This window comes from Taudactylus pleione, unplaced genomic scaffold (assembly GCF_031769625.1).
Source record: "Taudactylus pleione unplaced genomic scaffold, aTauple2 ptg000507l, whole genome shotgun sequence".
In the NCBI taxonomy this organism is placed as follows: domain Eukaryota; kingdom Metazoa; phylum Chordata; class Amphibia; order Anura; family Myobatrachidae; genus Taudactylus; species Taudactylus pleione.
The window spans coordinates 2,265,267-2,378,390 of NW_028284909.1; the positions used below are offsets into that span (position 1 = coordinate 2,265,267).

Consider the following 113,124-nt stretch of genomic DNA (forward strand, 5'->3'; position numbering starts at 1 on the left):
GCAGATGTGCGAACATCGCTCGGAGCGAACGAGCGGCTCTGAATCAGGCCCTATATCCTTTCATCCTCTCAAAAAAACCCCACCAAACATAGTGAAGACAATGAAGTGAGAGATTGTGCACAATCCAGCAAAATGTCCAGTGAGCTCCACCTGGTGTCAGTAGAGTGTAATACAGACCACAACACAGTGATCTACAGTAGTTAAAGCATACTTCCCAACATTTTAAGATGCTAAGCGGGTGAAAAGGGGGCGTGGCTAACACAAAAGGGGCGAAGTCTATGGTAAATGGGCGTAGCCTCGCGGCTTCCCCCGTTTTCGTCACTTTGGAGGCGTGCATCTGTTCTCCTTCTGCACAGCGGTTTGTGCTCCCCCCACACCGTGGGACACTGCGGTCCGCGGGTGGGACAGTCCCAAAAAAACAGGACTGTCCCGCTGGATGTGGGACAGTTGGGTGGTATGGTTAAATCCACACCACAAAGGGTGCTATAACCTTGCAAGGGTAACCTGGAAGGAGTAGAATCCTTTACGCCTACTGACTGTTCGAAGATCTAAAGCAATCGTCTTGAGAATAGCAAAGAAATCCAGGTGACCTGTGTAGCCAGGTTGAATACAGGTAGATTGTTTTAGCAAGGAAGCCTCAAAGTTAAAAAGCACTCCCAGTAGATGTCAGTGACAATACATAAAACATAAATGGATCATTCAGAGATGTACGCTATGTGCTGGGATTTTTTCAGTTGATGATTTGCGAGAATATGCTAATGGAACAGCTGCCGGGACTTGTACTGAAACGCCCACTGGAGCTATCGCAGCTGTCCGCAACTGCATACACATACGCAGCATCGGAAGCAGAGCATGCAAGCATCGACTCCTTGAGTGAATCTATTGTCACTCAGAATGGCCGACGTCTCATTCACTCAGGAGTCAAGTAGCCCTGTTTCCTGCGTGCGGGATTGCAGATACAGGAAACAGGTTTCGCCCCCGAAACGGTAGAGACACAGATGCATTTTTTAGCCTACACTCGCTGTTGCCTCCCCTAAACACTGCCTGCCTGTCAATCCCACTGCGAATAAAGATTTGCAGCCTACAACTACGGCAATGTACCTTGACGCAAGCGCAGTGCAACACAGACACAATCACAGTGGCAAAAAAAACTGCTTCATTTGCGAGAACATTGGCATAGCGTACAACTCTGAATCAGGCCCAGAGCCAGTAAGCAAATTTGTGAGTATGGAGGTATACATTGCTGGTTTTCAGCGTGAGCCTGTGCTCCTGTTCCCTGGACTCCCTGCACTACGCACCACCACCCCCTGTTGTCTACACCCCACGCGCATCGACCAGACTGGAGTTGTAGATTAGCCAGGCCTCAGAGAAGAAGAACATTAGGAAATTCTGTCTTCTCCACGAGGGTTCGGGCAGGCCATCCGTTCCGACGGCAGGATTCCGATGGATATGGTGGGCTCCTGGGCAATATTGGTATCAAACTATTCTTGCACAGATGAGCTATGAGACAGGACACTTTTCATCCCAATAAAGCGCCAATTTAGGAAGGTTGGAGACTGTAAGCTATATCACTCTCAGGAGCTGTGTTATACAGCGGCCATGCTGGATGTCCCGCCCACTGGAAGTCCAGTTTTGTTATTAATCACTCTAATTTTTCTTTACTTTGATGCTGTGTTTTTAAACCAATCTATTTTTAAGATGGATGATCGTCAGAGATAACCATATCGCTGAACGTTCTCCCTGCGCCTTCCCGGAGTGCTGGATAATCGATATCGATCATCCAGCACACCACCAACCCACCAACGATGGGCCAGCGACCCGCGGTCAACGATCATGGGTCCCTATGTAACCTGGTCGATATGGACCAGGTTGGCCTGCATGCACGGGCGATGGTCAATATCGTTACCATCCATACATGCCCATGCATCGCTGGTCGTTTGTGGGTTGGAAGGCACCAAAAAATGCACGATATGAACGATAACATCGATATCGTTATCGTTCATATCGTGCATTTTTATCGTAGGGTGTGTACACACCATAAGAATACAACATTCCCAGCAGTTTGGTAACAGTATTCTGTTTAAATGAAAATATAGGTAACACAATTTCTGCTGTATGCCACTTAATCTAGTTATTGTGTCATATGTTATGTTTGAGACTATCCTCCAATCTTTTCTAAACACCACCCCCTCGGTGAGAGTATGGTCATGGAGACATCGTGTTGACAAAAAGCTGAGGCAGCGGAGTTGAGATAAGTTATCATAAAGTACCAAATTTTCTGTTTAATATTTACAGATGTGCCCTCACTTTCATCTTTGCTGCAGTCACGCCAAACAGCTCTTGGTGCGCCTGGTCTCGCGAGACTCTGCTGGCGCCGGGCGTCTTATATGCGTCTTTTTTAACAAAAATGTGTCTGAGTGGCAATGCGGTGAGACTAGGATGCACCAGGAGACTGTTAATTGATGATTCATTTGCTATGTGACACCCGTGTATCTGCGTGCAAAGTGGTACGATGCAGCAGTCACAGATCTTTTCCACGCCAAGTTCCCATTACAGACTCCGTTGCTGCACAAGTACAAGTGTTGCATATCAAATTAATCAGCACAGTCTGCTGGCGCGTCCTAGTCTGACAAAAAAAAAAAAAGAGATACCCGACGCCGAGTTGCACGGGACCGGGGGGCACACTCACGCCAGGCATATCGTGCTGCATGGCGTATAGAGGCTAAATGAGAAAGGACACATCTGTATGAATATGCCAAAGGCTTTACACACACTTACATTTATTTGCATCTAAAAACAGAAGTTCGAAGGCCAGTGAAACCGCAAGTCTCATGCAATGCGTTTGTTAACCAGAGTTTTAACTCCCATTCAGTAGGTCGGTGGAGGGCACTCCATTGACAACAATCTGTTTAACTAGGTTTAGGCTGCATTTGGAAGACCCACAACACTGCCACAACGCTCCCGAACATGTTTAACATCGCAAGTGGATATGGTGTCATTAGAAAAAATGACTTACATTTTTAAAACCATTTTTTGTTGACCCCAGTGGGTATGAGGCAGTAGGGTGGTGTCACACGGTCTTCACACTAGTGGTTTGGCAGCAAGAAAGCCGCTACCATCCACAGCGCTCTGGGTCCATTTATCTTTAAATATTTGCGGCTTATTCCCCAAAACCACCTGTTTTCTGGGGAGTTACTTTAAATATGTACTATCACCTCCATTCCCATCGGCAGGCGCAGCCCCCATAGGTTTCTATGAGGCATGCAATGCTGCCAGATTTACCAAAGCATTCTGGAGATTGGCCCCTGAAGATGGCATTAGCCTGTTGTACACATAATTAGCCAGAGGATTCCCCCGGAATCCTCCCTGGCAATGGCGGCCGAGTAGGTGCAGTCAGCGGGACTGCGCATGCGCAGTAGCCCCGGCTGCACTCTGGGTACATCTCAGGGACGTTTCGGAGCCCCTGTCCCTGCGGGTGCTGGATGATACATTCCAGCGCTGTGATTGCATCTTGCAATGCGATCATGGGCGTAATATCATGCCCAGATCATTAATAAATGGGCCCATGGAATCTTTCTCCTTTGACAAGGGAACAGCGTTCCCCGCTTCCTTCAATGTTTCAGAATGGAACCAGTCGAGCACTATGCACGCTACTGTTTTGTAGCTGGAAAAGAACTAGCAATCAAAAACACCAGTCAATCAACAACCTTCCACAGAGAGGTTTTGTCAAATAAATATTATTTGCTTCCATTTACTTTCACGATAATCATACATTAATTAATCAGCTGGTAAGAAGGTAAAATAATCAAATTATTTGAAGCACTTGTCCTGGTTCTATGCTGCAAGACTGCTCTATACCATTTGTGCCACTTGATAGTGTGTACAGAGTAGAAACCTTACCCCCAGAGCGTGTGCGTATATAGTGACCTCACCACCAGCAGAACTGATAAACACTTGATAGGGAAAACAGAATACTCTTAAGACTCATTCCCCCTTAACCAGGAGCGGGGTTAGGAGTGCTTGGAAAAATAAACAGTCTTCAGTCTCTCCCCTAGCAGCCAGCACGGGGATAAGCACACACATTCTGAGAGTGAATTCTGCATCAGAAAGCACATTTGGAAGATCAGATGGACCTGTTAGTCATTATCTGTCATTAAACCCTTGTTGCTTTGTGTAAGTGACCTTGTACAGCTCACCTGTGAAAAGCTTTCCGACAGTCAGGGTTCACAGAATATTTCCCCTTTAAACATACAAACTAATTACTCAATAAAATAAAAAAAAAACAAGACACAAAACATATTTATCAAACAGTGTGACGGCATCTATCTCCATCTCATTATCATGGGTAAACACATGTACTCACACCCCTCTCTCCGCCCTCTCCCCATACAACAGGTGTTTATTACAACTTTCTCTCCCTACACCTGCTAACTGGCACTCAGTTCTTCCAGCAACAGCGGCACATTCTCAGGTCGCCCCTTTGGAGGAATACCAGACTGGGGGTGGGGGAACAGGATACAGGGAGGATCATTCAGCACTAAAGGTAACAATGTTATCTTCACTTACTAACTAGAATTGCATCAGCAATGGAAGGTGTGGTCCTGTGTGATGTGCTTAGATCAGAGATTCCCATACGCGGTCCTCGAAGCTCCCCAACAGTTCAGGTTTTAGAGATATCCATGGTTGAGCAAAGGTGGTTAAATCAATTTGACTGAGGTACTACTTAAGTCACCTGTGCTCAACCATGGATATCTCTAAAACCTGAACTGTTGGGGAGCCTTGAGGACCGCGTTTGGCAACCTCTGGCTTAGATACATTGTCACTCTAATCCAGTGTGTCCCAAACTCATTCCTCAGGGAGCACTAACTGTGCATGTTTTCCAGGTCTCCTCACAGTATCACAAAGTAAAACAATTACCTCCACCTGTGGATCTTTTAAAATGTGTCAGCCAATAATGAATGCACCTGTTCACCAACTAGGAAATATGGAAACCATGCACTGTTTAGCTAGGTACACACTGGAGTGATGTAGTTACGATTTGGCCAAATCGTAATGACATATAGTGCAGTGTGTATGCACAATATGCGCACTCAGGCCCGCCAAGAGCCGCGGTGGGCCCGGGTAACGGGGTGTGGCCTAATCGCGGAAGGAGTGGCCACGCCCCCTTCCCGGAAAATAAAATTAAAAAGCTGGGCAGTGGGGGGGCGCTCTGAGCCCCCTCAGCGCTGCTCAAAGCCAGGGGGGCGCGATCAGTGTGATCGCTCCCCCCCACAGGCATAGGAGCCTGCTGTGAATGCTGCTCGTGGGCTACTGTGAGGGTAATCTGTACCCACCCCCCCCTCTCGGCGCCCCTGTGCGCACTCCGCCAGTCGCATGCGACATCGTCAGGTTTGATGGGCTGCATATCAAACCTGATGATATCGCGAGCAGCCCCATTCATGTTAATGAAGGATGGAACAAGTGGTCGTTCCGTCGCTCATAACATCGCTCTAACGTGTACCTGGGGTATGATAAGACGACCAGACAGGCCGACATATCATCCCGGTACACATCGTCCAGTGTGTACCTAGCTTTAGTACTCCCTGGGGAATGAGTTTGGGAAACACTGCTCTAACCCAACCAGTCACTAATGTACAAAAGGAGAGCTCATTGTCCTGTATAGTAACCTGTATACTGCTTAGCACTGCAAATCACAAAATGTACGAATGCTCATCAAGCATGATGCGAACGTCAAATAATTCTAGCTGTACTGTCTTTGAAAACGATTTGTGCAGCATATAAATGAGGCAAAGCACTGGGAAGAAATGACGTGGTGTGACATAACAGGCTAGACACCATAGACCCATGTGAAGTTGTTACAAAGCTGTAAGAAAACATTGGAATCACGGTGCAGAGGCCGCCTGGTGCCGTCACGTGGCTGATATCCTGCCAATGTTTCTCTTTATCTGACTGGTGCAGAATTTAATGCATGTTGTTCGTAATTGCTCCAACATTGTGTGCTCCGAAATTAACGCGGGTGGGATGTCCTTATCAGGCGTATTTACGCTGCTCTCGAAAAACTGCGCTATTTACTGTGCATTCAGGAAACTGGTCCTCGAATGGTCCGCAATTCTGCTCCGCAATTCTGCCAACGTCGCACATTTAACTTAGCGTAAGTGCGGTTGCCCCATCACAATCAAGTTACACCCCTTCACTCACAAGTGGCGAGACATTATGAAAGTGCAATATTAGCATTGTGTGATGGAAAGAAATTTTTTTTTTAAATTAACAAATGTATTATTTTATTATTTTTCGGCGCCGGAGGGGTGACGTAGCGGCAGCGCAGACGTCCTATGGACAGTCTGCTGCTGCGCGCTCTAAGGTAGTAAAAGTAAAATAATAAAATCAGAAAATAAAAGCCTTAGGGCACCAACTACGACTACGGCCGGGCACCAACGAAACTGAGGTGCCTCTGACTAGTGGGCGTCTTAAGACAGGCTGGTGGGCGTCTGCATACACAATGCGATCGGACGCCAAGACATAGTGGGCGTGCTAATGCCTTGCCATGGGATTGCCTGTCTTCCCAAATTTGCATACGCATTGAGCGAGCGAATGCATCTAGCGAGCGGGTCTGAATGAGGTTCGTAAATTGAACTCATAATCGAACTTCAAATCCCCAAATTAATAGAATAAGGAGAGACAATCGATTCCAGCTTCTAAACACCATTCTGTAGGCTGGAAATTGATTGTGATGCTTTTAAATGTTCCCAAAAGCATGTGGGGCAGTCTGGCTGTATGAATAATGGCTGCTGAAGGCTATGCTATGCTGTGCACCTACGTGCGGTATCAGGGGTGTAACTAGCTCTTTGGGGGCCCCATAGCAAAGGGGCATCCAGACCCCCCATGATGGGGTTCAGCCAACATAGCCAGGCGAACAAAAAATATATACAGATATCCATATAAATGTATAAACATATATATAGATGAACATATATTTATGAAAAAATTATAAATCACTTTCACTTTTCTAGAGTGTGCACAAGTGTTTCCAATTTTTTCCCGTTATTTAGTGTGCATGTGATACATTTGGCCCAATAGGAAGTAATGAGGAAGTTGAGTTCGATTTTGCATTCGATTTTAATGGGGGTTTGAGGTTCGATTTTGGAAGGAATTTCATGAACTGAACACAAAGGGCCTGATTCGGAGCCAGACGCTATTTGCTCTCGCTCGTTCAGAAAAAGGTCCGGATATTTAAATAGAGCGCTCGCTCTTTGCGGTCTGTTGACGCCTCTATGTCTGAACGAGCAAACGAAACATGCGCTCACTATTTTTTATAAAACGCCCCTTGGCCGCTCGCATCCTATGTCATCTCCGCTATTTATTAGATTAATCGAGTACATCGAAAGGCGTCTGAACTGCTCGCAGTGCTTGTGGTTGGGTTTTCCAAGTGACGTGGCTGATGACGCTGCTTTGTTAATTATGCACACCCTTGAAACGCCCGTTTTGACCGTTTGGCACGCCTGCGTTCGGATCTCCACTCCCCGTTTTCAAGCACCTTCCCCTGTTACTGCCCACAAACGCCTCATTCTGTCACTCAAATTAGTAGGCATTCGCTATTTTGCGAGCACATAATTTCCGACCGCAATGAATGGTTCGCGCATGCGTATTACAACCCATACGCAGTTGTGCGAACATCGCTCGGAGCGAACGAGCGGCCGCTTACGAGCGGCTCTGAATCAGGCCCAAAATCCCTTCTTAAAATCGTCCAAACTCGAATTCGATTTCAAAAATCGAATGCAAAATCGAATATTAGTAAATGAGGGATTTGTTAAGGGATTTTGAAGTTCGATTTAAATTCGATTTCAGTCGATTTTATCGATTCATAAAATCGAATACCAGATCGAACTTTAGTAAATTTACCCCCTGGTCTCCTGTGCAGTGCTACCTTCTGGACTTTTCTTTTCTTGCTGATACTTACCTCCTGTTACGGTTCTCTCCTGTTATGAACCTTCTCTGGAGCAACTCCTTCAAGATATTATGGCCTCGGGACAGAGGGTGGCTGATCAGGTGGAGGCGCTGCATGCTGACTTGTCTCTTATGCGTCAGGATATGTGATTTACACGAGGTCTGATTATTGAGACTGATAACTGTATTTTCTCCCTCGCAGTCTGTAATGCATTAACCAGTGCTTGGCTGACCTCCTTAGAATCTCGAGGGGTAATACGTCTTGCTTGAAGGCCTCCATTTATCACTGACTGGAGATCCCGTACATTAGGTTTATAAGTGGCTTCCACTACTTATTGTCAGAATTTTCTGCTGTGCATTTTTTGCGGGGAGGGGGCTGGAGTAGGTCATCCACACCTTACACACACAACCCACACACAACACACACACACGTGCTAAATGACTGAGGGAAAACACTACAAAGTAAACAGTATCTGGGCAGGAGAGTGACCACACACAACAGGCAGGTGAATTCATTACACAGTACAGGAAGTAGGAGTAGTTTACATAGGCGATGCCTGTGACAATGTGTATTACACATGCACAGGTGTGCTGCTTATAAACATCACATGGGCTGCACGCACCACTCACACGATTTAATACCCAGGCACACCTGTGCCCGTCTCTTGAGGCAGCCTAGCCTTACACTCACAACCATTACAGCGGCAAGGCCCGCATGTAAATATCCAATACAAACAGCTTCTTCAGTGAAGGATGATCAATGTCTCAGATCTGACGTTAGCTAAGTAATTTAGAGATTGTATACTGTGTGGGGGCTATGTGTCTTGTACTGACCACACTTACATATTGTCATTGCCAGTTGGATAGATGATGACCAAATTGACCAGTCACTGTAATATGTGGCTGCACAGATGATCGTTTTAAACCAGTGGTTCCCAAACTTTCTTGTATCATGGCGACCTAGAGTATCGGAAGTTTTTAAGGCACCCCTAGGCCAAAGGTATCTTAGTGAGATTTTCAGCACACATGATTAAAATATGAGATAAGGTAAGAACTTACCTTTGTTATCTCTATTTCTACGAAGTCCATAGGGTCCACAGGATACCTTGCGGTATAGGCGGATGACGTCAGACATCGGGCACCACAGAGTTAATTTTCATCTCCCACGATGCACCAGGGCCCTCTCCTATACCCCGCCCCCGAGCCCAGGCACCTCAGTTACGTAGCAAGCCATAGGTCGGAGGAGGAGAACAAAGAGAGAGAAGAAAGTCTGCAACACACAAGTATCACACTCTCACACAAGAGATGGTGACCAGATCAAAGCCCATCTGCAGTACAGGTGCGACAGGACGGGCGTCCTGTGGACGGTATGGACTTCATAGAAATAGAGATAACAAAGGTAAGTTCTTACCATATCTCATATTTTCTACTGCAGGGTCCATATGGTATCCACAGGATACCTTGGGGATTCCCAAAGCAGTACCACGTGGCCGCCTTGCAAAGCTGAATACCCGAGGCGCCACGGTGAGCTGCCCACGAAGGACCCACAAACCTAGTAGAATGAGCAGTTACAGAGGCTGGCACAGCCAGGCCCTCATGAGCATAAGCCTCACATATCGCCATGCGAATCCACCTAACCATGTTTGCTTATTGGCCGGCCATCCCTTCGTGTGGAAACCTTGGAGGACAAACAAGGAGTCCGATTTCCAAAGAGAACTGGTACGGTCGACATATATCCTGAGAGCACGAACCACATCCAATGAGGCCTCACCAGCTGAGAGGTCTGGGGAATTAAAGGCTGGCACTATAATTTCCTCATTAATGTGGAAACTAGACACCACCTTAGGTAGGAACCAGGGCGAGTCCTGAGCACTGCCCTGTCCTGGTGAAAGATCAGAAAGGGAGGTCTACAGAGAGAGCCCCTAAGTCTGACACCCTTCTGGCCAAAGCAATGGCCCGAAGAAACACAGTCTTCGCTGTAAGCCACTTGAAATCCACTGAGCCCAGTGGTTCTAAAGGCAGTCCTTGGAAATCCCTCAGGACCACAGCCAAATCCCAAGGAGCCACAGGAGGGACAAAGGGAGACTGAATGCAAAGCACACCCTGCAGGAAAATGCGGACATCTGGAAGAGGAGCAAACCTACGCTGAAACCACACCGACAAAGTACAAACATGCACCTTGAGGGATGCCAGGCAAAGACCCTTATCTAAGCTTGCTTGTAGGAAAGCCAAAATCAAGGATATCCAAAACACCTGGGGAATCGCAACCTTTAGGGCGACAACATTCAAAGAAAGTATGCCACACCCTGTGGTAAATTCTGGCAGATGCCGGCTTTCGAGCCCTGAGCATTGTGTTAACCACAGAGACAGAAAATCCCCTGGACCTTAAGAGAGCAGTCTCAAGAGCCACGCCGTCAAAGACAGCCAACCCAGGTCCGGGTAAAGGCAAGGACCTTGAGACAACAGGTCTGGACATTAAGACAACAGCATCGGAGTGTCTATGGAGAGACTCTGAAGATCTGAGTACCAGTAATGACTGGGCCACGCTGGAGCTATCAGCAGAAGCGTGCCTCCCTCTTGCTTGAATTTTTGAAGCACTCGAGGAAGAAGGGAGAATGGAGGAAATAGGTACACAACTGGAAGGTCCACCTGACCGACAGAGCGTAGACAAGGAGAATCTCTGCGTCCCTTATTTTTGACCCGTACACAGGCAGCTTTTTGTTGTGACGGGATGCCATGAGGTCTATTTCCGAAAGGTCCCACTTGTTCACGAGGAATTTAAATACCTCCTGGTGAAGAGACCATTCCCCTGGGTGCACGTCTTGATGGCTGAGAAAGTCTGCTTCCCAGTTGAACACTCCTGGAATGAAACAGGACCTCGCCATTAAAGGGCAAGCATTCTAACCCTTTCTTGGAGTCAGCATCTGCTCTCCAAGAGCGAAACCACAGGGAGCGGCGAGCTGCCACTGCTGCCGAGGAAATCCTATAAGTGAGGAGACCAATATCTAAGGCTGCCTCATTGACATATGTAGCCGCGTCTCTGAGATCCGTGTCCAGAGACGCCTCCACGGCATCCACCCAGCACTCCATGCCCTGGCTACCCAGCTCATGGCCATATCCGGTCTGAAAGCCCCGCCAGCTAGGGAATATATGGATTTTAAGCAAAGTTCCACTTTGCGATCCGTAACATCCTTTAATTAAGACATGGAGGGCATGGGTAATGCTGCACTCTTCACTAGGCGTGTTACATGAAAATCAACCTGGGGAGGAGTTTCCCATTTTGAGAAATAATCCTCCGCAAAAGGGTATGCAACTGCCAACCTGTTCTGAGGCTGGAATCTCTTACCCGGAGTTCTCCACGCCTCCTCTAAATGATCCATCAATTGACCTGATAGAGGAAATACCGTAGCATCCAATTTAACATGCTTAAAGAAGGCATATTTGGATTTAGCCACCGGGAGATCCACATCATCAATAACCAAGGCCGCACGGACTGCCCGTATAAGGCTCCACCTCCTTAGGTTGAAGGAGCTCTGAGTCAGATAAGTCATGCATTTCACCATCATCAGACGTCAGGTCATCATCATACTGAGCCATCTGTGACAATTGCAATGGCCGTTTATAAGGCCGTAAAGGTGACTCCCTCTGTAAAAGGTCAGTCAGGTGCTGTACAATTTTGGACAATTTGTTAACCCACTCAGGTTCCTGAGAAGCCTGAGGGGGCGATAACGGAATACACTGGGGTATAACCAACTGCCTGGGGGACCCCTGCATGGGTGAGGAGGCCAATGCCTGCTGTGCGGGCCCCACCTAGGAAAGCGCAGGAGGGGCAGATATATGACCCATAATGGCCGACAGTGCAGTAGCAAAACTAGCCCAGGGCGGCTCCTGTACCGAGCTGCCACTGCTGCTCTCCTGGATTACCACAGTGCGTGGGCTAGCCGCACACACTTTACACAGTCCTTCATGGTCTCCCTTCCCCTCTGCTGTATGTATCTTGTATAAAGTACACATAGGTTGGAGGGGGTAATCCTGTTCACTTGCAGACATGATGCCATTGAACGGTTAAATGTGACTCCCCACACAGAAAAACTGGTTTACTGTAAGGCAATAAGCACCCTGCAACACCGCACCGCAAGGGCTTGTAGCAGAAAGAACAGGGATAGTAAAAAGGCTGACAGAAGAAATAGACAGTCATACAGCGCTAGCACAAAGTCACATATAATGCAGAATAATACCCTGCACTAGTAGCACTTCCCTCAACTACGCAGACACAGAGCCTGGTAGGAGACAGCGCAGCATACTCTGACCTTTCATCGGAAGGGAGGTATGCGGGGGACCCGGACCACGATGCCACCACCATCACTATCCAGTAGCGTTTGCGCACTTTCCTGAAGAAAATGGCTGCCGAGGAACTGAAAGGAGGCGAGCCCAGGGTAGGAGCGCTCACACAGGCAGCCAGACCGCAATAGAGAGGCACTGTGCAGCGGGGGAGGCGCCGCCTGTCAGACAGGGAAGGCACTCTACCCTGGCATGCTATTAACCCCTGGGACGCTGGAATATGTCCTTAATGCTACAGCCTGCTGTCCCTGGTGGTCTAGTGGAAAGCGCAGGATCAGTACCTGGCTCCACGCGCAGCCTGTCCCCAGGGAGCCCCCTGCCTGAGGACTAGATGACTGTGAATCGGCGGGTACCCTCCACAGGGCCCCACCGCTTACCTGAACCCCCGTGAATCCGGTCACAGTCAGGGACATTCCGGGGACACCGCTAGCTGGGACCCCGGACACCCACCATGCTCCCCGGATCAGTACAGGTGGTCTGGTCCGGCGGGGTGAAGGAGCGACAGCATGGACATCTGTACAGACTGTCCATGTTGTCCTACTCTAGTTGTGCATCAAAAGCTGCCTTGAAAAATCTTCAGGGGCTGTAACAGCCCCACTCTGTAATGGTGAACTGACTCCTGGCCAGGCACTTCCGAAACTGAGGTGCCTGGGCTCGGGGGCGGGGTATAGGAGAGGGCCCCGGTGCATCCTGGGAGATGAAAATTAACTCCCTGGTGCCCGATGTCTGACGTCATCCGCCTAAACCCCAAGGTATCCTGTGGATACCCTATGGACCCTGCAGTAGAAATTAAGTTACTTGTGTCTACCTGCCATCCTTGGGTTCACTTATGTGGTGGTGGACAAGGTTGTGCTTCTGTTTGACATATTTTATGACTGACAGCCAGCAGCACTGGTTTTTGCCTATCACATTGACCATAAATAATTTGGTTTCATCCTGGACCACCAACCCGTGGCCACTATCTTAAATAATAAACATCAGGCAGAAGACAAGACACAGTGGCCCTGATTCAGAGCCGGACGCTCTGAATCAGGGCGTTTTTTTTTTTGGAGCCGGCCTCCAGGCCGCTTGCTAAGCTGTGGGTGACCACCCACAGCTTTTGCGAGCGGCCAGGTGATGGTCGCGACCTTCAGGCTTGCGACGAGACCCTCGTGATGTCAGTAGGGCCGTCCCCAAACGGCAGGCGTTCCTTTGGGAACGCCTCAGTTTGGTCAGCCCCTCCCCCCTCCCTGCCTACAAAACGGAGCGAGCTGTCGATCAACATCGACAGCCGCCCAGTCTTGTAGTGAGTCCCGCAGTGAGTGATTTCTCGCTCGTGCACACTGCCCGGCCATCGACCCGCTTGAAAGCGCATAGTGCTTGCGAGTGGGTCTGAATCAGGCCCAGTGTTCACTTTCTCAATGCACCTGGTTGCTATTACCAGAAATAAAACAATAGAAGATTATATTGAAAGTCGCACAAAAGAGTAATAATATGTCTGAATAACTGTAAATTATTTACCTTCAGCAGGGATTGCTCCACAGTATGAATGTCCCATCACAGGTTACATCTGGAAGGGATAGAAAAGTAAATTCACTATAGTTTGCAGTACTGACATGGTTCAGTTCCCGTGTGAAATATAGCATGTCCCATCTCATGGTCCACTCTTAGACAGACCCTTAGCAATAAAACAGGCCCAACTTCATAAATGGAATTGAGGGCCTAATTCGCAAAAAGCGAGCGCTCGCTCTGAATCAGGCCGTGTTTTTTTTTTTGTTGTTGCATATTTTTGCATAGCATCTGTGTACACGGATTGGGATTGAAATGTCTGCGGCTCAAATCCCTACAGCGGATGCCTGACAGGCTGAAGATCCCGACAGAGGAAGGTAAGTACACTAACCTCCCCTGTCCCCCCCCCCCCCAACCCTCCCTTAGTGGTGCCTAACCCTAACCTCCCCCCCTAGTTCCTAACCCTTAACCTAGCCCCGGGGGTGCCTAACCCTAACCCTCCCTTACCGCTCCCTAAACCTAACCCTCCCGGGGGGGTGCCAATCCCCTAACCTCTCCCCGGGGTTGCATACCCTCACCCTCACACCTGGGGGTGCCTAACTCTAATCCCCCCCCCAAACCTAACCATAACCCCGCTAGACTCCCTAATACTAACCCTCCCCCCCCTGCGGCTAACGTTAAGGGCACCCTGGACTTACCTTTGTTCGGGAAGTCGTTCTCTGCGTTCCAGCGTCAGGATTATGATAGGCAGCGGTAGTTCGACGCCTATCATAAATCCCTAGCCGGCATTCCGCTGTCGGGATTGTGACCGGCGGCCTTGCGGCTGCCGGTCACATGACTACGTCCCGTGTACACAGTGGCAGCAGCAGCGACATTAGCGTAGAACTCTGAATCAGGCCAAATAGACGCCATGAATTTCTGTGGGTTATTTGCAGCTGTAATTGTACATTGCAACGTGACTATTACCACGGTGAACCCCCAGTTATGGTCTATGGGCCTGATTCAGACCCAGACGCTATGCTGTGCTCGCTCGCATTGAGCGATTTTTCGCAATCAGCGCATGTGTATGAGTCTCAATGCGCGTGCGCAAACCAGTCATTGCGATTGGAAAGTACTCGCCCGTAGCCTGCAGTCGGGCTGCTATTTTGAGTGACAGATAGTGCCGATTGTGGGTGGTAACAGGGGAAGGTGCTTGTAAATGGGGGTGTGGATGTTTGAACGCAAACGTGCCCGACCGTCAGAATGGCGTTTAATGGGTGTGCATAATTAGCAAAGTAGCGCCATTACACACGTGACTGGGTTGTATTTTAGCCTGAACAAGTCACACAATGTTGTGGTGGGAAAAGGCTACCACAAGCGCTGTGAGCAGCTCCGATGGCTCTCGATGTTCCCGATTAATCCTACAACTGCCGGAGATGACGTGTGCTGCGAGTGGCAAAGGGGTGTCTTTATACAGGTGCGAGCACATAGCGCGGCCACTCCATTACTTATTGGGCGGCTCTACGCGACGCAGTGCGAGCACATGATTTAAATAGCTGGCACCTTTTAGCCAACGAGCGGACGCAAATAGCGTCCGGGTCTGAATCAGGCCCTATGTCTTTGATCCTTTCCGCATGTCCCCCCCCTTCCCCCGAGCACAGGGTCATTGAGTGACACGGTTTAATATTTGTCTTATTTTACGTTTAGGTTTATACTATTGTACAGTTCTTTTTACACTTTGTATATAGAACTGGCTGTATTTACTATTTTTTTTTTTTTTACTGTACGTCACTAAGGACAGTTGGTGGCACCATATAAATAAATGATAATAACAATCAGAAAAAATACTCGGCCTGTATTATTGTTAGTATATTTTGTCTTTGCTAAGCTATAAGGCATTCCTTGGCAGAGCAAGGACTTATAACTGACCTAAATTTTACACCACTTGTTGTTGTCATAATACAATACTTTTACTGAATCAGGGCGTTTTTTGATTTTTTTTGCGCCTCCTGGCCACTCGCTAAGCTGTGGGTGACCACCCACAGCTTTTGCGAGCGGCCAGGTGATGGTAGCGACCATCGGGGCTTACGACGAGACCCTTGTGGTAGGGTCTTGTCCGTCGCAAGCCCCAGAGAACTTCCTGCTCTAACAGAGCAGGAAGCTCTACACTGATGTCAGTGGTGCCTTCCACAAACGGCAGGCGTTCCTTCGGGAACACCTCCGTTTGTGCAGCCACCCCCCCTCCCCGCCTACAAAACGGGGCGAGCTGTCGATCAACATCGATAGCCGCCCCTTTTGTAGTGAGCCCCGGAGCAAGAGAAATTCTCTATCGCTCCGGGGCTTGCGCATGCACGCGGCGCGCGCGCAGTACCCCACCATTGACCTGCTTGTGAGTGCTGTGCGCTCGTCGAGCGGGTCTGAATCAGGCCCACAGGCCCTGATTCAGAGCCGGACGCTCTGACAGAGCGCTCGCTCTGAATCAGGGCCGTCTTTAATTTTAAAGCGGTCTCCTGGCCGCTCGTATAGCTGTGAGTGACCACCCACAGCTATAGCGAGCGGCCAGGAAGATGGTCGGGAAGGTCAAGACCATCGCGACCATCGGACTTGCGACGAGACTCTTGTGGTAGAGTCTCGTTGCCACAAGTCCCAGTGGACTTCTTGCTCTTACAGAGCAAGAAGTCCACCCACTGACATCGACATCACTTGTGATGTCATTGGGGCCGGCCCTAGACGGTAGGTGTTCCGTCTGGGCAGCCACGCCCCCGGCACGCCCACCAAAGGGGGAGTGCTGTCACTCAACATCGACAGCATGCCCCCTTTGTAGCGAGACCCGGAGCGACGGCTTGTCCGTCGCTATCCGGGTCTCGCGCATGCGCACTGGGCCAACATCGACCCGCTTGCGAGCATTCAGCGAATCAGGCCCACAGTCCCCTAAGGTCACTTACCTGCGTTCCAATGTTCAGATTATCTTCCGTGTACCCTGGCGACCTGCATGCAGTGGACAACACACTGACTGTCCGCAAAAACAAGATGAGGAGAGTGCAGCATACATTGCTGGAACCAGTTCAGATCCACAGACAAGATGCTGCCTGCAGGACTGCGCTAGAGGAACCCACTGGAGACTGAGCTTCACTTAAGATATAATACTCTCAACTGACGTATCAATTTTTTGGGGGGGACTGTCCTGTAACTAAAGGTCCTAGAGAGTTCAAACATTAGCACACTTGAAAAATGGACGCTCTGCTCTCCCCTTCATTTAGGAAGTTTTAAGAAACTTTAATGAGGGAACAATGGAAAAGTTTAAACTAATGATGAGGTCAGAACACACGTGATGGATGGTCATGCTTAGTTGTAATGTTTTCACTTGTATAAGACATGTGATTTACAGTTCCACCTTCAAAACTAAAAGGATCGCACATCACAGATGGAACTAGCAAATCTCAATATCAGTGTGAACCAATAAAAGTATTTGTGCACATATAGATGCATTGAGTCTCATTCAGAGGTGCACGCAACAGCGAAAGCAAGCATATCCAATAGTGTACACGAATGTATATAAACATCCATATGGAAACCATCGTACCCCAAGGCATCTGCGCAAAGGAATGCAGATGCCCAGGTAGGACTGTTCAACTGCCGTAATAGCGAACGTTTGCAGCCTCACGGAACAGCGCTTAGAAGTGTACTTGCAGAAATCAACACTAGAACGTCAAACCACAGAGTGATCACTTGCTATGTGCATGACCTTTACACAGTAGAAGGTGGGCGGGGCTTTGGGTAATTCAGGCGGAGCTACAGTGGGGTGCGGCATCAGCTGGTGCGTAAACCAATTTAAAAAAAAATAATAATCATTTTTGAAAGTTTCTGGTGTGTTGGTGCATGTTATAACATATCAAGCTATCATTTAATATATAAAGCTATAAAAATACAGAGATATAGGAGAGAAAACTGCTGTAAATTCTCACACACACACGCACACCTACAGAACACTAGAATCCATACTAAGGGGCATATTCAATTAGCCGCGAAAAGTCAGCTAAGTTTCGCCTGCCGGACTTTCCGCCCACATCGCGTGTTTTTGGAGAAATTACATTGCGTGCGCACGGCTGCTTTTCGCCCTATTCAATTCCAAGGGACGCAAAAACGGGACCAGGCGAAACTCGAACAGGCGAAAAGCGCTGTCAGATTTTGGGAAATCAGCCTGACACCCCCCAAAAGATGCATTAACATTGGGGATCACTATGGATACCCCCGTATAGCCCTGCTGAAGGTATTTGGGGTACTTAAATGCTCTCAAAAGCTTCTAATTAGAGTCCTTGCACAAGTGGTGGAGAAGAGCATTTAGAAGGTTGTTTTTTTTGAGAAAATAACCAGTCCCAGCAAATTTGTGGCACATGAAAATGGGTGCAAGCATGTTTTAGAGCAGGGGTCTTCAAACTTGGCCCTCCAGATGCTGTGGAATTACACATCCCAGCATGCACTGCACATAGTTTTAGCATGCTGTTATATCAAAAAGGTGGCAGTGCATGCTGGGATGTGTAGTTCCACAGCAGCTGGAGGGCCAAGTTTGAAGACCCCTGTTTTAGAGTTACTAATGTGAAGTTTTAAAATCGTTAAAAAATCCACCTGCCGCAACCACCTGCAATCTTAAAAACACCTGGGGCATACTTGGGGAACCCTCTGTAGTCTATTTCTCTAGTTTTTAAGTTTGTGCCCCAACTTTGTACTTTTTCGCCCCCAAAATGAAAGCACTTTTTTGGGGTGTTCTTATGCTTTTTTAAACTTTTTTTTACAGTTTACCTTTGGGGGGCTGTCCCAAGGGTGCAGGATTGTGCCCGCAAGTTTGCACCCCAAAACCCCAATTCTGCACTTTTTTCTGCCTAGTTTCATAGGCGAATCTTTTTCACCTATTCCAATGCATTGACTTTCTGCACTGACGAAAAGTCTTTGGAATCGAATATAGGGATATGTTTTCGCTTGGCGAAATGACGTCACCGTCAAAACTTTTTGCCGAAAACGGCTTATCGCGGCTAATTGAATATGCCCCTATGGGGGAGATTTAATTAGTCCCGATAAATTATCAGGGGGTGAAAAAGGGAGGTGGCCTCTGGCTTTATCGCCTTAGCTATTCAGTTAGGCCCACTTTGTTCCTCGATACCTGTGTTAATACCTGTTAAATGAACGTGTTAATGACTGTTAACATTGGTTATCGGGTGTTAACACACTAAATCGTGCATTAACCGGCTGTTATCACCAGTGGCGTATCGAGGGGGGGTGCGTGTGGGGTACCTTGCCCTGGACGTCCATCTGACAGTCCTGGCAGAGGGGGTGCCACTGGTCAGGGCAATGTCCATCGCTGGGATCAAGTATTGATCCCAGTGCCAGAAGTACTGCTGTCTGGTGAGATGTGTCCCCAGGGAGACACACCTCACTGGACTGTTCCCAGCGGTGGGTGACATTTGAGGCCAGTAGTGAGCTGGGTGCAGCTGGTGGACCAGCAGCCATTTGATTTTGGTGCCGGCTGTGAGCCATTTAAGGCTCGCGGACCAGCAGCCAATAGAAAGTGGCCACGGCGCATTCAGACACCTTGTGTCCTGTCTTATGACATATATAGCACTTATACTTGAAGTTTCTGTGCTTTACATCTTTAGTGTGTCATACAGTATTCTCAGCATTTAATTGAACTGGTAACGTTCATGGAACTGCAGCAAATTTAGTCCTAATGATCTCTGTTGATAGCTTGACTATATTAGCTTCTAGAGCTACCACTAGGAAATCGAATTCAGACGTTAAGTTCTGTAGCATCGCCATAGCTGACCCATTATATGATAGAATAAACATGTTGTTCAATACTTACGCCTATGGTTCCCATGGCTTTATCTACATCATCAGAGTTTGGACTGTCACATGGGTTAATAGTAACTTTTCACAGCCTCTCACGGTTATATTGCATTTACATTACGAACGTTTATGTGGCACAGTTCTCTGAGCCTCTAAGTTTAATAACACTCATCATGGATGCAGCTACTGTGTGCATGTTGTGCACTGAGATTCTCTGCACCCTCACTGTTTTTTTCTGACATGCAGCTTCTTATGGCGTCTGGGGTGTTTGGTGCCTGGGCCCATAACCTGTTGATATATGTATACTGTTTTGTGGTGTACACAGGGCCTAATTCAGCAAGGAATGCAACTGTGAATGCAATAGCAATTACGCATGCAGTTCATCTGCGATAGTATGCGATATTGTTTCCACTCACAAATGACACTTCCTATCAATCACTCTGCGATGGGTTTGTGTAGCCGCTGTGGTCGCAATCCACGCACGTGCACTGTGATGCATGCGCAGAATGCAACAATTGGCCAATTGCGTGAATATTAGCAACTGCGTTCCTTGCTGAATCAAGCCTACAGTTAGAAAATAGTAGACACCAGCGAAAAGTAGTGTTGTAGACACACCACCCGAATAGAATTAACCGGGAGCTAGGGGTATGTTAGAAAGCAGTGTGCTCCTGCACTGTCTCCTGACTGTGCATAGAGGTTGGGCACTAGGACCCAGAGTCTGCAGGAAGGTCAATCCTCCAACCTGATGTGACCTAGTGGGAGAGCGACTCAGAGTACTGAGTTGAGCTACATGGCTCAAATCAGTGGCGTGTCTCGAGCGGCCGCTTACGAGCGGCTCTGAATCAGGCCCTGTGTGTGAGTGTCATGGTGGGAGACAGAAGTCTTCTACTTAGCTCCCAAAGCAAAGAACCTGGTTAAAAAAAACTGCATAAAGCTGTTACAGCATCCTACACCTCTACCTGCTAGTAGCATGCACTCACCGGCAAGTTAAACCCTGTTCTGCTCAAGCTTCGCTGCATTACCAGTGTGCATGTAACAGTGAGTATGGCTACAACTGCTACCTATCAATAAACCAACACCACTGGTTAAGTAAATGGACTGTTCATAGTTTGAGGAATCTGCTGGTGTGCACCTACTGTATATTACTCTGCAGTATCAACACCTGCACAAACATAATTTCCAACATATTGCAGAGCACAAGTTTTATACAGCCATACTCAGTTACATAGACAATTAGCAGAGATGGAGCGAAGCATTCAGCAGAATATCCAGTCATTTATGTAGGCAGGTGACCGTGATGCAGAAAATCGCAGTGTCCCCCTCAGAGCTACGTACTACACACGTGTTTTACTGTGGTGCTCAATCACAGTGTCAAGATGGCATTGCTCATGCGCAGACTAATTAACGGCGGCCATCCTGGATAGATGCTTCATGTTTTGGAGAACCATGGAGGTAGCACACTCCATATACCAACAGGCAGATCGCAGTCAGGAAACTCTGGTCTCTCTGACCGCTTCAGTGATCTTGGCTGCGAGTTGGCTGCTCCCAGAGACAGGGTCTACGCTCGCAACTGCATATCAGTATCAAGCAGGGTTTGCGCGGCTGCACTATCGTGCCGTGTCTCCCCTGACCCATCAGTATCTGTGGGACAGTGGCCAGCCTGGTCATAGGAGACCTAATTCCCACCACTAGGCACTTAGGAGCAGAGTGGCATGGGCCAGGGTCGGCCGCCATAAGTTATAGAAAGGGGTGGGGTATTGGTGCGCCGCTGCTGCTGTGCTGACTGTGGGGAGGGGACAGAGTAGATGAGCTCTGCTGCTGCTCCTGCAGTTGCCAATAATTGGCCACAGTTTTTTAAAATTTGTTAACCCCTTCTAAGGTTGCACTTGTGCATTTGCTCAGGCTGGCAAGGCAGGTTTGAATGTTGTTTCGCCAGGCTCTTTGCCCCATCTGCTGCTACTGGACAATTGTCGCCTTTGGCTGGCCAATTTTTTCAATGGTTTGCTCCCATGGGTGCTCTGCCGTCATTTAAATTGACTGCCTAGATCCCGACAGGGTTAACATACCGACACTTGGTGGTCGGCAGGGCCGGACTGACCATCGGGCACTTCTGGCATATGCCAGAAGGGCCGATGGCCTAAGGACCGGCTCGAGGAGAGGTGAAGCAAAAGACTCCCGTCCTCCACCCAACGGCTCCAAAATCATTAAGATTTCATGGAGCCGGAAGGGGTGGAGGCGTGTATGGGCCGGCGGCGGCTGTGCTGGGCCGAAAAGAGACAGGGGTGTGCCGCGAGGCCAGCCCCCGTGACTCGCGGCATGCCCCCCTCTACACGGAAGTGCAGGGCGGATTGCCAGGGCTGATATACAGCCCCAGTCCCTCCCTGGTGGTCGGTATGCGAAACCTCTTCCTCTCCATACCCTAACCCTCCCTGGTGCCTGAACCTAACCTCCCCCACAAGTGCCTAAACCTAACCTCCCCTTCCCCGCACCCTAAACCTAACCCTCCCCCTAGTGCCTAACCTTAGACCTAACCCTCCCCCCCACCCCACTTCTTACCTTCGGCAGCCTGGCGGTCGGGATGCTGGCGCCGGAATACCGTTCAGCGTCGGTATTCTGGTGCCGGTAAGGTAAGCGTCGCCATCCATCCAGGAACGCATACAGTTTGGTGTCTTGTGCATTTTTTTGAATGGTTTAGCACCTTTTTGCATTGGTACGTGTTTAGTGCCACTGTGGAGGTCACAGAATCGCGCATTTACTTGATGACTTCCTTTTCGTTGATCCGGCAGATTTAGATCGCTGTATGGTCTGTTTTTTCTTTGAAGGCCCTGTTTGTCAAGTTTGGGGCACCCATCGCTGCAGATATGATGGAGGGACTGACTTATTGTCTATCCTACTTTAGTATTGAAATTGATACCCTGGAGGTATGTTGTCATGTCCCTCTTGACAAGGTTAAAAAACTTTGTACACAAAAGAACTCTGCGTAAAGTTCAATCATTGTTAGGCTTGTTTAACTTTGCTTGTAGGGTAATCCCAATGGGTAGGGTTGTCTGCCTGAAGCAGGAAAGAGCTATGTATTTAAATGAAATTTACAGTAGAATATACAATTGTTTTTTTCGGTATTTTAAACTTTTTTTTTAATCTTTTCCACTTTTCTGCAAAAGTGGTACTGAAAGCCCAAGCCAATTAGCATAGTCAGGTCTGTGCATATACGTTCTTATTAATAAATGTGTGAAGGGCTAGGAAGAGTGTATTGGTGGAGCAGGGCGCCCCGAAACCTTGCACCAGCACTGAATACTATCCCTCCTCATATTTAGTCATATGTACAGTCAGGTGCATAAATATTGGGACATTGACAGAATTTTCATATTTTGGCCTCTATTCACCACCACAATGGCTTTGAAATGAAACAAACAAGATGTGCTTTAACTGCAGACTTTCAGATTTAATTTGAGGGTAATTACATCCAAATCAGGTGAACGGTGTAGGAATTACTATGGTTTCTACTATATGTGCCTCCCACTTTTTAAGGGGCCAAAAATAATGGGACTATCAACTCAATAGCTATTTCATGGACAGGTGTGGGCTATTATTTCATTATCAATTAAGCAGGTAAAAGGTCTGGAGTTGATTCTAGGTGTGACATTTGCATTTGGAATCAGTTGCTGTCGACTCTCAATATGAGATCCAAAGAGCTGTCACTATCAGTGAAGCAAGCCATCATTAGACTGAAAAATCAAAACAAACCCATCAGAGAGATAGCAAAAACATTAGGTGTGGCCAAATCAACTGTTTGGAACATTCTTAAAAAGAAAGAACGCACCGGAGAGCTCAGCAACACCAAAAGACCCGGAAGACCATGGAAAACAACTGGTGGATGACAGAAGAATTATTTCCCTGGTGAACAAAAACCCCTTCACAACAGTTGGCCAAATCAAGAACACTCTCCAGGAGGTAGGTGTATATGTGTCAAAGTCAACAATCAAGAGAGACTTCACAAGAGTGAATATAGAGGGTTCACCACAAGATGTAAACCATTGGTGAGCCACAAAAACAGGAAGACCAGATTAGAGTTTACCAAACAACATCTAAAAAAGCCATTACAGTTCTGGAACAACATCCTATGGACAGATGAGACAAAGATCAACTTGTACCAGAGTGATGGGAAGAGAAGAGTATGGAGAATGAAAGCAACTGCTCATGATCCAAAACATACCACCTCATCAGTGAAGCACGGTGGTGGTAGTGTCATGGCGTGGGCATGTATGGCTGCAAATGGAAATGGTTCCCTTGTATTTATTGATGACGTGACTGAATGAATTCTGAAGTGTTTCGGGCAACATTATATGCTCATATTCAGTCAAATGCTTCAGAATTCATTGGATGGCGCTTCACAGTGCAGATGGACAATGACCCGAAGCATACTGCAAAAGCAACCAAAGAGTTTTTTAAGGCTAAAAAGTGGAATGTTATGCAATGGCCAAGTCAATCCACTGACCTGAATCCGATTGAGCATGCATTTTACTTGATGAAGACAAAAAAGAAGGGAAAATGCCCCAAGAACAAGCAGGAACTGAAGACATTTGCAGTAGAGGCCTGGCAGAGCGTTCCAGACTTCAGGCTGTAATTGCCTGCAAAGGATTTGCAACAAAGTATTAAAAAGTGAAAGTTAGATTTAGGATTGTTTAGTTTGTCCCATTACTTTTGGCCCCTTAAAAAGTGGGAGGCACATATAGAAACTGTTGTAATTCCTACACCATTCACCTGATTTGGATGTAATTACCCTCAAATTATATCTGAAAGTCTGCAGTTAAAGCACATCTTGTTTGTTTCATTTCAAAGCCATTGTAGGGATGAATAGAGGCCAAAATATGAAAATTCTGTCAATGTCCCAATATTTATGCACCTGACTGTATATCCAATGCCTGCATGCAGGTTCCCCACCATAACAACTCAGAGCCCAATTCAGAGATGTACGCTAATGCCATTGCAACTGCGATCCCATACACAGCTGCTGTGAGACAATATGCAAATGTCGCAGTCGCCGAGAATTGTATTAAGACGCCGGCCTGCGGCTTTGCAAATCCGAGCATCTGCGTAAAAAGATGCAGCATCAGTCACAGATCATTCGATTAGCGCAGTTCTGAGTTACCCTATGGCTACTCAGAATGGGCATGGGGACTGTGCTACTTTCACTGCGTACGGGATCTAGGGCCTGATTCAGACCCACTCGCGAGCGGCTGTCCGCTCGCAAGTGGGTCGATGTTATGGACTGAGAATGCGCACGACGGAGGGAGCTCCGTCGTGCGCATGCGCCAGACGCGACGAGCGAAGGAAAGTCCTTCGCTCGTTGTGTCCGATCAAAGGGGGCGTGCTGTCAATGTTGATTGACAGCACGCCCCCTTTGGTGGGCGTGCCGGGGGCATGCCTCCCTGACGGGGGCGTTCCCACGGGAACGCCTCCCGTCAGAAGCCGGCCCACTGACATCACTAGTGATGTCAGTGGGAGTGATTTTGGCTCTGATAGAGCCAAAATCACTCCGGAGCTTGCGGTTGAAAATCTCAACCGCAGGCTCCGGCTCGCAAATTCGATGGTCGCGATGGTCTCGACCATCGCGACCATCACAATGCACGCTCGTATAGCCTGTGGGTGGTGACCCACAGCTATACGAGCGTCCAGGAGGACGCTCCATGAAAATGGAGCCCGGCCCTCATTCAGAGCGTGCGCTCTGCTCAGAGCGTACGGCTCTGAATGAGGGCCCTAGTGTTCACTCTAGGTCTTGCGCCGGACCTAGAGAAAGGGCACTTTGGAGCGCACGTCTGAAAAGGGGGCATGGTCAAGGAAAAGGGGAGTGTCTTTATGACGCGTCCCCTTTTCGTCACTCTTGGGGGCGTGCCCAGCACTTACGGACATGCTGGGTAGCCCCCAAGCATTGCGGTCACTGTGAATGGATGGCGGGTGCATGCGCCTGTCATCCATTCACCGGCGGTGACCACTGCACCGCCGTTTTCCCCACCTGTTTCAGCGGGGCGCAGTGCCGGAGGGCAGGGTGCTATCTGCCCTTTAGACATAGGGCAGGGCGCGGCGCCCCGCTGAAACAGACTAGCAACAGCGATAGGGATCTCAGACGCAGGCTGTAACACACCTGCATTCTTTGCCGGCACTCCCTGTTACCTCCCACAAACGCTCTCTGACTGTCAATCACACTGTGAGTAAAAAAGTCCCTGAAAGCAACTGCGGTAATGTATCCGGACTAGGGATGTGCAGGCTCGGATAGGTTCGAGTTTGCACGTGGAGTTCGGATTTTTCCCTCCAAAAAAACGGAACTCAGAATGAGGCAAAACGTCATCTTACATGGACGAACATCATCATTCCTGGACAAAAGACCAGGAATGATGATGTTCGTCCATGTAAGATGACGTTTTGCCTCGTTCTGAGTTCCGTTTTTTTGGAGGGAAAAATCCGAACACCACGTGCAAACTCGAACCTATCCGAGCCTGCACATCCCTAATCCTGACACATGCGCAGTGCGACTTAGACGCCTGGGCACTTTACCAGAAATCGCTCAACTACATAAATTATCAGCATTGTGTCCATCTCTGAATCAAGCTCTCCGTTTGGTCATTTCTATGTAACAGTGAGTGTGTTCCAGAGCATTGTGACAGAGCTCATCAATGAATAAAATTACATTAGCTTTAGTATGAACACATTTTATTTATCCAAATGTAATTTAGCAAAGTGCTGTATAATACAAAATATAGGGATCTATTTACTAAGCAGTGTTATGAGACAGAGTGAAAAGTGATAAGGTGCCAGCCAATCAGCTCCCAACTGTCATTTTTCAAACACAGCCTGTGAGATGGCAGTTAGGAGCTGATTGGCTGGCACCTTATCACTTTTCACTCTGTCTCCTAACACTGTTTAGTAACTAGACCCCTTAATGTTTGGCCCGTTCTGGCTAGAGTCGGCAGGTGGAATTGTTGTATTTCATTTGAAAGGGATGTTGGTATGTGACGGGTCTCAATACCGACAGGGGAATCCCGGCAAAAGACTTAAGATAGGAGTTGAAATACCTATGCCTATCTTAATCCCGACGACGGAACGCCGAATGACGCCAAGCTGAACGAGGTAAGTCCGGGGCGCCGTTAGCGTTATCCGCGCAGGGGGGGGATTGGTTCAGGGAGCCTAGCGGGGTTAGGGTTAGGTTTTTTGGGTGGGAGGTTAGGGTTAGGCACCACCTGGGGGGGTTTGGGTTAGGCACTAAGGGGGGAGGGTTATGGTTCACGAAGGGGGGGAGACAGGTTTAGGCACTAACGGGGACGGTTAGAGTGCGGGGTGGGGTGGGGAGGGTTAGGCTACAATAAGGGAGGGTTAGGGGGAGTAGAGGGTAGGGCTAGTATATTTACCTGACCCCTGTTGGGAACCGACCATCGGGATGCTTGCGAGCAGCTTTGCAATTCCGTCCCAAGCTGAATCTCCCCCATTGTTTGGAATACACAGTTTTAATATTTGGAAAGACTTGCTTTTTCATATAATTTTATTATCACATATTTTTATAATAAAACAACTGTGTTGGATGGTCTGCACTATGGGCCTGATTCAGACCCACTGCGCTCGCAAGCGGGTCGATGGTCCCCCACTGCGCATGCCAGAGCCGGTTCGGTCGTGCGCATGCGCGATACCCGGCCAGCGACGGGCGCTCAGTCGCTACGGATCTCGCACCAAAGCGAGGCAGCTGTCGATTATGATTGACAGCTTGCCCCGTTTTGGAGGCGGGCAGGGGGGTGGCTTGCCAAATGGAGGCATTCCCGAAGGAACGCCTGCCATTTGGGGGCGGCCCCACTGACATCACGAGTGATGTCAGTGGTGAGCTTCCGGCACTATTAGAGCCGAAAGCTCACAGGGGCTTGCGGGAACGAGACCCTACCACAAGGGTCTCGTCGCAAGCACCGATGGTCGTGACCATCACGACCATCACCTGGCCGCTCGCTAAAGCTGTGGGTGGTCGCCCATAACTATGCAAGTGGCCAGGAGGCCGTCTTTAAAAAAAAAACAGGGATGCCCTGATTCAGAGCGAGCGCTTTTAAAAAGCGTCCGGCTCTGAATCAGGCCCTATATGTGGTTTTTTTTTTTCTCAAACCCCAGCGCTTGTTTCTTCTTGGTTGTAAAGAAAAGTTGCCATTGGAATGAGGACATTTTTTTTATGGACATGAGACAAGAGAACTGTCATCATCATAGGAGGACACATATGCAGAATTGACTTTTAGGAAAGTTATTCTTTAATGTTCATCCTTATTATCAGATATAGGTCCTGAAGGTTTTCAAAATTTGATTTTAATATGGTTAGGGTACCAATAGAAAACATTCAGGTTGCACCATTATTTTTGTAGCTTGCTACACATGTCCATGCTCTAAGGCAGGGGTCAGGGAACTTTATTACCTTTTACCCCAAAATATATTTAGATATGCCGACATTACACCTTCATTTGAAAGGAAAGAAATCATATAGCACTGCCCCCATATAATGCCCCTGTAGTAGTGCCCCCATATAATACCCCTGTAGTAGTGACCCCATATAATGCCCCTGTAGTAGTACCCTCATATAATGCCCCTGTAGTGCCGCTTGTACAAAAAAAACCACTTACCCGCTCCTGCATCCGCCGCCGTCCTATCCGCCCGGCTGCTCCTCGGAACTATGGGAGAGACGTCATGAAGTCTCTCCCATAGTGCGCATGGAGAGAGGAGGAAACTGGAGTTCAGAAGAGAACTCCAGCCTCCGGCTAACGCGGTGCTGCAGGGAAGGAACCAGGAACCCGCTGGTAATAACATCTCAGCGGGCGTCCGGCTTAGAGCCTCCCTGCGGCACAGCCGGGCATGCATATGAATCATTATGTTATAGATTGATTCATATGCATGCCCGGCTGTCCGTCCATTACCCCCAGGAATTTCATTTTTACCCCATGTGGGGTAATTTACCCCTGTTCCCCGACCACTGCTCTAAGGAGATCCCATCCACAATTTTATTGATCTTTAAAGAGCACATTGTGCCATAAAGGTGCCATTGCTTAGCCACTGCAAGCAGGTGTCTGATGATGATCACAGTGCTCCTAATCTGGAGAGAACCTTTCAGACAGTATTTACTGCATGCTGCCATTTTTCTGTTAAAGTCTGTGCCACAAACACAGACACCGACTCTGATCAGTAAACACTCCTGTTTGCAGCACATATTGTTAGCCTTTTCCCCTGTTTACACATCACAGGTAAAAAAAAAATAATTTGAGAAAAACACCCTGTCACCAGAGCAAAATCACAGTAAAGGGGATTTGCTGCAAAATTGTTCCTGGATGGAAACCCTGCAAGCTAATTCTCTGTACTTCCTGATAGCTGATATGCTTTCGCAAGTGCAGGAATGTAGGATACAGTATAACCATTTACAAAGAGGACAAGCTATATATATATATTACACATGGGAGGCAGGTGGAACTAGCGACAATAAGGCTAATAAACAAATACTGCACGTAAGTGCAAAAATGTGCACTGGACCACACCAACCAATGACTAGCTTTTATTTGTGTAGTGCACACTGCTGTGTGTTTGTGTGTGTGTGTATATGTATATATAAATATATATATATATATATTTATTTATTGTCAGCTTAACTTAAAGACTGAAGTTAATGGTTCTGAAACTGCTGCATGTCCTTGACTTTTTGGGGGCAATTCAATTAGTTGCGATGGAGGCAGGGCCGTAACTAGGGTAGGACGACCTGTGCCAGGCAGGGGGCACTGTTTGGGCCTTTCAATTATACTGTTTTTAATCACTCTCACTTGTAGCTTCCTCTTCTTTTATCCCCAGCATCTCCTGGCCTCCCCTATCTCTTCCCTGGCCCTTTTTCAGGTGCATTGTCTTATGTCCCTATTTAAAAAAATGGCGGGGGGCGCCTATGCTCTCCCTGGCACAGGGCACCAAAAAAGTCTAGTTACAGCTCTGGATGGGCTTTGAAGTAGTGCACACATAAGCCTTTACTTATGCTGGACATACATGGCCAGATAAAGTGTCTGTCAGACCGACAGACATTTTATCTGGCAGCCTGCCAGCCGCAGATGTCGCCGGCATACACTGACATCCGCGATCCGCCCCCGGGGGAGGAGACATTTCCCTGTTCCTTCCGTAGGAAAGAACACAGGAAATGTCTGTCTGTCGGCCGCAGCTGGGCATACATTGTCTGATGCGGCCGACAGTTTACCGGTAAATATCGCATCGGACGGGCATGCTGGACAATCCGGCATGCCCGACCGAGCAATATTTAGCCCTCGGTCGCCCCCCCCCCCACACGCTACAATTATCGGGACGATCCGCCGATATCAGGCGGATCGCCCCGATAATTGTAGCGTGTATGGCCAGCTTTACATTTTAATATGCAACCCAAATGGGGCTGCAAGCTAAAATGCACAATTTAGGGGCATCACTGGGGCAATTTAAGGTGCCTACACACTAGGGCTAGGCAATATTTTGCATGATTCGCCCTACAGCAGGCAAGATCTGCCAATCTTGTACACAATGCACTGGATATCGTTAAGGACGCATGATAGATCATTGGTCAGATTTGACAATTTGAAGCACCATATCGTGTCCTGGAGAGCCTGGGAGCTGCCGGGTGAGTTCAAGGAAAATTACTCACGATATTGCATCGCAAGCACATAGTCTAGTGTGTACCCACCTTTAGGGTGCCGCAATGGCACATAATGGCATCACCCACATTTTGCCCCTAAGTGAATTGACCATAGGGACTGGTTAATAAAAAATTGTCTCTGTAAAAATACTGGAATACTTAAAACAAAAACCCAGAACATATGTGAATGATAGAATTATTATAAAGAGAATTAGACTTCTGATACTTATGGGGGTATTTATCAAAGCTGGGAGAGAGATAAAATTGTGAGATATAAAGTACTAACCAATCAGCTTCCAATTTACATTTTGCTGGCTGTGTTTAAAAAAAATGATAGGAACTGATTGGTTGGTAATTTATTTTTTACACTTTTATCTCTCTCCCAGCTTTGATAAATACCCCCATCATTAAGGTTTTTTGGAGAATAGACCAGCAGCAGACACTGATATAATAGGAGTTGGGGACAGTTTGCTGCGTGTCTGGTGACCCTGCATTGTTTGATATACTGTACATATTCAGCGTTTCTGCTCACATTACCTCACCCTGTGTAATAGTACATGGCAGCGCCTGGCAGCTGCCCTCACGGAAGATGGCGGCTCGGGGCATTCCGGAGTTGTTTAGTTCTCGGCCGGATGTAGGCGGATGTACTCGCCTCCATTCTCTGTAGCGCTGCAACTTTCGTTAGGAGGGAGACATGAGATCGGGAAACGGCGGGGTGAGTGGAGCCTGACTCTGGAAGGTAAGCAGGGGAGAGCCCGACTCTGCGGCAATACGTGGCAGAGCAGGGACTATGTGCGGAGATACGCGGCGCCGGAGCTGCACAGCAGTTTAGGCCTAAGTAGGGGGACGGTGCTATGAGCTATACACAGAGGCCTAGGGGCATCTTAATGCTACACTGAGACCAGTTGACACACGCTGGCCTGTAATCTAGGGCTAGATTGGTTACTAGTAACATATTCTCTAAAGATTAGTAAATAGTAATAATAGGAATTCTAAATATTTCACCGACTTGCGTTGTACAAGTCTTATAGCCCTGCCAATGAGAAAGCTATGGTGTGTGTGCTAGAGATGGCTGCCTGGGTGAGAGCTGCTGTGGTGGGTAAGGAGACGTCTGCATGGGTGAGAGCTGTCTTGGGTAAGGAGACGTCTGCATGGGTGAGAGCTGTGGTGGGTAAGGAGACGTCTGCCCGGATGAGAGTAATGGTGGGCAAGGAGACGGCTGCCTGGATGAGAGCTGCGGTGGGCAAGGAGACGGCTGTCTGGATGAGAGCTGCGTTGGGCAAGGAGACGGCTGCCTGGATGAGAGCTGCGGTTGGCAAGGAGACGGCTGCCTGGATGAGAGCTGCGGTGGGCAAGGAGACGGCTGCCTGGATGAGAGCTGCGGTGGGCAAGGAGACGGCTGCCTGGATGAGAGCTGCGGTGGGTAAGAAACTACGGCGGGTGAGGAGACGTCTGCCTAGGTGAGAGCTACTGTAGGTGAGGAGACAGCTGCTTGGATGAGAGCTATGGTGGGCAAGGAGAAGGCTGCCTGGATGAGAGCTATGGTGGGCAAGGAGGCGGCTGCCTGGATTAGAGCTATGGTGGGCAAGGAGGCGGCTGCCTGGATGAGAGCTATGGTGGGCAAGGAGGCGGCTGCCTGGATGAGAGCTATAGTGGGCAAGGAGGCGGCTGCCTGGATGAGAGCTATGGTGGGCACTGAGACGTCTGTCTGGGTGAGAACTATGGTGGGTAAGGAGACTTCTACCTAGAGGGTTTATTTTTGAAGCAGTGATAAACTTAGAGAGGTGGAGAAGTTGCCCATGTGATCCAATCAGCTTTGAAGTAGCATTCATCAAGTACAGTCTATAAAATCATAAGTAGGAGCAGATTGGTTGCCATGGGCAACTTCACCACTGCTCAACTTCTCTAAGTTTTTAACTGCTTGATAAATAAACTCCAGGGTGAGAACTACGGCGGGTGAGGAGACGTCAGCCTGGATGAGAGCTATAGTGGGTGAGGGGACTAATGCCAGGGTGAAAGCTACTGTAGGTGAGGAGACAGCTGTCTGGATGAGAGCTATGGTGGCGTGTAAGGAGACAGCTGCCTAGATGAGAGAGCTAAAGTGACCAAGGAGTGCCTGAATAAGAACTGCGGTGGGCAAGGAGACGTCTGCCTTGGTGAGCACTATCGTGAGTAAGGAGAAGTCTGTCTGGGTGAGAGTTACGGCAGGTGAGGAGACAGCTGCCAGGGTGAGAGCTACTGTAGGTGAGGAGACTGCTGCCAGGGTGAGAGCTACTGTAGGTAAGGAGATGTCTACCAGGCTTAAACTACGGTGGGTAAGGAGACGGCTGCCTGGGTGAGAGCTACGGTGGGCAAGGAGGCATCTGTCTGGGTGAGAGCTATGGTGGGTGAGGAGACGGCTGCTTGAGTGTGGAGACTGATGCCAGGGTGAGAACTACCGTATGTGGGGAGACAGCTAGCTGCCTGGGTGAGAGCTACGGTGGGCAAGGAGACATCTGCCTGGGTGAGAGCAATGGTGGGCAAGGAGACACCTGCCTGGGTGAGCGCTACGGTGGGCAAGGAGACGCCTGTCCGAGTGAGAGCTACTGTAGGTAAGGAGACCTCTGCCAGGGTGAGAGCTACGATGGGTAAGGAGACGGCTGCCAGGGTGTGAGTTATGGTGGGTAAAGAGACGGCTGCCTGAGTGAAAGCTTCAGGGGTCTATTTACTAAGCATTGGATGGAGATAAAGTCCCGAACGATCAGCTCAAAACTGCCATGTCACAGGTGTTTTTAGAAAAATGACAGCAGCTGATTGGTTGGGATTTTACCTCCGTTCACTTTATCTCCATCCAAGGCTTAGTAAATAGACCCCTTAGTGAGTTAAGAAACAGGTGCTTAATTGAGGGCTATGGTGCCTAAGAGACGACTGCCTGGGTGAGGGCTATGATGGGTAAGGGGACGGCTACCTGGGTTAGAGCTATGGTGTGTATGGAGACCACTGCATAGTAGAGAGCTTTGGTATATAAAGTAACTACTTTATTTCAGTCACATATAGTCAGCTGTTTGAGATGATGATTGTGGTTATTTCCTAAGGGTTTGGTAAATATCTTCAACATTCATTATGTTGACATGAGAATGTCAATATGGTTGTAACACCGATAGTGATGTTATGTATGTTTTTCTAGCCAATTCTGCCCCTAACGCCTCCTGGAAATATATAAATAATAAGCGAAAAAATTTGTGGGTCCCAGGGATTCCTTGCCTTGCCCTGGTCCAAGACTGCTGTTACTCACTAAATGGTCAGGCCCAGGGGAAAACTCATTAAGGTCTGACCAGCCGGCATCCGCAGTCCCTTTATTACCCAAGGGCCCTGGTGCACTGCTGGTAATTCAGCCCCTGCCAATATGGGTTGATCTATACACTCCGATCCGTGAGGAGACAGGAGAGCGAGGGGCATCACGGGAGGTGGTGGTCTCAGGCTGCTATTGGACGAGGAAATGCTGCCGGCCGCAGTGATTGATTGGCGACCCGGGGAAACGCTGAAGATGTTATTGGCCTGCTGCCACACAGCGCGTCCTGCAGGACCCGCTCATTTTTAAAAAGTGAGTCCCTGATTGCCCGTAGCTCGTAAATAGGTAACTATAGCGCTTATTTTGCCATCACTGTAACCATGTCAATATTTCCAATGCCTACATTTTACATTATAATAATCAATGTCGGCATACCGAATGGAGTTATAATGAAAGCATGCCTACCCTAAGAGGTAACTGTAGAAGAGTGCACCTCAACATAGAACCCACAAATAAAGGGGCATTGTCCTGACTGTTACTGCTACGGTCTTGTTTTCAACAACTAAAGCAAAATCTTTATATAAAGGTAAGTGTACACTAGAAGTGATAGGTATTTAGCGGTTGCCCGTACACACCAGCAGATGAAACAATCTATCTGCAAGATGTCATTCACAGACATATCCGCTGTACACACCCGGCGGATGCACTATAGATATATTGCCCATTCAATGGAACGGGCGATATATATCAGTGTGTACCCTACAAGATTTATCTGTCCAATCTGCAGGGTTGATACAAAAATCTGGTAATGTATGGGAGCAGATGACAGTCGGCCATCTGCTTCCAAACACTGGAGAACAGACAATGGCCGTTCAGACAAAGTGGTTAAATCCGTTTTGATTTAACCAATTTATTCGAACAATAGTTTCTGTCTGTTTTCCGGTGTTTGGGAGCAAATGGTTGATTGTCATTTGTTCCCATACATTACAAGTTTTTGTTCCAACCAGACAGGTTGGATAGATAAATCTTTTGGTGTGTACCCAACAGTCCAGGTTTTAAAGATATCCATGCTTGAGCACAGATGGTTAAATGAAAATAACTGAGGTACTAATTAAAGGCCTGATTCAGCAAGGGAGAGACTGCACGCACTCGGCCGCTGCGTGTAAATGCTAATCAATGCATACGCACGGCAACCATAGCACAAGAATGCAGATGCCCAGCAGTACATAGTGCCGCCCATCTTCCTTTACTCAATGCTTAATCTGTACGCAGGATAGCGCAAACATTGAGAACCATCGTACCCAGGTGCACAATAGAGCATGATCTGTCCTGGTGCAGGATTTTGGCCACTTCCTGCATGCATCAAGTCGTCTGACTGTGTATGCCGACATACTGCCTTAATTATGCACTCCCCTATAACGGTGTCCCAACGCACAGGCACGTCTGCTTTCGCCCCCAACCACCCTCCGCCACCACCCACAAACGGCACTTTCTGTCAATCAATATTAGAAGGGTTGCGTACACACTTAGCGTTCCCCCTAGGCTGTTTCAGCAGGGTGCCGCGCCCTGCCCTATTTCTGAAACAGCCTGCGGGTTCTGTCCTCGACCCGTGGGCCGCAGTGTCCCGCGGGTGGGGAAAACGGCAGAGCGGCGGCCGGCATCCATACACAGTGACCGCGGCGCTAGGGGGCTGCCCGGCATGTCCTTAAGTGCGGGGTACGCCCCCAAGAGTGACAAAAAGGGGACGCATCATAAAGACACGCCCCATTTTAATTGGCCACACGCGTGTTTTTGACGCGCGCAGAAGTGCCCTTGCTCTAGGTCCGGCGCCCTGCCTGCCGCCGGACCTAGAGTGAACACTACACACTGTGTGTACTCTGCACACCGTTACCCAATCGCACTGGTTAGTTTGCACACGCACAGTGTGAAAACATCTGCAGAGTGCATGCGTTCTCACCCTTGCGTCCCTTGCTGAATCAGGCCCTAAGTAATCTGTGCACAAGTATGTCTATCCTTAAAATCTGAACTGTTAGTGTACCTTGAGTAGGTGGAACCCCGGGGTTACCCTTATTCTTGGCTTTAATACAGAACCAGCATAGCAGTTAAGTTAACTTTAAAAGGCAACTTAAAGGACTGTGAGGGCCAATCACAAGCTGCAACCTCTTGGCCAAAAAGTTTCTTCTTTAGTATTCAGCCAGGACTGAAAAAGGAACAGAGGAGCCCTGGAAAGCTGTATGTTGCAGTTACTAGGGGCTTATAATAGAGGACGGGCGCGTCAATAAATATTTAGCTAGATGGTACAACTACTCTGAAGCCGCGAATCCACTACACGAAAAAATGGAAGTTCTGAACGTTATCGTTCATCGTCCACAATATCGTCGAGTAAGTGTGCCACCAACAATGCATGTTCCCGCTGGTGTTTGACGATATCTATCATCGCCCGTATTTGCAGGGCAACCTGACGATATTGTCAGGTTCTGCAAGTTCGGGGATGAGGGAGGGTGCCGTCACTGAATGATATCGTGAACGATATCGTTCAGTGTGTATGCTCAATGTCGTTAACCACATTGAGCCCAGCAATGCAGGGTTCACACTTAACGATATGGCTCATGAGATTTGTGCAATTCCCTATTTACATGGTTAAATGTTTGTTTAGATCTGTGATGCTGAACATGGAGTGCTCCTACATGAAGCCTCCAGAGATGTGTGGTGGATAAGTCTATTCCTGTTGTGACCATATTGACCATGAATTCTAATAACAAACCATAGTTTAATGGAGGTCACTTCATTCGCTCCCCACACACATGGTGATTTGGTCATTTAAATTGGTGGGTGACCTTATCTGTGGTTTTGGCCAGATATTGTGGCTCTGGCTATTGATTATACCAGATTGCCATGAGCCTCATGTGGTACTGTAGCCTTAGGTACGCCAGCGTGTTCTTTATCCGGACAGGTTTTCAGTTCCTGATGATCATCTCTGGTTTTGATTGTGCAGGTCTCATAGTTTTGGCACCAGACACGTGACATTATTAGGATTTGGACAGACAGCCACCTGGTTTAAATGAAACTCAAGTCGGGGTCTGTCCTGCATCCGGTGAGCTTAGAAAAAGCGTTAATCGCTTATCAATGTATCGCTCTTATAAACCCCGCTTAAACTGTGCTCCTCACCCACTTGAACACAGTACTTTGCATTGTACTCGCTTTCTTCTAATGCTTCTTTCTTTTGCAACTTATTCTCGTTTATCCTCTTTATGGTTCTTGGTAAGAAAAGTTAATTGGACAAAACTGTGCATTAAATATCTTTGTTGCCTATTCCCTTAGAATAAGAAAACCTAATATTTAAATGATCCTATTCCCTTTATTAATGGGGTTACCCTCCGCTAAACTCTGGTATTCTCCTAGCAGTGACTTATACAATGTTTGCATAGCATGCGTTTATCCCACGTAATATGTTTCACAGGTGTTATTTTTTGCAGCCCTTGTCTGGCACTAATCTGCTTTCTTTCCACTGGTATTCCTACACTTTACTACTGATGTGGTGTTTGGATCTATCCTTTCCCCCCTCGAGTATTACATTATAATCAAACATTATACATGTAAATGTGGGCTTGACGGTAGCTCATTATGGCTGTCCTATGGAGCGGCCACAATTGGTCAAATGTATCACATTAATGATTCTTCACGCATTTGCATATTCAGCCTCCGCTTATGGTCTTCCGACGCATCTATTTTATAGATGTTTACAGCTTCAGCATGTTCACTGTGCACAGTGGAGGGGGGTTGCCCCAGTCCTTTGTGAATCTCCGGTTCGACTCCTAGTCCGTACGCTCCCTGGTCAGAGATCTATTTTCCTGGCTTACTCTTCTTTGTTGTCATCTCGTGGGACTGAGGGTATGTGCATCCTTAGATCTCAATGAGGTAGATTTGGGTTTTTTATCCGCTGATGATTGGAAATTTATTTTGGGTTCACCCCGGGATGCCACGGCCAATGCCAGACTTCAGCAGATTCAACTGGATAATCTGCACAGGATCTATTAGTCTCTGATTAAACTTTGTGAGTTTGGTGGGTCATTTTCGGACTCACGCTCTAAAGCCGCATATCTACTTGCCGATGAAATGGAGCGATTGAACTATAACGACATCGTTATCATTCAGCCGCTCATCGTGCACAAATCAGGCATGAAGATGTCGAAAACGACCAGCGATGCGCGTTCCGCCTGGTTGTTTTCGACATTAATCATCGCCTGAACATGCCGGTCAATCTGCCGATAACGACAGATTGGGCGTGTTCGGGGATGAGGGAGGGTGCCTGCACTGAACGACGTATTGTTCAGTGTAGGCACTACAGGGGAAGAGGAACGACTGTACGATTACAATGTTGTAACCCTACTGTCGTTCCAAGATCTGCAAGTGGATGTGCACATTAAGAGTGCTGCCTCCTCTGCTGATCTCTAGCATCTTCCCCCCCACCCGCCCCTGTGTAGCTTCCTTTTGTTTGCTTGTACTCGGAAAATGGACTTCCGGGTTCCCTTATTGACCCCTCGTATTTGCATTTTTGGTCTTTACCTGGAAGATTTCCTCACTGCCCATTGTTCACTCTAGGTCCGGTTCACCGTGCTGGAGGGCAGGGTGCTTTTTGCCCTTTAGAAATAGAGCATGGTGCTGCGCCCCGCTAAAACAGCCTAGCGGGCATGGTACGATTATATGTGAATAAACTTTTATCCTGGGTATGTATTGCTTAATAATGGAGGGCTGCGGATCATCCCTCCTTTCCCTTTTGGGTATCCTTAAGCTGGGTACACTTTAGACGATATGTGTACTCAGCGATGCGACTGGCCGACATATCACATTAGACGATCCAGTGCCCGACCGACCCTATGTCGGCACCAGCCGTATCCCGCTGCATGGGGTCTTCAGTCGCATTGTCAGATTGACCCTGCATGTAGGGCCGACCTGACGATGCGACTGGCGACCAACCGGGAGCGCACATGTTCCAAACATAGAGGGTGCACATTAGGCGATTTTGACAATATATCGGACCAATCCGTTGGATTGGACAAAATATTGTCTTATGTGTGCCCAGCTTTAGTTAATGTAACAGTGTCCCATGAGCGTTTTATGTACACAGAAAATGCCCTTTAAAATGTTATAAAGTCTGGTGTCTATGGCACGTATCTAGTTATGCTCTTACCACTCCTTCTGATACCCGTTCTTGATGCTTCAGGGTATGTCTTATTTCTGTGCCTCCGCCAGTCCATACCTCATTTTCTGTATTGTTGCTGCTGTTTTCCTGCTGTAATTACTGATTGTAATTATTAATGGTTTTAGATTGTATTCCATTTCCTTGTTGAACTTTGTTACTTTGATTGTATACCGTATTTGTTATCTGTGAAAGTATATTTAACATTTCAATATTTTGAAGTGATATTATTCTCGTGTATTTTGTTCTATGTTTATTTTTTTATTTTGGTTTCTATTGTTTTGTTGCTTTGTTATTGAAAAATGTACAGTACAAATACTTAATTTAAAAAAAAAAAATTATAAATATAAAGGTACACATTAGATGTTCCAGTACTGTGTATTGTACAACTGTACCGTCTTTGTTTGAACATATTTTTATTAATTATTGTGTTAAATTTTGTTTCATTTTAATTCCTTTTTTTTATATATATATATATATATATATATATATATATCCGCATGTGTTTCAGGAGGTGCAATTTCCCTTTATATGTTTACTATTTTATTTACTTCTGACGTGTCGTTGACATTGTGACGTAGTTTAATTATTGATCAATGGCAAGTTCAACGCTTGCATAATGTTAGATCGCTCTCTCTCTATCTATCTATATATATATATATATATATATATTTATTTTCACTTTAGGAGCTGTGTGCTGATTAGTAAGCAGGGCATATTTAGATTGTGAATTTTATACGTGATGTATCGATACAGCAATTGTAGCTAAACCGATGCATTAAGTGTAATATTTTGTCCTTCAAAATTTTAATATGCCCTCCTCACTGATTTGTACCTTGCACCTAAAGTGAACATTATATGTAGCCAAATAAGCTTAACTAATGCATGTGACATGTATGCAAAGGACAAAGTGCCCTATGGCAAAACTTAAAATTGATACATTAAGTGTGCATACAGTGGGGGCAGACGTTTTGGGGGCGATTCAATTAAGCGCAAGGTGATTAGCGCCGTGAAGGTGGTACCGGAGCGATTCAATTCTGCGCGCTGTTTAGTTCGACTAGAACAACTTAAGTTGGGGAATACTGGTTCTCACGACTTAACCTCGGTTTTTGGTCACGAGAACGGACATTCTGCGACTAAAGTGGTGGCCATAAGGCTGTTAGCGCCGCGCTAAAACGACAAACGTCCTCGCATACGGCACTTTAGTCAGATTTCTCCTCGCACCCTCAGGAGGTTACCTTTAGTCGACTTAACAGCTCATTGAATTGAATAGCTCCAGGAACGCCTTCCCAATGCCATTAAGTGTGTTTAATTGAATCACCCCCATAGTGTGCATAAACTGAAGTCCTTTGTATTGTGAAGCAAGCACATTTTGCACTAGTGATGTTATGGGTGAATTGATGGGGTGCTTCCCTGTGTATGGGTCTGCGGTACACATTGTGCCACTGTAGTCGCCAATGAGATTAGAGACCAGCAATTTGTTTGCACAATTTATTTATTATTATTTTTTAAGCAAAATCATCCCTAGTGACCCATCTGTCTGTCTCTCCCATTTTGATCCATCCAGTCTCCTCCGTGATGTCTCCTGGAGAGAGCTAAGCGGCATCAGGTGAGCCACTGACCTAGTGTTTGTTCTGCACAGGCTCCTGTGCTGGCTGCTTGACCTGCTCTGCTGTTCCCCCCCCCCCCCCCCCCCCTCTTGATTTTGTCTCTTTGCTGATAGCAGTTTCCAGGGAGATAAGAATTGTCCTATTATTTATGCAGCACACAAAGCAAACACTGCAATCTGCTGTGTTTCCACCCTAATGCCTATCAGAACATGCTGTAATGGCAGTAGTGCCCCCAGCAGAGGTGCAGTAATTGAACGAGCATGGTGATCTGCACACAGATGACTAGGTTACATCTGCTGTTGTGTTCTGTGTTGTGGTGAAGTATCTCTTCTGCTTTTTTTTTTTTTCTGCCCTGCAGTGTTTTGCATAGAGGGTGTGGTTTCTGGTTCATTCACAGAATTCAGATGTTAATCCAGCATAGAGCACAAACGTTTCACTGACTGTTACAGATAATGAAAAGCCATATCGCTGCTTTAAGGACATTTATGACCAAAGCGGTCTGATGCTGAAAGCCATAGAATACCGTATATACTCGAGTATAAGTCGACCCGAATATAAGCCGAGGTACCTAATTTTACCACAAAAAACTGGGAAAATGTATTGACTCGAGTATAAGCCCAATGTGGGAAATGCAGCAGCTACTGGTAGTTATATCCCCCCCTGGTAGTGCCCCCAGTAGTAATATCCCCCCCTGGTTGTGCCCCCAGTAGTAATATCCCCCCCCTGGTTGTGCCCCCAGTAGTAATATCCCCCCCCTGGTTGTGCCGCCAGTAGTAATATCCCCCCCCTGGTAGTGCCCCCAGTAGTAATATCCCCCCCTGGTAGTGCCCCCAGTAGTAGTATCCCCCCCTGGTAGTGCCCCCAGTAGTAGTATCCCCCCCTGGTAGTGCCCCCAGTAGTAGTATCCCCCCCTGGTAGTGCCCCCAGTAGTAGTATCCCCCCCTGGTAGTGCCCCCAGTAGTAGTATCCCCCCCCCTGGTAGTGCCCCCAGTAGTAGTATCTCCCCCCTGGTAGTGCCCCCAGTAGTAGTATCCCCCCCCTGGTAGTGCCCCCAGTAGTAGTATCCCCCCCCTGGTAGTGCCCCCAGTAGTAGTATCCCCCCCCTGGTAGTGCCCCCAGTAGTAGTATCCCCCCCCCTGGTAGTGCCCCCAGTAGTAGTATCCCCCCCCCTGGTAGTGCCCCCAGTAGTAGTATCCCCCCCCCTGGTAGTGCCCCCAGTAGTAGTATCCCCCCCCCTGGTAGTGCCCCCAGTAGTAGTATCCCCCCTGGTAGTGCCCCCAGTAGTAGTATCCCCCCCCTGGTAGTGCTCCCGGTAGTAGTATCCCCCCCCTGGTAGTGCCCCCGGTAGTAATATCCCCCCCTGGTAGTGCCCCCGGTAGTAATATCCCCCCCTGGTAGTGCCCCCGGTAGTAATATCCCCCCCCTGGTAGTGCCCCCGGTAGTAATATCCCCCCCTGGTAGTGCCCCCGGTAGTAATATCCCCCCCTGGTAGTGTCCCCGGTAGTAATATCCCCCCAGTAGTAACCCCTCCCTGGTAGTGCCCCCAGTAGTAATCTCCTCCCCAGGTAGTGCTCCCAGTAGTAATCCCCCCCTGGTAGTGCCCCCAGTAGTAATATCCCCCCCTGGTAGTGCCCCCGCTAGTAATATCCCCCCCTGGTAGTGCCCCCGCTAGTAATATCCCCCCCTGGCAGTGCCCCCGGTAGTAATATCCCCCCCCCTGGTAGTGCCCCCGGTAGTAATATCCCCCCAGTAGTAACCCCTCCCTGGTAGTGTCCCCAGTAGTAATCTCCTCCCCTGGTAGTGTCCCCAGTAGTAATCTCCTCCCCTGGTAGTGCCCCCAGTAGTAATCCCCCCCCCTGGTAGTGCCCCCAGTAGTAATCCCCCCCCCCGGTACTGCCCCCAGTAGTAACCCCCCCGGTACTGCCCCCAGTAGTAACCCCCCCGGTACTGCCCCCAGTAGTAACCCCCCTGGTAGTGCCCTCAGTAGTACCCCCCCCAGTAGAGAGAGACGTAATAAAAAAATAGAAAAAAAAACGTACCTGAAACCCCGCTCCTGGTCCCGACGCTGCTACCCGGCTCCTCCGGCCGCTTTGCATTATGGGAGAGGTCATGACATCATGACGTCTCTCCCATTACCCACTGCGGGAGCCGGAAGATGGCTCCCGCAGTGGGAGCAGCAGCAGCCGATGAGAGTCTGACAGACCGTCATCGGCTGCTAATTACAACAGACACACAGCTGCCGGCACCGGCGGCTGTGTGTTTGGCACTGTGTAGTGCTGACCGAACTCCGTCCGGTCAGCACTACACACGCGGTGCAGCTGTGTCACAGAGACACAGTCTGCACCGCGGCCCGCATGGTACGCAGCTGAGTGAGGCGGCCTCCAATATGTGTAACGGGAGAACCGGCCCTCGTCCTGGAGCATCACTCGAGTATAAGCCGAGGGGGGCCTTTTCAGCACAAAAAATGTGCTGAAAAACTCGGCTTATACTCGAGTATATACGGTACTTGCAATTGTAATAATATAAACCATTGCATTTGAGATCAGTTATTATACCACATATGATATTAAACACATGAGAATTTGTGCACTTTTCTGAAAAGGTTCTGTAACTCATGGCAACGTATACTGTACTTTCTTATTTTTTAGTACGAGTTATAAATCTGCAGTTCGCAGTGTTTTATGAATTTCCCCATTCTTGTATTGCCTTGGTCATGTCTAAGGGATGTTGCTCGGTAAAATTGCTCATTTTTTTCATAGCCACGTTTTGTAAGGTTTTTCTTTTATTCAAACAATGTTCTACATTTCAGAAATGCATTCTTCTAAATATATTACTTGGTAAGTCGTTGGCGTTCTCTAGTCTTTCTGCTGGAGTCTGTGTATTTCATGCTACATTAATATCTGTGTGGCCTGGAACAACCTCATGTGGCTAGGATGAGTGCCGTGACACTTAGAGGGTAAATACTCTGTGCCGTGGCGCCATTTTCAATGGCTAACGCTGCTTGGCACCACATAAATGTGTTTTTATCATTCCAGTAATGTGCCGCAGTTCAGGATTGCTTCATGGAAATGCAAAGATAATGCAGCTGGGAGGATTTTAGTCCTGGGCTGCAATGTAGTGTTAGGGAGATCCTTGTGCTGAGTGCTGGGTACTGTGCTGCCAAATGCTGGGGACCAGGAGAGCAAGCTCGGCTATGAGGGAGTTAAGTTCAACCACCAGGGCTAGTGTGTGGAACACTGCAGGGCACAGTGTCTATAAAAACAAACAAATGTATTTTGTGTAGAAGTACTGCAGTGGAGAACATCGGATAACATCCAGCAGTGCCTTGATGACTAAAGTGCTACATTCAGTCAGTGGCTGGAGGGACTTGACATACAACCTCCGGAGTTTGAATGAACTCAGGAGGTGCCATGCAGGTTGGTAGTCCCAGCCTGCCAAATTCCACAATAGAGCCCTAAGGACTATAGGAGCAGCAGCGAAGGCCCTTTTTCCCTGGAATCTGGCCACTGCCTCTGGAGCTCAAATTTGGTGATGAGGTGATCAGGTGCCCTCCTTAGAGTCCTGGAGGATGTTCTAGGCGGGAGATTGGAAGATAAAAACTCCCTTCCTAGACTTCCAGGCATCTGGGAATGACCAAGGGCTCTACTTTCTCCCCAGACAGCCTAATGCATAGAGTGGAGGTCTTTGGAGTGTGTCCGCAGAAATCCGCATGAGGTGCTGCCTCAGGGCTAGCTGCTGACTTTCCGCTAGCCGCTAATTAAATAGCTACGGGCACTTTAGCCAGGAGGTGAAACCGTGTGAGAGAGCCCGCAGCTAATTGAATTCCTCAATAAGAGCTCAAATGTGTGTTGTGCGTATCCTCTTGACCAACTGTGACATCCTAAACACATCTGTATGCTGTTATGTGCCTAATCCCCTAAACTAGGAATAAAACCGCCCTTTTTACATTTTACTGGAGCAAATAAACATCTTCCTGCTTCTAAAGCCGCATACACACTAGACGATTTCTATGAACGATATGGACGATAACGATATATCGATCAGTGTGTATGCACTCCAAAAATATACTGGTAGGCTAATTGGCTCCCAGCAAAATTAACCCTAGTGTGTGTGAGCATAGGGAATATAGATTGTAAGCTTCACTGGGGCAGGGACTGATGTGAATGGCCAAATATTCTCTGTAAAGCGCTGCGGAATATGTGTGCGCTATATAAATAACTGGTAATAAATAAGCATGCAGTGAATGACCAATGATGCGCGCTCCAGCGGGTCGTTAACGATGTCTTTTGTCGTCCGTAAATGCAGGCCAATCTGACGATATCGTCAAGAATTGTCTGTTCAGAGATGTGGTAGGACGACTTCACTAAAAGATATCTTTCGGTGTGTACACCCAATATCATTTGCACTACAGAAAGTTCAAGGGAAATTTTTCACCAATATTGTTCATACAGCACATCGTCTAGTGCGGATGAGCCTTAAGACGCCTGCATCCGCTTGAATCCTGGGATTACCAGATAAGCGCAAAATGCTCATCCATTCTCTATCTGTCCTGGGGATGAGCTCAGTGTTTCCAAGCTCAAGGCCTCTGCCTGCTACTAAGGGCCTGATTCAGAGCCGGACGCTATTTGCGCTCGCTCGTTCAGAAAAAGGGGCCGGCTATTTAAATTGAGCGGTCACTCTTTGCGGTCTGTTGACGCCTCTATGTCTGAGCGAGCGAACGAAACATGCGCTCGCTATTTTCTAAAGACGCCCCCTAGCCGCTCGCATCCTACGTCATCTCCGCTATTTATTTGATTGATTAATCGAGCACATCGAAAGGCGTCTGAACTGCTCGCAGTGCTTGTGGTAGGATTTTCCTACCGCAATCATGCGAACAGTTCAGGCTAAGAAACAACCAAGTGACGTGGTCGATGACGCTGCTTTGTTAATTATGCACACCCTTAAAACGCCCGTTTTGACTGTTTGGCACGCCTGCGTTCGGATCTCCACTCCCCGTTTTCAAGCACCTTCCCCTGTTACCACCCACAAACGCCTCATCCTGTCACTCAAATTAGCAGGCACTCTCTATTTTGTGAGCGCTCGATTTCCGACCGCAATGACTGGTTGGCGTATGCGCATTATGACCCATACGCATGCGCAGATGTGCGAACATTGCTCGATGCGAACGAGCGGCCGCTTACGAGCGGCTCTGAATCAGGCCCTAAGTGCAGAGCTGGTCCATAGTAAGTGTCAGTGGGGACTTAGCTGATGCCAACCAGGAGATGTTGCAGTAGCGTGACCACTCATGCCCATAAGTAAGCAGTTCCAGGTGTACAATCGTTCTTCTTCCTGTGCAGTGGGATAATGTGCCTACCCTGAACGATATGTTGTTCAGTGCATGCACCCTCTCTCATCCCCGAACAAGCCCAACCTGTCGTTATCGGCAGGTTGGCCTGCATGTTCAGGCGATGATAGATGTCAAAAACGACCAGCGGGAGCGCGCATCGCTGGTCGTCTCCGACATTTTACTGGATTAATTCCCGAACGATTAATGAACGATAACGATGTTGTAATCGTTCAATCGCTCATTTTAATCGTCTAGTGTGTACGCACCTTTAATCGTATTTAACTTGAGTGTTTAAGTCCACTTATTTTGTATGTTGTGCTACTGATGTGGAAGTAGAGATTGTATCACTCTTTGCTGTTGACACAATTATGTTAAGTTTAGAACAGGATGGTTTTTTATTTATTTACTTTTTTCTGTAGGGGGTTTATACCAAATAGGGAACTTGGTAATTGTGGGCACAGTTAGCAGTCTACAAATGATGTTCTGGTTAGAGACCAGGAAAGCTAATAGGAAGCTTGCGTTACAGAAGTCATGTACAACTTCTTCAAAAAATATAAAGTTCTTTTGATATATTACAGTATATTTTTATCAACATGGAGTGAGAGGTAATCCCTTCCACTGTGAGGAAATGTTCTTTACCTATAGTTCTCCTTCTGTAGGAAGATGAATGGTATTCTCCGTGCCGACTGTTGTCTGATCCTTCAGAGACACAAGTCCTGTTGTGTCTGAAACTTTGAGATACCTAATTAATTATTTGAGATGTTGATAGATTTAATATGAGCTATAGTTTAAAAATAGTGCAGCATGGATGGTGTAATGGTTAGCATTACTGCCTCACAGCACTGAGGTCTTAGGTTTGATACCCACTTCAGGCCCTAACTGTGGGCAGTTTGTATATTCTCCCCGTCCTTGCATGAGTTTCCTCTGGGTACTCTGGTTTCTTCCCATATTCCAAAAATATACTGGTAGCAGGGGCGCATCTATAATGGATGCAGGGTGTGCGGGGAACATGGGCCCCTGGGTCCAGGGGGGCCCCGCACCGCACACCCTGCACCCATAGTATTACTCACCTCTCCGGAGTCCCACATCGGCGCGGGAGTCCGGCACTGTAAAAACGACTGGAAAATGGCCATTTTCCCGTCGTATGCACAGTTCAGGGAAAATGGCCGCCGCGGCCATTTTCCCGGTGACCAGTGCATCCTCTATAGACTCTGGGCGCACTCTAGTCTATAACTATGGCACTGGCCGCGCACAGCTCGGTGACGGAGACTGCACACGGGCTCCCTCTTCTTTAGAAACGCCCCTGACTGTAGGTTAATTGGCTCTTGACAACAATTAAGCCCATTGTGTCTGTGTGTGAGCATGTGGTGTAGGGAATGTAGATTGTAAGCTCCACTGGGGCAAGGACTGATGTGAATGACCAGATATAGTCTCTGTAAAGCTCTGCTGGGGGAATTGTTTTGGGCACCCATTACTCTTCACGCTTGTCACGCACAAATGCGCCGGGTTTTAGAAGCATAGGGCATCTAAACTATTAGGTGCGCTGAGAAAACTGCATTTTCAATGTTTTTGCACTTTTCTGCTTGCCAGTTTAGGAAGGTGCAAGCAGAAATAATGGGCACCTGCGCTCGATCAGAAAAATAATTGAATATCTCCGTCAGGCGCCCAAAAAACAGTTGAATCCCCCCCCCCCCCCCCGTGTGCACTATAATAATAAATAACTGATAGTAAGTAACATAGAAATTGTATTTCACCATGATTAATATTGTTTAAAAAAATAAAACACTTTGTATCTTGTGTCATCACTGTAAGCAGATGTGTTCTAACATCAAAAAGTTAGAGGACCATTGCCTTAAAATAGGCAGGTATATGTTTACAATCTGATGCGTTGCAGCTCTAGCGGTTTTTTGTGTTGCATTTTCCAATTCCGAAAGATCTTTTGATAAATTAAGTTTTGGGGAGATTTTTTTTTTTGTTACGTGCTGGATTGGGGAAGACTTATCAGTTGGAAAGTAAATTGTGTTGTGTTAAAGTTAATCGCATTTAATGACCTTGCTTCGCTGACCAATCGCTCTCTCTCTTGTTTTTTTTTTCTCCAGAACTGGCAAATTGTCTAAACCCTGCCCCCTAGGAAAGCTGATTGTTCACAGTTTGGCCTCAGTCTTTTAATCACCATGAATGAAGTAATGGTGGTTAGGGAAGGCTGGCTGCAGAAGAGAGGTGAGTGATGATTGGACTTTATCTGGATTACAATGTGAATTTGCGCTAGAGATAATATATAATACGCAGTGCAAGTAGGGGCAATAGTGACGTTCCCCACGTCGGTCTTTCTGGGACTCAGTCCTGTTAGACAAGCGCATGCATCACCCAGAGAAGTAACAGCACTTGTTCGGAGGTGTAACAGGTTATGAGGTTATTCAATTTCATGAAGGTTGTTTGTTTGTATACAGAAACGGCATCTGGGGGGATAGGGTCTTAAAACTATTTGGCACTTTGCCAACTTGACCTGTTAAGAAACGCAATGCAGCCCATGAAAATAAAGAAGACTCTTGCATTGGTTCTCTTTGATTCCAGCTGAAGTGTGAAAATAATTTAAGTAAGAGATATAGGATGTTGTCAGAAAGAGACCTGCAATTCTATTAAAATGAAAAATAAAAAAAACTTTCATGATAATAAGTTCTGAATTATCAAACTCTTCTGAAAAAAACCAAGGTATAATTTGTGTGGGTACTGCGTAAACAATGGACCATGTCTATTTTGGAATGTGACCAGTCCATAAAAATGACAAAATATGCTCTGCACAGGGGTGATAGCCTCAGCTGAATGGGTGTCTGCCGCATGTGAGGGGTTAAGCTGTGAAAATGTTGCATGTACTGATTCCTGGGCGTAATCACTCCGATGTGACTTTTTCTGCATGAAGCAATTTGTGTGCTGTAAATGCTAGCACCTTTCTAGCTGAAAAAGTGCCTGTCTTGATTCATAAGTGTCATGTTTCCATCACTGAAACATTGTACACTGAAGTGCAAAAAGTCATGGATTAGCAGTATGTAAAAGTAATAATAGGTGCCGTCATCGTACTGGGACGTCTTGGAAATGCCCAGACCTGCATCAATTGTAATCTGACATCTCATGAGTGAGTTTGAACACTGGCTAGGCTGCTCATGGCAAGATGGCGTGAGTTATCAGAGTTCGAATGGGGCATGATAGTGGGTGCCTGACAGATGTGGCATTCCATTTCCACAGTTGTGCAGACATTCAACATTTCTCGATTTACGGTGTCACGTGTGTACCAGGAATACTTCATGGAAGCCATACCACCCACCGTGGACAGTGCAGTTGGCCGACCACGGGTGCTTAATGATCGTGGTCACCAGCGTTTGGTCAGAATTTTCTGTGGCAACAGACGAGACACTGGCTTAAATCACATCCACATTTAATGCAGAAGGTAGCAGACTCATATCCAGCAGGTCAGTGCAGTGTTCTTAAGTTTCCTTAGGATATGGGAGCAGAAGACCCACCAGAATGCCCCTGTTAACACTAGGACAACAACACAGTGCCTCATCTGGGCTTGGGTTGTCGCTAATTGGACCATGGAAGACTGGCAACAAGTGGCGTGTTTGATGAGTCACGGTTCCAGTTGTTTTGTGCTGGTGGTGTAGGGTTCGAGTGTGGCATGGACCCCAGTTGTCAACAAGGCACCGTGCAAGCTGGTGGTGGTTTCATAATGGTGTGGGGTGTGTTCACATGCTCAACATCTCTCCAGAGGTCTTCCGTCCACTTGTGGAATCGATGCCACGTCAAGTTGCTGCACTTTGCCGGGGGTCCTGCACGATGCTAGGCATTTATCCCACGGCTTTTGGCACTTCAGTGTATAATGTTGTCGTTGTGATGACTAACATTGGGTTCTATAACCTGGCTACTGTGTAACATTGGTTGTATTGTCTGGGTACTGTGTCTGTAACATTGAGTTGTACTGTGACTAATGTTGGATTGTACTTTCTGGTTACTGTGTTTGTAACATTTGGTTATACTATCTGGCTACTGTGATCTTGGATTGTACTACTGTATATAGCTTCCTTGCCTGTAACCTTGGTTTGTGCTGTGACTAACGTTGACTTGTACTGACTTCTGTGACTAACATTGGATTGTATTATCACTGTAGCAATGCTTTGTACTGTTTGCATCTGTGACTATAGTGTTGTATTAAAATATCTTGCTTCTGTTAGGAATATTGGATAGTACTGCCTGGCTTCTGTGACTACAACATTGGATTGTATTTCCTGTTATTGTGACTGTATCATTGAATCGTAATGTCTCATTTCTGCTAATCATTTTTGATTGTAATGTCTGGCATCTGTGTCTGTAATATGGATTGTAAAGTCTGGCTACTGTGACTGCAACGTTGGATTGCATGGTCTGGCTACTGTGACTGCAACGTTGGATTGCATGGTCTGGCTACTGTGACTGCAATGTTGGATTGCATGGTCTGGCTACTGTGACTGCAACGTTGGATTGCATGGTCTGGCTACTGTGACCACAACGCTGGATTGCATGGTCTGGCTACTGTGACCACAACGTTGGATTGTACAATCAGGCAGCTAGTGAGAACTCAGAGGGGAGGGGCTTTCCTCCTGCTCTCAATATGCAGTTGCTATATTGACGCATTAGCAGATAACAATAGATATGCGCTACCGTTCAAAAAATTTTGAACACTTTTTTTCATTTTTCCTGGTTTTATTGAAAAGTAATTAATTGAAGTCCAGTGATTTAACCTGAAATAATACAAAGGTAAGCAGTAAGATGCTGGAGGTAATAATAAAAAAAAAAGTTTAATTTCAGAGTTGTTAAAAAAAAAAATAGATTTTTTTTTTTTCAGGTAACAATTAATGGGTTAAAAACTTACGTGTTCTGCAGCAATGAAAGTTAATTCAATTTTAAATGTTGATGCAAACAATTCCTAGAGGTGTCAACAAATCCTCTTACTGTAGAAAAGCGCATGCTGGAACTAACTGTTATTACACTCTGAAGCATTTTTTGGACAAGAGTATTCTCCCCACTCTCTTTGTCTGCCCTGCAAAATTCACCTGTCGCCCGGCACTGTGACGCGGCCGATAGTCGCGCTGCACTGGCTTTTGATATAGAAACGTCAGCGCAGCGTGACTTAATGGCCACGTCACTGTGCCAGGCAGTGCAGATCCCAGTACAAGTGTGAATGGAAGGGGGTGATTGTTCGGCCTCTGTCGCAGTAAGAAGTCATTACCAGTGTGAGCACTGCTAAAGTCCATTCTCCGACCCCACCTCCGAGATGCAGCGTGTGAAGGCCCGCAGGGTGTAGCATTTCCCTTCACTCACTTTGGCACCTTCCCACCCTGGTCCGCGCTCTCCTGGCTGCCCGACGTCGGTGAATTTTTGTTGAAAACACTGGACAATATTGCACGCAAGAAAAAGGCAATTAACAACAGATTGACCATTATAACTCTTAAAAGTGTAGGTATTTCCTTAAGAAAAATTGGAAAAAAATCCAAGGGGTCAGTGGGGGTGATTCAATTGTTTTTCATCGGCGGCTGGTAGTTGAGGCTGCCCAATGGAGCAATTCAATTGTTGCTCCTTTAGGGCACAAACAGGCTGTGGCGCCGGCATTTGTGTTCGCCCCCTCCTGAGAAGGCAAGCAGAAATCTGCGATAAGTCCTGGAGCTGTTTTACTTGGCTAAAACCGTTGTCATTGGCCGCGAAGAGCGCGATAATTAATGGGTGCCCAAAACAATTGAATTGCAACATTGGGTGCCCATTATTTACCGCAATGTACAGTTTCCTTCTCAAAAAGCACTTGGAAACAGGCGAAAACTGTGTCAGAAATAGGTCCGGCAGAACCAAAGCCACAACAGAATCAGAAGTCAAGTTTCTAAGAGTCGGAAGCTTGTGTGATATGCGGCTCACCGGAGAACCGCTCTAAACACTGCTTAACACTGGTGGAAATAAGCAAAGTCTTGGTTTCAGCTGGGAAAAAAAAAGACTCCACACTGCCGGGTTGGCAAAATAAGAAACAGGCTTGCCTGGGCAATGAAGCACTGCCAGTGTGACTACTGAAGGCTGGATGAAGGTTTTATGGGCAGAAGAATAAAAATTTGAGATCTTTGGTTCATCACGCAGGGTTTTTGTATACTGTTGAGTAGGTGAAAGTATGGTTATCAGAGTCTGACACCAAAGGGCATATTTACTAAAGGTCGATTTTAAACAATTTAAAATTGACTAAACATCGATGTTGTGTTTCAGGGGCTAACTCACACATTTGCTAATACTGAAAAACACAAAATCAAAAATTGTCTGTTAGTAAATGTGTGATTTAGCCCCAGAAATGCCACATCGAAGTTGATCGATTTTAAATCGATTAAAATCGACCTTTAGTAAATATACCCCCAACTGTCAAACATGGTGGATGAAGCGTTTCGGTCTGGATCCCGAGTCAGAAAGCAAAGCAACACATCAGTGGGAAGTTCTGCAGCAACTTCCCGAACAATATTGTATACATTTGTATATTAGGAGGCTACTTAGTGTCATAAGTTTAGAATAAAATGATTTTTTTCCCCATCTCCAATTGTGTACTTGTTCTAGGCCTTTATTTCAGAGTACATTAAGAAATTCAACTGCGTACATTTTCAATAAAAACAGGAAAAATAAATAATACTGTTTAATAAACCCAGGCCGCTGTATCTGTACGTGTTGCCCAAACCACACATCTTTTTATTCTACATTTAACTCGCTGCCACACTTCACCTCAAAGGCCGTGCGTCTATCTGAATGCATCAGTCAGCAAACGTAAAGCTACAAAACAAAAATCTGGTGGAGTCTTATTGTGCTGCCTGTTGAGTGGAAGATCGCCCTCTATACCCTGTGCTTTGGGGCATCCTGTGATTTCATGTAACCCTGCCTGACCTCTCTGCATTCCTAAAATACCACAGGCAGAATACTAATAAAAAAACACACCTCAGCACCTCCCAGGCCCCTGGTTTTCCTGCAGCCTCACAGGGCACAGAAAGCTTTGTGACTATGTTCTCTCTAGATGAGGAGGACACACTCGTGTAATGCTGGCCATACACCGGACGATTTTTAACACTATTTTGGAATTTTCTACAGGTTGGTCAGACCAATCATTTGCAAATAGTTGTATTTTGAGTCTTCTGCGACCCCGATGCGCGTCCCCGCCATCGTCTAGTTGGATCGCAGATCAGATGGTTTTGCAGAGAGATCTCAACTGATCGTGTACGATGTGGTACACTTCTATGCATCTTATCCTATGATCTTAGTGATCAATCGTACACCATTAGACCACATCTTATGAAGAATTTCAAGAGAAATCGTACAACTGATCTTACCAACTTTGAATCTCACCGTGTATGGGGACCTTAACTCTTTTTTGTGTCCTTGTGTAGCTTTCATTTAGTAGGGGTTAGCATTACTGCCGTAATTGTTGCAAGTGAACGCTGAGCTTGGTGAGGGTGATCCTGTAACCCTACTGGCACGATAGAAATGGTAGAAGAGTTTATCCACTTTAGACCGTTGTATACGTCACACCAAAACCGTTACATTACAAGTGTGACTAGTGTCTCTGGGGGGTCCCCTTAGATTCTGGGGTACAGCCTGTATCACACATCTTTCATGTGGTGTATTCTGTCTCCTACATTATTTGTCTTGTGTCCTGCTAGTTCCTCTCCGGGGCTGTGTCCTGTACTAATTGCAACACATATGGAGATGTTATCTGCTACTGTCTCTTGTACAACCGGGAGGGGTCGATTTGTCACTTCCTCTCTAGTGTTTTGTTTGCTTTTTCCTGCTGGTAAACATAAAAGTGGGTAACTTAATAGCATTGTACATCTCTACATGGCTTATACAGGCTAGGCTTGTATCAGAACGATGTATCGGTTGGGCATGTCTGTTGCTAAAACAATTAAAAGCTAAACAATATTTTTTTCAGAAACTTAACTAGTTGCTCTTTGTCTAACAAAGATGAGAGAGGGGTGTCACAAATTAATATTGCAAACATGCTTTATGTCACTTTATGGAATTGGTGCACCTGCGTGACATGGTAACACCGCCTAACTAGAAGAGTGTGACTGTTCATTCTAGCACCCTGCACCTGTCACAACCCGTGCAGTTCCTCTTAGCTGTCTGGGGTGTCGCTCTCTGCTCTGGTGCTTCTAGCACACTCAATGCAAAAAACTGCTGATATACAGACCAGTGTGTGCGAAGCACCAGTGCAGAGAGTGACACCCCAGGCAGGAAAGAGGAACTGCACAGGTTGTGACAGGTGCAGGGTGCTAGAATGAACTCTACTAGTAGGTTAACCTTATGGCGGGTTAAGCTGGCCATATACCTACACGACCAGCATAAAACTCCCCGGAGCTCCCTGGCATTCCCGGCAGCATGTTTGTTGTTTTTCTTAGCACAGGATCTGTCGTAAGATCGATCCTGTCTCACAAGCTCATAAGAGAAACAGTCATTGAAATGACTTGAATTTCCGGCACGATGGTTGGCATGAACAAACTAAACGGCACGATCTGCACACGATACGATGGACAAGATGTGCTGCACATCTGATCATAAGATCCGATTATAGGAGCTGCAGGAGCGCGCATCGGATCTTATCTTACTAAACAATACACGATTTTCACAAGATCCATCTTATGACCCGTCGAAAATCGGACAATCGGCCCGAAATCGTGTAGGTGTATGGCCAGCATTAGATAAGCTGCAAAAGAGGACCTTGACAAAGTATCACAGACTATCAAGTGCTTTCACACAGTCAGTAGTACAAGGGTTAATCACTGTAGTAAGGAGGTCCACATGCAGCCCTCACCCCACTTGTCTACCATTTTGTTATTTTGTGTTTTGGTACTAGAAAGGGCTGACCTTTATGACCGATTTCCAAATTACTTGTAGATTGCTTTGTCAAACACCCAACTATGTCATTTGGTATACAGGTTGAGTCTCCCATATCCAAATATTCCGAAATACGGACTATATTTAGAATGACTGAGAATGTTAAACCTTTGCTTTCTGATGGTTCAATGTAAACAAACTTTGTTTAAAGCACAAATTATTAAAAATATTGTATAAGATAACCTTCAGGCTGTGTGCATAAGGTGTATATGAAACATAAATGAATTTCATGAATGTACACAAACTTTGTTTGAACCACAAAATTATTGAAAATATTGTATAAAATGACCTGCAGGCTGTGTGTATAAGGTGTATATAAAACATAAATGCATTCTGTGTTTAGATTTGGGTCCCATTCCCAAGATATTTATTTTATGCAATTATTAAAAAATACGGAATAATCCGATATCCAAAATACCCCTGGTCCCAAGCATTTTGGATATGGGAGACTCAACCTGTGCAATAGTCCAATGGATGTATATCTGTAATTATTATTGTGTGGTTCTCTTGGAGGACTGAGTCAGTGAATAGGTCACTTTTGTGTTAACGATTCCAGTGTGTACTAACATTGAGCAGTCTGCGCAGTGATCAGCTACTACTGGGATCACAGTCGGATAGTATGAAACGTACTAGCCCCTGATAGACAGCTGGTAAAATTAGCTCCCTGATTAGATGCTATTTCTGGAAAGCTGTGTTGAATTACCTACTGTAACATTAACCTTTTCCATACGTGAGGCTAAGTTCCACCTGCAGAACATTTTAAATGGGAAATTTGCTTTGTTTAAAAACAAATAATAATGCATTGAAGACAATGTATAAGCTGGCTTTGTCTATGCAGGAATGTATTGTACAATTGGGCTGATGTGTAGCTCCATGCATTGTGTGCTGTAATGTAATACTGGTGCTGTGGTTTGCTTGGCAAATCTTTGACACAGAAATGATTGCAGTGTTTGAAGTGATGTGATATAATTTAGATACTGAAAGTGAGCTTCTAGCTGTGCATTATATGGCGCTTGTTAGTTCTATGGTTATTGCATGCATACATACAGTGACCATTTCATTGCACTGCATGCTGTTATATTGCTCTTATACCTGCATTGAGAATATTGCAATGCATTGTTTTAGGTTGATGGTGTAGTGGTCTCACTTCTTACAATGCATGGTCTTGTGTCTCTGCGTGGGTCTATGGTTATCGCACTGTGTGGAGTGCAATAACTGCTGGGCATGTAAGGTGTACTATAGCTCTCAGCAGGCAATTATGGTTATATCACTGTAGCTTCAGGTTGAGGCATCACTAGGTTAAAGCTGGCCACACATCTAAAGATTATCTGTCCAACCAGCCAACTAGTTGAGTGGTTGCAATGAAAATCGGGTAAGGTATGAAAGCAAATGACAATCAACAATTTGCTCCCAAACGCCGGAAAGTGGACAAAAACTGTTGTTTGAACAAATTGTTTGGATCAAACATTTAACAAACTTGTCTGACGACCATTTTCATCTGTTTTCTGGCATTTAGGAGAAATTGCTGATCATCATTTACTCCCATTCCTTACCAGATTTTCATTCCAACCAGCCAACTAGTTGGCTGGTTGGACAGATAATCTATAGATGTGTGGCCAGCTTTAGCCTTGTTACCCACTCCTGCCTGTCTTCAACTGGGCCTCCAAATATTGTCTTGTTATTGATGTGCACCTGTGTCCATCTGTCCTCAGGTGAATACATAAAGACCTGGAGACCCAGATACTTTCTTCTGAAGAGTGATGGCTCATTCATTGGGTATAAGGAAAAACCAGATTCATCAGAAAACAGCCTAGCACTGCCTCCCCTCAATAACTTCTCTGTAGGAGGTAAGTGCCTGTGTTTGTTGCTAGATTTATTACGCATGTACATAAGGCTAAGCTGTGTTATGACCCTCTGTAATATCCATAGAATGTCAGCTCATGAAGACAGAGCGTCCTCGGGCCAACACCTTTGTGATACGATGCTTGCAGTGGACTACGGTTATTGAGCGAACTTTTCATGTGGACACCCCTGAGGAGAGGTAAAAGGACACTGTTTAATATGGTAACCTGGAAGCTGCCCAATTTGTCCGCCATCCGGACTCCAGTTATGATTTTTGATGACTGATTTTAGAACCTGCAGATGAACATGTGCATCTCCTACTTATAATATTGCAGAGAGGAATGGATGAGAGCAATACAAACTGTCGCCAACAGTTTGAAGAACCAGGAGACTGAGGAAGAAGAGACTATGGATTTCAAGTGTGGCTCTCCTAGCGACACGCCGAGCACCGATGAGATGGATGTGGCTGTGTCCAAGGGAAGGCCCAAAGTCGTAAGTTATCTCCTGTCTAGCTATATATATAATATTTATATGTGTGTGTGTCTGTGTGTATAGTCATTTGAGTAGGAAAGTACACCCTCTTTCAAATAGGACATAATTAACAATTGTTTACTCTTAATTTTTTGTTGACATGAAAAAATGAGGCTATTGGTAATTTGTCGCATCAGACTAGATTTATAAAATCCTAGGTCTTGATGGGGGTGGGATGTGTGTGTTCACACTAGTCAGCGGGCAGGGCACAGAGGGTCCGGGCAGGGCACACAGGGTCCGGGCATGTAGTATTTGTGCGCGCCTCCTGAAAGGGGGGCGTTGCTGAGCAGAGGAGGGGCATGTCATAAGGAAACACCCCCAATTCCTCACACTAAGAGTCGTACCCAGCACTTAAGATGGCTCCCCCAAGCTGTCCCCTCACGGTGAAAAGATGCCATGTGCACTGTGAAAAGATGCCATGGTGCTGGGCCTCCCCCAAGCTGTCCCCTCATGGTGAAAAGTTGCCATGTGCACGGCATGTCCTTTGTATGCCTGGTCAGGCATACAAAGGACATGCTGTACGTACACTGGTCAGGCATACAAAGGACATGCTCTACGTACACTGGTCAGGCATACAAAGGACATGCTGTTGTTCGTACACTGGTCAGGCATACAAAGGCAATCATGTCCGTACACTGGTCAGTCATACAAAGGACATGCTGTACGTACACTGGTCAGGCATACAAAGGACATGCTGTACGTACACTGGTCAGGCATACAAAGGACATGCTGTACGTACACTGGTCAGGCATACAAAGGACATGCTGTACGAACACTGGTCAGGCATACAAAGGACATGCTGTACGTACACTGGTCAGTCATACAAAGAACATGCTGTACGTACACTGGTCAGTCATACAAAGGACATGCTGTACGTACACTGGTCAGGCATACAAAGGACATGCTGTACGTACACTGGTCAGGCATACAAAGGACATGCTGTTGTTCGTACACTGGTCAGGCATACAAAGGACATGCTGTACGAACACTGGTCAGGCATACAAAGGCAATCATGTCCGTACACTGGTCAGGCATACAAAGGACATGCTGTTGTTCGTACACTGGTCAGGCATACAAAGGACATGCTGTTGTTCGTACACTGGTCAGGCATAAAAAGGACATGCTGTACGTACACTGGTCAGGCATACAAAGGACATGCTGTTGTTTTTACACTGGTCAGGCATACAAAGGACATGCTGTTGTTCGTACACTGGTCAGGCATACAAAGGACATGCTGTACATACACTGGTCAGGCATACAAAGGACATGCTGTTGTTCGTACACTGGTCAGTCATACAAAGAACATGCTGTACGTACACTGGTCAGTCATACAAAGGACATGCTGTACGTACACTGGTCAGGCATACAAAGGACATGCTGTACGTACACTGGTCAGGCATACAAAGGACATGCTGTACGTACACTGGTCAGTCATACAAAGAACATGCTGTACGTACACTGGTCAGGCATACAAAGGACATGCTGTTGTTCGTACACTGGTCAGGCATACAAAGGACATGCTGTACGAACACTGGTCAGGCATACAAAGGCAATCATGTCCGTACACTGGTCAGGCATACAGAGGACATGCTGTACGTACACTGGTCAGGCATACAAAGGACATGCTGTACGTACACTGGTCAGTCATACAAAGAACATGCTGTACGTACACTGGTCAGTCATACAAAGGACATGCTGTACGTACACTGGTCAGGCATACAAAGGACATGCTGTTGTTCGTACACTGGTCAGGCATACAAAGGACATGCTGTACGAACACTGGTCAGGCATACAAAGGCAATCATGTCCGTACACTGGTCAGGCATACAAAGGACATGCTGTACGTACACTGGTCAGGCATACAAAGGACATGCTGTACGTACACTGGTCAGGCATACAAAGGACATGCTGTACGTACACTGGTCAGGCATACAAAGGACATGCTGTTGTTCGTACACTGGTCAAGCATACAAAGGACATGCTGTACGTACACTGGTCAGGCATACAAAGGACATGCTGTTGTTCGTACACTGGTCAGGCATACAAAGGACATGCTGTTGTTCGTACACTGGTCAGGCATACAAAGGACATGCTGTTGTTCGTACACTGGTCAAGCATACAAAGGACATGCTGTACGTACACTGGTCAGGCATACAAAGGACATGCTGTTGTTTTTACACTGGTCAAGCATACAAAGGACATGCTGTACGTACACTGGTCAAGCATACAAAGGACATGCTGTTGTTCGTACACTGGTCAGGCATACAAAGGACATGCTGTTGTTCGTACACTGGTCAGGCATACAAAGGACATGCTGTACGTACACTGGTCAGGCATACAAAGGACATGCTGTTGTTCGTACACTGGTCAGTCATACAAAGAACATGCTGTACGTACACTGGTCAGTCATACAAAGGACATGCTGTACGTACACTGGTCAGGCATACAAAGGACATGCTGTACGTACACTGGTCAGGCATACAAAGGACATGCTGTACGTACACTGGTCAGTCATACAAAGAACATGCTGTACGTACACTGGTCAGTCATACAAAGAACATGCTGTACGTACACTGGTCAGTCATACAAAGGACATGCTGTACGTACACTGGTCAGGCATACAAAGGACATGCTGTTGTTCGTACACTGGTCAGGCATACAAAGGACATGCTGTACGTACACTGGTCAGGCATACAAAGGACATGCTGTTGTTCGTACACTGGTCAAGCATACAAAGGACATGCTGTTGTTTTTACACTGGTCAGGCATACAAAGGACATGCTGTTGTTCGTACACTGGTCAGGCATACAAAGGACATGCTGTTGTTCGTACACTGGTCAGGCATACAAAGGACATGCTGTTGTTCGTACACTGGTCAGGCATAAAAAGGACATGCTGTACGTACACTGGTCAGGCATACAAAGGACATGCTGTTGTTTTTACACTGGTCAGGCATACAAAGGACATGCTGTTGTTTTTACACTGGTCAGGCATACAAAGGACATGCTGTTGTTCGTACACTGGTCAGTCATACAAAGAACATGCTGTACGTACACTGGTCAGTCATACAAAGAACATGCTGTACGTACACTGGTCAGGCATACAAAGGACATGCTGTTGTTCGTACACTGGTCAGGCATACAAAGGACATGCTGTACGAACACTGGTCAGGCATACAAAGGCAATCATGTCCGTACACTGGTCAGGCATACAGAGGACATGCTGTACGTACACTGGTCAGGCATACAAAGGACATGCTGTACGTACACTGGTCAGGCATACAAAGGACATGCTGTACGTACACTGGTCAGTCATACAAAGAACATGCTGTACGTACACTGGTCAGTCATACAAAGGACATGCTGTACGTACACTGGTCAGGCATACAAAGGACATGCTGTTGTTCGTACACTGGTCAGGCATACAAAGGACATGCTGTACGAACACTGGTCAGGCATACAAAGGCAATCATGTCCGTACACTGGTCAGGCATACAAAGGACATGCTGTACGTACACTGGTCAGGCATACAAAGGACATGCTGTACGTACACTGGTCAGGCATACAAAGGACATGCTGTACGTACACTGGTCAGGCATACAAAGGACATGCTGTACGTACACTGGTCAGGCATACAAAGGACATGCTGTACGTACACTGGTCAGGCATACAAAAAACATGCTGTTGTTCGTACACTGGTCAGGCATACAAAGGACATGCTGTTGTTCGTACACTGGTCAGGCATAAAAAGGACATGCTGTACGTACACTGGTCAGGCATACAAAGGACATGCTGTTGTTCGTACACTGGTCAGGCATAAAAAGGACATGCTGTTGTTCGTACACTGGTCAAGCATACAAAGGACATGCTGTACGTACACTGGTCAGGCATACAAAGGACATGCTGTTGTTTTTACACTGGTCAAGCATACAAAGGACATGCTGTACGTACACTGGTCAAGCATACAAAGGACATGCTGTTGTTCGTACACTGGTCAGGCATACAAAGGACATGCTGTTGTTCGTACACTGGTCAAGCATACAAAGGACATGCTGTTGTTTTTACACTGGTCAGGCATACAAAGGACATGCTGTTGTTCGTACACTGGTCAGGCATACAAAGGACATGCTGTTGTTCGTACACTGGTCAGGCATACAAAGGACATGCTGTTGTTCGTACACTGGTCAGGCATACAAAGGACATGCTGTTGTTCGTACACTGGTCAGGCATAAAAAGGACATGCTGTACGTACACTGGTCAGGCATACAAAGGACATGCTGTTGTTTTTACACTGGTCAGGCATACAAAGGACATGCTGTTGTTCGTACACTGGTCAGTCATACAAAGAACATGCTGTACGTACACTGGTCAGTCATACAAAAGGACATGCTGTACGTACACTGGTCAGGCATACAAAGGACATGCTGTACGTACACTGGTCAGGCATACAAAGGACATGCTGTACGTACACTGGTCAGTCATACAAAGAACATGCTGTACGTACACTGGTCAGTCATACAAAGGACATGCTGTTGTTTTTACACTGGTCAGGCATACAAAGGACATGCTGTTGTTTTTACACTGGTCAGGCATACAAAGGACATGCTGTTGTTCGTACACTGGTCAGGCATACAAAGGACATGCTGTTGTTCGTACACTGGTCAGGCATACAAAGGACATGCTGTTGTTCGTACACTGGTCAGGCATACAAAGGACATGCTGTTGTTCGTACACTGGTCAGGCATAAAAAGGACATGCTGTACGTACACTGGTCAGGCATACAAAGGACATGCTGTTGTTCGTACACTGGTCAGGCATACAAAGGACATGCTGTTGTTCGTACACTGGTCAAGCATACAAAGGACATGCTGTTGTTTTTACACTGGTCAGGCATACAAAGGACATGCTTTTGTTCGTACACTGGTCAGGCATACAAAAATGTTTAGCTGATGGCAAAATATTGGTCACCATGCTAAATGGTCTGCACAGAAGTTGTCAGAATGGAACTTTGTCATACAATCTTATCACCAAAGTCAGAGTATGACGTATGGAATTATCTTTTATGTGGTCTGAGAAAACCAAAATTTTATTTTTTTTTGGCCACAGCTAAAAAGATGGATTTAGGTCCACCACGTGGAAGCATTTAAAAAAAAAAAAAAGCAAGCATTTTTTTAATCATTCTGCATGGGAGTTGGATCTATTATGCGTTGCGTTTAAGTGGCACTGACTGGCATAGGAAATATTGCTAGGGAGTAGAGAATTGAAGGCAAAAAGAGGTTAAATATTTCAGCAAGACAGTGAGCTAAGACATCCCCCAACTCTGCAGTAAAGTACTTACATTTGTGACTGACTGAAGGATTTGAAATGGCTTTTAGAGGCCCCAGACTTTAAATATTGTTGAAAATCTGAGGGGAAATCACCAACATACGATGTCTTCTAGCTCAGACATTCTCAGCTCTTCCCTCATATGTCTGGAATCAAAATTGGAATAAATCTTAAAACAGGAATATAATACTCTTGGATGTCTACAAGTAATGTTTGCAAGTTGTGACTTATTCCCAAAGAGGTTACTAAGCACTGACTGACCGGGAGCCCAAACCTCTGCACCCACCACATTTACCGCTTCCATTTCTTTTTTTATTAAATAAATCTGTGCACAAACACTGTTTATTTGTGAACTAAAACAGTTTGTGTTAACTTCTTTGAGAGAGAGACAATTTGTCATGTACAACTGTCTGTTTAATATTATGTACACAGAAATGAAGAACATTGTTGTATCATAGAAGGGACTTGTTATACCTATTATGTATTTAGCAAAGGTTGCAAGAGTGCTTGCATAACCCTAATAAGTTAGGGTTATCTGAAGGCGGACAGCCACATACGATTATCCTACTTTTTATTTTAAAATGACAAACTTTGTCTTCAGACTATGAATGATTTCGACTATCTGAAGCTGCTGGGAAAAGGGACCTTCGGGAAGGTGATCTTGGTCCGAGAAAAGGCAACAGGTCGTTACTATGCTATGAAGATATTACGTAAAGAAGTCATCATCGCCAAGGTGAGTGCAGAGAATGTGAGTTCCCAGGCAGCAGGTCCAGTGACCTGTTTAATTTGCAGACATTTCACAACCTTATTATTATTATTATCCTTTATGTGGCACCGCAAAGGTTCCGCAGCACCTTATGTAAACAAATTGGTTATTAACAGTACAAAACAATGCAGGACAAAGACATGGTGTATAAATATTGCTGCATTAGCGATCAAAAAACCTAAATAAGCAGCTGGGCGCTAGCCACCAAGTGTATAATAATATAGTAGTATAAGCAAAGGCGGGTATCCACTAACCGATTAAACATAGCGATTGAACGATAACGACATCGTTATCGTTCAATCGCTTGTTAATCGGGCACAAATCGGGCAGCTTAATGTCAAAAACGACCAGCGATATGCGCACCCACTGGTCGTTTGACATCTATCATCGCCCAAACATACTGGTCAATCTACCGATAACAGATTGGCCATGTTCGGGGATGAGAGAGGGTGTCTGCACTGAACGACTGAACGTTCAGTGTAGGCACAGCACAGACTGAAATGATTGCATGATCACAAGGTCGTAATCGTGCAGTCGTTTCACAGTCTGCTAGTGGATACGCACCTTAAGGGAAAGAGAAGCACGTGAGGGAAAAGAGGGTCCTGCTCATGAGCGCCTACATTCTAAAGGTGAGGTACAGACAGACGGGGGTGACAGATGGGGTAGACAGTGAGGAAGGATCATGGAGCAGCGGGTTAGGATGGGAGCTGGAAGGCTTTGATGAAGAAGTGGGTCTTGAGAGCCCGTTTGAAGATGAGGAGAAAGGTGGAGAGTCTGGGAGAGAGAATTCCAAAGGTGGGCCGCAGCAATCAGTTGGCAGGAGAGACGGCATGCATTTGTGGAGCCAAATGGGCGGGCAGGTGTGTGGCGGAAGATGAGGTCAGAGATGTAAATGGGAGAGGATTGGATGTGGGCTTTGTAAGGGAGTGTAGGAACATTGAATTGGGTTCTGAAGGGGAGAGGGAGCCAGTGTAGGGCTTGTAGGAGAGGGGAGGAAGATGAGCCAAGTAGCAGCATTGAGGACAGATTGGGGTGGGAGTCGGGGAGGGCAGATAGGAGGTTATAGTAGTCCAATCTGGAGTGGATGAGGGTCTTTGGTAGCATCCAGAGTGAGAGGGGGACTGACCCTGGAAATATTTTTGAGATGGAAACAGCAGGCCTCCGAGAGGTGCTGAAACTATGGTTTGAAAGAGAGGGAGAAGTGAAGGATAACTCCAAGGCAGTGCACTTGTGGGCTAGAGGAAATGGTTGTGCAAGCAATATATAATAGTGGGAAGTGAGGTTATGCAGAAGGATGGGAAAATGATCAGCTCAGTCTTAAGGTGCGTACACACGCAGCGATTTTTTTTGACGACTCAACGATAACGTTATTGTTCAGTTTCTGCCCCAAAAAGATGAACGATAACTACCAATGCGTGCTCCCATTTGTAGCTGATAGTTATTATTCATCGCCTGAACCTCCCGTCCAACCTGACGTTAATGTCAGGTTGAACATGTTCGGGGATGAGGGAGGGTGGCCGGCCGGCACTGACGAAATTGTTCTTGATTTCGTTCAGTGTTTCTGCTCAGTGTCATTAACGACGCTGAACACACCCTGCCGGGGACACATGGGACGATTTTGTTCATGGAGCGAATCGTCCCGTGTGTATGTACCGTTAGACTTAAGTATAAGAAAGCGCTGGAGCATCCAGCTGGAGATACGAGTGAGGAGAGAGGGGGAGAGGTCAGGGGAGGAGAGGTAGATTTGAGTATCATCAGCATAGAGATTATATTGGGGGCCAAAAGAGCTGATGAGCCCACCTAAAGAGGACGTGTAGAGGGAGAATAGGGGGCCCAGAACAGATCTTTAGGGGACACCTACTGTTAGTGGAAGTAGAGGGAAATTGGAGACATGATGGGAGACAGAGATGGTACAGTCAGATAGGTAGGAGGACAGCAGGGAGAGGGCAGTATCCCGCAGACCAAGGGAGTGAAGGATTTGCATGAGCAGAGGGTCCACGGTTTCAAAAGCAGCAGAGGTCAAGGAGAATGAGCATAGAGTAGTGGCTCTTGGATTTGGCAGTAAGGAGATCATTGCTGAACTTCGTGAGGGCAGTTTCAGTGGACTGGAGAGGACAGAACGCAGACTGGAATGGGTTAAGCAGTGAATGGGAAGAAAGAAAGGTGGTAAGGCAGTTGTAAACAATATGCTGAAGGAGTTTGGAGGCAAAAGGGAGTAGAGAGATGGGTCGGTAGTTGGAGAGAGTGTTAGGATCAAGGGTGAGTTTTTTAAGGATGGGGAGAAAAGTGCATGCTCGAATGCCGAAGGGACAGTGCCTGATAACAGGGAGAGATTGAGGAGGTGGGTAAGAAGGTATAAGGTAGCAGAGGAGGCGAGAGGGGATAGGGTCAAGGGGGGAGGTGGAAGGAGGGGATGACCGGATGGATGGGGAGTGGTGGTCTGGGATAGGAGGGGGTGGAGTGCTGAGGGTCTGGTGGGATGCAATGTCCTGACGTATGGTCAATTTGACATGTAAAGTAGGTGGCAAAGTCAAGGGCAGAGAGTGTGGCGGTGAGGCAAGGAGGGGGTGGGCAGAGGAGGAAGTTGAAAGTGGTGAAGGGACGCCGGGGGTCTGAGGACTGGGAGGAGATGAGGTTCTGGAAATACGACTGTTTAGAGAGGAAAAGGGCAGCACTGTAGAATGTGAGCATAAATCTTAAATAGAAGGCAGTCTGCCTTGGAGCGTGATTTTCTCCACTGTCGCTCGGCGATTCTTGACCAATTTTGCAGATATTTGGTGCATTTGGAATGCCAGGGTTGAGGTGGGGATGTACAAGGGTGAGTAGTGATTTCCGGAGCAACAGATTCAAGAGCAGCAGTAAGGGAGGCATTGTATAGGAAAGTGGCTTATAGAGGATATGGGACGGAAGTGAGTCGATCGAGGAGGATAAAGATACGGTGTTGGTAACCTCAATGTTACGCTTAGTGATGGTAGCCTTAGGAGGCAGAGGTGCAGAAGGAGAAAAGGATAAGTTAAGCGAGAAGGTGATGGAGCCAGAAAACAAAGTTGACAAGCAATATACAGGTAGGACCGGGGGACGATAAATGACAGCTACTCAAAGGTGAACAGGTTGGAAGAGGCGAATAGCATGAACCTCGAATGTAGAGAATTGAGGGAGTTGGAGATGAAAAGGTCATGGGTGGGGACCAGTTTGTTACAGATTTGGCACAGGAGAAGGGAGACTGAGTTTGAGTTTTGAAGCCAGTGTTTTGTGTCAGAAGCGCACTTTTTGTAGGCCCCAAGATCTTTGGCATTGGGTGCGGTGCTAGTTCTGCTACCCAAGCTAGATGTTTTGTTTATATCGACCCCAAACTGTGACAGACATAAATAATACATGGATGGCAGTGTAATGAATAGGTAGTAACTTGCCCAAAAGACACATGCACTGCTGTTCAACCTCAAGCACATCTGTCATTATTATCCAGCAGTGCATTTATCCTAACACTTTCCAATAATTTAATATTGTTGTATTTCGGGGAGATTGCCTCGTACTGGCCACACGCAGGCTCTAAGCACAATGGACCAAATCTGCCAGTTGGGCACCGTATGCTGGATGGCTGCTGCTGTCTGTTAATGAGACTGAGAAATGACATGCACATGAGCTAGAAGACAGTATTTGCCGACATGCTCAATTCGATTGTTACCGGTCATCACGAGAATCTCCTGGCTGCAACATCGGGCCGATTGTCTGTCTGATAATGGCTGCACTGTCTTAGAATATATGGCTAGCATTGCTTTATTTTATCATCCAGTGTGTTGTGTGGTTCACAATGGCTTTGTGTTTTACAGGATGAAGTGGCTCACACGGTTACAGAGAGCAGAGTCCTGCAGAACACCAGGCACCCCTTTTTAACGGTATGTACCGTCTTTTCCAGAGCTCAGTTAACATCTTAATGTGTTCAAGCTCCGGTTTGTATGTCATTAGCTCTCAATATTTATTGATGTTTGTCTTCTCCAGGCTTTGAAATATGCCTTTCAGACCAGCGACCGACTTTGCTTCGTTATGGAGTATGCTAATGGAGGAGAGGTGCGATACCGATGTATCATGTTTTGTTTCACTTCTCACTGTGACAATGTCCTGCGGTTGGTTCTGTGTGTGAGAGATTGCAAGCAATGTTCCCTTGGTATGGTCTGTGTGAGACATTGGTAGCAATAAGATGCTATGATATGCATGTGTGTATTGAGTACAGTATGTATGTAGAGGTGTCATGATCTGTGTGATATTGGGTACAGTATGTGGAGAAGAGGGGTATGGTCTGTGTGATATTGGGTACAGTATGTGGAGGAGAGGGGTATGGTCTGTGTGATATTGGGTACAGTATGTGGAGGAGAGGGGAATGGTCTGCGTCATATTGGGTACAGTATGTGGAGGAGAGGGGAATGGTCTGCGTCATATTGGGTACAGTATGTGGAGGAGAGAGGTATGGTCTGTCAAATTTGGTACAGTATGTGGAGGAGAGGAGTATGGTCTGTGTGGGTACAGTATGTGGAGGAGAGGGGTATGGTCTGTGTGGGTACAGTATGTGGAGGAGAGGGGTATGGTCTGTGTGGGTTCAGTATGTGGAGGAGAGGGGTATGGTCTGTGTGGTATTGGGTACAGTATGTGGAGGAGAGGGGAATGGTCTGCGTCATATTTGGTACAGTATGTGGAGGAGAGGGGAATGGTCTGCGTCATATTTGGTACAGTATGTGGAGGAGAGGAGTATGGTCTGTGTGATATTGGGTACAGTATGTGGAGGAGAGGGGTATGGTCTGTGTGATATTGGGTACAGTATGTGGAAGAGGGGTATGGTCTGTGTGATATTGGGTACAGTATGTGGAGGAGAGGAGTATGGTCTGTGTGATATTGGGTACAGTATGTGGAGGAGAGGAGTATGGTCTGTGTGATATTGGGTACAGTATGTGGAGGAGAGGGGTATGGTCTGTGTGATATTGGGTACAGTATGTGGAGGAGAGGGGAATGGTCTGCGTCATATTGGGTACAGTATGTGGAGGAGAGGGGAATGGTCTGCGTCATATTGGGTACAGTATGTGGAGGAGAGGGGAATGGTCTGCGTCATATTGGGTACAGTATGTGGAGGAGAGAGGTATGGTCTGTCAAATTTGGTACAGTATGTGGAGGAGAGGAGTATGGTCTGTGTGGGTACAGTATGTGGAGGAGAGGGGTATGGTCTGTGTGGGTACAGTATGTGGAGGAGAGGGGTATGGTCTGTGTGGGTTCAGTATGTGGAGGAGAGGGGTATGGTCTGTGTGGTATTGGGTACAGTATGTGGAGGAGAGGGGAATGGTCTGCGTCATATTTGGTACAGTATGTGGAGGAGAGGGGAATGGTCTGCGTCATATTTGGTACAGTATGTGGAGGAAAGGGGAATGGTCTGTGATATTGGTACAGTATGTGGAAGAGAGGAGTATGGTCTGTGTGATATTGGGTACAGTATGTGGAGGAGAGGAGTATGGTCTGTGTGATATTGGGTACAGTATGTGGAGGAGAGGGGTATGGTCTGTGTGATATTGGGTACAGTATGTGGAGGAGAGGGGTATGGTCTGTGTGATATTGGGTACACTATGTGGAGGAGAGGGGTATGGTCTGTGATATTGGGTACACTATGTGGAGGAGAGGGGTATGGTCTGTGTGATATTGGGTACACTATGTGGAGGAGAGGGGTATGGTCTGTGATATTTGGTACAGTATGTGGAAGAGAGGAGTATGGTCTGTGATATTGGGTACAGTATGTGGAGGAGAGTGGTATGGTCTGTCAAATTTGGTACAGTATGTGGAGGAGAGGAGTATGGTCTGTGTGGGTACAGTATGTGGAGGAGAGGGGTATGGTCTGTGTGGGTACAGTATGTGGAGGAGAGGGGTATGGTCTGTGTGATATTGGGTACAGTATGTGGAGGAGAGGGGAATGGTCTGCGTCATATTTGGTACAGTATGTGGAGGAGAGGGGAATGGTCTGCGTCATATTTGGTACAGTATGTGGAGGAAAGGGGAATGGTCTGTGATATTGGTACAGTATGTGGAAGAGAGGAGTATGGTCTGTGTGATATTGGGTACAGTATGTGGAGGAGAGGAGTATGGTCTGTGTGATATTGGGTACAGTATGTGGAGGAGAGGGGTATGGTCTGTGTGATATTGGGTACAGTATGTGGAGGAGAGGGGAATGGTCTGCGTCATATTGGGTACAGTATGTGGAGGAGAGAGGTATGGTCTGTCAAATTTGGTACAGTATGTGGAGGAGAGGAGTATGGTCTGTGTGGGTACAGTATGTGGAGGAGAGGGGTATGGTCTGTGTGGGTACAGTATGTGGAGGAGAGGGGTATGGTCTGTGTGGGTTCAGTATGTGGAGGAGAGGGGTATGGTCTGTGTGGTATTGGGTACAGTATGTGGAGGAGAGGGGAATGGTCTGCGTCATATTTGGTACAGTATGTGGAGGAGAGGGGAATGGTCTGCGTCATATTTGGTACAGTATGTGGAGGAAAGGGGAATGGTCTGTGATATTGGTACAGTATGTGGAAGAGAGGAGTATGGTCTGTGTGATATTGGGTACAGTATGTGGAGGAGAGGAGTATGGTCTGTGTGATATTGGGTACACTATGTGGAGGAGAGGGGTATGATCTGTGATATTGGGTACACTATGTGGAGGAGAGGGGTATGGTCTGTGTGATATTGGGTACACTATGTGGAGGAGAGGGGTATGGTCTGTGATATTGGGTACAGTATGTGGAGGAGAGGAGTATGGTCTGTGTGATATTGGGTACAGTATGTGGAGGAGAGGGGTATGGTCTGTCAAATTTGGTACAGTATGTGGAGGAGAGGAGTATGGTCTGTGTGGGTACAGTATGTGGAGGAGAGGGGTATGGTCTGTGTGGGTACAGTATGTGGAGGAGAGGGGTATGGTCTGTGTGGGTACAGTATGTGCAGGAGAGGGGTATGGTCTGTGTGATATTGGGTGCAGTATGTGGAGGAGAGGGGAATGGTCTGCGTCATATATTTGGTACAGTATGTGGAGGAGAGGGGAATGGTCTGCGTCATATTTGGTACAGTATGTGGAGGAAAGGGGAATGGTCTGTGATATTGGTACAGTATGTGGAAGAGAGGAGTATGGTCTGTGTGATATTGGCTACAGTATGGAGGAGAGGAGTATGGTCTGTGTGATATTGGGTACAGTATGTGGAGGAGAGGGGTATGGTCTGTGTGATATTGGGTACAGTATGTGGAGGAGAGGGGAATGGTCTGCGTCATATTGGGTACAGTATGTGGAGGAGAGGGGAATGGTCTGTGATATTGGGTACACTATGTGGAGGAGAGGGGTATGGTCTGTGTGATATTGGGTACACTATGTGGAGGAGAGGGGTATGGTCTGTGATATTTGGTACAGTATGTGGAAGAGAGGAGTATGGTCTGTGATATTGGGTACAGTATGTGGAGGAGAGTGGTATGGTCTGTCAAATTTGGTACAGTATGTGGAGGAGAGGAGTATGGTCTGTGTGGGTACAGTATGTGGAGGAGAGGGGTATGGTCTGTGTGGGTACAGTATGTGGAGGAGAGGGGTATGGTCTGTGTGATATTGGGTGCAGTATGTGGAGGAGAGGGGAATGGTCTGCGTCATATTTGGTACAGTATGTGGAGGAGAGGGGTATGGTCTGTGTGATATTGGGTACAGTATGTGGAGGAGAGGGGTATGGTCTGTGTGATATTGGGTACACTATGTGGAGGAGAGGGGTATGGTCTGTGATATTGGGTACACTATGTGGAGGAGAGGGGTATGGTCTGTGTGATATTGGGTACACTATGTGGAGGAGAGGGGTATGGTCTGTGATATTGGGTACAGTATGTGGAGGAGAGGAGTATGGTCTGTGTGGGTACAGTATGTGGAGGAGAGGGGTATGGTCTGTGTGGGTACAGTATGTGGAGGAGAGGGGTATGGTCTGTGTGGGTACAGTATGTGGAGGAGAGGGGTATGGTCTGTGTGATATTGGGTGCAGTATGTGGAGGAGAGGGGAATGGTCTGCGTCATATTTGGTACAGTATGTGGAGGAGAGGGGAATGGTCTGCGTCATATTTGGTACAGTATGTGGAGGAAAGGGGAATGGTCTGTGATATTGGGTACAGTATGTGGAAGAGAGGAGTATGGTCTGTGTGATATTGGGTACAGTATGTGGAGGAGAGGAGTATGGTCTGTGTGATATTGGGTACAGTATGTGGAGGAGAGGGGTATGGTCTGTGTGATATTGGGTACAGTATGTGGAGGAGAGGGGAATGGTCTGCGTCATATTGGGTAGAGTATGTGGAGGAGAGGGGAATGGTCTGCGTCATATTGGGTACAGTATGTGGAGGAGAGAGGTATGGTCTGTCAAATTTGGTACAGTATGTGGAGGAGAGGGGTATGGTCTGTGTGGGTACAGTATGTGGAGGAGAGGGGTATGGTCTGTGTGGGTACAGTATGTGGAGGAGAGGGGTATGGTCTGTGTGGGTACAGTATGTGGAGGAGAGGGGTATGGTCTGTGTGATATTGGGTACAGTATGTGGAGGAGATTGGAATGGTCTGCGTCATATTTGGTACAGTATGTGGAGGAGAGGGGAATGGTCTGCGTCATATTTGGTACAGTATGTGGAGGAAAGGGGAATGGTCTGTGATATTGGTCCAGTATGTGGAAGAGAGGAGTATGGTCTGTGTGATATTTGGTACAGTATGTGGAGGAGAGGGGAATGGTCTGTGATATTGGTACAGTATGTGGAAGAGAGGAGTATGGTCTGTGATATTGGGTACAGTATGTGGAGGAGAGGGGTATGGTCTGTGTGATATTGGGTACAGTATGTGGAGGAGAGGGGTATGGTCTGTGTGATATTGGGTACAGTATGTGGAGGAGAGGGGAATGGTCTGCGTCATATTGGGTACAGTATGTGGAGGAGAGGGGAATGGTCTGCGTCATATTGGGTACAGTATGTGGAGGAGAGGGGAATGGTCTGCGTCATATTGGGTACAGTATGTGGAGGAGAGAGGTATGGTCTGTCAAATTTGGTACAGTATGTGGAGGAGAGGGGTATGGTCTGTGTGGGTACAGTATGTGGAGGAGAGGGGTATGGTCTGTGTGGGTACAGTATGTGGAGGAGAGGGGTATGGTCTGTGTGGGTACAGTATGTGGAGGAGAGGGGTATGGTCTGTGTGGGTACAGTATGTGGAGGAGAGGGGTATGGTCTGTGTGATATTGGGTACAGTATGTGGAGGAGAGGGGAATGGTCTGCGTCATATTTGGTACAGTATGTGGAGGAGAGGGGAATGGTCTGCGTCATATTTGGTACAGTATGTGGAGGAAAGGGGAATGGTCTGTGATATTGGTACAGTATGTGGAAGAGAGGAGTATGGTCTGTGATATTTGGTACAGTATGTGGAGGAGAGGGGAATGGTCTGTGATATTGGTACAGTATGTGGAAGAGAGGAGTATGGTCTGTGTGATATTGGGTACAGTATGTGGAGGAGAGGGGTATGGTCTGTGTGATATTGGGTACAGTATGTGGAGGAGAGGGGTATGGTCTGTGTGATATTGGGTACAGTATGTGGAGGAGAGGGGAATGGTCTGCGTCATATTGGGTACAGTATGTGGAGGAGAGGGGAATGGTCTGCGTCATATTGGGTACAGTATGTGGAGGAGAGGGGAATGGTCTGCGTCATATTGGGTACAGTATGTGGAGGAGAGAGGAATGGTCTGCGTCATATTGGGTACAGTATGTGGAGGAGAGGGGAATGGTCTGTGTGATATTGGGTACAGTATGTGGAGGAGAGGGGAATGGTCTGCGTCATATTGGGTAAAGTATGTGGAGGAGGGGAATGGTCTCTGTGTGTGGTATTGGGTACAGTGTTCTGAGATGGTGTGTGTAAAAGAGAAATTGGTAACCGTATATGGAGATTGCATGTTGTGTCTGAGGAACAATGTATGAAAGGTCTGTCTGTCAGCCAGCACTCAGGAACTGTCACGTGTTTTATATCCTCCTGAATGAATTAATGAAATCAATTTTGGACATTTCAAATTGAAATAATTTTGAGCTTGAATTGTAAATTGAGGAATCTTGCATTAAGTAACGTCATCTAGGATATATCTTAGTCCAATTGTAAATGTCTATATGTGACGGAGGTGTGTGTCTCCACAGCTGTTTTTTCACCTGTCCCGGGAACGAGTTTTCACAGAAGACAGAGCACGGTTTTATGGTGCAGAGATTGTGTCTGCCCTGGAATATCTCCACTCCAGGAACGTGGTGTACAGGGATATAAAGGTACAGTTAACTGTGCTTTCTGATTACTAGAGATTTATCCCAGGCTTAGAATATGTTAGGGACAGGTGATTGGTATGAATGGAACATGCTGTCTGTCTGAGTCTATGTCCTGCCTGCAAGTACAGTCCCTATAATTGTAACTTAAAATATCTGTAACTATTTAAATCTCGACCCAGGAAAGTTTCATTCTTTTTAGTGGAGCATAAATGAAACATAACTGTTTTAAACTGTATATTTATGTTCTGTGGAGGGAGCAAATTGTCACTGAACCAGTGTATTCTATTCCAGTGCCACCTTTGAGGCAATTACGTTTGCTGTGTTAACCCTTCATTTAATTTTTTCCCCTCAGCTGGAGAATCTCATGCTGGACAAGGATGGTCACGTTAAAATAACAGATTTTGGGTTATGCAAGGAGGGTATAACAGATGGGGCCACTATGAGGACTTTTTGTGGTACCCCAGAGTACCTGGCACCAGAGGTAATTATATGCATTTGCCATGTGTATATATACAGACTGCTTGATGTGTGGATGTATACATTTGCCTCTCCTCAAGCCAAGCCGTCTGATCTCATCCCTACATAAATAATAGATAACAATGCAATATGATAGGAGTCTGGCCCAGTGCTTTATAGAGTGATGTGTTTAAGGTATCTAACTCTGAAGGGGATGTAGTCAAGATACCGGCGGCCGATCTCCTGGCCGCCGAAATCCCGACACTAAAAGTCCGACATGGGACTAAATATATTAACCCCTGGGGGGACTTAGGGTTAAGCACCCCTTTAGGGTTAGGCTAGAGGAAGGGGGGTGGTTAGGGTTAGGCACATCCCCAGGAGGGTTAGGTTTAGGGTGCGGGAAGGTGGGGGGAGTTCGATTTAGGCACCAACAGGGGGAAGTTAGGGTTAGGCAACACTAAAGGAGGGTTAGGGAGAGGAGGGCTCTTACCACACCCCATGGGGATTTCGAACAGTCGCTCTTCCGCTGTCTGTATTTGATCCAGTAGCTATTCATTTGCCGGCATTAAATACCGATTCCCACTGAAGGAGCTACCATAATGTAAATTGGACACCAGTTAAAACCATGAAAACTAGTCTGATTGTGAAAACTAAATTGCTCAGTGACTTTGAATTTGGGTAGTCGCTGAAACAAGAGAAGCCAATGTGGAGACCCTCTTTTTATATTATTGCATTATGTTGTTTGAGCATTAAACACCTAGTGTATTATTATTGTAGTATTTTGGGGCTATGTGGTGTTCTCCTCAAATGCAAGGCTCTGAATCTTGCCACTTTCTAATGTTCATAGGGAAGGGAAGTAAAGTTTAACAAGCCAAAGTTTATTAGTTTCCAGGTAGAATATACATCTCCCTGGGAATAAGTAATGGAAATCCAGAATTTGTGATCATGTAAAAGTTCTTTGAGGCATGTGTAATACGGAGAAGGAGTGATGTGCTGTAATACTAGTGTGACGCTCTGCATTTCTAGGTGTTAGAAGACAACGACTATGGGCGAGCCGTGGACTGGTGGGGGCTGGGAGTGGTGATGTATGAGATGATGTGCGGCAGATTACCCTTCTACAATCAGGACCACGAGAGACTGTTTGAGCTCATCCTCATGGAAGAAATACGCTACCCCCGCACGCTGGGTCCTGAGGCCAAGTCTCTTCTGGCCGGACTCCTGAAAAAGGATCCTAAACAAAGGTACCGTCTCACACTTGTGTTACTAGGATGGAGGAATCACATGTTTTTATTCCTATAGCTGTGTATTTTATAGGCACATAAGCATTTATTTTATGTAAATTTACGTGAATACCCAGTAGTTACCCAGACATTAATGGATGCATTACATTAGACTGTAGTGACTATACAGTAATAACGTGACAGAGCCAGGACTGAAATATGTGGCTTTACTTACATAGAAGTCAAATTACAATTACTGTATATTGAAATTATTACTGGGCTCTGCAAAAAAAAAAAATTTGTATAGACTGCAAAAGCATCACTGCCCCTTACTAAACAGAAAAGAATACTGCATCCTCCCAAACCTTCAGCAACCTGAAGGGTCTCCTGCTTATTTATTGTTACATCTATCTACTTTGGGAAGGCTCCGATATTTGCTTTCATATGTTTAGAATTTGCAGTGTGTCAATGCAACCTTTACTAATCGTACTTGTGTAGGTGCTTTAATACTGTATGATAATATTAGGATGGCTCTCCCTTTCCAGGCTAGGAGGGGGCCCAAATGATGCCCAAGAAGTAATGGATCACCGGTTCTTTTCTTCTATTAACTGGCAAGATGTGACCCAGAGGAAGGTAACTAACAGATTTACCTGGTGTCATGTTTCTCCTTAGCAGGGACGCTATCCTACGCTGGACATACCATTTATATTCATTAAGCCACAGGTTCTCAAACTCTGTCCTCAGGACCCCACACAGTGCATGTTTTCCAGGTCTTTTCACAGAATCAAAAGTGAAATAATTATAACCATCTGCGGATCTTTTCAAATGTGTCAGTGAGTAATGAATACACCTGTGCACCTGCTGAGTGACCTGGAAAACGTGACCTGTGTGGGGTCCTGAGGACCGAGTTTGTGAACCACTGCATTAAGCCATCTGCGGTCATCTTCTGATCAAAAGCTGCTATGCCTTGTAATGATCCTTTCTCAGGCCCAGTTGCCACTGTTATCCACAGTCAGGGGCTACAAGCGCTGCAGGATTTACAAATGTCTGGGTCTGTGCACAGCTGGATTATTGAGCCAACCACTTGAACAAAAAATAAATGGAAACCTTCTCAGTTAGGTCCATCATGTGTAGCGACTAGTATTCGGTTATACATTTGGACATTGCGGGGCTGATCTGGTTTGGACTAACCGTGTATTATGTGTGGGTTATTTTATAGATGGTGGGTTGAACTCCTAGGTGACCTAGGGCCTGATTCAGAGATGGACAGTATTACACAGGGACAAGGAAGCAGCTCTGCAATACCGTCCAGCTCAGCAGGAGGTGTCTGTGGGAAATAGACACCTCTTTGCTGCATATGCAATCCTAGTACAGCGTCCGTAGACCATCGCTCGCAATAGTTGCTCCTTTGGCTGTGCTGCGTAGGCTGAAGCTTGCTCAGCATGGCCGGTTCCTGGGAGTCCCTGGCCTTGTCCCCCCCCCCCCCCCCCCCAAATAGTGCAACTTGTCGGTCATGCTGCAGTTTGGAATCTATGAGCGTGCGCAGACCCCAAAATATCGGAGATGTATGCAAACCATCGGATCTGCATACGTCTCTGAATCGGGCCTCTGGTTTCTTGGTATAATGGTATAAGAATACGAGTAGATTACAGTTTCTCTCTCAGATGTGTAAAGATGTGATGTTATGGGGAAAAAAAGCAAATCTTTTACTGAGCACATGACATTAGAGAAGATATTCTACAAGGGTTCATTATGTTTTGTCATTAATCACACTAAGCACTCATTCTGTAGACACTGTAATGTCCATAGATAAAATATTGAGAGGTACATAAACATCTCTTCTATACAGACTGCTAACACTGCAGGGTACAGTACGTGACTTACACGGAGCTAAGTAGTGGAGGATATCCTAATATATATATATATATATATAATATCTCGAGAGAGAGATCTCAGGCTTAATTTGACATAGCATGGAACTTGAGTGCCATTTTATTTCTTAATAATGGTTTTATTGTACCTAGCTCACCCCTCCCTTCAAACCACAAGTCACCTCCGAAATCGACACCAGATACTTTGATGATGAATTTACGGCTCAGTCCATAACCGTAACGCCACCTGACAGATGTAAGTGAATTTTACTGTCTGTGATCAGTTGTTTAATAGATTTTCACCATTTTATGTGGCGCTAAAACATGTCACTCACTGTCAGATTACTCACCGCCATGTACAGAGCTGTCCCTTTTATCCAGTCACCGTATCTTTTTAAATCACTGTGACCTCTCGATGGACTCTTGATTTTGTATATTTTTATAAGATCACTCTGTGCATATTATATATTATAATTTGTTCTAGTAAAGAACAAGTACATTACTGAGGCCAGGTATCCTCTGTCATTACATTAGCATCGTTTATTGCTGGGGAAAACTTGAGTGTTTGTTACAAGCACTTGGGGATAAATGGAACAGCCGGTGAGTTGCAGGCAGCCGCGAGACTGCGGTGATTTAGCTGCTAGATTTAAAGCAGCAATATCTCAAAAGGCGAAACCAGGTTGGTTTTGCCTTTTATAAAATGCTGCCATTCTAAATCCAGCAGCTACACAGACGCAGTCTTAAGGATATCTGCACCTTGCAGACTAATCCATATATTCCTAGGTCAGTGTTGGCTAACCTTGACACTCCAGCTGTTATGGAACTACATAACCCAGCATGCACTGCTACAGTTTTGCTATTAGGGCATGCTAAAACTGTGGCAGGGCATGCTGGGATATATAGTTCCACAACATCTGGAGTGTCAAGGTTAGCCAACACTGTCCTAGGTGATCACTGTAGGTGTCAGTGATAATAAAACGTATTCAATTAAAGCCAGTGGGTACAAGGTTTTGCTGAGGGCCCAATGTATAAAGTTTCATGACGGATATCTGTATGTGTCCTCAACTCATAGACCTAGCGTTTATACGTCATACAGGCGAGACACTTGGTGCCACTGACTAGCGTGCTGTACATTTACATTTTGTGTCTTATACGTGTCACAGACGCAGCTAAAAGCCACTCGGGCTGCTAGCGATGCTAGACTGCAACAATAACCGCACAGGAACAAAGTCGCAGATTAAGGAAATGCTGCGGCTACGGTCATCTGAGTTCTTTATACACAGATTCAGACTCAGTCGAGCACCGATATACAAATGTCACACATCCACTTGATCAATGTAATCTAGCAATCTAGTATTGTCACTTTTTTTTATTTATGTGAATGAGACGCTCTACTTGGCTGAGTCGCCGGGACCTGCTGCGCCAAGAGGGGCTATTTTGGGCGACCTAGGCCACAGTGTATAAGGATACATGTATCAATGTAATGTGTACTGATCCCGGCTCTCTCTCCATTACAGATGATAACCTGGATGCCTTAGAACCTGACCAGCGCACTCACTTTCCCCAGTTCTCATACTCGGCCAGCATTCGGGAGTAGGCTTCTAATTCAAAGAGGCATTCGGGGCGAGAATACGAAAGACTCTTTTTACTGAAAGTGGAGAAAATTCTGCCCCCTTCTGAAATGGGGCAGTAACTGTGTATTTGCCTACCGTCCCCGAATGTTCAAAAAAACAAAAAAAAAAGACTACATCATTTTGCAGAATTTACAAGACAACAAAAAAACAAAACGATTTACTATAAAAAATGGGCCTTCATCATGGAATGAATATACCTTCATATCTTTTTATTGCCTTGTGCTGATGGGGCAGTAACAGGATTGTAAGCCATAGTGTTGGGGGGAGGAGGGGAGGGGGAGGGAAACACATCCCAAAAAAATCTTTTGCAGCTACTGCCTCCTAGAAGGGGCCCAGTCGCTCCTGTGCATCGTCCAGTCCTTATAACGGTACCGTGATTTTACAAGGGGAGGGGGAAGGGTGGAAAACTAGTGTGCATCACGGGTGTCTCCATTCATGTGTTTTGTGTTAGGTATTATAGGTTGTAGAATGTTTGGACGGTTAGGTGGATCTAATGGTGCTTTTACCACTCAGTCGGTACATGCAGGAAACACAAAATATATTATAATCTGTCCCTTCACATATTCACAATCGCCTCCTACTTATTCTGCAGAAGAGTTGATGACAGAACGGCTGTGTAGTTTTGCACGGCTGCAGTTTGTGTTACTGTCTGTTCTACGTCCCATAGATGAACTCTGACGCTTCTTAATTATGGGGTGTACAACGTGAGCACCTGCTTTCCACAAGCATGTAAGTGGCTTAGCTTCAATTGCTGAATTTATTAATTTCCTCTTTTTTTTTCAAATTTTTTTTTTTTATGTCCAACAAATGGATTTTCGGGTCGAAAGCAATAATTTTGTGTTTAATGTACGTGTAACCCTAGAGGTAAATATTTAGGTTTTTGTTTTGTTTTTAGAACTGGCATGACCAGCGCAAGAAAAGCGACTTGACAATATAATTATCCACAATCTGACAGAATCCAAGCAAGCTCATTGGTTGAGAGCTATTTCAGACACGTGCCGTATGTCCCGACTTTTGTGGAATGTACCATTCATCAGGAGTCCCTGGAGTTTAAGGGGTGGTGGGTTATCCGGTATACTATTGACCTGAATTTGCACCCTTAAACGCTGTTATTTTTTAACAAAGGCTGCCGCATTCCAGACAATGGGGCAGATGTATGTAGCTCTGGAAAGTGATAAAGTGCAGAGTGATAAACGACCAACCAATCAGCACCCAGCTGTCATGTTACAGGCTGTTTTAAAAATGACAGTTGTGAGCTGATTGGTCGTTTATCACTCTTTATCACTTCCCAGCGTTTCATACATTTGCTCCAATAAGAGCTGAAAGCAGCAGTTTGTGGAGCAATAATAAAATTTAGTTTTACAGGATTACCGAAAACTCTGATGGGTGGGACGGTGCTGTAATTTGCAGAAGCCTCATTTTAAAGGGGCAGTCCCACGCGTCAGTTCAAAATATTAATCTATTTTCTCCTTCCTGAGAATAGCTGTTATTTAATTTAGCTTGTGAATGTCTTATTATATCCTCTGCAGTAACACTTGTAGTTATGTTACCAGAAAGTAGATGATTACAAATGTCCTCCAGAATGTTGGTTTGAAACCTTTATGAAAACTGTTAATTTTGACAGAGGGGCCCTTTAAACTTTGTTGTATGAGGTGGATGTCTCTTATCTCAAATTAATTTTTTTTTTTTTTTATGTTTTAGACATTTGAGATAAAAACAGAGTTTTTCTCATTACTGTCTTTTTTTTTTTTTTTTCTGGATAAAAAAAAAATATTTTAATGTGTTGTGTGTGTTTTTGATTTTTGTTTTTGTTTTTTTTTAATTACACACAGTACAATCTATGCTATATAGAGCTGGTACTAACACTTACCTGGAGCTTTTGTTAATCATGAGTGTGGCAGTAAAAATGATTGTCACTGTCTTTAAATGGGTTAAAAAAAAATTATCCAACCATGAATTGTGTAGGCCAAAATATTGAGCAGGAGTTTTTTGGTTTTAGGAAGTGGGGCATCTGGCACCAGAAAAGCACACTGCTGAAATCATGTGCAGTCATTTTGAGAATGCCGCCAAATTGCCACAGGGGCACCCTAATTGACATGTGCCAGTCCTGTCCTTTATTTAAATTTACAAATGTGCGGGTTTACAAAAATGGAGATGTTACTCATAGCAACCAATTAGATACTGGGTAGCATTTATCTTGTTCAAGCTACAAAATGATAGTTGGAGTGTGATAGGTTTTTGCAGACAATCACTTTAGTAAAGTGCTATATTGCTAAGAATGGGAGTAACCCACCTTACCCCTACTACATTACAGCTTAAATAAATACTACACCTTATTGCCAATATAGAAATTACCTATAACCTTTCACAACATGGAACGTATGTTTGACCTTTCATGAATCTTTAGAGAGAGCACCAATCATCCATCTGCATCGTAACATTGTAATTTAGGGTACCTGTAGCCAAACACAAGGAAGGGGGGATTGCCTTTCATACCCAGTGCTGCATCCCCTCAATGGGATATAGTCATAATGTCGACATTGAACATGTCGGCATGTTCACAATGTCGACATTTTTCACAGACCGGCAGTGGAGGGAGGTAAGGATTAGGCTACAGGAGGTAAGGATCAGGCATACCGACAAAAGCTGCACAGGAACTGCCATAAGTAATCCTGATGTTACCGGCTGACCCATCATACCAGGTAACCACTAGACAATTGGGGACATTTTGTTGACATTCTAATGTTGTTGACATTTCATCAGTGCTGACTTTGGCAATGTCGGCAACATATACCCACCTTAATATAGCAACTAACCACTAACCCACAGGTTCTAAAACGCTGTACTCAGGACCCCAAACAGTGCATATTTTCCAGGTCTCCTCACAGAATCACAATGGAAATAATTAGCTCCTCCTGTGGATCTTTTAAAATGTGGCAGTGAGTAATGAGTACACCTGTGCACCTGCTGGGTGACCTGCAAAACGAGAACTGTGTGGGGTCCTGGGGACCGAGTTTACGAACCACTGCACTGACCTATTTCTCTCACACACCCAGCAGAACTACGATCTCCAGCAAAGCTCACAGAATTCCTGTAACTTTCCCCGATCATAGTGAGTTGATGGTCTGCATTCTTATCAACCTTGGATCAGTGCCAGTCTGCAGACGCAATTTAAATAACTTGTAGCATACTTCACTTACAGTAAGTGACTTTTTTTATATTTAATATAACACAGTATAGCTGCTTGGATGGATTCGAATAGTTTGATACAGTGAGGCACATGGAATAATTTTTTCTTTACCAGAATGCTAATGGGCATAACATTGCAGCTGGCATAGCATTACACAGGTCTATTCCTCTGATGCAGAGTGATGGTACGGGATACACCATACACTCTATGGGCGCTATTCAATTGTTTTAGCGCGCCCGACCTCCCGTCTAAAGTGCCAGGAGATCGTGGGGCGTTATTCAATTGATGCCTGTTATTGCGCCCATTGAGGTCGGGCTTAGCCGCTTAAAACACCTATCCCAGACAAAAGTGCTGGGCACAATCACGAGAAGTGGCGTTTGGGAGCCCAAACAGCTCACTAAACCCCCCCCCCCCCCCCTTTCAGCTCTTCCCGGGGGGTGCGAACTGAAATGGTGCGCCTGCAGCTGATCGCGCCCGACAGGAGCAACAATAGAGTAGCTCCTGTCAGGTGTATAGGGGGTGAAACAAGTGAATTCCACCCTTTGTCTGCACCATGTATTTCCCATGTGTAAGTCTGGCCTCTGGTAGTGAGTAGAAATAACACAGGAGGAGTGGAGCTTGTACTTGCTGTGGACGGTTAGGTGTGAGGTCGTGAAGAGAACTATAAAGGCAGGGGTTATAGGGAGTACTACGGACAGTTCTAGGTAGAGACGTATTAACCTGCATATAGTGTAGAAGTAATGTCAGGAGTTATAGTGAGCTGTTATATGGAATAGACATTTGATGAAGTACACAGAGGCGGTCTAGAGATGCGCCGTATGGTGATTATAAACAAGAACACCCATGTAAGGGGTATATGGAGTAAGGAGGAGTTACATGAAGGCTGTATATAGAGTAATAGGAGGAGCACCATGGAGTTCTTGGTGTATATTTACTAAAGTGCGTTTTTTTTTGTTGTTTTTTTTTTAGAAATTGAGTTGTTGGAGGGCGTAGCTTGGACACAGAATTGGATGGCAGCATGGCGCCAGAGCTCCGTGACATCTAGCTCTCTGCGCCTGCCTAGCCTGTCAACCTGCCGCTGTCTCGCCACTTAAAACAACTTACTAGTCTCCCGCTGAGCCAGTGTTCCCGGTGACCGGCCGGGCCTACATCTCCCAGCCACGGCAGTGCTGATACCCGCGACCTGCTGGGTCTGTCTGCCCGGCTGTCATGCTGTCCTCCAACTCTGGGCCACCTGAAGACCGGGCGTTGCCTATACCTCCAGGGACACACAGGGTCACTACTGGTCAGGACCCAGCCTGGCATTCACTATTAAAAGGCCTCTCAGCAGGATCCCTATGTCCTTTACTAGAGGGCTGCAGATGCCATTGTGGAAAGCCCTTCCTGTCTGCTTCACATGCAGCTGCTGCTCTCCCTTTAACTAGAGCACTGAATATAGTGACAACTATGTTTCCTCTTGGGTGAGTGTTTCTCCCAACGCTTCTATTTTGACTTTCATTTTCTCTGGTAACTTTATTTCTACTTCAGGTTCCTTAGGGTCCACAGGTGACATTGGGGTATAGGTGGATGACGTAGGCATCGGGCACCATGCAGTTAATTTCTTTCCCCCAGGATGCACTAGTCCCACTCCATACCCCGCCTCCCAGCTAGGGCATAACTCAGTTTAGTGTGGTGCCCCGGCCGAAGAGGTTGGGGGAGCATCGGGTATCAGCAGGGGGGCTAGCAAGAAGAGCCCCTAAACGTTTGAAGTTTCAGCTGACTGGAGTCAGCAAGATGGAGCAGTCGGCCCTGACAGTCCAGCGGAAGTCAGAACCGCCGCTAATACACCCCCTGCCAGAGCCGCATCCCGGCACAGAGCTAGCGGGACATGTCGGCTCCCAGGGCTGCAGCGGCGGGAAGCTAGGTAAAGCCTCCAGAGAATACTGCGCGCGGTATCCCTAGACGGGAACTGCCGAGGGCAGCCCCCCGGCGCCGGTCAGCAGTGGCGCTCTGCCCCCCATACCCCGGCGTCCACTGGGCCACCGGGGACAAATAACCGCTGGGCTCTGGAGGAGAAAGGGCCCGGCTTTCCCGGCGGTTCTCAGTCTGGCCGGGGGAGGTGGCACGCCTGCACAGCAGCCGGCCCCTCCCCCCTACTCAGCGCGCCTTTGCCCTGCTCTCAGGCCATGCTGAAGTGGACTCCTCCTACAGGCACCACCCCCCAGCAAGCGTTTGGGGGCCATTTTCTGACTCCCAGGCAGCGGTGAGTAGCTGGTGTCCTGTGTCCCCCTACATACGTCGATTCCCGGATCTGGTATGTAGTTACAGCCTTCATTAACCCTTTGGTTTTGAAGTTGATTTGCAGCACATTTAACCCTCTCAGTCTTCAGTGACTTTAAGGTTGATTTACAGTGCCAGGTAGCGCAGAGTTTTTTTTTTTGTTTTGTTTTTTTTCTCCTGCATGGTTTGTGACTGTTTGCTAGCATCTGAATGTGTCTGCTTTACTTTCTACTATAAATATTGCTGTACACTATTTTTCCGTTTAACCTTTGACTTGCTGTTCAGGTCGGCTTAGGTCACAAACAGTTGTGGTGTATACCCCTATTTATACACCTATCTCCTTTGACCATGTCCAGCGTTGAGGATAATACCCGGGTGTCTATCCCCGCTTTGCAGTCTTGTGTGCGTTGTGCTGCTGGTATTGGGAAGACTGATGTGCTGCGTGAGGGTTTATGTGGCAGGTGATATAGCCCTCCAGGTCCCTCTTCAGTCCTTGGGACTGCGCAAGAACCCCCGTGGGCGTGCTTATGGTTCGCATGGCTGTGCCCCCTGTAATCCCCCAAGTGGGGTCTTCACAGCATCCGCTGGTTTTGGCTCCTATGCCACAGATTCAGTTGGCACAGCAGGTGGTTAATGTACAACAAGGGTCTCAGGTCAACCTGTCTGCGGGCTCTGACCCTGATTCACTATCTAGGACCCCTAGGGTGCTGGCAAAAAGGCCTTCTGTGTCTCCTCGTCATCCCTATGTGGACGAGGATGACAGGTCATCCGAGGACGATGGGGTGCTTCCAGAGTCTGACTAGGAACTATCCCCAAGGGATGCGCAGCACAAGTCCAGTGTTTACATTCGGGCCTAGTCCGAGCAGTAAAAGAGGTGTTGGTCATTGAGGAGGAAGAAGCCCCTCCGGCTGTTAAATCTAAACACCCCTTGTTTAGGAGGGTTAAAAGTTCTACATCCATTTTCCCTCTGTCAGATCAGTTAGTGGATCATCTGGAAGAGGCGTGGAAGGGTCCGGCGAGGCGGTTCCAGCCGCAAAAGCGCCTGGTCAATGCATACCCCTTTCCTGAGGAGTACTTCAAGAAATGGGTTTCACCTCCTGTAGTGGACTCCCATGGAACACGCTTAGTCAGAAGTGCGACCTTACATATGCCTTCCATTGCATCCTTAAAGGACTCAACTGACTGGAAGGTGGAAAACTGCCTAAAGTCCATTTACTCCTTGTCAGGAGCAGTGGCTAGATCGTCTATGGCTATCTCTTGGGTAGCTAGGGCCGTGGAATCCTGGGCAGATCTGTTGGAAGAGTCCCTGTCTCCTGATGCTTCAGAGGACCAGTTGTCGCTGATGGGCAAGATACGTGACTCGGCTACCTATATGAATGAGGCAGCTTTGAATGTCAGTTTGTTATCCTCCAGAGTGTCAGCCGCGGCTGTCACAGCGCACAGGTCGTAATGGCTCCGGTCCTGGAGGGCTGATGTGGACTACAAGAAGGGTCTGGAAGTTTTATCCTACAACGGGAAAGTATTGTTTGGCCCAGATCTAGACAAGATCGTGGACACTTTAGCAGCGGCCAAGTTGGCTCGTCTGCCAAACAGGCTCGGTCCCCGAACTCCATCCTTTCGGCCCTACAGAGCGCAGACAAGGCTTAAAAGCCAGTCGTTTCCCAAGCAGACGGCTATCAGGAAGACTGGCAGACCCACAAAGCAAGCTTTGAGTACAAGGTGTCCAGCCTCTAAACCGGATGACAAGTCCACAGCATGACGGGACGGGCCTCCCTTTGGGGGACCCCACAGTAGGAGGCCGACTTCTTCAGTTTGCCAAGTACTGGCGTCAAACCACAACAGATGCCTGGGTAAGAGAGGTGGTCTCTCAGGGTTATGCCCTCTCGTTTCGCAGCCGACCCCCTCACCAATTCTTACACTCGATGTCTCCAACAAGGACAAAGCCTTATTGATACAGGAGGTGGTATGTTCCCTGCGTAAGGCAGGAGTGATTGTCCCAGTACCAGAGCCCCAGCGGGGCATGGGGTTTTATTCCAACTTGTTTTTGGTGCAAAAGCCCAATGGGACCTACCGCCCTATCCTGAACATCAAGTGCCTAAACAGGTTCCTCGTTTCCGGATGGAGACGCTATGTACTATCATAATGGTTATGGAACCGGGGGATTTCATGGTATCCCTAGACATCCGGGATGCCTATCTACATATCCCGATTGCGGCTTCGCATCAATGGTTTCTCAGGTTCGCTGTGCAACAGCAACACTTCCAGTTCCAGGCGTTACCCTTTGGCCTATCCACGGCCCCTCAGGTATTTACAAAAATTATGGTGTCCCATCTGCGGCTGCAGGGGATCCGCCTATTACCATATCTGGACAATCTGTTGCTCCTGGCAGGATCTCCAGAAGTACTTCTCCATCACCTCCAGATGACCATCTCGGTGCTTCAGTCACATGGATGGGTCATAAATTGGGAGAAGTCGTCTCTAACTCAGTCACAGAGAATGCTGCATCTAGGAGCTCTACTGGACTCACAGCAGCAAAGGATCTTCCTGACACATTCGTCGGGTCTCTGTGCATGCAGCAATGCAATTGCTGGGGTCGATGGTGTCAACGTTCGACATGGTGGAGTATGCGCAATTTAATTCGAGGCCTCTACAGACATTGATCCTTGCCCAATGGGACAGATCACCTCGGAAATTGAAGACACAGACAATTGTGCTCTCCCCGGAAGTCAGGTTGTCTCTGGCTTGGTGGCTGCAAACTCAGCATCTCACCCAGGGCCGCCCCTTTTGGATACCGGACTGGACCCTACTGACAACGGATGCCAGTCTGCGGGGTTGGGGTGCAGTGTTAGGTCCCCACTCCTTTCAGGGTCGGTGGACGCTAGAGGAAACCGTCCTTCCAATAAATAAATTGGAACTAAGGGCAGTCTTCCTGGCTCTCACAAGAGCAAGACACATCCTACAAGGAAGTCCTGTGCAGGTGCGGTCAGACAATGCCACGACGGTGGCGTACATCAACCACTAGGGAGGAACTCTAAGTCAGGCTGCCATGCGAGAAGTGTCACGCATCCTGACATGGGCAGAAGGCCATCTGCCGGCCATATCGGCAGTGTTCATACCCGGGGTCCTCAATTGGGAGGCGGACTTCCTCAGCCATCACAACGTGCATCCAGGGGAGCGGTCTCTTCACCAGGAGGTGTTTCAACTCCTGGTTGGCAGATGGGGCCTTCCGAACGTGGACCTAATGTCCTCCCGACACATTTACAAGCTACCAGTGTACGTATCGAGGACAAGAGACGCAGGCGCTCTACCAGTAGATGCTCTGTCGGTCAGGTGGACCTTTCGGTTCACGTAGCTTTTTCCTCCGGTATCCCTCCTTCCTCGCGTACTCAGAAAGTTCAAGCAGGAAGGAGGCAGGCTCCTGCTGGGGCTCCAGCGTGGCCAGGGAGGCACTGGTACTCAGACCTTCAGAGTTTGTCAATAGACACTACGTGGTTGTTACCTCAACGTCGGGACCTGTTGTCACAGGGCCCTGCCTTCACCCGGATCTGGGTCGCTTGGCTTTGATGGCATGGCTCTTGAAGCATCCCTCTTAAGGTCAAAGGGCTTCTCTGGTGCGGTGGTTAACACCTTGATGAGTGCACGGAAGCCAGCCTCTGCCAGGATTTACCACAGAGTGTGGCACTCCTACTTTCAGTGGTGCACCCCTAAAGGGCATGATCCTCGGACGTTTAAGATTTGCTGGATACTGTCTTTCCTCCAGGCAGGCCTGGACCTCTGTCTCCGCTTGGCTTCACTGAAGGTACAGGTCTCGGCCCTGTTTGTGTGGTTTCAGAGACTGATTGTGACTCTGCAAGATGTGCGCACCTTTTTACAAGGTGTGCTGCGGATTCAGCCACCCTTTGTGCCTCCGGTGGGGCCTTGGGATTTGGCGGTTGTCCTTTGGGTCTTGCAGGGCCCGCCTTTTGAACCACTGGAATCGGTGGATTTGAAATGGCTTATGTTTAAGACCGTCTTCCTTCTGCCCATTGCTTCGGCTAGATGATTGTCAGATTTGGGGGCCCTTTCTCTCCATATCTGGTGTTCCACCAGGACAGGGCAGTACTTTGTACTCGCCCTGGCTTCCTTCCCAAGGTGGTGACAAGTTTCCATGTTAATGAGGAAATTGAGGTTCCGGCTCTTCTTGGGCCAGGTCTTTCAGCAGGTGAGGCCTCTTTGGAGGTGGTGCGAGCCCTCAGAATTTATGTGGACCGTTTTCGGTCATACAGAAAGGCAGATTCCCTCTTTGTCCTTTTTGGGTTCCATAAATAGGGTTAGCCTGCTACGAAGCAGACTTTGGCACGATGGCTTTGTCTGACTATTTCGGAGACCTACTCTAGGGAGGGCCTTCCAGCTCCGCCTTCTGTATCTGCTCATTCTACGAGGTCTGTGGACCCTTCGTGGGCAGCTCGGCGTGGTGCCTCGGCTGTACAGCTTTGCAAGGCAGCCACCTGGTCTTCAGTCCAGACCTTCGTGAGGTATTATTCATTTGCTACCTTCGCCTCTCAGGATGCTTCCTTTGGACGGCAGGTCCTCCTTTCTGTACAGGAGCGTACCCACCCTTAAGGGGAACTGCTTTGGGACCTGCTGGACCCTAAGGAACCTGAAGTAGAAAAGAGGAGATGTGGTAAGAGCTTACCTTTATCTCCCTATCTACGAGGTCCTTAGGGTCCACAGGGTACCCGTCCTTACACCCTGTATGGTAGCTATGGTGTTGTCTGGTCTAGTCTCTGTCTCCTTCCTGGCGAGAATGTGATTCTTGTATGTTCCAGACTTCCTTCTCTCTCTCACAGTACTCTCCTCTGACTTGCTACTAAACTGAGTTATGCCCTAGCTGGGAGGCGGGGTATGGAAGGGGACTAGTGCATCCTGGGGGAAAGAAATTAATTCCATGGTGCCCGATTGCTACGTCATCCACCTATACCCCAAGGTCATCTGTGGACCCTAAGGATCTCGTAGAAAGGGAGATAACAAAGGTAAGTTCTTACCATATCTCCTCTTATATGCCACCGAATTTCTTTGGATTGACTCTCTCTGATGTGTCTAACCTCTATTACAATTTCACATAAGGGAGCTTTATTCTAAATCATTCCTATTCTTTAGGTCTAACCTGCAATATGTGACACTTACTTTTATAAGACCCCCGCCAAGTGGTCACTCCTACACGTGGTACTGTTTCATGAAAATGTCTATGCACAGTTAATTTTACTGAAGCCAGTGGCTTCTTATCCATGCTGCCTGGCTATTCCCTCACCCCTTTGTGATGCGCAAATCTGTCCAATCTAACTCTGCAACTAGAGAGAAATCACAGCGCCTACGCCAAAACAAATGTACAGAGTTGCATTCTCTGACGACTCAAGCTCTAGTGTGTAACTCCTCCACTGCACAATTACCTGCTACTTCTGTAACTCCCACGACAATAGAACCTCCAACACCGCCAATCATGTTCTCTGATGATGTGAGGGCTATCCGGGAAACTGTGGAACCCCTCATGCAAGCTCAAGCAGATAAATTCACAGCTTCCATCCAGGATCTTAAAGTCCAATTACAAGTCAACATACCACCAAACAGGTGACAGTCAATGAGCTCCGCATTGGGCAAAACTTGCAAGATATATCGGAACTCAAAGATCTGGTTTCTCAATATTAAAGGTCCAACTTCCAACTGAGAAATAAAATGGACGGTTTGGAAAATCGATCTCGCCGAAACAATGTCCTTTTGATTGGTCTCCTGGAATCATATAAAGGACTGTCCTGATTACCCAGGCTGAGTATTTAGCCTCTGCTACCTGCATTGTTCTCCCTATGCCACTCCCTTAGGCTTTTTAGATTCACGTTTACCCACTATTGTTTTAGTAGCTCCTATTCTACTTTTGAATAATTGATGCTGTTCATTGATACTTTTGGCTCTCTTTCGATTCATATCTGTTAAGTAATCTAACTACTTAATAACTCATAAGGTTTACTAATAAAGTTTTGCTTTTAAATGTCTTCCATCAGGTAAGCTACCCTGATTTATCCCTGTACTTCAGTTATGTATTGTTTCCAGGCAGACCAAATTTCATTATCCTTACAGGTTTTGATCTGTTTTATAGTCACGTGTTACGGTTATCTCTATTTTTATTTGTCTTACTGACCACCAGGGGGTGTTACGCCTTCTTTTGCCATGTTCAATCTCTCCTGTTTTCCTTTTTATTTCCCTTCTCTTTCTTACTACATATCTTTGTTTTATTTTGATAGATTTTATTGCACCATGCGCTGCCATAATTTTTCTTTCTTTGTTTTCCCTTTTTATTTTTTATCCTCCCCCTTTTTCCTGCTACCTTAATTTTTCTCCATCGTATGGCTCTCATTGCCACTCTTCTCTGCTCTTTGGCCTTATGACTATCATTAAGATATATTCTTGGAATGTCAAGTGTGTAAATTCCCCCGTGAAAAGAAAACGTTTACTAACATTTCTAATTAAAGCTCATGCAGACATCTCTTTCCTACAAGAAACCCATCTTGCTGCAACTGAACATGCCAAACTTGGAATGCTTAGGCACAAGGTTTTGGCTTCAGCATTGTACTCTTCTAAATAGAGAGGTGCCGCTATCCTGGCCCATAAAGTCCTACAAGTCGAGGTCCACCACACTATAGCAGACCCGGAAGCCAGATTTGTGTTTCTAAATGCTACACTTGCGGGTTATTGATATGTTATCGCAACTGTTTATGCCCCTAATTTATACTGTAAATCCTATTTTCTGAAACTTATTAACAATCTATATCCCCACGTTGGATCCCATATTCTTTTAGGAGCTGATTTAACATAGTGGCATCCAGGACTTTGGATAGGAGATCCACAGTTTCCTTCCCGGCTCGGTCCTATAATGTTGGTATTCAGTATATACGTGAATAACTGTCTCTGACTGATGTGTGGAGATTACACCACCCCACAGACTGGGACCTTTTTCTCCACCCCTCACCTCTCTTTCTCCAGATTAGACTATTTACTTCTTCCCAGGTTCTTGATACTTGCATCTTTATCCGTATCTGACCATGCCCCCATCTGGGTGACATTGAAAAATTTTAGAAATGTGGGATCCCACAAGCAGTGGCATTTCCCGTCTTCTTTAGCGAACTCCCAAAAATGTAAGGATATGTTAACAGCAGGCTGGGATGACTTTACTTTCACAGACTCATCTCATGCTGATGACCCTATATTATATTGGCAAGCAGCTCTTAGAGGCACCATCATTTCATATGCATCTAAATTCAGAAAAGAGCTAGCAGCCACCGTTTATAGCAGTGTTGGCTAACCTTGACACTCCAGCTGTTGTGGAACTATATATCCCAGCATGCCCTGCCACAGTTTTAGCATGCCCTAACAGCAAAACTAGCAGTGCATGCTGGGTTATGTAGTTCCATAACAGCTGGAGTGTCAAGGTTAGCCAACACTGGTTTATAGAGTCCCAACAAACTTTAACATCTGCATTTCAGACTATGAAGTCTTGTTCTTCTCCCTCTAATATACAGGCCTTTAACTCAGCAAAAATCCATTCATAACATCCTTACTCAAATAAGTGAGAGAGATATAAATAAAGGTTGTTTTTTGTTCCATAAATATGGTAACAAGTCAGGTTGCTTGCATTCCAACCTACGGCGAGGTACAAGACCTCCTAGTGATGTTACTGCCCTGAAACTTCTAGGGGGGAATTGAAGTGTAAGGGGAGTGATATTTCCGAAATTTTCAAGCGTTCCCTAACTGACATAAACTCTCAAGACTATATAAATATGGAGTACATGAGAGCATTTTGGGATCATCTCTCCCTACCCCAAATCACGCCGGAATAGACCACTTCATTGTTTGCCCCTATAACCACTGAAGAAGTTGAAGCGGTTATCAAAGTAGCAAAAACTCTTAAAGCTCCTGGTCTAGACGGACTGACTAACAAGTTTTATAAACTATTACTGCCCAAGATCTCACCTACACTCATATTATTCTATAGTCCTTAGACTAAAGTTAATTCACTATCTTTACATTTTAACACAGCTAGAATAAAGATGCTCCCTAAGCCAGGTGGTTATCCCCTACTGTCTTCCTCTTATAGACCAATATCATTGCTTAACACTGATTACAAATTCTTTACAAAAATCTTTGAACGTGTTAAGCGTATTCTCCTTAGTATTGTTCACAGAGATCACACAGGGTTCATATGGGGAAGGCACTCTGTTACAAACATCCGTAAAGTTTTGGCAGCCGTGACTCAAGTAGGTGGCTCTTGTGGGGGTGATACCGGGTTCTTATCACTCGATGCAAAAAAAGGTTTTGACCTGGGATCACCTCTGAGACTCCAGAGATTTGGATTTCCTGTCCAATTTATTCAACTGTTACAATCTCTCTATACGTCCCCTTCATCTTATGTCTTATGCCAATGGTTTCTTATTTTCCACTTTTCTTATACAGAGGGGGACAAGGCAGAGATTGCCCCTTTCTCCTTACTGTTCGCTTTAGCCCTAGAACATCTTGCAGAGACTTGACACAACCTTCCTTTGTTCTCAGGGATACGTATCGGGCAGTTGGAGTTAAAGGTCTCACTATTTGCGGACGATATGATGTTATTCATATCCATTTTCGCAGGTGACTTTATTCAGCTATGTGGCTGATTGGCTTCTAAATCATGATAATTTTACAATTTGTTTATTAGATGAAGCCCTCTTTGCCTCTTATGCCCCAGCAGCCCTTCTTCATCTTCGCAGGACATCTATTCCTCCACGCATACAAAATCACATATTTTTTAAAGATTCCTATTCTGCTTGGGTGGCGGTCAATAGAAAACTTGGGGGGGGGGACCATACTAGATCCAGATACATTCCTATCTGGGGTAACCCTGATTTCTTGCCCTCTATACATAATACCTGGTTTTTACAGTGCAAATGTAAGGGAATTAAGGCCATATCAGATGTCTTCGACTCAGGAGGCCACTTGCTTTCTTTTCAGCAATTGTGTGATATCCCCAACTCCCATTTTTTTATGTATCAATTACGACATTTTATATCTAGTAAATACCCTTAACCCAACACTTTCAGTTCATCTCACACTGACGTACTTAATTCATTATTACGTTTCTTGACCTCTAATTTATTTCGTATTAGGTACTTGTACCCTGATTTGATAGCACAGGACCCTATACGTCATTGGAGATCTCTTTCCTCAGCTTGGTATAAAGACCTGCCTGAGCTGAAATTTTTAAAGTGTTAGGCTCCTCGACGCTTTAGGAGGTTCACCTAAAAACTGTACATAGAGCATGTGTCTCACCACTTCAACTCCAACATATGCTCCCTCAACATTCTGGTCATTGACCAAAGTGTGATATATTAATTTTTTTGTATATTCTGTTTTTGTTGAAATAAACAAGGAATCCACTTTTGCAAGATGTATGATTGTGCGCAGACTTTATTCATGGCATGTCGTCGTGCCTAAAAGTCCAACGTTATTGGAACAAGGTCTTAAATTTTATTAACCAAAGGTTCCATCTTTGCCTACCTCTTCATCCCGTACCGCTATTTGCTACATTTGATATATGGAGATTGACATCTGACATTAATCAACTCACCCCTTTTTTTACAATTATTGTTATGGTAACGAAAAAAAGAATCTTCTCTGCAAACGGGTTAAGAATACTGTCCCGTTAATTGGTGAATTACAATCAGCCCTTTTTAAATCTTATTTATTTGGATCGCAGAGACCCTTTTCTAGATATAGGGTGTTAGGGTGTCTAACATTTTTACAAAAAATGGGAACCTTATATTATTACTCTCCCAGCACCCACTCAAGCTCAGATTGTTGGGCCTTTTGAATCGATCTGAGCCAAATCTCTTGACTCTCGTCTTCTCATATTTGGGTCTATATGAGGTTTTTCTGTTATTACATCACCCTTGATGAAGATATTTAGTTATAAAAATAATGCCCTCTTGATATCCTCTGATGTTAGAAAGAGTATAACGTAGTGTTTGTTTCTGTATAAGTGTACACTACTGTTGGTATGTAAGCTTTTCTAAACAGGATCTACTTTGCCCTCTCACCCCTCCCTCGCATTTTGTTTGTTTAACTTTCCTCTTCCACCCCTCCCCATCCCTCTCAACTAAGTACTAAAATATGACATTTCACTGTCTAATTATTGTTGCTCATTGTATTATGTCACACTTATTTTGTTATAATGTAATTTGGAATCGTTTATGCATCTTTTTCTGATTTTATATTTTCTGAATTTTATTGTGATGACTAATCTCGAAATGTTTCAAAGTGTTTAAAAAAAAAAGAAAAAAAGAAATGGAGTTGTTGCCCAGAGCAACCAATCAGATTCTACTTAACATTTATCTAGCACCTTCTATAAGATAATAGCTAGAATATTTTTGCTATGGGCAACATCTCCATTTCTAAAACCCTGCACTTTAGTAAATATACCCTCTAGGGAGGGGCTATATGGAGTCGTTTTCTAAAGAGATTAGACGAGGTTATATGGAGTTATACAGACAGTTACAGGAAGAGGTTATATGGTGTAATCAGTGGAGTTATATTGAATAATGGGAGGAATTCTAGGGTGAGGTTACATGGTGAAAAGGAGAGTTGTGGTAAAACTTACCCTTGTTAACTCTTTCTTCAAAGTCCATAGGGTCCACAGGGGAGACAATGGGGTGTAGGCGGGACTTGGAGGACTGTACATCAGCAGCAAAGCTTTTCAATCCCAGGATGCTCCAGTCCTTCCCCAAATACCTTGCCCACAGCCAGAGGGCATCTCAGTTTTGTTAACAAGCCCAAGGCAGGATAGGAGAAAAGGAAGACTGGTACAGTGAAGGATCACACTGACACAGAGAAGGAAACAAGTGACCAAGAGAAGAAACCCATAGAAGCCAGGTGTGTCAGGGCAGATGCCATATGGACCCTGAAGAAGAAAAGGAGAGTTATGGTAAAACTTACCCTTGTTAACTCTTAAGTTTTACCATAACGCTCTCTTTTTCTTCTTCGGGGTCCATAGGGCTCCACAGGGGAGACAATGAGGGTTGTTCAAGGGCGGGGATGCTCCTGAGCTGAGAGGAGAATCCGGTGCCCGAAGGAAGCATCCTGAGAGGCAAATGTATCAAAAGCATAAAACCTAAGAAACGTGTGGACAGAAGACTATGTGGCCGCCTTGCATAGCACAGAGCGAGTAGAATGAGCAGATACTGTAGCCGGCACAGGAAGGCCTATGAGTGTAAGCCTGTGAGATAGTCATGCAAAGCCATCTGGCCAGAGTCTGTTAGCTGGCCATCCCTTATGGAATCCATATAAGATGAAGAGGGAGTCCGATTTCCTGATGGAACTAGTATGATCCACGTAGATCTTCAGAGCACGGACCACATGCAAGGAGGCCTCAACCAGTAGCGCATGCAAGGGGGGGGTTTCTGAGTACCTAGAAACCCCTCTTGCCAGGCCAAATCCATCCCCGCAGAGCACAAGTATCATTTGTCTTTTTAAAGTGAGACAGAGAGCTTTGTCTCTGTCTCATCAGGCCGGTCTGTGAGCTCCGACTGGGCAGCTTCCATCGCGTAGCTTTGGAGATGACTGAGCACTGCAGTACTGGGGAGCTGCTGTGGCTGCAGCTCCTCCCTGACAGCTCCCATGTGCCAGTGATGTCACTCACTGCTCTCCTCACCTGCTCAAGTCCGGACTTGCTGATCAGCATGTAATTAGGACGGCCACAAACATCGTCACATGTACCTGCCTGCTCTTTTTATACCATGGGTGTGGGGGGAGATGGTCTGTAGTCAGAGTGTGTGTAATGTGCAGTGTGTGTATGTGTGTAATCTGCTCTGAGTGTCTGTGTGTAATCTGCAGTGTGTGTAATGTGCAGTGTAAGTGTGTAATGTGCAGTGTAAGTGTCTGTGTGTGTGTAATGTGCAGTGTAAGTGTCTGTGTGTAATGTGCAGTCTGTGTAATCTGCAGTGTAAGTGTCTGTGTGATGTGCAGTGTAAGTGTCTGTGTGTGTAATGTGCAGTGTAAGTGTCTGTGTAATCTGCTCTGAGTGTCTGTGTGTGGGAAGGGAGAAGGGGGGCAGTTCAAATTGAGAATACAACTATACTTACACAATATATTGTAAAAATTTAACTATCCAAGTGTGAGAGGCATGTGGGTGGTATGTACAGTGTGTGTATATATATATATATATAAATATATATATATATATATATATATATATATATATATAAATTATACACATGCATACATACATATGCAGAAACCCCCCCTTACAAATCCTGCGTTTGCCCCTGGCCTCAACTGCCGAGAGGTCTGGTGATTGAAAGGCCGGAACCACAATTTCCTCATTAAGGTGGAAACGAGAAACCACCTTGGGAAGGAAGCCTGGGCATGTTCTAAGAACAGCCCTGTCCTGATGAAAGATTAAAAAGGAGAGCGACATGAAATTGCCCCTAAATCCGATACCCTACGGGCAGATGCTATAGCCAGAAGAAACAGAGTCTTCTCAGTGAGCCACTTGACAGCCAATGATTCCAGGTGTTTGAATTGGAGGTTCCTGAAGTGTGTGGAGAACCATTGACAAATCCTACGGAGCCACAGGAGGGACAAAGGGAGGTTTCATCCGTAGAACACCTTGTAGGAAGGTGTGAACATTCAGAGGAGCAATTCTGCGCTGGAACCAGATGGACAGAGCGGAGAGGTGCACTTTCAGAGATGCTAGGTGGAGTCCAAGATCCAATCCAGCCTGAAGAAAGGCAAGTATTCTAGAAACCTTAAAAAGGGTAATAGTTTCTAGGAGCACACCACTGGAAATATGTATGCCATACCCGGTGAAAAGTTCTGTCCGTGCCTGTTTTACGTGCTCTGAGCTTGGTCTGGACCACAGAGCTAGGAAATCCCTTAGCCCTTAAGACAGATATCTCAAGAGCCAAGCCGTTAAAGACAGACGGGCCAGGTCCGGATGTAGACAGGGACCCGGAGACAACAGGTCTGATCATAGAGGAATGTTGAAGAGGAACGTCAATGCAGTATGGATAGGTCATAGAGGAAGTTGAAGAGGAATGTCTATTGAGAGACTTTGAAGATTCTAGTGCCAATGGCATCTGGGCCAAGCTGGAGCTACCAACAGGACTGTGCCCCCTTCCTGTTTGAACTTCTGAGGAAGAAGGGATATTGGAGGGAAGAGGTACGGCAAATGAAAGGTCCACCTCACAGATAATGCGTCCAAGAAGGCCACGTTGGTTTACCTTGCCCTGGCTCCATACACTGGAAGTTTGTGGTTGTGTCTTGAGGCCATGAGGTCCACATCCTGCAGACTGCATTTGTCCACCAGGAGCTGAAAGATGTAGAGACCACTCTCCTGCATGTATGTCGTGATGGCTGAGGAAATTCGCTACCCAATTGAGAATTCCTGGAATGAGCACTGTAGATATGGCGTTTGGCACATGTGAGAATGCGGGACACTTCTACCATTGCTGTCCGACGTCAAGTGATTCCTTGGTGATTGAGATAGGCCACTGTCGTGGTGTTGTCGGAATGTACTTGTACTGGTCTGCCCTGAAGAATATTGTGAGCCAGAGTGAGAGCTCTGTAGATGGCTCGGAGTTCGAGGACGCTGATTGGTAAGACCGCCTCAGCTGGAAGGAGTGCTGGCCAGTCACTGTGCCCCACCCGTAGAAGCTTGCATCCTTGGTGAGCAGTGCCCAGTCTGGGATCCAATAGGGGTGTGTCTTGTTTAAGTGGAATGTCTGTAGCCACCAGGCTAGGGACAGGCGAACCTCTGGGGAGAGGCCTATCATCTGGGATCTGAGCAGATGGGGAAGCCCATTACACCTGGAGAGGAACAATTGTTGGGGCCTGCAGTGAAACTGAGCGAGCTCCACCATATCGAAGGTGGACACCATGGATCCCAGGGTCTGCATTGCGGAGTGACTTGACACACTGTGACTGTGTAGTAGTTTGCACACCTGGTGCTGTAGTACCGAGATTTTGTCTGCTATTAGGAAGATTCTCTGAACCTGAGAGTCCAGGAGGGCTCCCAGATGTACCATTCTTTGAGTAGGTGTCAAGGAAGACTTTTTCCAGTTGATCAGCCAACCGTGCATTTGTAGAAAGGCAATGGTTACCTGTAGAGGCCGGTGAAGAATTTCTAAGGAGCTGGCCAACAGCAAGAGGTCATCTGAGTAGTCTGATCCCTTGATGAAGAAGATAGGCCGCCATAACTGACATGATCTTGGTAAAGACCCGAGGAGCTGTTAAAAGGCAGAGCCTGTAATTGGTAATGTTGCTGTAGTATAGCAAACCGGAGAAATTGTTGATGAGAAAACGCTATAGGTACATGTAGGTAAGCATCCTGAATGTCCAGAGACACCATAAAGTTCCCAGGCTCCATAGCTAGGACAATAGAATGGAGAGTTTCCATGCAAAACCTGGACACCCTGATAAACTTTTTCAGAGACTTGTGGTTGAGGCTAGGTCGATGAGACCTGTTGGGCTTCTACTAAGAAAAGGGTAGAATAATAGCCCTTCCCTTGCTGTGAGGAGGGGACCGGAATTATTGCTCCTGAGAGCAGTAAGGACTGAATGACCTGTTGGAGCAGCAGGGCCTTGCTTGGGTCTGATAGAGGTCCTGTGCAAAAGAACGGCTGGGGAGGTTGCCTCAGGAAGGAGATGGCATATCCGTGGGAAGCCACTTCTCTTACCCAGATGTGGTCTGACGCCAGAACTGGGCGAATTGAAGAAGTCGGCCTACCACCCTGAGAGCCCCCTGGGAGGGGTCGGTCCTCGGGTTTGGTAGGTGGACGTCTACTAGCCCAGGTCTGTTTGGTCCAAGGCTTGGAGGCCTTAGTTGATGCCAGATGCCTTGGAAAGGACTGAACTTTAGCTTTTCCTTGAGGATGAAAGGACCGAAAAGATGACATCCCCAGGCTTCGCATTATATGCAGAGGACAGGAACGCCGTCTTGGAAGCTGCCAAGGTAGTCACAAATTTGTCCAATTCTGGACCAAACAGGATATTCACAGAATAAGGCAGAGACTCCAATGCCTTTTTAGAGTCAGAATCTGTCTTCCATGAGTGGAGCTAAACAATACTGCAGTCTACTACAGAAGTGGCAGATGCCTTGGAAGCTAGGAGAGCAGTATCCAGAGCTGCTTCACCCAAATAGGTGGCTGCATCTCTAATGTGAGATATGTAGGACAGCTGTTCCCTCAAAGCATCAGAGGGAAGTGTCTCTTCTAGGGCTTCTACCCAACTCTTAATGGCTTTTGCCACCCAGGCCGTAGCCCTGGCAGGACGAGTAATAGCTCCTGTAAGAGAGTATATAGATTTCAGGCAAGCTGCAATTCTTCTACCGTAGTCGCCTTTAAGGAGACTGTAGTATGGATAGGTAGGGTAACATTCTTAACCACATGTGTCACGTGGGAATCCACTGCTGGAGGAACTTCCCATTTAGTTCAATCAGTAGTGGGAGAAAGGTAAAAGGAACCTAAAGGTTTAGGCAGCTGAAATCTTTTACTAGGCATATTCCATGCCTCACTCATTTGATCAGAGTGAGGAAACTCTAGTAGAACTACCTTTTGTCATTTAAAGAGGGGCTCCTTTGTCTTAGGAGCGGGTTCCGTCTCTTCTATTTGGAGAATAGATTTTACAGCTCTCACAAGTACAGGTATATTAAATTTAGAGGGGGGTTCCTAGTCTCCCGATGGGGAGTCGGAGTGAGAGAGGTCTGTGTGTTCTGCCTACCTAGATGCTACTTCAGAATCTGATAGCTGGGTGGACTGGGAAGATAACACAGCACACTTATAGCGCTTTGAGACAGAAAATGGTAAAAAACCCGGCTTTATCCGGCATTTGCGTGCCGGGTTGTTTTGCTAGTCCCTGCCTGTAACCCCCTTCAGACAGAAGTGCACATTTACTGGGTCATACATTCCTACCTGGTAATTTGTGGATTAACATCGGTATTTCTTCTGTCTGAAAGGGTCAACCCGGGTCTCCGACCCTGGTAAATTTCTGGGTCGAAGTCACGGGAATTTCGACCCGGGTTGACCATGTCAGACAGAAAAAAAAAAAAACATGTTGATCAACAAATTATCGGGTAGAAATGTTTGACCCGGTAATTTGGTTTTGTGTCTGAAAGTGGTATTAGTGGGTTTACTAGGTAAGAATCTCTCTTTTTGCAGCATTCGTTGAAAGACTATATAGGTATTTGCCAAACTGCACTGAGGTAGAAAGTACGTCTACACATTGGGGAGGCAAAGGATTTGCAGGGAGTACTCTTAGGGGGAGCTACCACAGGGACCTTTAGGTGGTCCGCAATTATTGCCAGCACCTGTGACAAAGTAGCCCAAGGTGGGTCCTGGGGAGAGGACACTGGGGCTGATGGCCCCGGGGCAGTATAACATGATGCACAAAGACCATCCTGAATGAGGTCCTCTGAAGCTAAGCCTGCGGAGTAGGACTTACAGGACACCAGCATGGGAGCAGCAGACTGCTTGTCATTCTTGCCTCTGCCAGACATAGCTGCAAGAATAATGTAATACACAATCTGACACAGTGCTGTAAACAACCCAGATGTATGTGTAATATGGCACAGTGTAGTGCGCAACAGCGATAACTAATATGTGATAGCCCTCACAAATATAGTGGAGATGTGAGGTACAATGAACCCCTTATACCTTAGTATGCCACGGTTATAACAGAACAAAGGGAAAGGTATAAGCTGACAGTAATAAGAAAACAGACAGCAGAGCTAGCACAAGTCACTTACAAATGCAGAATTATACAATATATCTGCAGTGGGCACTAAAATCAACTACACAGACCGCAGTGGCTGGTACTAGATAAAGCGCTGCATAAACCTGGCCTTTGGGAGAGGTATACAAGGAGACTGGACTCAACATTTCTGGAGACCTAAATGTAGAAAATGGCTGCCATGAGTCTCAGAGGGTGAGGGAGGAGCAGCTCAGGGGGCAGCCCCACTGTTAAAACGGTGACCCAGCTCCTGTTGGACACCAACGAAACTGAGTTGCTCATAGGCTGTGAGCGGGGTATTGGGGGAAGAACCGGAGCATCCTGGGATTGAAAAGCTTTACTGTTGGTGTCCAGTCCTCCAAGTCCCACATACACCCCATTGTCTCCCCTGTGGAGCCCCATGGACCCTGAAGAAGAAATTAGAGGTATTCTTAGGAGGCGGTCTATGGGGAGACAAAATGGTATAATGGGTGTTCTAAAGAGAGGCGATATGGTGTAATGAGAGGTGTTCTGAGGAGAAGCAATATAATGGGATGTATTCTAAGGAGAAGTGATATGGTGTAACGGGAGGTGTTCTAAGGAGAGGTGATATGGCGTAACGGGAGGTGTTCTAAGGAGAGGTGATGTGCCGTAATGGGAGGTGTTGTAAGGGGAGGCAATATGGCATAAAGGAGGGTGTTCTATGGGGAGGCGATACGGCATAATGGGAGGTGTTCTAAGGGGAATCGGTATGACCCATGCCCGGTGGTTGGAATCCCGACAGATGAGGAAATCCCGAACGTCAAAGGTAAGTATATACTAACCTATTTCTACCCCCTAACCATCCCTTAGGGGTGCCTAACCCTAACCTTTCCCCCCAGTGGCTAACCCTAATCCTCCCTCGTAAGTGCCCAAACCTAACCCCCCCTCCCCGCATCCTAAACCTAACCTCCCCATCCCCGGCTACATACATAGTTACCCCCAGCATTGGACGATCAGTCCAGCATTCTGTCAGGATTAAATTAGGCGTCAGCATTTCGACGCCTATGTTAGATCCCTTGCCGGGATTATGCTGTCGGTATTGAGACCGGCGTCCATGCGTCCGCCGGTCTCATAACTGCATACCCCATGAACATTATAACAAACAGTCACAAGAGCTACATCCTAGTTTGGATATTCTTCCCACTCACACCTCCAAGATTAACATCCCGAGTTTTGCCCATTTATAATGTGGGGACAGCGCTACGAATCAAACTGTTCTATGGTAATAAATTATTACAATAACTTTTTGCCAATTATTAAATGGTTTAGCCATTTTTGAACAACCTCTCCCACATCCCTTTAATATTTCCTACCTCCTTATATACGCTGAGTGGCCAAATTATTATGACCACCAGGTTAGTACTTTGTTGGGCCACCTTTTGCCCTTAATACAGCTTGCAGTCTTCGAGGCATGGATTCTGCTATCTGTATGTTTTGTGGGGAATATTAGCTGGAATGCGATGATCTGCACCTTCCATTTCCCGAAGGTTTGATGGTAGCGGATCCATTTGTCAGAACCTCCTTTCCATGCTTTCGTGCTGTTGTCTCCATATCCTCACCCTACTATCTGCATGGTGTAATTGTAAACGTGATTCGTCAAACCACATGACCCATTTCCAATCTACTGTCCAATTCCTGTGTTCCTGAGCAAACTGGAGGCATTTCACCCCGTTCCTGCAAACAGCACTAGCCAGGCCTTCTGCTTCTATAATGTAATGTGCGGCTTACTGTTCACCTGACTTGGTCTCCCTGATTCAGATTATCCGTAATTGGATGTGCTGTTGCCCGTCGGTGGGACTGGACAAGTCTGCCCACTCTCCGTTCTGCTCAAGCATCCTGTAGCCATTTACAACTACAGCCCTTGTGCTCAGACCCAGCTTTTTGTCTGCTGGTCCACTCTGTGTACACTACACACTAACTGCTGCCGCCCTATAACAGATCACTAGAGCAGCCATGTTGCTAATGCGCCACCGCTGCTGCTTGCGCCAACAATAACTCTGCCGGCACTCTGCCGTCAGGTCACGTAGTTTACCCATTATTTCAGGAGTGATACACTTCATTAGTCTCAGCATATCTTTGCCTTTAAGTTCTTATACAGAGTCAGACATCCTACGTTAGCATTATCTGCGGAATAGCTACTTTGCATAAAATCACCTGGTGGTTATAATAATTTGGCCACTCAGTGTAGTGAATAGCGCATACCCCTTTCCAGTTACACGCCCACCTGAAGCTGGGAGCCAGTTTACCTTGCAGCCTTTTCCATCACACAAAGCTGGGTGCTACAATCCACCCAGTCCATAGTAGCGTAGAGGCAGTATAAATTCTCCAGCTTCAGGGAACACGGGAATATTTCGGGTAGCTGCTGTATCTAAAGGGTCACATCTCCAAAAATAAACAATCCCTTTAAGATGGGTCCATTATACTTTCTGTTTAGATTTGTCTGTCCCTAACCTAAAATGATGTAGCCAGTTCAAGTCAGTCACTCATCAGAGGGAATTGGTATTCCCTCAGGACAGGAGCAGAGTGCGACGCAGCGGAAGCCCGACAGCGCTGGAAATCCCGATCGTGGATAGGTAAGTATCCACTAACCTAACCTAAACCCCCTAACCCTAACCCTCCTTAGGGGTGCCTAACCCTAACTTTTCCCCCTCAAGTGCCTAACCCTAATCCCCCCTCTAAGTGCCTAACCCTAACCACCCCCTTCCCCGCTGCCTAAACCTAAGTCCCCCGGGGGGGTGCCTAACCCTAAGTCCCCCCCCGGGGGTGCCTAACCCTAACCCTAACCCTCCCTTCCCCTAGCCTAACCCTCCCGGGGGGGGGTGCCTAACCCTAAGTCCCCCCCGGGACCCCTAAACCTAACCCTCCCCCCCCCCGCAGCTGTCCGCTCGCGGCACCCGGCATCACTACGATCGTGATGCCGGGCGCCGGTCTCCCGGCGTCGGGGAAATGCGGGCGTCTGCATGTAGACGCCCGGCATTTCACCCTTGCCGGGATACGACAGTCGGGAAGCCGGCTGCCGGTATTTAGGCAGTCGGCTTCCCGATTGCCTCCCCATCAGAGTGCAGTTTCAGAGGAATAAAGTATTCTTTTGGGCATACTTAGAGCCCATAGATCTGTGACCAATTACCTCTGCCCATCTGCAACTATAGAGACTAAGAGGGAGATGTCTACCCCCAGTACATTACACCCCATCACCCAGCTAATCCAGTATCCACAGGAAGAGCGCACCTGACCAACAACTAAGAGGGAGATGTGCTAAGCCTTGGAAAGAGATAAAGTACCAACCAATCAGCTCCTAGCTATCATTTTACAGGCTGTGTTTGAAATATGACAGTAGCTGATTGGTTAGGACTATGGGGTCTATTCATGAAGAACATGAAGTGGCTACTGAAAAATATCACCATATATCTCATCATATCGATGCAATGTTTAGGGCTCCATTTACTAACGAGTTTGAGCTGTTCAAACTTGTTAGTGATTAAATGTAATAGTTGTTGAAATGTATTAATGTGTTACAGCTAGTTTAGAATAGCGCTATTTCCTAGCGTATTATCCATGACATCAGATGGAAACCTTTATTTAATAACGAACGGTAAAGCTAACTTACCGTTCATATCAGGGCCGTAGCTAAGGTAGCGCGGCCGGTGCCATCTTACAGGGCACCACAGGGCAGGGGGCGCTGTTTGGGCATGTCAAATTTCTGTTTATTATCATTCTAATGGAGCGTACACACGGTCAGATTTGTCAGACTTGTCAGATTTGTCAGATGAACGATTGAACGATTAAACGATCTGAACGATTTGAACGATTTTACCAAAGTTTTGAACGATTTGAACGATTTGAACGATTGAACGATTTTTGACTGCATTAAAATGAATGGAATCGTCCAAGTCTGACTGCAAACCCATCAGATGTCAGATATCGTTATCTGACAAACGGGAACGCGCATCGTTGATCGTCCATCGTTCAGGCATGTCAGATATGAACGATTTTCCTTCAGATATGAACGACTGAACGATTTTTAAATCGTTATCGTTCATATCTGAAGGAAAAATCTGATCGTGTGTATGCACCATTACTTGTAGCTTCCTCTTATTTCATCCCCAGCATCTCCTGGCCTCCCCTATCCCTTCCTTGGCCCTTCCCTTCCCCTTTTTTGGGTACATTATATCACTTTGAAAAATGAGGTATGCGCCAGTGCTCTTTCTGGCACAGGGCACCAAAAAGTCTAGTTACGGCTCTGGTTCATATATGTTAAATGAATTCCCCAGGCACTGGCCTCAGTTAAATAATGCTCACAAGAGTGAGGACCCTGCAGGCAACTCCGGCATCACAAATCTCACTCCATGCTGCCAGGTTAGTGAAGACAGCCACCAGGCAAGCTTCAGACGAGTCCCCCTCACCTGACGGCCATAGGTGCAGGGCCCGTAGATGGCCGCAAAGTGCCCACTTCATTATCCTTGCACAGCCGCCCAGCGCATCAGTCAGCCGCTCACATTTAAAATCCCCATCTGCTTACACTTACTTGCTGTCCAAGGAGAAGACCCAAATAGCTCCCTGACACAAGCTCCACGGCGTTTTTGCAGTGACACTGCACATGTGCTGGACTTAAACCTTAGTGCGCATGTGCAAAGAATAGAAGTTTGAGGGGAAAAAAATTCAGCGCTATCTGCATATGAAAAATACAGCTGACAGGGGCAATCTTCATAAGCGCTCACACCTAGGACGTGTTACACATTTTAAAGAATGAAAAATAACGCAGTGAACCATATTGAAAAACATCACTGCAATTGGAACTCGTTAGTAAATTTAGCCTATAGTAATTAGTAGCAATTCATGTAAACTTACCTGTCTGCGATGCCTAACGCAGTGAGAAGACAGACATATCGGGAACCCAATATGCCTGCTCCTTACCGCGCATGTGCCGCATCTGATAGCAGCAGGTCAGGTCAGACCTGCTGCAATGGATTCTGGGTAACGGGGCGGAGCCAGCGCCGGCCAGACGGCAGGGAAGTATGCAACTTCCCTGCTCTGTTAGGTTCGCATGTACAGATTAAGCCATCCTGAGATGGCAAATATGCACACAGCAGAGGCAGGGAAAGCTGAGCTTTCCATTCCTTTATGAATTGGACTCGCCATACAAAAGTATGGTGATGCGATTCATACACGAAGCGAGGGTGCCGCTGGAGAAGGAATAACCTTCTGCACGGTAACTCCTTGTATGAATCACTGCTTTAGGAATAGACCCCTTTATCTCTCTCCAATGGCTCTAACGTGCAGAGCAGAGCCCGGAGCCGGCCCCAGTAATCAGTGTGTGGTCTAAATAGACCACACGCTGATTCACTGTAAAAAAAATAAAAAAAAAACTTACCTGAGTCCAGGGACAGTAGTTCGGGGCCCCGGTGATGTCCTCCCTCCGGTCAGCTGGTCTCCCATGCTGCACTGGGGCCCAGTCGTCACCTGACAGGGTCCCAGTGCAGTATGGGATGTCAGCTGACCAGAGCGACAGAGGACATCACCGGAGGCCCGATAACTGCAGGCAAGTGTAAGGTTGGGGAGAAGGGGGGTGTTGCGGGGGCCGCGATCGCTGGTAGCGGGGCTTGGTGACGGGGGGGGTAGCAGCGACGGCCAGCGCATGCGCGGGGCACTTGTCACGGTATTTTTTGCAAAAATACCGTGATAAGGCTTCGGAGGGAATTTGCAGGGACATGCGGATTGTAGTATATAGAGCCCCAAGGATTAGTACATCAACTCCCAGGGGCGCTGAGAGTGGGGGACGGGAGCAGGTAGAAATTATCCGGGCTCGGGCTTGCTGTAGGGGCCCGGGTCCGGCACCGCTCCCCCTCCCTCTTAAGTCACAGCAGCCCAAGACATGCTGCTGTGTGCCGGGCTGCACTGGGAGACCGCTCGTGGCTGCTAAAGCAGCAGCTGGTGCAGTCTCTTATGCCTATGGGGGGAGCGATCACGTTGATCATGCCCCCCATTGGCTGTGCCCCAGGCAGAGGGGCACACAGCGTCCCCCTCCCCAGCACGTGAAATAATAATTTTTTCTTCTTTTTTTTCTAAGGGGGCGTGGCCAAGCATTCCGCGAATAGATCACGCCCCCTGTCGCCTGGGCCCGGCCCTGTCTACTCCCAATAATAGCTGGTCATGGAAGGTTATTATTAGTAATATTTATATGGTTATATGGTACCAACATAATCTGTTACGTGTAGTTGTTTTATTTGTTGTAGTGATTATTTTCCAAATGAGTCACCCTCCCCAGTCAATGACACTGAATAGTGATGGATAATGTGTAACTATATTTAAGCTCAGTTACAATATCGGTAGGTGGTACTTAATTTGCTATAAAAATAAATGCTCCCTACAACGTTTTAAATAAAATGTATTCATTTAAAATTAACCTTTATTCTTGTCGACAGTGATAGTTAATATGTAATCCAAGAGATATGTTTAAATGGTATATGTTTGTGATGTCGACATGGACAGAATACCAATGTGAATGTCGGCAGCCAAATTTAGGGTTAGTTGATAAGTGTATGCAACACCTCATTGTCAACATGACGACTGCTGACATTCGCAATGTTGACATTTTACACATCGACATTCTGAATGTTGAGATTTTGTAGAACACCAGTTCTTATTTGTAAACCCTACCAAATCTTCTTCCCCTCCGCTGGAAGTTTTAATTTGTAATCAAATAGGATATAATCCAGTAAAAAATGCTGAGGTATCCTCTTCTAGAGCTGCACGATAAAGGTCCTTTATTTGTAATGTACTGGTCATTTGTAATCCATGGGAACTTAACAAAAATGGCAAATCTAACATCTGCCCAAGCTTCAGAGGTACGGAGAGAGGGAGGAGCGGGTACTAATTACCCAGGCCCAGACTTGTTGGAGGGGCCCAGGTCCGCCACCGCCCCCCCCTTACATGTCAGCAGCCCAGCACATGCTGCTGTGTGCTGGGCTGCAATTGGACCAGGGAGACCGCTGCCACTGAGCACCAGCAGCAGTCTCCTCTCCTCTGCCTGTGGGGAGAAATTACACTGATTAAGCCCCCCCTGAATTTGTGCCTGGCCGATGGGCTCACAGCACCCCCCTCCTCAGTACAATGTGCCGCTTTGTGGAGCTGCAAATAGGGTTTTCCTTTTTTTTTCTCTCTAAGGGCGGGTGGCCACGCCTCCTACGATTAGGCCACCCCACGGCCCTACCAAGGATGACTGAACTGAATTAATAGGGGACTATCCTTATCTAGCTAGCCAATTAAAAAAAAATTTCTATACTAGCCACAATTTGATCGACTGGTTGTAGGAGGCATCCCAGGGAAATAATCACACACTCACCAATAGATATTAACCAAAATCACCATTGATGTTCAGATTCACGGCAAAGGCTCATACATTTAAATGACTTACTCATTTCAATTGGGGTTTTATATGTAATCACAACACCAGTGAAATGAATGGGCATTTGACATGAATGGTAAAATACAACAACACTGGTGCACTTGCTCTTGTTGGCCCTAATATGCATGAAGACATTAATGGATTTTTTTTCGAGTGCTGTGTGGTGGTATCATTTGAACACATTGAAATGAAGCAAACACAACAAAATACAAAGTATGCACGCGTGAGATTGGACATTAATGGATATGGACACAGAAGAACATGGTCCTTATTTTACATGAAACTGCATGCAGACACAGTTTTCAAACACCAGGTGGGTGATGGTGTATGAGATCCAGACTGACCAGGGGGCACCTCACCCACTGATGATACTGGATGCAGATATGCAAACTGCTCTGTTTCCTTCTGTGCTGGAAGGGAATCACCATCCTCGGCCATGGGTGCACAAAGAACCCTGGCCTGTCTCTGAGCATTGACCTGCCAGGGGGAGACTAAACTACGTCCCCTGCAACTTGTAAAATATATAGCAATCTTTTTAAAATTGTTTTAATTATGGTATGGGGGAACCAGAAAGCTTAGCTATATTGGATAAGGAGCGTGTGCAAAAAATTCCCTAACAATGTTAGAAAGATATTCCTGATGGTCGCGATTTATGTGGGACAGCTCTCTCCCAATTTTGGGGAAGCTAGGAGTCGTGCCATGGTGAGAGGCAATTGAAGAGGTGGTTACTGAAGAGAAATGTATTTATACAATATTATTTAATTTTGCAAACAGGTAAAGAGGGTGAGATCGGCTACTACAAGAACTTAATGGCACCCTCTGTTAATCATCTGTGTGTTACTAAAATCAAACCACCCAACTGTCATGTGCTTTATTATTATACAAATGTTACATTAACACTGCATTCCCCAGGACTATGGTGCATTCACTACAGCACATACATATATATATATATATATATATATATATATATATATATGCAGCCATGGCCAAGCATTTCATAAGTGTCAAAGGCTTTTATTGACAATTACATTAAGTTTATGCAAAGAGTCAATATTTGCAGTGATGACCCTTCTTTTTCAAGACCTCTGCAATTCGCCCTGGCATGTTGTCAATCAACTTCTGGGCCACATACTGACTAATGGCTGCCTATTCTTGCCTACTCAATGCATGGAATGTGTCAGAATTTGTGGGGTTTTGTTTGTCCACCCGCCTCTTGAGGATTGACCACAAGTTCTCAATGGGATTAAGGTCTGGGGAGTTTAATGGCCAGGGACTAAAAATGTCGATGTTTTGTTCCCCGAGCCACTTAGTTATCACTTTTGCCTTATGGCATGGTGCTCCATCATGCTGGAAAAGGCATTGTTCGTCACCAAACTGTTCTTGGATGGTTGGGAGAAGTTGCTCTTGGAGGATGTTTTGGTAACATTCTTTATTCATGGCTGTGTTCTTAGGCAAAATTGTGAGTGAGCCCACTCCCTTGGCTGAGAAGCAACCCCACACATAAATGGTCTCAGGATGCTTTACTGTTAGCATAATCCCGCCCCCAGGTTCTGATTGGTGCACGAGCCAGTCAGTCAACGAACAGGGATGACCAGCGGTTGGTGAAACCATCGATGGTCATTCATTGCATAGTTGATAACCATCGATGGTCACTTACTATATTGCCATCGATGGTAATACCAACGATGGCCATCCCTACACAGGGAGCCGCCAACAAAACTGCATGATGGGAAGGAGTGTCCGACTGGTATATTTTAATTGCAATGTGATGTGCTGGATTTCTTAATGCTATTCATTAATAATAATAAGCAATGGCATGATGTAAAAGGATCGGTGATAACACTGGTGAAGTAGAAGATTGATCAATAACTGAACTAACAAGGCTGTTATCAATACCATGTTATTAATCACACTCTGCTAAAATCACTTTTCCTTGTGCTGAAAGTGAGCAGTAATCATGTGCAATCTGACAGGCACACACCCTGATCTGCGTCATGCACTCAAGACATGGGTGAGACGGGAGTGTAGAACTAGGAGCATGTAGCTCTCAGTAGGGATGGCCATCGGTGTGGTTACCATCGTTGGTATATTAGCAAGTAGCCATCGATGGTTACCAACTATGCAATGGATGACAATCAATGGTATCACCAACCGATTGTCATCCCTGTTTTTTGACTGACTGGCCATGGGCCAATTATAACCTGGGGACGGGACTTGCTTCGCGGATGCCGGGGGAAGGGGGGGCAAGCTATGCTCCGAGTCCCGGCACCTTGTAAAAAAAACCAAAAACATTTGGTTATGCTTAGACATCGATTGAGGTAAACCATGTGGCTCTCCCCCATTGATGGCAAAAGCATTCGACATCTGCCATAAACCATTGATGATTATGAATCATCAATGGTCAATGGCCATCTCTAGCTCTTGGAATCAGTAACGGACGAGAGAGCAGCTTATAGCGGTGGAAGTTTTTGCAACAGCTATGCAGGCGAGTATAATAATGAAGAATGAGTTCTTTTGTAAGGAAGACATTTAAGAAGAAGATAATGATGTTGATGAATGAGGTTGCAGTCCCAATAATTATAATTAAAACGATGTGGGTCATAGTCCCAGTATATATTATATTTGGCAAGAAGACAATAATGAGGGCAGTAACTTGTGTAGAAACTATAAATGAGTGGAGGACACCTGTCAGTGCTTGAGGTTAGCCCTAAGTATTGTGCTGTGCAGTATATAGCTTGCTAGTTGGCATGTTAACTGTCATGTTGACCAGTGATGGAGACCTGGAGGGCTCTTAAAATGGGATGTAGTTATAATCCTGACGTGCGGCATCCCGACTGAAGATATCTGGAGCCGGAATGCCACTACCTGGCTAGAAGACCGGCGCTAGAATATCGACAGGAGGTAACATCCCGACACCGGAATCTCGACAGCCAGGAAGCCGAACGTGAGTATAGCTGAGCTTTTTAGGACATAGCCGAGGCTGCTGTTACAGGCTACAGCAGCCTCCCTTAGCACCCACTCAACCGCAAAGTCCGGTGTTTAAATGCTGGGTACAATACTTTTGCTAACTGGCACAGGGGAAGGCATCACACACCCTCCCTGCATTGCACAGTTTCTCTCTGTCTTCAACGCACCATGACTTCATGCCAGGGCCGGACTGCCCAGGCAGAGGGCTGATTAAATCCATCAGAGCTCCGCCCCCTGCTGTGCACGGTCATTGGTCACTGCCAGTAAATATCGGGTGCTGTCACTGTTCGGCACCACATAGTTAAGGTGGGAGCCTGAATGTACTGCCCGTGCCCACCCTCATTGCATACACCAACCATCGCGGGGAACAACAGGCAGAAGGAGCAGGGTAGGAGGAGACAGAACGAGTAATTTAAATGAAACCAGCATGAAGCAAGAGCAAAGGTCAGTACTAGTAACTGAGCAGCTGACAGTGTATGTACTGGGGCCAGTGCCAGCATGCAGGGGTTACTGGGCTGCACAGGGCTAATCTGCTGCTGCACGGTACAGGTGAGACTGAGGAAGGAACATTCTTACCTCCACCATGTAGTGAGCTGATTCAGAGCCGCTTGTAAGCGGCCGCTCGTTCGCTCCAAGCGATGTTTGCCCAACTGCGTATGCGTACGGATCGTAATACGCATGCGCGAACCAGTCAGTGCGGCCGAAAATCGTTTGTTCGCTAAATAGCGAATGCCTGCTATTTTGAGTGACAGAATGAGGCGTATGTGTGTGGTAACAGGGGAAGGTGCTTGAAAACGGGGAGTGGAGATCCGAACGCAGGCGTGCTTAAAGGTCAAAACGGACGTTTTAAGGGTGTGCATAATTAATACAGCAGCATCATTGACCACATCACTGGGTTATTTTATAGCCAGAACTGCTCGCAAAATTGTGGTAGCAAAAACCAACCACAAGAATAGTGAGCAGTTCATACCCTGGTCGATTTCCTCGATTATTCTAATAAATAGCGGACATGACGTAGGATGCGAGCGGCCAGGGGGCGTATTTTTTAAAAAAACGACCGCAAGTTTTGTTCGCTCATTCAGACATAGAGGCGTGAACAGACCGCAAAGAGCGAACGGTTCATTTGAATAGCCACCCCTATTTTCTGAACGAGCGAGCGTAAATAGCGTCCGGCTCTGAATCAGGCCCTCAGTGTGCACACACTATAGAGCTCCTCCCTCTTGCTGCCTGGATGTCTGTACAGTGGTTACTCTGCCCAGGGCTGGATTAAGGTCTGTGGGAACCCCATGGCAACAAACATGTGGGGGCTCCTATTAAATATGGACGATATAGTAGTTCCCCCTGTAGCAGTGCCCCCAGATGTAGTGCCCCCAGTAGCAATGCCCCAGATGTAGTGCCCGCAGTAATAGTGGCCCCAGAAGTAATGCCCCTAGTAGTGAAGCCGCTTATACTGAAGAAAAAAGAAAATAATAAAAAAAACACTATACTTACCTTAAGTCCTGCTCCCACGTCCATGTCCATCCGGCTGGTCGCTCCTCGGAACTATGGGAGAGGCGTCATGACGTCTCTCCCATAGTGCACTGCGTCGGAAGCCGGAGCTCAGGTGTGAGCTCCAGGCTCCGGCTGGTGCTGCGGGGAGTTAAAATCTCAGAGGGCACCTGGCTGATGGAGCCTCCCTGCGGTGCCGGGGTTAGGTGGGCCGGAGGAGGCGGAACTGGTTCCGGACCACTTTAACCCTTGGTGGATGTGGGGGCCCTTGATGTGTGGGGGCCCAGGGACGACCGCCCCTGTCGCCCCCCCTTTAATCCGTCCCTGACTCTGCCTCTGCAAGCAGTAATGTAAGTGACCTGTATTTCTGAGTATAGTCCCACTCCCAGTAGCTGCTCCCAGTGCACAGAGGAGGGGGGAGGCATAGCATGCTCAGACACCAGCA

The 113,124-nt window shown here is 46.6% G+C and overlaps 1 protein-coding gene across 4 annotated transcripts; it reads left to right on the forward strand.

Moving 5' to 3' along the window:
• Window positions 1–4,435: 4,435 nt before the first annotated feature.
• On the forward strand, window positions 4,436–80,340 carry AKT2 (AKT serine/threonine kinase 2). 4 transcript variants are annotated; one of them, XM_088450152.1, is made up of 15 exons: window positions 4,436–4,543; window positions 40,301–40,342; window positions 47,769–47,889; window positions 56,319–56,453; window positions 56,536–56,647; window positions 56,784–56,940; window positions 62,905–63,036; window positions 66,900–66,965; window positions 67,069–67,137; window positions 73,261–73,383; window positions 73,733–73,861; window positions 74,863–75,077; window positions 75,602–75,689; window positions 77,081–77,183; window positions 78,445–80,340. In XM_088450152.1, the coding sequence occupies exons 3-15, from the start codon at window positions 47,844–47,846 to the stop codon at window positions 78,522–78,524; spliced, it is 1,455 nt and encodes a 484-aa protein (XP_088306278.1). In that variant the 5' UTR covers window positions 4,436–4,543; window positions 40,301–40,342; window positions 47,769–47,843; the 3' UTR covers window positions 78,525–80,340. The 4 variants fall into 4 exon arrangements, with proteins under 4 accessions (XP_088306278.1, XP_088306279.1, XP_088306277.1 ...); XM_088450151.1 differs by lacking the exon at window positions 4,436–4,543 and adding an exon at window positions 30,885–31,001; XM_088450153.1 differs by lacking the exon at window positions 40,301–40,342.
• The last annotated feature ends 32,784 nt before the right edge of the window (window positions 80,341–113,124 follow it).

What these genes read in the sequence shown, in the direction of transcription:
- AKT2 (XM_088450152.1), top strand. Translation starts at nt 47,844, where the DNA reads ATGAATGAAGTAATGGTGGTTAGGGAAGGCTGGCTGCAGAAGAGAG. An exon ending in AGGCTGGCTGCAGAAGAGAG is followed by an intron (nt 47,890 to 56,318) that starts GTGAGTGATGAT and finishes ATCTGTCCTCAG; the next exon opens with GTGAATACATAAAGACCTGG. An exon ending in GTGGACACCCCTGAGGAGAG is followed by an intron (nt 56,648 to 56,783) that starts GTAAAAGGACAC and finishes ATAATATTGCAG; the next exon opens with AGAGGAATGGATGAGAGCAA.